The 120,951-nt window shown below is 39.1% G+C and overlaps 3 protein-coding genes across 3 annotated transcripts in view; 2 read left to right on the top strand and 1 right to left on the bottom strand.

The window, feature by feature from the left end:
- The first annotated feature begins 33,515 nt into the window (after window positions 1-33,515).
- Window positions 33,516-85,755, top strand: LOC142750203 (RING finger protein 11-like). The gene is made up of 3 exons (XM_075859104.1): window positions 33,516-33,737; window positions 39,670-39,839; window positions 82,309-85,755. Exons 1-3 carry the CDS (start codon window positions 33,639-33,641, stop codon window positions 82,478-82,480), a joined length of 441 nt encoding a protein of 146 aa, XP_075715219.1. The 5' UTR covers window positions 33,516-33,638; the 3' UTR covers window positions 82,481-85,755.
- A 22,410-nt stretch (window positions 85,756-108,165) lies between these two features.
- Window positions 108,166-115,051, bottom strand: TRIR (telomerase RNA component interacting RNase). Its single transcript, XM_075859103.1, has 3 exons — window positions 114,175-115,051; window positions 109,352-109,432; window positions 108,166-108,766 (listed from the first exon to the last, which is right to left on the bottom strand). Exons 1-3 carry the CDS (start codon window positions 114,754-114,756, stop codon window positions 108,659-108,661), a joined length of 771 nt encoding a protein of 256 aa, XP_075715218.1. The 5' UTR covers window positions 114,757-115,051; the 3' UTR covers window positions 108,166-108,658.
- Window positions 115,052-115,474: 423 nt separating this feature from the next.
- Window positions 115,475-120,951, top strand: part of GET3 (guided entry of tail-anchored proteins factor 3, ATPase) — a 14,672-nt gene continuing 9,195 nt past the window's right edge. The window contains exons 1-5 of the mRNA XM_075859101.1: window positions 115,475-115,665; window positions 116,310-116,457; window positions 116,996-117,144; window positions 118,134-118,284; window positions 118,377-118,484. Coding sequence (XP_075715216.1) covers window positions 115,523-115,665; window positions 116,310-116,457; window positions 116,996-117,144; window positions 118,134-118,284; window positions 118,377-118,484 — 699 coding nt within the window. The 5' untranslated portion in view covers window positions 115,475-115,522. The remainder of the gene's footprint in view (window positions 115,666-116,309; window positions 116,458-116,995; window positions 117,145-118,133; window positions 118,285-118,376; window positions 118,485-120,951) is intronic.

Raw genomic sequence — 120,951 nt, 5'->3', positions numbered from 1 at the left:
CCGATGGTCCCGGAATCAAATCGGTTGGAATCATGATGCGACATTAGCTTCTCCCATAGCCTCGCAGGACTTCCTTGAACGTGATGCTGTTTTTTGAGGCTAGGGGCAATGTGCGGACATGGTCCTGTCCTAAACATGGGATTTATTATGTTGCTGCTTTCCTACTTTTCCCCAGATTTTGAGTTACAAAAATGTTACTTGTCATGTTACAGCATGGTTTTACAGGCCCGGAGAGGGAGCAGGAGCAGGAAGGTATAGCTGGGGCGCGAGCATAACTTGCTCTTATTGGTAGCCAGGCCCTAAAATGAAACAGTAGGTGGGAGAAGCCCGGGTTGTAATGGTTCATAGCCTCGAATTTCTTAATCCCTCGAAGTTCTTAATCCCTCTGATGCTTTCTGGGGAATGTCTATTTATAGCTGTTCCCTCCACATTTCTAGCGGGGCCTGATATATTATATTATAGTATACATTATATTGCTTTATGTTATGGTTCCTTCCCTTGAACGTGATGATGTCATGCATGTGTGTGGTTCTTTTACAGGTGTCCTTTAAGGGCTAAACATATCGTTATCCCGCCGCAGTTTCTCTGTTTTCTCTTAATATGGCGGTTGTTTATATCAATGATATCGGGTTAACGGAAGTTGGTTGGGATCATCCTTCTTCCATAGTTCAGTCAACTCCGTACGTAGGTGGTGTTCTGCTACGCAGTGAACACTTTAGATATACCTCTTTCCCCTCAACTTAGTGGTTTTGGGGCTGGAACACCGTCTGTGGTGTTTTCCATAGTGTCTTAATTGTTTTCTGTCTCTCTTTGTTAATTGTTTCTCCTTTTCTCCCTCTCCGTCCCACTCCCTTCCCCACTTGTCGCCGTCCTCATTCCTGATGGAGTCTCTCAATTGCTGCTCGTTAAATGTGCGTGGATTTAACACGCCGCAGAAACGCTCTCAGATTTTGTATAATATGCACAAGCAGCGTGTCCAGATTTTGTTTCTACAGGAGACGCATTTTAGGAGTGAACATGTGCCTACTTTGACTCATAGGTACTATACACAGTGGTTCCATAGTACCAACCCGGAAGCTAAGTCAAGAGGAGTGAGTATTGCGATACATAGATCTCTGCCGGTGTCTATTGTAGAAACCCGATCTGATGCTCATTTAGGTATCGCCGGAATCGTACTGACCCGCAGAATAAAGTTAACATGTAATTTATAACGCATGGTGAACGCTGTATAAATAAAACTAAAAAACCTATGCCAGAATTGCGTTTTTTTGTTTACCTGGCCTCCCAAAAAAATAGGATAAAAGGTGATCAAAAAGTCGCATGTACCCCAAAATGATACCAATAATCGTTACAGCTCGTCCCACAAAAAAACAGCCCTCATACCACTACGTCTATGAAAAAATAAAATTAGTTAAGGCTCCAATAAGTCAGGAAATAAAAAATATGCAGTTGCGCAGGTCCGAGGGGAACATTTCTTCTGTTTCAAGAGGCGATTTATCAAGGCCCTAAAGTTAGGGAGCCAGGAAGGGGAGGGCCCAAACATATCTGCTGGAAGCGAGTGCGCCCTTATTATACCAGGACAACACTTTACCAGCAAAATTCCCCAAAATGCAAAGGTACGGAGTGTGGACCAAAAGGGGGATAAGAAAGTACGCCATATATCAGTGCGACACTGGCCTGTGCAGAAAGGATTGCTTCACAGCGTAACACACATCTATGGATCATTTTATTGTTTTTTACCCCATTATTATACCACCTGACTATGCCCCTGGTGTACTCTGCCCAGCTTACATGTACCCCCACATTATAAATGGAAACACCAGCAATACTCAAACAAATCTACTACAAGCAAAATCCACGCTCCAAAATCCAAATGGCGCTCCCTCCGCTCTGAACCCTACAATGTGTCCAAACAGCAGTTTCCTTCCACATATATGGCATCGTCATACCAGGGAGAACCCTTTTAACAATTTTTGGAGTGTGTGTCTCCAGCGTCATAAGCTGGGCATGACATATTTGCCACTGAAATGGCATATCTATGGAAAAATATAAATTTTTAATTTGCACCATCCGCAGCGCATTCATTTATGGAAAAGACCTGTGTGGTGAAAATGCGCACTACAGCCCTTAATAAATGCCTTGAGGGGTGTAGTTTCCAAATGGGGTCACTTCTCAGGGGTTTCTTTTTATTATTTCACATCTGAGCCTCTGCAGTTGTGAACCAATACTTTGTAAATCGCCAAATTAGGCCTCAATTTTACATGAAACAACAAAACCTATAACTAGGAGTCTGACACACGAGAATTGGGTTAAAAGATATGAAAGTTTATTGAGACAAATTAAAAATACAAATAATCACATGTATAAAATTAGTAGAGATGTGAACCACAGGAAACAATGGACAGCCAGAACAAATATCTCACAGAACAACGCTGTGCAGACAAACTGAGCACACCTGTGTTAAATAACAGTCATAGTGGTGTACAAACAGCTAATCATGGGACACTTGGTAGGTGCTGGGAGACGAATGCAACAAAGGTATATAGATGTTGGTAATTAATCTGCACAGTATGTCTCAAGCAGTAATGAATCACAGTTACAAAAAGAGCACATGCAGCGAGTGACCGAAGATCAAAAATACATAATAATGAACTGTGCAAATGTGCACATGTCTCTTACCCATGACAGGATGCAAATGCAAATGACTGGCGTCCACCCCGACGCGCGTTTCGGCCCGGAAGCCTTCGTCAATTTTACATGGTACGCTTTCACTCCTGAGCCTGGTCGAATGTCCAGGCAAAAGATTAGTGCCCCATGTAGGGCGTTTCTAAAGCCGGGAAACACAGCATAATAATTAGAGAGCTGTCTTGTTATGGTGGCACAAGCTTGGCACCACATATTGGCATATCTATGGAAGAAAATCCCATTTTCACTCTGCAACATCGAGTGCACACTAATTTCTACAAAACACCTGCAGGGTTAAAATGCTTACTACACCCCTAGGTAAATGCATTGAGGTGTGTAGATTCCAAAATGGGGTTACTTCTGGGGGGTTTCCACTGTTTTGGGCCCACAGGCGCCCAGAAACCAATCCAGCAACATCTGCACTCCAAATGGCGCTCCTTCCCTTCTGAGCCCTGCCGTGTGCCCAAACAGCAGTTTATGACCACATATGGGGTATTGCCGTACTCGGGAGAAATTTCTTTACAAATGTTGGGTTCTTTTTTTCCTTTATTTGTTGAGAAAATGAAAAATTTTGTGCTAAAGCTACGTCTTATTGAAGAAAAAAAAGATTGTTTTTATTTTCACTACCCAATTCTAATAAATTCTATGAAACATCTGTGGGGTCAAAATGCTTACTACACCCCTAGATGAATTCCTCAAGAGGTGTAGTTTCCTAAATGGAGTCACTTTTTGGGCGTTTTCATTGTTTTGTCCCCTCAGGGGCTTTGCAAATGCGATATGGCCTCTGCAAACCATTCCTGCTAAATGTGATCTCCAAAAGCCAAATAGCGCTCTTTCCTTCTAAGCCCTGCCGTGTGTCCAAACAGCCGTTTATTACCACATGTTGGGTATTGTTTTACTCGGGAGAAATTGGTTTACAAATTTTATGGTGATTTTTCTCCTTTAGTCCTTGTGGAAATGAGAAAAAAAATCGCTAAACCTACATTTTCTTTGAAAAAATGTAGACTTTTATTTTCAGGGCCTACTTCCAATAATTTCTGAAAAAAACCTGTGGGGTCAAAACGCTCACTATACCCCTAGATAATTTCCTCAATGGGTGTAGTCTCCAAAATGGGGTCACTTGTGGGGTGTTTCCACTGTTTTGTCCCCTCAGGGGCTTTGTAAATGTGACATGGCCTCCGCAAACCATTCCTGCTAAATGTGAACTCCAAAAGCCAAATAGCGCTCTTTCCCTTCTAAGCCCTGCCGTGTGTCCAAACAGCCGTTTATTACCACATGTGGGGTATTGTTTTACTCGGGAGAAATTGCTTTACCAATTTTATGGTGATTTTTCTCCTTTAGTTCTTGTGGAAATGAGAAAAAAAATCGCTAAACCTACATTTTCTTTGAAAAAATTTTGATTTTAATTTTCACGGCCTACTTCCAATAATTTCTGTAAAAAACCTGTGGGGTCAAAATGCTCACTATAGCCCAAAATAATTTCCTTGAGGTGTGTAGTTTCCCAAATGGGCTCACTTTTGGGGGATTTTCACTGTTTGGCACCGCAAGAGCCCTTCAAACTTGACATGGTGCCTAAAATATATTCTAACAAAAATAAGGCCCCAAAATCCACTAGGTGCTCTTTTGCTTCTGAGGCCGGTGCTTCATTCCAGTAGCACGCTATGGCCACGTGTGGGATATTTCCTAAAACTGCAGAACTCGGGCAATAAATATTGAGTTGCATTTTTCAAAAAAATTGTATTAAAAATTTATTTCTGCAAAAAAATATGAAATTTGTAAATTTCACCTCTACTTTTCTTTAATTCCTGTGAAATGTCTAAAGGGTTAAGACATTTTCTAAATGCTGTTTTGAATACTTTGAGGGGTGAAGTTTTTAAAATGGGGTGACTTATCAGGGGTTTCTAATATATAAGGCCCTAAAATCCGCTTCACAACTGAACTGGCCCCTGTAAAAATAGCCTTTTGAAATTTTCTTGAAAATGTGAGAAAATGCTGCTAAAGTTCTAAGCCTTGTAACGTCCTAGAAAAATAAAAGGATATTCAAAAAACGATGCCAATCTAAAGTAGACATATGGGGGATGTTAATTAGCAACAATTTTGTGTGTTATAACTGCCTGTCTTACAAGCAGATACATTAAAATTTTGGTGTTTTCACAATTAAATACTGAACATATCAAGCAAATTTTGCCAGTAACATAAAGTTCAATGTGTCTCGAGAAAACAATCTCAGAATCGCTTGGATAGGTAAAATCATTCCGAAGTTATTACCACATAAAGTGAAACATGTCAGATTTGAAAAATGAGGCTCAGGAAGGTCAAAAGTGGCCAAAGAGGGAAGGGGTTAATGTGAGGCATGAGGTGTAATGGATTTTAAACCTCCATGTGCCTCTCATTAATAGTAATTCACCGCATCATGTACCTCCCACATTAACCCAATGTTGTCCATTATGACTGAGAAACATGAAGGGGTGAGTTGCTATTAATGGGAGGCACATGGAGGTTCAAAATTGATCACGCCACGCGCCTCACATCAGAAAATGGAAGAACTTTTTCTTTTTTTATTGTTGGCAAAGTATCGCTTGTATGGGAAAACAGCTCCTGATTTTCAGACATTTTTGTAGCAACTCGAGTTTTTGTCGGCGTATTTTACGGCCGTTATTGGAGTCAATGAAAAACGCCTCCAAAAACGTCCCAAGAAGTGACATGCACTTCTTTTTCGCCGGCGTCTTTTTACGCGCCGTATTTTGACAGTGACGCGTAAAATTAAGGCTCGTGGGAACAGAACACTGTAAAACCCATTGAAAGCAATGGGCAGATGTTTGTAGGCGTATTAGGGGGCTTTTTTCAGGCGTAATTCGAGGCGTAAAATGCTCGAATTACATCTGAAAACACTGCGTGTGAACATACCCTTAGGCTATGTTCACACGCTTAGCAAAAAACGTCTGAAAATACGGAGCTGTTTTCAAGGGGAAACAGCTCCTGATTTTCAGCCGTTTTTTTTAGAAACTCACGTTTTTCGTGGTGTATTTTACTGACATTTTTGGACCTGTTTTTCTATAGAGTCAATGACAAACGGCTCCAAAAACGGCTCAAGAAGTGACATGCACTTATTTTTCGCGGCCGTGTTTTTTTACGCGGCTGTTTTTTTTAAAAACGGCCGCATAAAAAAAAAAACGGCCCGTCGGAACAGAACGCCGTTTTTCCCATTGAAATCAATGGGCAGATGTTTGGAGACTTTCTGCTTCCGACTTTTTGGCCGTTTACGGCCTGAGAAACGGCCGAAAATAACCCTTGTGAACATACCCTTAGGAGGGGGGGGGCCATGCACCTGTGCGGTTATCCCATAATAAGGGCAGAATGTCATTTCCTGGAAATAGACATTAAAGGTATCTATTGAAGACAGCAAGCAGAGATCTTGAAAATTGTGAGGAATTGATGCATGAATTATATTGAGAAATTGTAGAACTTTTCATTATACAATAAAGCAGGCGCATAGCTATAAAGGGTGCAGAGGTAGCAGTTACACCAGGCGAATGACGTGCAGCCCCGCTGTGTCCAAGATCTCCGCCGCCATGCAATTTTATAACAAATGGCTGCAAATTTTTGCAGGCAAACACCCGCTTAGCCAATAACAATCAAACTGCAGCTTAAAAATCGTGCAACCATTAACAATTAATTTGAAAACCGCGCCGTTTTGTGGTAAAATATACGTTTTGTTGTTCACCTGTGACAGGTATTTCAAGCAGACCTGACACCACAATGAAGAAAAAAAGATGGCACCATTTCCTTATATTTCCTGTAGGATTTATTGTAGGATCAGGATTCATATCTCCCTAAAACCTACAAAATGAGTGAAGAGTCTTCTGCCGGGTAACATCGTGTCTCGGTGCTAGATGGCATCTCTTAAGCTTTACAAATCTCTTGTGAAACAGGCTGCGATCGTCCCCCTGTGCCATCTGCTTCCCTTTCATTCTAATGCCGTGTGACAGATCTGACAGATGGGCACAAGGGGTTACAGGCGTCTTTGTCTAATGATGAGACATTTCCCTAATTAAATAGCGTAGCCGGAGTATTACAAGTGTACGCGGAATAGGCCGACTGCCTCCAAGTCTGTTCAATATGTGGCATAGCAAGATGTGCTACTGGTGCCGATGACTGACGGCCAAAACTGGGGCACCACCGTAACATACAAGTTGCTATATATATATATATATATATATATATATATGTATGTTTAAATTTTTTTTTTTTCTTGCGGCAATGTTGGATCCATCAATGGATAAAAGGGACATGGATAATTTTATTTTTTTATTATTATTATTATTATTATTATTATTATTATTATTATTATTATTATTATTATCCATCCCAATGCATAATCTATGCAATCTCAGATGCCCTGTACATACCTTCTGTGGGCACCACCCTCCCTCCATATTGTATATGGACATTTATTTTTTATTTGTTCCCACTTTTCCTCCCTCCCTCCTTATTGCGCTGTATATATTGTATACATGGATACTGGGAAAGTCTTATATATTGGTCTAAATGATGTTAGATCTTTATAGCCTAAATGTTACGTGGTTAAATTCCCCACAAAAAAGTTTCATGGCATGGGGAGACATTCAGAACTCAAAGTGTAATATCGCCTTCTTGCGGGAGACGCACCTCCTCGCCAAAGATACGACTAGATTTTCGGATAAAAGATTCGAACAGGTCTTTTATGCCACTTCTGGCCCGAAGACTGCTGGAGTGCTGATTGCCATTAAAAATTATATAAACTTTGGGGGCGTGGCCTGGACATGGAGCTGGTGAGACGCGTGGTGTAAGAGCTCCTGTTCCCTAACCGCTCCCAAGCCCGATTAATAGCGTCTATTTGCGACACACATCGCACTAATGCGAAGGGGATCACGCACCAAACCCCCGACACCCGCAAGAAGCGACCAGACAAGGACGAGGAGCGGTATACCTCATTATTTTTCGGACCCGGGTCTGCCTGCATCTCCGGCCCGTCTCTCCAATATGGCGGACCGCACCGGTGCCTCAGGGACGCCGTCTCTGGGAAAGACAACTCCTCCAGACCAGCCGCAGGATAGCTCGTCTGAGTCTCAGAGGGGTGAGTCAGCCTCTAACCCGGCATCAACTAGTATGGGCCCTGAACTGCAGGCACTAACGGCACAAATGGCGGCCATACCCACTAAACGGGATATGGAGGGTTATATTTCCCGCCATGAAGCAGTTTGCAAAAATGAGATCCGTTCCTTGAAAGAGGACATTACCCATATTAATGAATCTGTGGAAGCCATTGAGGTGCAAACACAGGAGCTGCAGCAGCATCAGGCCTCCCAGCAAATTTTATTGGATCAACACTCTGCACATATACAAATGCTGTTTGATATGACGGATGATGCAGAGAACAGGAATAGGAGGAACAACATCAGGGTCAGGGGTATCCCAGAAGCTACGGGGCCCCAGGACCTCGTTCACACGTTACAGGGGATATTTAAAGAGGCTCTGTCACCAGATTTTGCAACCCCTATCTGCTATTGCAGCAGATCGGCGCTGCAATGTAGATTACAGTAACGTTTTTATTTTTAAAAAATGAGCATTTTTGGCCAAGTTATGACCATTTTCATATTTATGCAAATGAGGCTTGCAAAAGTACAACTGGGCGTGTTTAAAAGTAAAAGTACAACTGGGCGTGTATTATGTGCGTACATCGGGGCGTGTTTACTTCTTTTACTAGCTGGGCGTTGTGTATAGAAGTATCATCCACTTCTCTTCACAACGCCCAGCTTCTGGCAGTGCAGACAGCGTGTTCGAGAGATCACGCTGTGACGTCACTCACAGGACCTGCATCGTGTCAGACGAGCGAGGACACCGGCACCAGAGGCTACAGATGATTCTGCAGCAGCATCGGCGTTTGCAGGTAAGTCGATGTAGCTACTTACCTACAAATGCTGATGCTGCTGCAGAATCAACTGTAGCCTCTGGTGCCGACACGATGCAGGACCTGTGAGTGACGTCACAGATCTGCACTGCCAGAAGCTGGGCGTTCTGAAGAGAAGTGGATGATACTTCTATACACAACGCCCAGCTAGTAAAAGAAGTAAACACGCCCCGATGTACGCACATAATACACGCCCAGTTGTACTTTTACTTTTCAACACGCCCAGTTGTACTTTTGCAAGCCTCATTTGCATAAATACGAAAATGGTCATAACTTGGCCAAAAATGCTCGTTTTTTAAAAATAAAAACGTTACTGTAATCTACATTGCAGCGCCTATCTGCTGCAATAGCAGATAGGGGTTGCAAAATCTGGTGACAGAGCCTCTTTAACATGTTGCTGGAAGGACCTGCAGATTCCCCGGTGGAAATTGATAGAGCTCACCGCACCATGGGTCCAAAAAGCACGGATTTGGCCAGACCACGAGACGTGGTGTGTAGAATCCACTTTTTTCAACTTAAAGAATCTATAATGAGGCAAGCCCGTAACAGGGGTACACTGGACTTCGATGGGGCTCCGGTGCAATTACTGGCGGATCTTTCTCGTTCCACCTTGGCAAAAAGGAGAGCCCTACGACCCCTACTTGTCGCACTTTGGGAAAAAGATATCCAGTATTCATGGGGATACCCCTTCCAACTACAAGTACGCCGTGGATCCTCCTTGTATTCGGTCTATTCTCCGGAAGATATCCCTGATTTCCTGGCTGCCCTTGATCTCCCACAGATTTCCATCTCAGATTGGCCGTATTTTCCTCCTATGCCGCAACGAACACCAAGACGTAATTACCGGATGGATCACTCCTCGACCCCTGCGAGACACAGAAGAGTGCAGGGCCCGGGAGCTCCCGCTCATGCCTCTCAGGAACCTTGAGATTGCTCCTTTGATGCGCCGTCGGCTGCCTCCATGGTGCCTTACTGAGTTATACAGCGGTTAAGATAGCCACGGTCGCATATGTTGGACTCTGTTCCGCGGGTCCGGAGAAATTACCTCCCTGCCAGGTATATTACAGGACTGGCCTGCCCCGCAGAATTGTCTATGAGAAGCACAGTTGGCGTCTACCCCGACATCGGCTACGACCAGGTCAAGATTGCTGGAATAAGATGTTGGAACATTCTGTTTCGCTGAGAAGGAGTGGTTGGGGTTACTCTTTTATGTCCTAATATGCTGCATTGGGGATGTGGGGGAAGGGGAATGCATTGGGGATTTATGTATTCATTACAGATCAGAACGAGCCCCAAGGTTGGGATCATGGGTACATACCTCCTCCCAGGCAATTGGCCATGTGGGTTTATATGGACCACCTCGCATCATGTCTGCAGACCCTTGGGATATGGTGGGAGGGAGATGATAGAGCTTATGGCCTATATACAGCTCCGCCGCGATGGTCTCGGGAGTAACCCCCCCCTCCCCCTGGATAGGACCCTAGTCGGGCATAAATGGCAATCTAGTCAGAATAGCAGCTGATATCCTTTCCTGTATGGTAATGGGAGCCGTTTAGATATGATACAGGTTATCTTCGATAAGGGGCAGTTCCTCTTAATGGAGGTAGTTGGTGCTAGGCATACATTAGCCAGGTACGAGTTGTTTGATCATTGTTGTTTGACGATGTGATAATTTACATGTGTGTCTATACAAGGTATCGGGCATGTGGGAGTTGGTCGGGAGCTTCCTTCTTCCATAGTCCAGTCAAACCCACACTTAGGGCGTGTTCGGTTGAACACTTTACTTTAAAGGGAATGTGTTGCCAGAAAAACATGTTTTTTTTTTAAAAATTAAACATTTAGTGTGTGGGTGATTAAACATTGTTCAAATTTTTTTTATTTTTTTCGCGAGTCAGGAAATATTATAAATTTTTTCTAATTTATAATACTACCCAGTTTTGGTCACTAGATGGAGCTAGTTCCCAAAATTGCAGCATTGCAACATTGGGTTAAAAGCCCTCGCTCTAGTGAGCTCTCAGCATCCCCCCCTCCTTTATCCTGGCTAGTGCCGGGATAAACGAGGGGTTTGAAAGGTTTAACCTCCTACACTGTGTGTCGCCATTTTTTGAGGTAACCCACAGTGTAGTAGGTTTACATACAGTAGTAAACACACACAAACACTAACATACATTGAAATCTCTTACCTGCTCCTGCCGCCGCGGCTCCCTCCGGCCCGTCCGCTCCGTTTGCTGCCGCTGTTCCATGTGCACAAGTCCGGAAGCCGCGACCGGAAGTAGTAATATTACTGTCCGGCCGCGACTTCCGGTCCACAGGAAAATGGCGCCGGACGGCGCCAATTTCGAATAGGACTGTGTGGGAGCGGCGCATGCGCAGTTCCCACACAGACGCCGTACACGGCAGTCAATGGGACGGGAGCCGTTCGCAGTCCCTATGGGACTGTGGCTGCCGTATTCCATGTCTGTGTGTGTCGTTAATCGACACACACAGAAATGGAACAAAAAATGGCAGCCCCCATAGGGAAGAAAAAGTGTAAAAATAAGAAACAGTAAAACACAAACACACAAATGAATATAAACGTTTTTATTAAAGCACTAACATCTTTAACATATAAAAAAATTATTTGTGATGACACTGTTCCTTTAACCTCTTTCCCCTAAACAGAGTAGTTTTGGGGCTGGATCACTGTCTGTGGTGAATCCATTAGTTCACTGACTCTTTCTTCTCCTGTCCCCTCTTACCCCTCTCCTTCTCTTTCCCAGATGGAGCCCTTAAAATGTTGCTCATTAAATGTTCGGGGATTTAATACCCCGCAAAAACGTGCTCAAATTTTGCATCATATGCACAAACAACGTGTTCAGATTTTACTTTTGCAGGAGATTCATTTCAGGACCGACCATGTGCCCACTCTGAAACATCGATACTATACGCAGTGGTTCCATAGTACCAACCCTGATGCGAAATCCAGAGGAGTGAGTATCGCTATACATAAATCTCTTCCGGTCTCGGTTGTTGCTACCCAATATGATACCCAGGGGCGCTTTGTATTTCTGAAACTTCGAATATGTGAGCGACTGTTCACTGTAGCGAACTTGTATCTCCCTAATCATGACCAGGTGCGCGTATGCAGGGGTTATTTAACGGAACTCTCCAAATTTGCAGAGGGTCTCTTGGTAACTGCAGGAGATTTTAACTTCACAATGGACAGGGTTGCAGACTCCTCCTCGGGCAGATCCTCCGTTTCCGCTTCTCATTTGGCTTCCCTTAAGTCTAAGCTGTTCGCCATGCAAATGGTAGACAATTGGAGGATTCTCAACCCCCAAACACGGGACTACACCTTTTATTCTCCGGTACATGACATGTACAGCAGGATAGATTTGTTTCTTATTAGTCATCATTTACTCTCCTGGTCCCCGAAGTCTCAAATCGGAACTATGATTTGGGTGGACCATGCGCCTGTTTACTTGTCTCTTACCCTCCCAGACACTAAACAGCGGGAATGGCATTGGCGGTTGAACCCCCATCTTTTAAGGGACGCGGTATGCCAAACGGCGATTAACAGATCCATCTCAGAGTTTCTGGATCATCATGAGGTGGACTCCACTCCTCTGCCGGTTCAGTAGGAGGCGTTGAAAAGTGTATTAAGAGGTATATTTATACAGCAAGGCTCGAGACTAAAAAGGAACGGGCTTTCAAAATTGAAAAGCTCTTGTCCCAGATACGGACTCTAGAGACCACTCACAAACAGTCCCAACACCCCCAGACTTTAGCAGAGCTACTAGAAGCTCGAAATTCGCTGAGGAATTTATTCGACCAGGCGCATGCGTCGTTTCGAGACCAGATGAGGCGTTTCGCTTACGAACACTCTAATAAATGCGGGAGGGCATTAGCTAGATCATTACACCCACGGGCTCCTCAATCCTTTATACCGGCGATAAAAACGACACAGGGTGAGGTCAAACATAAGCCAGAAGACATTGTTAATACATTTAGGGACTACTATCAGGCCCTATACAACCTCAAGGGGCCTTTGGCAGACATGTCTCCAAGTGCCCTCCAACGGAGGATTGATTCCTATGTTGCACAGACGGCATTGCCGACTTTAGAGGAGACCGAGACGGCCGCACTAGGGGAGGCCTTCTCGGAATCGGAAATACAGGCAATCATAAAGTCAGCTCCGTCGGGTAAAAGTCCGGGTCCGGATGGATTCCCGGCGTCCTTTTACAAGACCTTTGTTACTAAACTTCTTCCCTACATGACTAAGGTATATAACGCGGTTACAGCCTCCATGCCATTCACTCCGCAAACGTTAGCGGCCACCATTACTGTGATCCCCAAACCAGGGAAAGATCCCTCGGCTTGCTCTAATTACCGTCCAATCTCCTTGATAAATGTAGATGTAAAACATTATTCTAAGGCCATTGCAAATAGACTAGCCCCACTCCTTCCGCGTAGTATCCACGGAGATCAGGCGGGATTTGTTCGTCACAGAGAGGCGAGGGATAATACCAATAAAACCACTCTCTTAATATCCTATGTCCTGAAAAAGTCTCTACCCACCTGTTTAATATCGGTTGATGCGGAAAAAGCCTTCGATCGGGTACATTGGGGGTTCCTGAAATCGGCGCTAACCCAGGTTGGGCTTGGCCCCATTATGCTGGATAAGATACTGTCCCTATACCAGACACCTACTGCACGAGTTAGGGCAAATGGGATACTTTCAACAACATTCTCGATTGCCAACGGCACTAGACAGGGATGCCCCCTGTCACCATTACTTTATGTCATCACGATGGAGCACTTAGCTGTGGCTATCCGTAATTCCCCAGATATAACAGGGATAGGAATAGGTGGAGATTGTCATAAAATGGTTCTATATGCCGATGATCTCCTGCTCTTTGTGACAAACCCTGTGATTTCCTTACCAGTACCCATTAGAGAATTCGAAGTATTTGGCCAGGTCAGCAACTTTAAAGAGGCTCTGTCACCAGAGTTTGCAACCCCTATCTCCTATTGCAGCAGATCGGTGCTGCAATGTAGATAAGAGTAACGTGTTTTTGTTTTTTTTTAAACGAGCATTTTTGGCCAAGTTATGACCATTTTTATATTTATGCAAATGAGGCTTTCTAAAGTACAACTGGGCGTGTATTATGTGCGTACATCGGGGCGTTTTTACTTCTTTTACTAGCTGGGCGTTGTGAATAGAAGTGTATGATGCTGACGAATGAGCGTTTGTAGCTACTTACCTGCAAACGCTGATGCTGCTGCAGAATCAACTATAGCCTCTGGTGCCGATGTGTCCTCGCTCGTCCGACACGATGCAGGACCTGGGGCAGGAAGTGACGTCACAGCGTGATCTCTCGAGAACACGCTGTGTCTGTGCACTGCCAGAAGCTGGGCGTTGTGAAGAGAAGTGGATGCTGCTGATTCGTCAGCATCATACACTCCCATTCACAACGCCCAGCTAGTAAAAGTAGTAAAAACGCCCTGATGTACACACATAATACACGCCCAGTTGTACTTTTACTTTAAACACGCCCAGTTGTACTTTAGAAAGCCTCATTTGCATAAATATAAAAATGATCATAACTTGGCCAAAAATGCTCGTTTTAAAAAAAAAACAAAAAAACACGTTACTCTTATCTACATTGCAGCGCCGATCTGCTGCAATAGGAGATAGGGGTTCAAAATCTGGTGACAGAGCCTCTTTAAGGTAAACTATACGAAAACCAAAGCACTCAACATTTCCTTATCTTCTGAGACACTGGAGCTCTTAAAGTCATCCTTTAATTTTAAATGGCAGGCGAGGTCAATTAAGTAGTGCCCCCCACCTCACCTCTTGAACCCCACCTCAAGTTGCCTGACCGGTTCTCAGGGGACCGGAAGACTTTTTTCTCCTTTTGGGAGAGTTATAGGCTCTATTTTCGCTTAAAGCCCCACTCCTCAGGTTCTGAGAGCCAGCGGGTGGGTATAATTATGTCCCGGCTCCAGGACGGGCCCCAAGAATGGGCCTTCTCCTTGGCTCCTGACGCCCCTGAACTTTCCTCCGTTGATCTTTTCTTTTCTGCTCTCTGGCTCATTTATGACGAGACTGACAAGACTGCCTTTGCCGAGAGTCAGCTGGTGACCTTACGTCAGGGTAAGAGACCTGTTGAGGAGTATTTTTCTGACTTTAGGAAGTGGTGTGTAGCTTCTCGGTGGAATGACCCTGCCTTGAGGTGCCAGTTTAGATTGGGTCTATCGAACGCCCTGAAAGACCTGCTAGTTAGCTATCCCTCTTCTGACTCCCTAGATCAGGTTATGGTTTTAGCGGTACGACTTGACCGACGTCTCAGGGAACGACGACTTGAACGTTTTTGTGCCTTCTCCTCTGACTCCCCCATGATGCCTCCCGAGGTTCCATTGCTTCGTTCTTCCACGGAAGACTCGGATGTACCTATGCAACTCGGGGCCTCCGTGTCCCCCCAACAACGTAGAGACTTCCGCAGGAAGAATGGTCTCTGCTTCTACTGTGGGGAGGACAAGCATCAATGAACAACTGTCCTAGCCATAAGAATAAGCAGCCGGAAGAACTTCCGCGCCTAAGTGATCATCGGGGAGGTTGCTTGGGCGCACAGGTATTTCCTGTAAATATGAAAGCTAATAAGATCTTGCTTCCCTTTCAGGTCTCTATTGGTGGTAGGTCTGCTACCGGCAGTGCCTTCGTGGATTCAGGGTCTTCTGCTAATATTATGTCTGTGGAATTTGCTATGTCCCTAGCTATGCCATTGATTGATTTGCCTAAACCTGTCCCGGTAGTGGGTATCGACTCCACTCCACTTGCTAATGGTTATTTTACGCAGCAAACCCCTGTTTTTGAACTCCTTGTTGGCTCCATGCATTTGGAGCAGTGCTCTGTACTGGTTATGCAGGGATTATTGTCCGATTTGGTTTTAGGCCTTCCCTGGTTGCAGTGTAAGGTGTTAGTGGTATATTTGAAGCCTTCCACCGCAGGACTTGATATTTTGTATACTCTACAATAATTAATAATTGAATCACTGGAATAGGACTAGAGTTTCGTTTAAAATGTAACTTTTACTTGTAACATATTTAAAAAGTGTGTAAAACAAATGACACACCAGGACAAGACTGTTTACAAAAAAATCTTCCTTGTAGTGCAGGAGATATAGTGCTCAATGCAAAAAAAGTCAATTCAATATTGGTGATATCATCATTTCTTTGCAGAGTTAAAGAAAATGCTCCAAATTGTTGCAAAACATGTGAGTGATCTATTTCCCAGGAGGATATATATAAAACTCTGTGGGGTAATGACCCCTCCTACCCGTTCCGTAGTGTGTTAAAGTCCTGTTCCGTTCTTTTGGCTGGGGACTGGGAAGCCTCACTTGTTTCTTTTATATGATTTTAGGCAATCAATCATTATTTTCTCCCTTCCCTGGTTGCAGTTGCATAATCCCACGTTTGACTGGAATACTGGGGATCTTACCAAATGGGGTAATGAATGCTTGACGTCATGTTTTTCTGTTAATTTAATTTCTCTCCCTGAGGAGGTGAACACTCTACCTGAGTTTATTCAGGACTTCGCTGATGTTTTTTCTAAAAAGGCCTCTGAAGCGTTACCTCCTCATAGAGAATACGATTGCACAATCGATTTGGTACCAGGAGCTAAGCTGCCTAAGGGTAGGATATTTAATCTCTCTTGTCCCGAACGTGAAGCCATGAGAGAGTATATCCAGGAATGCCTGGCCAAGGGTTACATTCGCCCCTCTACTTCGCCGGTAGGTGCTGGCTTCTTCTTCGTAGGGAAGAAGGATGGTGGTCTTAGGCCGTGCATTGATTACCGAAATTTGAATAAGGTCACTGTAAGGAACCAGTATCCCCTTCCTTTGATTCCTGATCTCTTCAATCAGGTTCAGGGGGCCCAATGTTCTCTAAGTTTGATCTACGGGGGGCTTATAACCTTATCCGCATCAAAGAGGGGGATGAGTGTAAGACTGCGTTTAACACGCCCGAAGGTCATTTCGAATACCTCGTCATGCCCTTTGGGTTGTGTTTTTAAAATATATTTTTTATTATCAGTTTTCACATTTTCTTACAAACATTTCATGTAACAGTTACATCATGAGTGTGCAGCACTCTACTGTCATGGAATTAACTTTGAATTAAATTCAACATAACACATAAACATATAAACACATGAACATGGCATAATTGTCTATCTTCAGATGGACCGAAAGCATGACTTCCCCCAACCCCGACACGACCTAGGTCATCAATAAGTTTCTACTCATCCTTTTTCCCCCAGCTGATTCAGAGTTGCAACCCCCCTAAAGTGCCTGGGTTGTGTAATGCTCCCGCGGTCTTCCAGAATTTCATAAATGAGATTTTAAGAGACTACCTGGGGGGTATTTCTTGTAGTGTACCTTGATGACATACTTGTGTTTTCCAAGGACTGGTCCTCCCACATTGAGCATGTCAGGAAGGCCCTTCGGGAAAACAAACTGTTTGCTAAAACCGAAAAATGTGTGTTTGGGGTGCAGGAGATACCATTTTTGGGTCAAATCCTCACTCCTCATGAATTCCGCATGGCCCCTGCCAAGGATCAGGCTGTGGCGGAATGGGTCCAACCTGCCTCCCTGAAAGCGTTACAGTTCTTCCTGGGGTTTGCTAATTATTACAGGAGATTTATTGCTAACTTCTCGGTCATCGCTAAGCCTCTTACGGATCTCACTCGCAAAGGTGCTGATCTTCTGCCTTCTGCTTCATATTGACCCTGGCTTGACTGACTATGCTCCTGCTCTGCGTTTTGTACTTCGTCCTCTCCTGGTTTGACTCGGCTCGTTCACTACTCTTGTTGCTCACGGGGTTGCCGTGGGCTACAGCCCCATTTCCCTTAGCTTCCGTTTCCCTTGTCTGTTTGTCTGTCGTGCACTTAGTGAGCGTAGGGACCGTCGCCCAGTTGTACGCCGTCGCTTAGGACGGGCCGTTGCAAGTAGGCAGGGACTGAGTGGCGGGTAGATTAGGGCTCACCTGTCTGTCTCCCTACCCCGCATTACAATCAGGCCTTTAAATGGTGGTGGTCTCATGGCATACTTAGGGTTCATCACCTTCTCTCACCCATCTAGACAGGTCCCCAGTGGTGAGTTGTTTCGATATCTGCAGCTCAAGAACTGGATCAATTCTCCCCTTAGTCATAAAGCTGAATCTGATTCTTATTCTCAGTTTGAGGGAATCATGCCCAACCTCTAGAGGTGTAACATCCATATTATATAAATGGCTCCCCAGTAATCCAACCCCAACTACTCGTACATATGTTGATAGATGGCACCGGGATTTGGGGACAACGATTGAACTAGCAGATTGCCATGCTATTTGGAGCACAGTCTCACATTGCTCCATTAACACGACCATTATGGAGTCTGCATTTCATACTTATTCTGCCCCCTGCTTCCGTGGTTGCCCCTCACCCGGCCACATATGGTGGTCCTGTCCTAAGCTCACTAGATTCTGGAGCAGAGCTTTTGGCCTCACCCAAAGCTTATTTGGTATAATTCTCCGTAAGGATCCCAAATTAGGTCTCAACCCCCCCCCCCCCCCGAGCCCAAGCTTACATATGCACATTTCCTGCTATTTTCCTACATTATTCTGGCCGCCAAAATGACTATTGCTCGCTCCTGGAAAAAAGTTCTGTTACTTTTGCAGATGTCAAATCCAGAATGGATCAAATATTTATTAACGAAAAGCTCACGAGCATTTTACTCGACAAGATTACTAGGTTTGAGAAACTTTGGTGGCCCTGGATCAGTTACGCCAACCCTCATCTACCCATCACCACCCGTTTACTAAATTGTAATCTTTTTCTAGACCTCTGACCGACCCATTCCTATACCCATTCCGGTTTCCCGTCCCCCTCTTCCTCCTCCTCTCTCCTTTTTCTACTTATGGTTATTATTTGAAATTGATAATTTTGCTGAGACTCTGTGATTCCTGTTCTGATTCATTGCTGTATCATTTCATGCTTGTTGCTTATTAATCGTTTGCGTACAAGATTTGCATTTATCTATTTTTTTATTGTCAAATCTACAAAAAATTTGTTGAAATTAAAAGTAGTAAAACATAAAAAGAGCTCTATAAATTTGACATTGCCGTCATCGTACCGACTGGCAGAATAAAGTTAACGTGTCATTTATGGTGTGCGGTGACAGGGAAGCGTTCATCGGACCTTAAAGTGTAGCTAAACGTTTTACAAACTTCTGACATATCATAGTGACATGTCAGAAGTTCTGATTGGTGGGGGTCCGAGCACGGAGACCCCCACCAATCACTAGAACGAAGCACTGGAGCGTTCGTGTGAGCGCTCAGCTGCTTCGTGTCTGTTCGGCTTTTTCCGGAAATAAATGTATCGTGTACGGACTCAATAGAAAGTCTATGAGCCCGTACTCTTATACATCGGCTTTCCGGAAAAAGCCGAACAGACACGAAGCGGCTGAGTGCTCACACACGAGCACTTCAGCTGCTTCGTTCTAGAGATTGGTGGGGGTCTCAGTGCTCGGACCCCCACCAATCAGAACTTCTGACATGTCACTATGACATGTCAGAAGTTTGTCGAACATTTAGCTACACTTTAACCCCTTTAGGACACAGCCTGTTTTGGCCTTGTGGACACAGATGATTTTTTCAAATCTGACATGTGTCACTTTATGTGGTAATAACTCCGGAATGCTTTTACCTATCCAAGCGGTTCTGAGATTGTTTTCTCGTGACATATTGTACTTTATGTTAGTGAAAAAATTTGGTCGATAAATTCAATATATATTTGTGAAAAACTTCAAATTTTAGCAAAAATTTGCAAAAATTAAAAATTTTCTAAATTTAAATGTGTTTGCTTGTAAAACAGATGGTAATACCACACAAAATAGTTGCTAGTTAACATCCCCCATATGTCTGCTTTATGTTTGCATTGTTTTTTTTCACGTACTTTTATTTTTCTAGGACGTTACAAGCAGGGGTGAACCTAGCCCCTCTGCTGCCTGAGGCGAACTATAAAAAGTCGCCCCCCCCCCAAATCTATCGAAGTTTTCACATTACTAGCTTTACACAAACACGCAATATATACATTTTTTAAATAGGAAAATATTTGATGTTTATTTGTTAGGCTCTGTTTACATGGAGTATTTTGACGAGTTTTTTGGCGTGGAAACCGCTCCGCAAAACTCGTCAAAAACCAGCCGAAAATGCCTCCCGAGAAAGAAGGGACATGCCCTATCTTCACGCGTTTACGCCTCTGACCTCCCATTGACATCAATGGGAGGCAGAGAAAGCGTATTTCGCTGAGTTTTTTGCCCGTAGCACTCAATGGGCATAAGCGAAAAACGCAGCAAAAAACGCGGCAAACGACGTGCAGGAAGGGACAAAATCTGCCTCAAAATCTCAAATGGAATTTTGAGGCTGAATTTTCCTCCTGCAAAAAACTCAGTGTGAACATAGCCTTAAAGTGCTGTTTGAAGTATGGAAAATATTTAAAGAATTATTCTTACTGCCAATCAGTGCAGTGCAAATAGTACAGTCTTCACGGGCCCATATCTCTCCTCGGCAGCCAGTCTCATTTGTGGCGTAACTCTCTGCAATTACATTCAGGCCAGTCCAGGACGGATCGCGCTTAGCGCTGTTTTGAAGCGGCACGTCCTTGGCTGGTTTCTTTGCTCTACCTGCTGTATTGTAGTGGTCTGCCTGTGCTGGCTCGATGCCAGTGGTGGATTAATATGATCTTAGGCCCGGGGCTGTGCACAAGTTATGGGCCCACATCCCACACGTAAGTATCACCTACATGTCAAAGTGCATCACATGCCACTCTGTAGACTGTCTCTTAGCCTGATCATCTGCTGCCGCACTCACTCTTCCCCACAGCCCCCACCACAGTAATGTACATAGATTGTAAGACCAACATTACCAATAATACCCCCGTACTGCTACTGAATAATACCCCATACTGTTACTGAATAATACCCCCATACTGTTACTGAATAATACTCCCATACTGTTACTGAATAATACCTTCATACTGTTACTGAATAATACCCCCATACTGTTACTGAATAATACCTCCATACTGTTACTGAATAATACCCCCATACTGTTACTGAATAATACCTCCATACTGTTACTGAATAATACCTCCATACTGTTACTGAATAATACCCCCATACTGTTACTGAATAATACCTCCATACTGTTACTGAATAATACCTCCATACTGTTACTGAATAATACCTCCATACTGTTACTGAATAATACCCCCATACTGTTACTGAATAATACCCCCATACTGTTACTGAATAATACCCCCATACTGTTACTGAATAATACCTCCATACTGTTACTGAATAATACCCCCATACTGTTACTGAATAATACCTCCATACTGTTACTGAATAATACCCCCATACTGTTACTGAATAATACCTCCATACTGTTACTGAATAATACCTCCATACTGTTACTGAATAATACCCCCATACTGTTACTGAATAATACCTCCATACTGTTACTGAATAATACCCCCATACTGTTACTGAATAATACCCCCATACTGTTACTGAATAATACCTCCATACTGTTACTGAATAATACCCCCATACTGTTACTGAATAATACCTCCATACTGTTACTGAATAATACCTCCATACTGTTACTGAATAATACCCCCATACTGTTACTGAATAATACCCCCATACTGTTACTGAATAATACCCCCATACTGTTACTGAATAATACCTCCATACTGTTACTGAATAATACCCCCATACTGTTACTGAATAATACCTCCATACTGTTACTGAATAATACCTCCATACTGTTACTGAATAATACCCCCATACTGTTACTGAATAATACCCCCATACTGTTACTGAATAATACCCCATACTGTCACTGAATAATACCTCCATACTGTTACTGAATAATACCTCCATACTGTTACTGAATAATACCCCCATACTGTTACTGAATAATACCTCCATACTGTTACTGAATAATACCCCCATACTGATACTGAATAATACCCCCATACTGTTACTGAATAATACCTCCATACTGTTACTGAATAATACCCCCATAGTGTTACTGAATAATACCTCCATACTGTTACTGAATAATACCTCCATACAGTTACTGAATAATACCCCCATACTGTTACTGAATAATACCTCCATACTGTTACTGAATAATACCACCATACAGTTACTGAATAATACCTCCATACTGTTACTGAATAATACCTCCATACAGTTACTGAATAATACCGCCATACAGTTACTGAATAATACCCCCATACTGTTACTGAATAATACCTCCATACAGTTACTGAATAATACCCCCATACTGTTACTGAATAATACCTCCATACAGTGACTGAATAATACCTCCATACTGTTACTGAATAATACCCCCATACTGTTACTGAATAATACCTCCATACAGTGACTGAATAATACCTCCATACTGTTACTGAATAATACCCCCATACTGTTACTGAATAATACCACCACACCATAACCACATAGTGACTGAATAATACCCCCATACTGTTACTGAATAATACCTTCATACTGTTACTGAATAATACCTTCATACTGTTACTGAATAATACCCCCATACTGTTACTGAATAATACCCCCATACTGTTACTGAATAATACCCCCATACTGTTACTGAATAATACCTCCATACTGTTACTGAATAATACCCCCATACTGTTACTGAATAATACCCCCATACTGTTACTGAATAATACCCCATACTGTCACTGAATAATACCTCCATACTGTTACTGAATAATACCCCATACTGTTACTGAATAATACCTCCATACTGTTACTGAATAATACCCCCATACTGTTACTGAATAATACCTCCATACTGTTACTGAATAATACCCCCATACTGTTACTGAATAATACCTCCATACTGTTACTGAATAATACCTCCATACTGTTACTGAATAATACCCCCATACTGTTACTGAATAATACCCCCATACTGTTACTGAATAATACCCCCATACTGTTACTGAATAATACCTCCATACTGTTACTGAATAATACCCCCATACTGTTACTGAATAATACCTCCATACTGTTACTGAATAATACCTCCATACTGTTACTGAATAATACCCCCATACTGTTACTGAATAATACCCCCATACTGTTACTGAATAATACCCCATACTGTCACTGAATAATACCTCCATACTGTTACTGAATAATACCTCCATACTGTTACTGAATAATACCCCCATACTGTTACTGAATAATACCTCCATACTGTTACTGAATAATACCCCCATACTGATACTGAATAATACCCCCATACTGTTACTGAATAATACCTCCATACTGTTACTGAATAATACCCCCATAGTGTTACTGAATAATACCTCCATACTGTTACTGAATAATACCTCCATACAGTTACTGAATAATACCCCCATACTGTTACTGAATAATACCTCCATACTGTTACTGAATAATACCACCATACAGTTACTGAATAATACCTCCATACTGTTACTGAATAATACCTCCATACAGTTACTGAATAATACCGCCATACAGTTACTGAATAATACCCCCATACTGTTACTGAATAATACCTCCATACAGTTACTGAATAATACCCCCATACTGTTACTGAATAATACCTCCATACAGTGACTGAATAATACCTCCATACTGTTACTGAATAATACCCCCATACTGTTACTGAATAATACCTCCATACAGTGACTGAATAATACCTCCATACTGTTACTGAATAATACCCCCATACTGTTACTGAATAATACCACCACACCATAACCACATAGTGACTGAATAATACCCCCATACTGTTACTGAATAATACCTTCATACTGTTACTGAATAATACCTTCATACTGTTACTGAATAATACCCCCATACTGTTACTGAATAATACCCCCATACTGTTACTGAATAATACCCCCATACTGTTACTGAATAATACCTCCATACTGTTACTGAATAATACCCCCATACTGTTACTGAATAATACCCCCATACTGTTACTGAATAATACCCCATACTGTCACTGAATAATACCTCCATACTGTTACTGAATAATACCCCATACTGTTACTGAATAATACCTCCATACTGTTACTGAATAATACCTCCATACTGTTACTGAATAATACCCCCATAGTGTTACTGAATAATACCTCCATACTGTTACTGAATAATACCTCCATACAGTTACTGAATAATACCCCCATACTGTTACTGAATAATACCTCCATACTGTTACTGAATAATACCACCATAGTTACTGAATAATACCTCCATACTGTTACTGAATAATACCTCCATACAGTTACTGAATAATACCGCCATACAGTTACTGAATAATACCCCCATACTGTTACTGAATAACACCTCCATACAGTTACTGAATAATACCCCCATACTGTTACTGAATAATACCTCCATACAGTGACTGAATAATACCTCCATACTGTTACTGAATAATACCCCCATACTGTTACTGAATAATACCCCCACACCATAACCACATAGTGACTGAATAATACCCCCATACTGTTACTGAATAATACCCCCATACTGTACTGAATAATACCCCCATACTTTTACTGAATACCCCCATACTGTTACTGAATAATACCACCACAGCATAACCACATAGTGACTGAATAATACCCCCATACTGTTACTGAATAATACCACCACACCATAACCACATAGTGACTGAATAATACCCCCATACTGTTACTGAATAATACCCCCACACCATAACCACATAGTGACTGAATAATACCCCCATACTGTTACTGAATAATACCCCCATACTGTACTGAATAATACCCCCATACTTTTACTGAATACCCCCATACTGTTACTGAATAATACCACCACAGCATAACCACATAGTGACTGAATAATACCCCCATACTGTTACTGAATAATATCGCCAAACCATAACCACATAGTGACTGAATAATACCCCCCATACAATTACTGAATAATACCCCCATACAATTACTGAATAATACCCCCATACTGTTACTGAATAATACCTCCACACCCTGACCACATATTACCACCACATAGTGACTGAATAATACCCCCATACTGTTACTGAATAATACCGCCACAACATAACCACATAGTGACTGAATAATACCCCCATACTGATACTGAATAATAGCCCCATGTACTGTATATGTGTGTATATATATATATATATATATATATATATAATGCTGCCATATATTGTACATATAGAGTCCAACATATGCTGCAAGTATAATTAATCAAATCACTTTATACTCTGTACATTAAATAGCGGTGTTATATGTGTGTACACATATAATACCACTACATATTGTTCGTATAAAAAATACTGCTATAACTGTAGACATATAGTACCATTATATTCACTGCACACCTATTATACTGCTATATAAGTCTAAGGACACAGCGTTGTCCGAAACGCATAGGCCTAAGAGGATACCCTCCCCCAACTTCTTATACACCCTTGACTTTAACACTGGACTTCTTTTTAGAATTTAACAATTAAACTCGGAAAATCGTTTTCCATTTTAAACGCCTCAGCGCTGGATCCTACCTTCTTCCCTTGTTTTCTACGTGATACTCCGTGTGCCGACACGAGGATCCGGGCGCTATCAACGACACGCAGGAGTGTGTCAGGTGAGCTGGAGGATTTTCCTACTTTTTCTTGTTTCATACTGCTATATACTACACTCACATATAATACCGCTATATACTGCATACACCTATAATCAGGGGCATAGGTAAAGGCTCATGGGCCCCGATGCAAAAGTTCTTATTGGGTCCCCCCCACCCACAAACTTCTCATGGCCGACAGTCTGCAGCTTTCAGTTGCATCGCTGGGTCTCCTAAGTGTAGCAATGCAGCACTAGCAGCCGGGGGCGTCACTAAGGACTTAAAATGTCAGGGGAAATAGCCCCAATACATATGTGTCCGCCCCAAAAAAAAGTGTGTGTGTGTGTGTGCGTGTGTATAGCACTACGACCCTATAAACTATGTATAGTGTAAAGGATCTGCCAGGCACAACTTCTGTGTATACGCCCATAGGTAATCAGTCTGCACCTGAGTCTATGTCTCTGAGACTGACTCCATCTTCCACCACTCAGGATGGCAGGCTTAGGAGCGGGAGAGCCTATCGCAGCCTGGCCAGACGGAGCTAGCTCCCGCCCTCCGTCTATTTATACCTGCCTTTCCTGTTCCTCCTTGCTTGTGATTCTTCTCGTGTGGTTTCCTGGCCCAGCTACAGCTTCTGACTATTTGATCCTGCTCCATACTGACCCTAGCTTTCTGACTACTCTCCTGCTCTGCGTTTGGTACCTCGTTCACTCCTGGTTTGACTCGGCTCGTTCACCACTCTTGTTACTCACGGTGTTGCCGTGGGCAACTGCCCCATTTCCCTTAGCTTTGTGTACCCTTGTCTGTTTGTCTCGTGCACTTACTGAGCGTAGGGACCGCCACCCAGTTGTACCCCGTCGCCTAGGGCGGGTCGTTGCAAGTAGGCAGGGACAGAGTGGCGGGTAGATTAGGGCTCACTTGTCCGTTTCCCTACCCCCATCATTACAGATAGGATACATTGGCTCAGCAGACAGTATCACACATTATAGGATTAGATACAGGGCTCAGCAGACAGTATCACACATTATAGGATTAGATACAGGGCTCAGCAGACAGTATCACACATTATAGGATTAGATACAGTGGCTCAGCAGACAGTATCACACATGATAGGATTAGATACAGAGGCCCAGCAGACAGTATCACACATGATAGGATTAGATAGAGTGGCTCAGCAGACAGTATCACACATAATGGGATTAGATAGAGTGGCTCAGCAGACAGTATCACACATGATAGGATTAGATACAGTGGCTCAGCAGACAGTATCACACATGATAGGATTAGATGCAGTGGCCCAGCAGACAGTATCACACATAATGGGATTATATACAGTGGCTCAGCAGACAGCATCACACATGATAGGATTAGATACTGCGGCCCAGCAGACCGTATCACACATGATAGGATTAGATACAATGGCTCAGCAGACAGTATCAGACATGATAGGATTAGATACACAGCTCAGCAGACAGTATCACACATGATGGGATTAGATATAAGGCCCAGCAGTTTCACACGTGATGGGATTAGATACACAGCTCATCAGACAGTATCACACATGATAGGATTAGATACAGTGGCTCAGCTGACAGTATCACACATGATAGGATTAGATACAGTGGCTCAGCAGACAGTATCACACATGATAGGATTAGATATAAGGCCCAGCAGAGTTTCACACATGATGGGATTAGATACACAGCTCAGAAGACAGTATTACACATGATAGGATTAGAGATAGGGCTCAGCAGACAGTGTCACACATGATAGGATTAGATACACAGCTCAGCAGACAGTATCACACGTGATAGGATTAGATACAGTGGCTCAGCAGACAGTATCACACATGATAGGATTAGATACAGTGGCTCAGCAGACAGTATCACACATGATAGGATTAGATACAGTGGCTCAACAGACAATATCACACATGATTGGATTAGATACAGTGGCTCAGCAGACAGTATCACACATGATCGGATTAGATACAGGGCCCAGCACGCTGACATTGCGGCTCCAGCGCTGGACCCAGGAAAGGTAAGAATAATAATTGTTTTGCTTTTTTATGTGTTTCTAATTATTTTTGTGTGTTTGTGTTTTTTTACAGGTTCGGTCGTTGCACTACTTAGGATTCGAGGACTACTTCAATGACAGCGTTTTTTTATTCTCAATAAAATTATTAATGGGGGTTGTGTTTTTTTATTTCAATAAAATATTTTTTCTATGTGCTTGTACTTTTTTAAACTTTATTATTACCGCCTTAGTAATGGCCGCCGGCTGATTGACAACCTCCATTACTAAGGTGGGGCTTAATGTTAGCAGGTGCAGAGGCCAACACTAACCCCCATTATTACCCCGGTACCCACCGCCACCAGGGGTACTGGGAAGAGCCGGGTACGAACCAGTACCCGACCATCTGCAGTGACAGGCAGGCAGCGGGGTGGCCGCAGGCTGGTAGTATTAGGCTGGGGAAGGCCAAAAACAGTGGCCCCTACCCTACCCTGGTAATGCTGCCTGCTGCTGCTGTGTTGTATCTGGCTGGTTATGAAAATTAGGGGGGACCCCACATCGTTCTTTCCAATTATTTTGTATTTTATTTTTTTTAAATGACGTGGTGTCCCCCCCATTTTTCATAACCAGCCAGATACAATAAAGCAGCAGCAGCCTAGCATTACCAGGGTGGGAAGGGCCACTGTATAGGGCCTTCCACAGCCTGCGGCCGCCCCATTGCCCGTCCATCACTACAGATGGTCAAGTACTGGTTCGTACCCGGATCTTCCCAGCAGCCCTCGTGGCGGTGGGTACCCGGGTAATAAAGGGGGTTAGTGTTTGCCTCTGCAACGGCTAACACTAAGCCCCGGCTTAGCAATGGACGCTGTCACTCAGCCGGCGGCCATTACTCGCTCACACTGTAAATCGCCGATTCACAGTGTGACCGGAATGAAGTGACCGGAATGAAGGGGAAGCAGCTCTCGTACAAACACTTCGGCCCCTTCAAAACAGCTGATTGGCCGGCTCCCGGGAGTCAGACCCCGCCAATCAGCTTGGCACACACATTTACACACACATTTACACACACACACACACACACACACACACACACACACATTTACACACTCATACACACACTTACCTTCTATGTAGGATCTCTCATGCAGTCTCTTGAAGCAGCATGGGCTTTACAACATGCCCCATCCCAGGCCAGCAGATATAACCAGCTGCAGAAGTAGCTGGTCTGTTAGACAAATAGGGGGACACAGCACACGAGAGGAGGGGGGCAGAGGAGAGGGAAGCAAGGGGACACAGGAGAGGAGGGGGATACAGGAGACACAGAAGAGTGACACAGGAGAGGAGGGGGATACAGGAGACACAGAAGAGTGACACAGGAGAGGAGGAGGGCACAGGAGAGGGACACAGGGGAGGACTAGACACGGAGCTTCCTCTCTGCAAACGCTGAGGCTGTGAACTCTCCCCTCCCCCTATTCTCTGCCCCGACTGCTTCAGACGAAAGGGACAGAGAGGGAGAGGACGTAGCTTGTATGCACAGCAGTCCACCGCTCACCTCATTCGTCTGGTCACTTGCTTGAGGAGACGACCGCTCCTCCTGCAGACCTGCTCCTCTCTGGTGGCGCGTGCTTCATACAGCGTCACAGACGGGCACGTCTGCTAAGTAAAATAATCCCCCTCCCCGGTCCAGTCCGTCTCTGGCTCAAAATGCCGCCCCCCACTTTCAGCTGGGCTGCGCCGCCTGAGGCTGTCGGCTCACCTCGCCTCATGGTAGATGCGGCACTGGTTACAAGGCTTAGAACTTTGGCAGCAATTTCTCATATTTTCAAGAAAATTTCAATAGGCCATTTTTTCAGGGACCAGTTCAGTTCTGAAGTGGTTTTGAGGGCCTTATATATTAGAAAGTCCCCATAAATCACCCCATTTTGAAAACTGCACCCCTCAAAGTATTCAAAACCACATTCAGAAAGTATTTTAACCCTTTAGGCGTTTCACAGGAATTAAAGGGAATGTGTTGCCAGAAAAACATATTTTTTTTTAAAAAATTAAACATTTAGTGTGTGGGTGATTAAACATTGTTCAAATTTTTTTTATTTTTTTGCACGAGTCCATGTAATATTATAAATTATTTCTAATTTATAATACTACCCATTTTTGGTCACTAGATGGAGCTGTTCCCAAAATTGCAGCATTGCAACATTGGGTTAAAAGCCCTCGCTCTAGTGAGTTCTCAGCATCCCCCCCTCCTTTATCCTGGCTAGTGCCGGGATAAACGAGGGGTTTGAACGATGTAACCTCCTACACTGTGTGTCGCCATTTTTTGAGCTAACACACAGTGTAGTAGGTTTACATACAGTAGTAAACACACACAAACACGAACATACATTGAAATCTCTTACCTGCTCCTGCCGCCGCGGCTCCCTCCGGCCCGTCCGCTCCGTTTGCTGCCGCTGGTGCAAGTGCACAAATCCGGAAGCCGCGACCGGAAGTAGTAATATTACTGTCCGGCCGCGACTTCCGGTCCACAGGAAAATGGCGCCGGACGGCGCCAATTTCGAATAGGACTGTGTGGGAGCGGCGCATGCGCAGTTCCCACACAGACGCTGTACACTGCAGTCAATGGGACAGGAGCCGTTCGCAGTCCCTATGGGACTGTGGCTGCCGTATTCCATGTCTGTATGTGTCGTTAATCGACACACACAGAAATGGAACAAAAAATGGCAGCCCCCATAGGGAAGAAAAAGTGTAAAAATAAGAAAAAGTAAAACACAAACACACAAATGAATATAAACATTTTTAATAAAGCACTAACATCTTTAACATATAAAAAAATAATTTGTGATGACACTGTTCCTTTAAGGCAATGTAGAGGTGAAATTTACAAATTTCATTTTTTTAGCCAAAATTCATTTGTAATAAAAAAAAATCTGTAACAAAGAAGGTTTTACCAGAGAAACGCAACTCAATATTTATTGCCAAGATTCTGCAGATTTTAGAAATATCCCACAGGTGGCCCTAGTGTCCTAAGGGACTGAAGCACAGGTCTTAGAAGAAAAGGAGCAACTGGAGGATTTTGGGGCCTCCTTTTTTTAGGAATATATTTTAGGCACCATGTCAGGTTTGAGGAGGTCTTGTGGTACCTAAACAGTCGAAACCCCCCAAAAGTGACCCAATTTTGTAAACTACACCCCTCAAGGCATTTTTCTAGGGGTATAGTTAGCATTTTGACCAACAGGTTTTTTTGCAGAATTTAGTGGAATTAGTCTGTGAAGATGAAAATCACCTATTTTTCTGTGGAAACATAGAATTTTTTCATTTTTACAAGGAATAAAGGAGAAAAAGCACCCCAACATTTGTAAAGCAATTTCTCCCGATTACGGCAATACCCCATATGTGGTCGTAAACTGATGTTTGGACCCACAGCAAAGTTCAGGAGGGAAGGAGCGCCTTTTGGATTTTGGAGCGCAGATTTTGCTGGATTGGTTTTCAGTGCCATGTCGAGTTCGCAACGCCCCGGAGGGACCAAAACAGTGGAAACCCCCCAAAAGTGACCCTATTTTGGAAACTATACCTCTCAAGGAATTTTTCTAGGGGTATAGTGAGCATTTTGACCCCACAGGATCTTTTTTAGAGCTAAGGTGACCAAAAAACAACGATTTTGGCGCTTTCAATTCTTTATTTCTTACAGCGTGCGCAATAAATTATGTTTTACTTTATTCTGCCGGTCGGTACGATTACGCCGCTACCATATGTGTATAGTTTTTTTTAAGTTTTGCAGCGTTTGCACAATAAAATGATGTTTCTATAAAATAATATATTTTCTGAGACACGCCTTTTTTATTTTTTCGTCAAAAAAGCTGCGGGAGGTCTTGTTTTTTGTGGGACGAGTTGTAGTTTTTAGTGGTACCATTTTGGGGTAAATGCGACTTTTTGATCACTTTTTATTCTATATCTTGGGAGGGGTGGTGACCAAAAAATAGCGATGCTGACATAGTTTTCCGTTTATTTTGTTTGCGGCGTTCACCGTGCGGAAAAATTAACATTATAGTTTCATAGTTTGGGTCGTTACGAACACGGTGATACCAAATATGTGTACTTTTTTTTAACGTTTTCATTTTTTCCCTATAATAAATGACTTATTATAGGAAAACAAAAACTTATTTTTACACTTTTATAAAACATTTTTATTAACTTTTCTTTTACTTTTTACACTTTCTTTTTTTGACCTGCAGCTCTGATCGCTGCTAGAATACATTACACTACCTAGGTAGTGTAACGTATTCCAACTGTCAGTGTGACATCACAGTCACTCTGACAGTTGGTCTACGAGGATCAGCAGAGGCTGATCCTCATAGGCTTCCAAACATGGCAGACCCGAGGGCCGTTGCCTGGCCCCCGGGTGCCATCACAAGCATCAGAAGCCCCCACGATTGCATTGGGCCTGCTGATGTGCTACAAAGCCCCTACATGCGGAGATCGCAATCGAGCCCCGCATGTAACGGGTTAATTGCCGATATCAGTGGCGATGAGCCGCTGTTCGGCAACACTGGAGTGTCAGCTGTCGGTGACAGCTGATCTCCAAGTTTCCGATGCACACCTTGTCGCCGACAGTGTGCATCGGGAACGACACAGTGACTTCCTGTCACTCTGACAGGAAGCATATCAGAACCAGCCGAAGGTTGGTCCTGATGGGCTTCCGTCCATGACAGACACGGAAGCCATTGTTTGGCTTCCGTTTGCCATACTATCGACAAACCCCGCGATTTCGGACCGGGGTCTGCCGATATGTTAGAAACCCCCAAAATTCGGCGATTGCAACCGATCGCTAAATTTAAGGGGTTAATTCGCCAAAATCAGCGGCAAAGGACCGCTGGTCGGCAAGAGTGGAGTGTCAGCTGTCGGCGACAGCTGACCTCCCGATTCCCGGTGCACACTGTCGCCGACAGTGTGCACCGGAAAAAACTCAGTAACTGTACGTCCTCGTGCGGGAAGTAACCTCCCACAACGACGTACAGTTACTTCCTCATGCGGATAGGGGTTAAGGCCTACAAAATGTCCAGCAGTGTCCAATTGGCTGTACAAGGAAATTTAAAGGTGGTGCTTCCCCCCCCCCCATCCACAAATTATGCTCTCCTACCTCAATGGCGTCCTCAGTGGCTCCGCCTACCCCCTATTCTGAGGCCCCTATACTCACCTGTTAAATCTCCTGCCGCTCCAGCACCGATGCTCCAGGGGTCCTCGCCGGAATTTATTTGCTTTGCTGCATTGATGAGATGCCAAACACGTGTAATCATACCAAATGTGTACATTTTTTTATGTTTTGATACATTTGCACAATTATTGTTCAGTTCATGTAAAAAAATATATAATCATTTTCATGACAACCATAACTTTATTAGTTTTTCCGTCAATGTAGCCGAATGTGGGCTCGTTTTTTGCGAGACAAGTCATGTTTTTTTATAAAACCAATTTGGGGTACAAATAAATTATTCATGAACTTTTATTATCATATTTTTTTGGTGAAGAAGGGAAAAAATGAAGCAAGTATGCTGTCCCCCCCCCCCCCTTATGTTTTTCACCGTGTTTTTAAATGTGTTAACTGTATTACATGGGTCGTACCATCTTGGCTATACGATATATGTGGGTTTTTTTAACGCTTTTGACCAAAGAAAAAAATATTTTGTTTTTCTACTGTGAACCTTTTTTTTCTAATAAACTTTATTTAGTGTTTATTGGGACATTTTCCATTGTATATTAATACTCCTGCTGGAACCACACTCTGATGTCTTCGTTATTCGGCGCCATCTATGGCGCTTTGTATGACTTTTATCATTACAATGCAGTTAAATTAAGAAAAAAAACAACTAATCCCCATGCAATTTTCTCCAACCTATGGCACTCCGCAGCTATTGTGAAACTACAACTCCCAGCATGCCTTAACAGCTGCAGGATGTCAGGGCATGCTGGGAGTTGTAGTTTTACAACAGCTGGGCTGTCACAGCTTAGAGAACAAACATGTGTAATCAACACAAAGGTAACTAATAACTGCAATGACATCTTTCTGTGGGATTACTGCTTCCTGGATGAGGACTGTACACCACGTGACTGGAAATCCCGATCACGTGTCTAGAACGGCGCAGGCCATTGACGTCACTACATTGCGTAGCACAGGGGGATGTCGGGAGATGTAGTTTTGTAAACACAGACTTCCCGGACGTGAGGAGTGTAAACAGCCTGGAGCTGGAGTCCCGGGGTAACGGGAGCCCCGGGATTGGGGTATGGGGAACTGCCTGTCATCGCAGACAGCAGATGATCTGTCCCTGCTCAACGATTCAGACGGGGCTAGCTTGCCAGGGGAGCCCCCACCTCCATACCAGGTGACTGCCCCTTCATTGTCACACTGTATATGTAACGTAGTCGCCATATATTCTATTGTAGTGATATGTGTGTCATGGCGCTATTACAAACATTATATATCTCTTGTGCTGAGTCTTATATTAGTTATTACGAATACCTTCCCCCAGCCTTTGTCTTGAGTGACTGGTGACCCCCCACAATACCATGGTGATTCATGGTTGTCACTCACCAGCCCCATCACCTGTTACTAAGCAACCACCTACATGGCTGCCATTATAACCTGTTTTCCCAAACTCCTGAAAGGCAAATCTTCCTAAACGTGCAGCAGAATGTTCCCCGCCTCTTACATAAATGGGCAGATTTACCCTTCCAGGCTTTAGAAAAGCTGGGTGACAAGAGGTAGCTGTCACCCCCGGGCCCGGGAGCATGAGGGTCTTTTACCACATGAGAAGACGCAGACATTATAAATAGCACGTGGTAGGTGGGGGCTCTGACTTTATATCTGGGTCCAGTAGCTTCGAGTTATGTGTTGGTGACCCTTATAGACCGAGAGCTGCCTATATATATACACACACACACACACACACACACACACACACACACACACACACACACACACCCCACACCCATCATAAGAGTATACTGTGTGCGTCTCTATCTATCTATCTATCTATCTATCTATCTATCTATCTCATATCTCTCTATCTCATATCTATCTATCTATCTATCTATCTATCTATCCATCTATCCATCTATCTCATATCTATCTATCTATCTATCTATCTATCTATCTATCATCTATCTATCTATCTATCTATCTATCTATCTATCTATCTATCTATCTATCTATCTATCTATCCTCTGACTGGACTCCATCTGTCTGATATGAAGGTGTCAGATTTGACTCCTATACATCAGATCCAGCGCCCGGTGTGAGATGATCTTCTATTTCTGCATCAATTACTGTTGGCAGAGATCGAGCAGGAATAGAAGAGAACATGCAGCAGCTTCTGACCACGAGCAGGGGCTCCCACCGCCACCAGTGTTTACTCCTGACTTGCCGGATATAGACTGGGAACTAGGGTTGTCACGATACCAGAATTTGGACTTCGATACTTTGTGTAGTATTTCGATACCAAAATGATACTTTTGCCAACAATAATAATAATAAAAAAAGTTCTTCCATTTTCTGATGTGAGGCGGAGGTGTGATGAATTTTGAACCTCCATGTGCCTCACATTAACTGGTTCCCGACCGCTGGCTGTGTTTTTACGGCCATTGGTCAGGGTCCTTAAAACCCGAGCCATAGACTTTTTACGGCTCAGGTTTTAACTTGCTGCCCGCGCGATCGGGCAGCTGAATGTCGGGTCTCCGGCTGTCAGTGACTGCCGGGGACCCTGAGGAGAGGATAGAAGCAGCTTTCGCTGCTTCTGTCTTCTCTGATGACTTGCACACAGCGCTCAATGAACGCTGTGTATAGGAATAGAGGCAGCGTCGCTGTCTCTATTGGTCCCGGTGATCATGTGACTGGTCACATGATCGCTGGGTGCCGTTACTGAGAGACTGCTGCTGGGTCTTACTAGACCCAGCACAGCCCAGTTAGTGACAATCGTCACTATGAGAGGGCTGATTTCCCCTGTAACTGTGCAGCCCCAGTTACAGTGGAAAAACATGGTGTAAGGCCTCATGCACACGACCGTATTTTTTTCCCACCCGTAAATACGGGTCCTTGGTCACACGTATTCGACCCGTTTTGCACCAGTATTTACGGACCCGTGCACATAAATACGGGTCCGGTGTCACCCGTATTCCACCCGTATTTACGAGCACGTTTTTGGCTGAAAAATTGCACTGCACTAATCGGCAGCCCCTTCTCTCTATCAGTGCAGGATAGAGAGAAGGGACAGTCCTTTCTGTAATAAAAGTAAAAGAAATTCATATTTACCCGGCCGTTGTCTTGGTGACACGTCCCTTTCTTGACATCCAGTCCGACCTCCCTAGATGACGCACAGTCCATGTCACCGCTGCAGCCTGTGATTGACCTGTGATTGGCTGCAGCGGTCACATGGGCTGTAACGTCATCCAGGGATGTCGGACTGGATGTTAAGAGAGGGACGCGTCACCAAGACAACGGCCGGGAGACCGGACTGGAGGAAGCAGGAAGTTCTCGGTAAGTATGAACGTCTTTTATTTTATTTTTTTACACGTTGCTCTATATTCTGATCGGAATTCACTGTCCAGGGTGCTGCAAGAGTTACTGCCGATCAGTTAACTCTTTCAGCTCCCTGGACAGTGACTATTTACTGACGTCGCTTAGCAACGCTGCCGTAATGACGGGTGCACACATGTAGCCACCCGTCATTACGAGAGCTCCATAGACTTCTATGGGCTGTCCGTGCCGTTATTACGGCCTGAAATAGAACATGTTCTATCTTTTTCAACGGCACGGGCACCTTCAAGTAAGAAAACGGGAAGGTACCCGTGGGCAATAGAATTCTATGAGCCCGTTATTACGGGTCGTAATTACGACCCGTAATAACGGGAGTTTTTACAGTCGTGTGCATGAGGCCTACAAGAAAGAATAAAAATATATAAGGTTCCCCAAAGGTCTTTTTTGACCTTTGAGGGACAGACCATAGTAATAAAAAAATAGTAAAGTAAAGTGCAAAAAAAAATAAAATAATAAATACACATAAAATACCCACCCAAAAAAAAAACGGTCCCCCCGCCAATCATTGTTGTAACGCTAGCCCGGACCCAAATATAGACATGTAATATATTAACATTTACGGTAGACAATGACGATCACAAATAAAGGGTCTATTTTAGGGTAAAACTATGTTATTAACAAACAAAAAAATAGCTGAAATGTAAAAAAGCTTATTTTTTTACTATTATTTTCAAACTTTATGAATAAAAATTCTAAAATAGCAAAATAGGTGTGTATAAAAACGATAAAAAAAAGAAACCTGCATTGTCTACGGAAAAACCGACGCAAAAATCACGTAGTTAGCACAACAAATAAAAAAGTTAGAGCCATTTAACTAACACGTGCTAAAAATGGCTAAACGGTGTCTGGTCCTGAAGGCGCAAAATAGCCCGGTCCTGAACTGGTTAAAGGAAAGGTGTCGCTGGAGGCAGCAGCGGCGGCAGGAGCAGGTAAGTTATGTTTGTGTATGTGATGTGTGTATTATGTTCGTGTTATACTGTCTGATTACTACTGTATCTAATCCTCCTACACTGTGTGCCGCCATTTTCTGAGCGAATGCACAGTGTAGGAGGATTAGAAGATTCAACCCCCTCCTTCTCCTGGCACTAGCCAGAATAAGGGAGGGGGGATTGTGTGAGCACACTAGAGCGAGTGTGTCTACACCAAATTTGCAGCATAAAGCAATGAGGTTGCTTTACCACATGCCAATGCTGCAATTTTGGGAATTGCTCCCTCTAGTGACCAGCACATGGAAATGTTATAAATTTAGAATCTAATTTATATTTCCTGACTTGTGAAAAAATGTAAACAATGTTTAATCACTTAAATACTAACTGTTTAACTGAAAAAAATTAAAAAAAATTCTAGCGACACATTCCCTTTAATAGTAAATACGAATAATAATAATCTTTATTTATATAGCACCAACATATTCCGCAGCTCTTTACATGTACAGACAATATCAGACATTACATAGGGACAAAACTAATTTACAATTTAAATAAGAGGAGTGAGGACCCTGATCACAAGAGCTTACAATCTATGAGGAAATAAGTGAGACACAAAATGTAAGAAGTGCTTCTTCAGTACAATGGTCCGGCCATCTTTTCTACATATGGGGTAGTAACATGAAGCTGCATGAGCCGGTCACCAGGCAGTATCAGAGTATGACGGACATGAAGTGTATTAGGGGCAGGGAGTGTGGGGCATGCTGCTGAATGAGGGGTCAAGTTCTGAGAACTAATGTAATGACAGGGTAAAGGAAAGGAGTCAGATTAGGGAATGTTATAGGCCTGTCTAAATAGATGTGTTTTCAAGGCACGTTTAAAACTGTGGATATTGGGAATTAATCTGATTGTCTGGGGTAGCGCATTCCAGAGGACGGGTGCAGCATGAGAGAAATCCTGGAGACGGGAGTGGGAGGTTCGGATTATGGAGGATTTTAATCTAAGGTCGTTAGAGCGCGGGTAGGGTGGTAGACCGAGATGAGGGAGGAGATGTAAGGAGGTGCAGCACTGGGGAGAGCTTTGTGGGTGAGAGTAATAAGTTTGAATTTAATTCTGAAGGGGATGGACAACCAGTGTAGTGACTGGCACAGGGTAGAGGCGTTGGTGTAGCGGTCCAGGGCAGTGACTGGCACAGGGTAGAGGTGTTGGTGTAGCGGTCCAGGGCAGTGACTGGCACAGGGTAGAGGCGTTGGTGTAGCGGTCCAGGGCAGTGACTGGCACAGGGTAGAGGCGTTGGTGTAGCGGTCCAGGGCAGTGACTGGCACAGGGTAGAGGCGTTGGTGTAGAGGTCCAGGACAGTGACTGGCACAGGGTAGAGGCGTTGGTGTAGAGGTCCAGGGCAGTGACTGGCACAGGGTAGAGGCATTGGTGTAGAGGTCCAGGGCAGTGACTGGCACAGGGTAGAGGCGTTGGTGTAGCGGTTGGTCATAAATATGAGCCTGGTTGCTGCATTGAGGATAGGTTGGAGAGGGGAGAGTTTGGTGAGGGGGAAGACGACTAGTAATAAGTTATAGGAGAGTGAATCAGAGCAACAATGAGAGTTTTGGCGGTTTCCTCAGTAAGAAAAGGGCAGATTCTGGAGACGTTTTTGAGGTGAAGGTGACAGGAACATGAAAGTGATTGAATATAAGGGGAGAAGGAAAGGTCTGAGTCAAACATAACCCCAAGACAGCGGGCGTGCTGCTTAGGAGTGATGATAGTGCCACACACAGAGATGGAGACATCAGGTTTAGGGAGGTTAGTAGATGGTGGGAACACAAGGAGCTCAGTTTTAGAAAAATTCAGTTTCAGATAGAGAGAGGACATGATGTTCGAGACAGCGGACAGACAATCACTGGTGTTCTGTATTAGAGCAGGGGTGATGTCACGGGAAGAGGTATATAATTGGGTGTCATCAGCGTAGAGATGGTACTGGAAGCCAAATCTGCTGATGGTTTGTCCAATAGGAGCTGTGTAGAGAGAAAAGAGAAGCGGACCTAGGACTGATCCCTGAGGAACCCCGATATCAAGGGGAAGAGGAGAAGAACTAATGAGCAGGCACTGAAGACAGAGGGTGTCTTGTAGTGCGCCCACCATGTTCTCTGTCTTCAGTATCAGCGCTCATTAGTGCAGCGCTAGTCTCATCACCTCATGCTGACCGCGCGCACACACTTGTTAGGACTCGGCAATGGCTGTATTATACATGTATTACACAGCCGCAGCCTCGCTCTCATACATTCATGTGTTACTATACTTGGCTGTGTGGCCGCACGGCTTAGTATCGAAATACATGAAATAACGGTATTGAACCGTTTGAGGGTGCACAGTATCTAAACAGTATCCAAGTTTTGATGCATCGTGCAACCCTACTGGGAACACGCGTCCTGGTCAGTTTGCATTTTTTTCCCGCAACAAAACACAAATTGACGCGATGTGTGAACACAGCCATACACTCCCTACAAAGCTTATACACCGTATAACACAGCATGACATAGGACACCAAAGAGAGAATCCCTGTGTCATGCACTGTCCCCTGTGGTCCTACACTAGGCCTAACCGTGTATTAGTTTTGCTCGAAGTGTTTCTTACAATCATTGAGTCAATGTGAGTCCTTTCTCCTGTTGTGTGTGTGTGTTTTTTTTTTTTGATGGGGGGGGGGTGAATTAAGATTCATTTACATTTATTTTTTTCGTTTGGATACATTTTCCAAATTTCAATAACTAGTATTTATCTTGACAATTTTTACTTCTTTTTTAGGAACGGGAGCCAGTTCTTGTCTACCATCCCACACCCAGTCAGACCCGCCTTGCTACGCAGTTGACCGAGGAAGAACAGGTGTGGATTGCCCAGAGAATCGGCCTTATACAGCACTTACCTAAAGGCAGATATGACCCAGGATCCAAACCCTCTGAGAAGAAACCTAAAGAGTGAGTGATATTACACATTAAACTCATAATGTCATGAGACTATGATGCTTTATAATTCTGCCCCCTATGTACATGAATATAACTACTATAATACTGCCCCTATATACAAGAATATAACTACTATAATACTGCCCCCTATATACAAGAATATAACTACTATAATACTGCCCCCTATATACAAGAATATAACTACTATAATACTGCCCCTATATACAAGAATATAACTACTATAATACTACCCCTATATACAAGAATATAACTACTATAATACTGCCCCTATATACAAGAATATAACTACTATAATACTGCCCCCTATATACAAGAATATAACTACTATAATACTGCCCCTATATACAAGAATATAACTATAATACTGCCCCCTATACACAAGAATATAACTACTATAATACTGCCCCTATATACAAGAATATAACTACTATAATACTACCCCTATATACAAGAATATAACTACTATATTACTGCCCCTATATACAAGAATATAACTACTATAATACTGCCCCTATATACAAAAATATAACTATAATACTGCCCCCTATACACAAGAATATAACTACTATAATACTGCCCCCTATATACAAGAATATAACTACTATAATACTGCCCCCTATATACAAGAATATAACTACTATAATACTACCCCTATATACAAGAATATAACTACTATAATACTGCCCCTATATACAAGAATATAACTATAATACTGCCCCCTATACACAAGAATATAACTACTATAATACTGCCCCCTATATACAAGAATATAACTACTATAATACTACCCCTATATACAAGAATATAACTACTATAATACTGCCCCCTATATACAAGAATATAACTACTATAATACTGCCCCCTATATACAAGAATATAACTACTATATTACTGCCCCCTATATACAAGAATATAACTACTATAATACTGCCCCCTATGTACATGAATATAACTACTATATTACTGCCCCCTATGTACATGAATATAACTACTATAATACTGCTCCCTATGTACATGAATATAACTACTATAATACTGCTCCCTATGTACAAGAATATAACTACTATATTACTGCCCCCTATGTACATGAATATAACTACTATAATACTGCTCCCTATATACAAGAATATAACTACTATAATACTGCCCCTATATACAAGAATATAACTACTATAATACTGCCCCCTATATACAAGAATATAACTACTATAATACTGCCCCCTATATACAAGAATATAACTACTATATTACTGCCCCCTATGTACATGAATATAACTACTATAATACTGCTCCCTATGTACAAGAATATAACTACTATAATACTGCCCCCTATATACAAGAATATAACTACTATATTACTGCCCCCTATGTACATGAATATAACTACTATAATACTGCTCCCTATGTACAAGAATATAACTACTATATTACTGCCCCCTATGTACATGAATATAACTACTATAATACTGCTCCCTATATACAAGAATATAACTACTATAATACTGCCCCTATATACAAGAATATAACTACTATAATACTGCCCCTATATACAAGAATATAACTATAATACTGCCCCCTATACACAAGAATATAACTACTATAATACTGCCCCCTATATACAAGAATATAACTACTATAATACTACCCCTATATACAAGAATATAACTACTATAATACTGCCCCCTATATACAAGAATATAACTACTATAATACTGCCCCCTATATACAAGAATATAACTACTATATTACTGCCCCCTATGTACATGAATATAACTACTATAATACTGCTCCCTATGTACAAGAATATAACTACTATAATACTGCCCCCTATATACAAGAATATAACTACTATATTACTGCCTCCTATATACAAGAATATAACTACTATAATACTGCCCCCTATACACAAGAATATAACTACTATAATACTGCCCCCTATATACAAGAATATAACTACTATATTACTGCCCCCTATGTACAAGAATATAACTACTATAATACTGCCCCTATATACAAGAATATAACTACTATAATACTGCCTCCTATATACAAGAATATAACTACTATAATACTGCCCCTATATACAAGAATATAACTACTATAATACTGCCCCCTATATACAAGAATATAACTACTATAATACTGCCCCTAACTAATATAATACTGCCCCCTATATACAAGAATATAACTACTATAATACTGCCCCCTATATACAAGAATATAACTACTATAATACTGCCCCTATATACAAGAATATAACTACTATAATACTGCCCCTATATACAGGAATATAACTACTATAATACTGCTCCTACGTACAAGAATATAACTACTATAATACTGCCCCCTATGTACAAGAATATAACTACTATAATACTGCCCCCTATATACAATAATATAACTACTATAATACTGCTCCCTATATACAAGAATATAACTACTATAATACTGCCCCTATATACAAGAATATAACTACTATAATACTGCTCCTATATACAAGAATATAACTACTATAATACTGCCCCTATATACAAGAATATAACTACTATAATACTGCCCCTATATACAAGAATATAACTACTATAATACTGCCCCTATATACAAGAATATAACTACTATAATACTGCCCCCTATATACAAGAATATAACTACTATAATACTGCCCCCTATATACAAGAATATAACTACTATAATACTGCCTCCTATATACAAGAATATATCTACTATAATACTGCTCCCTATGTACAAGAATATATCTACTATAATACTGCCCCCTATGTACAAGAATATAACTACTATAATACTGCCCCTTATGTACAAGAATATAACTACTATAATACTGCCCCCTATATACAAGAATATAACTACTATAATACTGCCCCCTATATACAAGAATATAACTACTATAATACTGCCCCCTATATACAAGAATATAACTACTATAATACTGCCCCCTATATACAAGAATATAACTACTATAATACTGCCCCTATATACAAGAATATAACTACTATAATACTGCCCCTATATACAAGAATATTACTACTCTAATACTGCCCCCTATGTACAAGAATATAACTACTATAATACTGCCCCCTATGTACAAGAATATAACTACTATAATACTGCCCCTATATACAAGAATATAACTACTATAATACTGCCCCCTATATACAAGAATATAACTACTATAATACTGCCCCTATATACACAAGAATATAACTACTATAATACTGCCCCCTATATACAAGAATATAACTACTATAATACTGCCCCTATATACAAGAATATAACTACTATAATACTGCCCCTATATACAAGAATATAACTACTATAATACTGCCCCTATATACAAGAATATAACTACTATAATACTGCCCCCTATATACAAGAATATAACTACTATAATACTGCCTCCTATATACAAGAATATAACTACTATAATACTGCCTCCTATATACAAGAATATAACTACTATAATACTGCCTCCTATATACAAGAATATATCTACTATAATACTGCTCCCTATGTACAAGAATATATCTACTATAATACTGCCCCCTATATACAAGAATATAACTACTATAATACTGCCCCTATATACAAGAATATAACTACAATAATACTGCCTCCTATATACAAGAATAGAACTACTAAAATACTGTCTCCTATATACAAGAATATAACTACTATAATACTGCCCCCTATGTACAAGAATATAACTACTATAATACTGCCCCCTATATACAAGAGTATAACTACTATAATACTGCTCCCTATGTACAAGAATATAACTACTATAATACTGCCCCTATATACACAAGAATATAACTACTATAATACTGCTCCCTATATACAAGAATATAACTACTATAATACTGCTCCTATATACAAGAATATAACTGCTATAATACTGCCTCCTATATACAAGAATATAACTACTATAATACTGCTCCCTATATACAAGAATATAACTACTATAATACTGCTCCTATATACAAGAATATAACTGCTATAATACTGCCTCCTATATACAAGAATATAACTACTATAATACTGCTCCTATGTACAAGAATATAACTACTATAATACTGCCCCTATGTACAAGAATGTAACTACTATAATACTGCCCCTATATACAAGAATATAACTACTATAATACTGCCCCTATATACAAGAATATAACTACTATAATACTACCCCCTATATACAAGAATATAACTACTATAATACTGCCCCTTATATACAAGAATATAACTACTATAATACTGCTCCCTATGTACAAGAATATAACTACTATAATACTGCCCCCTATATACAAGAATATAACTACTATAATACTGCCCCCTATATACAAGAATATAACTACTATAATACTGCCCCCTATGTACAAGAATATAACTACTATATTACTGCCCCCTATGTACATGAATATAACTACTATAATACTGCTCCCTATGTACAAGAATATAACTACTATATTACTGCCCCCTATGTACATGAATATAACTACTATAATACTGCTCCCTATGTACATGAATATAACTACTATAATACTGCCCCTATATACAAGAATATAACTACTATAATACTGCCCCTATATACAAGAATATAACTATAATACTGCCCCCTATACACAAGAATATAACTACTATAATACTGCCCCCTATATACAAGAATATAACTACTATAATACTACCCCTATATCCAAGAATATAACTACTATAATACTGCCCCCTATATACAAGAATATAACTACTATAATACTGCCCCCTATATACAAGAATATAACTACTATATTACTGCCCCCTATGTACATGAATATAACTACTATAATACTGCTCCCTATGTACAAGAATATAACTACTATAATACTGCCCCCTATATACAAGAATATAACTACTATATTACTGCCTCCTATATACAAGAATATAACTACTATAATACTGCCCCCTATACACAAGAATATAACTACTATAATACTGCCCCCTATATACAAGAATATAACTACTATATTACTGCCCCCTATGTACAAGAATATAACTACTATAATACTGCCCCTATATACAAGAATATAACTACTATAATACTGCCTCCTATATACAAGAATATAACTACTATAATACTGCCCCTATATACAAGAATATAACTACTATAATACTGCCCCCTATATACAAGAATATAACTACTATAATACTGCCCCTAACTAATATAATACTGCCCCCTATATACAAGAATATAACTACTATAATACTGCCCCCTATATACAAGAATATAACTACTATAATACTGCCCCTATATACAAGAATATAACTACTATAATACTGCCCCTATATACAGGAATATAACTACTATAATACTGCTCCTACGTACAAGAATATAACTACTATAATACTGCCCCCTATGTACAAGAATATAACTACTATAATACTGCCCCCTATATACAAGAATATAACTACTATAATACTGCTCCCTATATACAAGAATATAACTACTATAATACTGCCCCTATATACAAGAATATAACTACTATAATACTGCTCCTATATACAAGAATATAACTACTATAATACTGCCCCTATATACAAGAATATAACTACTATAATACTGTCCCTATATACAAGAATATAACTACTATAATACTGCCCCCTATATACAAGAATATAACTACTATAATACTGCCCCCTATATACAAGAATATAACTACTATAATACTGCCCCTATATACAAGAATATAACTACTATAATACTGCCCCCTATGTACAAGAATATAACTACTATAATACTGCTCCTATGTACAAGAATATAACTACTATAATACTGCCCCTATATACAAGAATATTACTACTCTAATACTGCCCCCTATGTACAAGAATATAACTACTATAATACTGCCCCCTGTGTACAAGAATATAACTACTATAATACTGCCCCCTATATACAAGAATATAACTACTATAATACTGCCCCTATATACAAGAATATAACTACTATAATACTGCCCCTATATACAAGAATATTACTACTCTAATACTGCCCCCTATGTACAAGAATATAACTACTATAATACTGCCCCCTATGTACAAGAATATAACTACTATAATACTGCCCCTATATACAAGAATATAACTACTATAATACTGCCCCTATATACAAGATTATAACTACTATAATACTGCCTCCTATATACAAGAATATAACTACTATAATACTGCTCCTATATACAAGTATATAACTACTATAATACTGCCCCTATATACAAGAATATAACTACTATAATACTGCCCACTATATACAAGAATATAACTACTATAATACTGCCCCCTATATACAAGAATATAACTACTATAATACTGCCTCCTATATACAAGAATATAACTACTATAATACTGCCTCCTATATACAAGAATATAACTACTATAATACTGCCTCCTATATACAAGAATATATCTACTATAATACTGCTCCCTATGTACAAGAATATATCTACTATAATACTGCCCCCTATATACAAGAATATAACTACTATAATACTGCCCCTATATACAAGAATATAACTACAATAATACTGCCTCCTATATACAAGAATAGAGCTACTAAAATACTGTCTCCTATATACAAGAATATAACTACTATAATACTGCCCCTATATACAAGAATATTACTACTCTAATACTGCCCCCCATATACAAGAATATAACTACTATAATACTGCCCCCTATGTGCAAGAATATAACTACTATAATAATGCCCCTATATACAAGAATATAACTACTATAATACTGCTCCTATATACAAGAATATAACTACTATAATAATGCCCCTATATACAAGAATATAACTACTATAATACTGCCTCCTATATACAAGAATATAACTACTATAATACTGCCCCTATATACAAGAATATAACTACTATAATACTGCCCCCTATATACAAGAATATAACTACTATAATACTGCCCCTAACTAATATAATACTGCCCCCTATATACAAGAATATAACTACTATAATACTGCCCCCTATATACAAGAATATAACTACTATAATACTGCCCCTATATACAAGAATATAACTACTATAATACTGCCCCTATATACAGGAATATAACTACTATAATACTGCTCCTACGTACAAGAATATAACTACTATAATACTGCCCCCTATGTACAAGAATATAACTACTATAATACTGCCCCCTATATACAAGAATATAACTACTATAATACTGCTCCCTATATACAAGAATATAACTACTATAATACTGCCCCTATATACAAGAATATAACTACTATAATACTGCTCCTATATACAAGAATATAACTACTATAATACTGCCCCTATATACAAGAATATAACTACTATAATACTGTCCCTATATACAAGAATATAACTACTATAATACTGCCCCCTATATACAAGAATATAACTACTATAATACTGCCCCCTATATACAAGAATATAACTACTATAATACTGCCCCTATATACAAGAATATAACTACTATAATACTGCCCCCTATGTACAAGAATATAACTACTATAATACTGCTCCTATGTACAAGAATATAACTACTATAATACTGCCCCTATATACAAGAATATTACTACTCTAATACTGCCCCCTATGTACAAGAATATAACTACTATAATACTGCCCCCTGTGTACAAGAATATAACTACTATAATACTGCCCCCTATATACAAGAATATAACTACTATAATACTGCCCCTATATACAAGAATATAACTACTATAATACTGCCCCTATATACAAGAATATTACTACTCTAATACTGCCCCCTATGTACAAGAATATAACTACTATAATACTGCCCCCTATGTACAAGAATATAACTACTATAATACTGCCCCTATATACAAGAATATAACTACTATAATACTGCCCCTATATACAAGATTATAACTACTATAATACTGCCTCCTATATACAAGAATATAACTACTATAATACTGCTCCTATATACAAGTATATAACTACTATAATACTGCCCCTATATACAAGAATATAACTACTATAATACTGCCCACTATATACAAGAATATAACTACTATAATACTGCCCCCTATATACAAGAATATAACTACTATAATACTGCCTCCTATATACAAGAATATAACTACTATAATACTGCCTCCTATATACAAGAATATAACTACTATAATACTGCCTCCTATATACAAGAATATATCTACTATAATACTGCTCCCTATGTACAAGAATATATCTACTATAATACTGCCCCCTATATACAAGAATATAACTACTATAATACTGCCCCTATATACAAGAATATAACTACAATAATACTGCCTCCTATATACAAGAATAGAGCTACTAAAATACTGTCTCCTATATACAAGAATATAACTACTATAATACTGCCCCTATATACAAGAATATTACTACTCTAATACTGCCCCCCATATACAAGAATATAACTACTATAATACTGCCCCCTATGTGCAAGAATATAACTACTATAATAATGCCCCTATATACAAGAATATAACTACTATAATACTGCTCCTATATACAAGAATATAACTACTATAATAATGCCCCTATATACAAGAATATAACTACTATAATACTGCCTCCTATATACAAGAATATAACTACTATAATACTGCTCCCCATGTACAACAATATAACTACTATAATACTGCCCCTATATACAAGAATATTACTACTCTAATACTGCCCCCCATATACAAGAATATAACTACTATAATACTGCCCCCTATGTGCAAGAATATAACTACTATAATAATGCCCCTATATACAAGAATATAACTACTATAATACTGCTCCTATATACAAGAATATAACTACTATAATAATGCCCCTATATACAAGAATATAACTACTATAATAATGCTCCTATATACAAGAATATAACTACTATAATACTGCTCCTATATACAAGAATATAACTACTATAATACTGCCCCCCATATACAAGAATATAACTACTATAATACTGCCCCCTATGTGCAAGAATATAACTACTATAATAATGCCCCTATATACAAGAATATAACTACTATAATACTGCCCCCTATGTACAAGAATATAACTACTATAATAATGCCCCTATATACAAGAATATAACTACTATAATACTGCCTCCTATATACAAGAATATAACTACTATAATACTGCTCCCCATGTACAACAATATAACTACTATAATACTGCCCCCTATGTACAAGAATATAACTACTATAATACTGCCCCTATATACAAGAATATAACTACTATAATACTGCCCCTATATACAAGATTATAACTACTATAATACTGCCTCCTATATACAAGAATATAACTACTATAATACTGCTCCTATATACAAGTATATAACTACTATAATACTGCCCCTATATACAAGAATATAACTACTATAATACTGCCCACTATATACAAGAATATAACTACTATAATACTGCCCCCTATATACAAGAATATAACTACTATAATACTGCCTCCTATATACAAGAATATAACTACTATAATACTGCCTCCTATATACAAGAATATAACTACTATAATACTGCCTCCTATATACAAGAATATATCTACTATAATACTGCTCCCTATGTACAAGAATATATCTACTATAATACTGCCCCCTATGTACAAGAATATAACTACTATAATACTGCCCCTATATACAAGAATATAACTACAATAATACTGCCTCCTATATACAAGAATAGAACTACTAAAATACTGTCTCCTATATACAAGAATATAACTACTATAATACTGCCCCCTATGTACAAGAATATAACTACTATAATACTGCCCCCTATATACAATAATATAACTACTATAATACTGCTCCCTATATACAAGAATATAACTACTATAATACTGCCCCTATATACAAGAATATAACTACTATAATACTGCTCCTATATACAAGAATATAACTACTATAATACTGCCCCTATATACAAGAATATAACTACTATAATACTGCCCCTATATACAAGAATATAACTACTATAATACTGCCCCTATATACAAGAATATAACTACTATAATACTGCCCCCTATATACAAGAATATAACTACTATAATACTGCCCCCTATATACAAGAATATAACTACTATAATACTGCCTCCTATATACAAGAATATATCTACTATAATACTGCTCCCTATGTACAAGAATATATCTACTATAATACTGCCCCCTATGTACAAGAATATAACTACTATAATACTGCCCCTTATGTACAAGAATATAACTACTATAATACTGCCCCCTATATACAAGAATATAACTACTATAATACTGCCCCCTATATACAAGAATATAACTACTATAATACTGCCCCCTATATACAAGAATATAACTACTATAATACTGCCCCCTATATACAAGAATATAACTACTATAATACTGCCCCTATATACAAGAATATAACTACTATAATACTGCCCCTATATACAAGAATATTACTACTCTAATACTGCCCCCTATGTACAAGAATATAACTACTATAATACTGCCCCCTATGTACAAGAATATAACTACTATAATACTGCCCCTATATACAAGAATATAACTACTATAATACTGCCCCCTATATACAAGAATATAACTACTATAATACTGCCCCTATATACACAAGAATATAACTACTATAATACTGCCCCCTATATACAAGAATATAACTACTATAATACTGCCCCTATATACAAGAATATAACTACTATAATACTGCCCCTATATACAAGAATATAACTACTATAATACTGCCCCTATATACAAGAATATAACTACTATAATACTGCCCCCTATATACAAGAATATAACTACTATAATACTGCCTCCTATATACAAGAATATAACTACTATAATACTGCCTCCTATATACAAGAATATAACTACTATAATACTGCCTCCTATATACAAGAATATATCTACTATAATACTGCTCCCTATGTACAAGAATATATCTACTATAATACTGCCCCTATATACAAGAATATAACTACTATAATACTGCCCCTATATACAAGAATATAACTACAATAATACTGCCTCCTATATACAAGAATAGAACTACTAAAATACTGTCTCCTATATACAAGAATATAACTACTATAATACTGCCCCCTATGTACAAGAATATAACTACTATAATACTGCCCCCTATATACAAGAGTATAACTACTATAATACTGCTCCCTATGTACAAGAATATAACTACTATAATACTGCCCCTATATACACAAGAATATAACTACTATAATACTGCTCCCTATATACAAGAATATAACTACTATAATACTGCTCCTATATACAAGAATATAACTGCTATAATACTGCCTCCTATATACAAGAATATAACTACTATAATACTGCTCCCTATATACAAGAATATAACTACTATAATACTGCTCCTATATACAAGAATATAACTGCTATAATACTGCCTCCTATATACAAGAATATAACTACTATAATACTGCTCCTATGTACAAGAATATAACTACTATAATACTGCCCCTATGTACAAGAATGTAACTACTATAATACTGCCCCTATATACAAGAATATAACTACTATAATACTGCCCCTATATACAAGAATATAACTACTATAATACTACCCCCTATATACAAGAATATAACTACTATAATACTGCCCCTTATATACAAGAATATAACTACTATAATACTGCTCCCTATGTACAAGAATATAACTACTATAATACTGCCCCCTATATACAAGAATATAACTACTATAATACTGCCCCCTATATACAAGAATATAACTACTATAATACTGCCCCCTATGTACAAGAATATAACTACTATATTACTGCCCCCTATGTACATGAATATAACTACTATAATACTGCTCCCTATGTACAAGAATATAACTACTATAATACTGCCCCCTATATACAAGAATATAACTACTATATTACTGCCTCCTATATACAAGAATATAACTACTATAATACTGCCCCCTATACACAAGAATATAACTACTATAATACTGCCCCCTATATACAAGAATATAACTACTATATTACTGCCCCCTATGTACAAGAATATAACTACTATAATACTGCCCCTATATACAAGAATATAACTACTATAATACTGCCCCCTATATACAAGAATATAACTACTATAATACTGCCCCTAACTAATATAATACTGCCCCCTATATACAAGAATATAACTACTATAATACTGCCCCCTATATACAAGAATATAACTACTATAATACTGCCCCTATATACAAGAATATAACTACTATAATACTGCCCCTATATACAGGAATATAACTACTATAATACTGCTCCTACGTACAAGAATATAACTACTATAATACTGCCCCCTATGTACAAGAATATAACTACTATAATACTGCCCCCTATATACAAGAATATAACTACTATAATACTGCTCCCTATATACAAGAATATAACTACTATAATACTGCCCCTATATACAAGAATATAACTACTATAATACTGCTCCTATATACAAGAATATAACTACTATAATACTGCCCCTATATACAAGAATATAACTACTATAATACTGTCCCTATATACAAGAATATAACTACTATAATACTGCCCCCTATATACAAGAATATAACTACTATAATACTGCCCCCTATATACAAGAATATAACTACTATAATACTGCCACTATATACAAGAATATAACTACTATAATACTGCCCCCTATGTACAAGAATATAACTACTATAATACTGCTCCTATGTACAAGAATATAACTACTATAATACTGCCCCTATATACAAGAATATTACTACTCTAATACTGCCCCCTATGTACAAGAATATAACTACTATAATACTGCCCCCTGTGTACAAGAATATAACTACTATAATACTGCCCCCTATATACAAGAATATAACTACTATAATACTGCCCCTATATACAAGAATATAACTACTATAATACTGCCCCTATATACAAGAATATTACTACTCTAATACTGCCCCCTATGTACAAGAATATAACTACTATAATACTGCCCCCTATGTACAAGAATATAACTACTATAATACTGCCCCTATATACAAGAATATAACTACTATAATACTGCCCCTATATACAAGATTATAACTACTATAATACTGCCTCCTATATACAAGAATATAACTACTATAATACTGCTCCTATATACAAGTATATAACTACTATAATACTGCCCCTATATACAAGAATATAACTACTATAATACTGCCCACTATATACAAGAATATAACTACTATAATACTGCCCCCTATATACAAGAATATAACTACTATAATACTGCCTCCTATATACAAGAATATAACTACTATAATACTGCCTCCTATATACAAGAATATAACTACTATAATACTGCCTCCTATATACAAGAATATATCTACTATAATACTGCTCCCTATGTACAAGAATATATCTACTATAATACTGCCCCCTATATACAAGAATATAACTACTATAATACTGCCCCTATATACAAGAATATAACTACAATAATACTGCCTCCTATATACAAGAATAGAGCTACTAAAATACTGTCTCCTATATACAAGAATATAACTACTATAATACTGCCCCTATATACAAGAATATTACTACTCTAATACTGCCCCCCATATACAAGAATATAACTACTATAATACTGCCCCCTATGTGCAAGAATATAACTACTATAATAATGCCCCTATATACAAGAATATAACTACTATAATACTGCTCCTATATACAAGAATATAACTACTATAATAATGCCCCTATATACAAGAATATAACTACTATAATACTGCCTCCTATATACAAGAATATAACTACTATAATACTGCCCCTATATACAAGAATATAACTACTATAATACTGCCCCCTATATACAAGAATATAACTACTATAATACTGCCCCTAACTAATATAATACTGCCCCCTATATACAAGAATATAACTACTATAATACTGCCCCCTATATACAAGAATATAACTACTATAATACTGCCCCTATATACAAGAATATAACTACTATAATACTGCCCCTATATACAGGAATATAACTACTATAATACTGCTCCTACGTACAAGAATATAACTACTATAATACTGCCCCCTATGTACAAGAATATAACTACTATAATACTGCCCCCTATATACAAGAATATAACTACTATAATACTGCTCCCTATATACAAGAATATAACTACTATAATACTGCCCCTATATACAAGAATATAACTACTATAATACTGCTCCTATATACAAGAATATAACTACTATAATACTGCCCCTATATACAAGAATATAACTACTATAATACTGTCCCTATATACAAGAATATAACTACTATAATACTGCCCCCTATATACAAGAATATAACTACTATAATACTGCCCCCTATATACAAGAATATAACTACTATAATACTGCCCCTATATACAAGAATATAACTACTATAATACTGCCCCCTATGTACAAGAATATAACTACTATAATACTGCTCCTATGTACAAGAATATAACTACTATAATACTGCCCCTATATACAAGAATATTACTACTCTAATACTGCCCCCTATGTACAAGAATATAACTACTATAATACTGCCCCCTGTGTACAAGAATATAACTACTATAATACTGCCCCCTATATACAAGAATATAACTACTATAATACTGCCCCTATATACAAGAATATAACTACTATAATACTGCCCCTATATACAAGAATATTACTACTCTAATACTGCCCCCTATGTACAAGAATATAACTACTATAATACTGCCCCCTATGTACAAGAATATAACTACTATAATACTGCCCCTATATACAAGAATATAACTACTATAATACTGCCCCTATATACAAGATTATAACTACTATAATACTGCCTCCTATATACAAGAATATAACTACTATAATACTGCTCCTATATACAAGTATATAACTACTATAATACTGCCCCTATATACAAGAATATAACTACTATAATACTGCCCACTATATACAAGAATATAACTACTATAATACTGCCCCCTATATACAAGAATATAACTACTATAATACTGCCTCCTATATACAAGAATATAACTACTATAATACTGCCTCCTATATACAAGAATATAACTACTATAATACTGCCTCCTATATACAAGAATATATCTACTATAATACTGCTCCCTATGTACAAGAATATATCTACTATAATACTGCCCCCTATATACAAGAATATAACTACTATAATACTGCCCCTATATACAAGAATATAACTACAATAATACTGCCTCCTATATACAAGAATAGAGCTACTAAAATACTGTCTCCTATATACAAGAATATAACTACTATAATACTGCCCCTATATACAAGAATATTACTACTCTAATACTGCCCCCCATATACAAGAATATAACTACTATAATACTGCCCCCTATGTGCAAGAATATAACTACTATAATAATGCCCCTATATACAAGAATATAACTACTATAATACTGCTCCTATATACAAGAATATAACTACTATAATAATGCCCCTATATACAAGAATATAACTACTATAATACTGCCTCCTATATACAAGAATATAACTACTATAATACTGCTCCCCATGTACAACAATATAACTACTATAATACTGCCCCTATATACAAGAATATTACTACTCTAATACTGCCCCCCATATACAAGAATATAACTACTATAATACTGCCCCCTATGTGCAAGAATATAACTACTATAATAATGCCCCTATATACAAGAATATAACTACTATAATACTGCTCCTATATACAAGAATATAACTACTATAATAATGCCCCTATATACAAGAATATAACTACTATAATAATGCTCCTATATACAAGAATATAACTACTATAATACTGCTCCTATATACAAGAATATAACTACTATAATACTGCCCCCCATATACAAGAATATAACTACTATAATACTGCCCCCTATGTGCAAGAATATAACTACTATAATAATGCCCCTATATACAAGAATATAACTACTATAATACTGCCCCCTATGTACAAGAATATAACTACTATAATAATGCCCCTATATACAAGAATATAACTACTATAATACTGCCTCCTATATACAAGAATATAACTACTATAATACTGCTCCCCATGTACAACAATATAACTACTATAATACTGCCCCCTATGTACAAGAATATAACTACTATAATACTGCCCCTATATACAAGAATATAACTACTATAATACTGCCCCTATATACAAGATTATAACTACTATAATACTGCCTCCTATATACAAGAATATAACTACTATAATACTGCTCCTATATACAAGTATATAACTACTATAATACTGCCCCTATATACAAGAATATAACTACTATAATACTGCCCACTATATACAAGAATATAACTACTATAATACTGCCCCCTATATACAAGAATATAACTACTATAATACTGCCTCCTATATACAAGAATATAACTACTATAATACTGCCTCCTATATACAAGAATATAACTACTATAATACTGCCTCCTATATACAAGAATATATCTACTATAATACTGCTCCCTATGTACAAGAATATATCTACTATAATACTGCCCCCTATGTACAAGAATATAACTACTATAATACTGCCCCTATATACAAGAATATAACTACAATAATACTGCCTCCTATATACAAGAATAGAACTACTAAAATACTGTCTCCTATATACAAGAATATAACTACTATAATACTGCCCCCTATGTACAAGAATATAACTACTATAATACTGCCCCCTATATACACAAGAGTATAACTACTATAATACTGCTCCCTATGTACAAGAATATAACTACTATAATACTGCCCCTATATACACAAGAATATAACTACTATAATACTGCTCCCTATATACAAGAATATAACTACTATAATACTGCCTCCTATATACAAGAATATAACTACTATAATACTGCTCCTTATATACAAGAATATAACTGCTATAATACTGCCTCCTATATACAAGAATATAACTACTATAATACTGCCCCTTATATACAAGAATATAACTACTATAATACTGTCTCCTATATACAAGAATATAACTACTATAATACTGCCCCTATGTACAAGAATATAACCACTATAATACTGTCCCCTATCTAGAAGAATATAACTACTATAATACTGCTCCTATATACAAGAATATAACTACTATAATACTACCCCTATATACAAGAATATAACTACTATAATACTGCTCCTATGTACAAGAATATAACTACTATAATACTGCCCCTATGTACAAGAATGTAACTACTATAATACTGCCCCTATATACAAGAATATAACTACTATAATACTGCCCCTATATACAAGAATATAACTACTATAATACTACCCCCTATATACAAGAATATAACTACTATAATACTGCCCCTTATATACAAGAATATAACTACTATAATACTGCTCCCTATGTACAAGAATATAACTACTATAATACTGCCCCCTATATTCAAGAATATAACTACTATAATACTGCCCCCTATATACAAGAATATAACTACTATAATACTGCCCCCTATGTACAAGAATATAACTACTATAATACTGCCCCCTATTTACACAAGAATATAACTACTATAATACTGCTCCCTATATACAAGAATATAACTACTATAATACTGCCCCTATATACAAGAATATAACTACTATAATACTACCCCCTATATACAAGAATATAACTACTATAATACTGCCTCCTATATACAAGAATATAACTACTATAATACTGCCCCCTATATACAAGAATATAACTACTATACTACTGCTCCCTATATACAAGAATATAACTACTATAATACTGCCCCCTATATACAAGAATATAACTACTATAATACTTCCTCCTATATACAAGAATATAACTACTATAATACTGCCCCCTATATACAAGAATATAACTACTATATTACTGCCCCCTATATACAAGAATAGAACTACTATATTACTGCCCCCTATACAATAGAACTACTATAATACTGCCCCTATATACAAGAATATAACTACTATAATACTGCTCCTATATACAAGAATATAACTACTATAATACTGCCCCCTATATACAAGAATATAACTACTGTAATACTGCCCCCTATATACAAGAATATAACTACTATAATACTGCTCCCTATGTACAAGAATATAACTACTATAATACTGCTCCTATATACAAGAATATAACTACTATAATTCTGCTCCTATATACAAGAATATAACTACTATAATACTGCTCCTATGTACAAGAATATAACTACTATAATACTGCCCCCTATATACAAGAATATAACTACTATAATACTGCTCCTATATTCAAGAATATAACTACTATAATACTGCTCCTATATACAAGAATATAACTACTATAATACTGCTCCTATATACAAGAATATAACTACTATAATACTGCCCCCCATATACAAGAATATAACTACTATAATACTGCCCCCTATGTGCAAGAATATAACTACTATAATAATGCCCCTATATACAAGAATATAACTACTATAATACTGCCCCCTATATACAAGAATATAACTACTATAATACTGCCCCTATATACAAGAATATAACTACTATAATACTGCCCCTATATACAAGAATATTACTACTCTAATACTGCCCCCTATGTACAAGAATATAACTACTATAATACTGCCCCCTATGTACAAGAATATAACTACTATAATACTGCCCCTATATACAAGAATATAACTACTATAATACTGCCCCCTATATACAAGAATATAACTACTATAATACTGCCCCTATATACACAAGAATATAACTACTATAATACTGCCCCCTATATACAAGAATATAACTACTATAATACTGCCCCTATATACAAGAATATAACTACTATAATACTGCCCCTATATACAAGAATATAACTACTATAATACTGCCCCTATATACAAGAATATAACTACTATAATACTGCCCCCTATATACAAGAATATAACTACTATAATACTGCCTCCTATATACAAGAATATAACTACTATAATACTGCCTCCTATATACAAGAATATAACTACTATAATACTGCCTCCTATATACAAGAATATATCTACTATAATACTGCTCCCTATGTACAAGAATATATCTACTATAATACTGCCCCCTATATACAAGAATATAACTACTATAATACTGCCCCTATATACAAGAATATAACTACAATAATACTGCCTCCTATATACAAGAATAGAACTACTAAAATACTGTCTCCTATATACAAGAATATAACTACTATAATACTGCCCCCTATGTACAAGAATATAACTACTATAATACTGCCCCCTATATACAAGAGTATAACTACTATAATACTGCTCCCTATGTACAAGAATATAACTACTATAATACTGCCCCTATATACACAAGAATATAACTACTATAATACTGCTCCCTATATACAAGAATATAACTACTATAATACTGCTCCTATATACAAGAATATAACTGCTATAATACTGCCTCCTATATACAAGAATATAACTACTATAATACTGCTCCCTATATACAAGAATATAACTACTATAATACTGCTCCTATATACAAGAATATAACTGCTATAATACTGCCTCCTATATACAAGAATATAACTACTATAATACTGCTCCTATGTACAAGAATATAACTACTATAATACTGCCCCTATGTACAAGAATGTAACTACTATAATACTGCCCCTATATACAAGAATATAACTACTATAATACTGCCCCTATATACAAGAATATAACTACTATAATACTACCCCCTATATACAAGAATATAACTACTATAATACTGCCCCTTATATACAAGAATATAACTACTATAATACTGCTCCCTATGTACAAGAATATAACTACTATAATACTGCCCCCTATATACAAGAATATAACTACTATAATACTGCCCCCTATATACAAGAATATAACTACTATAATACTGCCCCCTATGTACAAGAATATAACTACTATATTACTGCCCCCTATGTACATGAATATAACTACTATAATACTGCTCCCTATGTACAAGAATATAACTACTATATTACTGCCCCCTATGTACATGAATATAACTACTATAATACTGCTCCCTATGTACATGAATATAACTACTATAATACTGCCCCTATATACAAGAATATAACTACTATAATACTGCCCCTATATACAAGAATATAACTATAATACTGCCCCCTATACACAAGAATATAACTACTATAATACTGCCCCCTATATACAAGAATATAACTACTATAATACTACCCCTATATCCAAGAATATAACTACTATAATACTGCCCCCTATATACAAGAATATAACTACTATAATACTGCCCCCTATATACAAGAATATAACTACTATATTACTGCCCCCTATGTACATGAATATAACTACTATAATACTGCTCCCTATGTACAAGAATATAACTACTATAATACTGCCCCCTATATACAAGAATATAACTACTATATTACTGCCTCCTATATACAAGAATATAACTACTATAATACTGCCCCCTATACACAAGAATATAACTACTATAATACTGCCCCCTATATACAAGAATATAACTACTATATTACTGCCCCCTATGTACAAGAATATAACTACTATAATACTGCCCCTATATACAAGAATATAACTACTATAATACTGCCTCCTATATACAAGAATATAACTACTATAATACTGCCCCTATATACAAGAATATAACTACTATAATACTGCCCCCTATATACAAGAATATAACTACTATAATACTGCCCCTAACTAATATAATACTGCCCCCTATATACAAGAATATAACTACTATAATACTGCCCCCTATATACAAGAATATAACTACTATAATACTGCCCCTATATACAAGAATATAACTACTATAATACTGCCCCTATATACAGGAATATAACTACTATAATACTGCTCCTACGTACAAGAATATAACTACTATAATACTGCCCCCTATGTACAAGAATATAACTACTATAATACTGCCCCCTATATACAAGAATATAACTACTATAATACTGCTCCCTATATACAAGAATATAACTACTATAATACTGCCCCTATATACAAGAATATAACTACTATAATACTGCTCCTATATACAAGAATATAACTACTATAATACTGCCCCTATATACAAGAATATAACTACTATAATACTGTCCCTATATACAAGAATATAACTACTATAATACTGCCCCCTATATACAAGAATATAACTACTATAATACTGCCCCCTATATACAAGAATATAACTACTATAATACTGCCCCTATATACAAGAATATAACTACTATAATACTGCCCCCTATGTACAAGAATATAACTACTATAATACTGCTCCTATGTACAAGAATATAACTACTATAATACTGCCCCTATATACAAGAATATTACTACTCTAATACTGCCCCCTATGTACAAGAATATAACTACTATAATACTGCCCCCTGTGTACAAGAATATAACTACTATAATACTGCCCCCTATATACAAGAATATAACTACTATAATACTGCCCCTATATACAAGAATATAACTACTATAATACTGCCCCTATATACAAGAATATTACTACTCTAATACTGCCCCCTATGTACAAGAATATAACTACTATAATACTGCCCCCTATGTACAAGAATATAACTACTATAATACTGCCCCTATATACAAGAATATAACTACTATAATACTGCCCCTATATACAAGATTATAACTACTATAATACTGCCTCCTATATACAAGAATATAACTACTATAATACTGCTCCTATATACAAGTATATAACTACTATAATACTGCCCCTATATACAAGAATATAACTACTATAATACTGCCCACTATATACAAGAATATAACTACTATAATACTGCCCCCTATATACAAGAATATAACTACTATAATACTGCCTCCTATATACAAGAATATAACTACTATAATACTGCCTCCTATATACAAGAATATAACTACTATAATACTGCCTCCTATATACAAGAATATATCTACTATAATACTGCTCCCTATGTACAAGAATATATCTACTATAATACTGCCCCCTATATACAAGAATATAACTACTATAATACTGCCCCTATATACAAGAATATAACTACAATAATACTGCCTCCTATATACAAGAATAGAGCTACTAAAATACTGTCTCCTATATACAAGAATATAACTACTATAATACTGCCCCTATATACAAGAATATTACTACTCTAATACTGCCCCCCATATACAAGAATATAACTACTATAATACTGCCCCCTATGTGCAAGAATATAACTACTATAATAATGCCCCTATATACAAGAATATAGCTACTATAATACTGCTCCTATATACAAGAATATAACTACTATAATAATGCCCCTATATACAAGAATATAACTACTATAATACTGCCTCCTATATACAAGAATATAACTACTATAATACTGCCCCTATATACAAGAATATAACTACTATAATACTGCCCCCTATATACAAGAATATAACTACTATAATACTGCCCCTAACTAATATAATACTGCCCCCTATATACAAGAATATAACTACTATAATACTGCCCCCTATATACAAGAATATAACTACTATAATACTGCCCCTATATACAAGAATATAACTACTATAATACTGCCCCTATATACAGGAATATAACTACTATAATACTGCTCCTACGTACAAGAATATAACTACTATAATACTGCCCCCTATGTACAAGAATATAACTACTATAATACTGCCCCCTATATACAAGAATATAACTACTATAATACTGCTCCCTATATACAAGAATATAACTACTATAATACTGCCCCTATATACAAGAATATAACTACTATAATACTGCTCCTATATACAAGAATATAACTACTATAATACTGCCCCTATATACAAGAATATAACTACTATAATACTGTCCCTATATACAAGAATATAACTACTATAATACTGCCCCCTATATACAAGAATATAACTACTATAATACTGCCCCCTATATACAAGAATATAACTACTATAATACTGCCCCTATATACAAGAATATAACTACTATAATACTGCCCCCTATGTACAAGAATATAACTACTATAATACTGCTCCTATGTACAAGAATATAACTACTATAATACTGCCCCTATATACAAGAATATTACTACTCTAATACTGCCCCCTATGTACAAGAATATAACTACTATAATACTGCCCCCTGTGTACAAGAATATAACTACTATAATACTGCCCCCTATATACAAGAATATAACTACTATAATACTGCCCCTATATACAAGAATATAACTACTATAATACTGCCCCTATATACAAGAATATTACTACTCTAATACTGCCCCCTATGTACAAGAATATAACTACTATAATACTGCCCCCTATGTACAAGAATATAACTACTATAATACTGCCCCTATATACAAGAATATAACTACTATAATACTGCCCCTATATACAAGATTATAACTACTATAATACTGCCTCCTATATACAAGAATATAACTACTATAATACTGCTCCTATATACAAGTATATAACTACTATAATACTGCCCCTATATACAAGAATATAACTACTATAATACTGCCCACTATATACAAGAATATAACTACTATAATACTGCCCCCTATATACAAGAATATAACTACTATAATACTGCCTCCTATATACAAGAATATAACTACTATAATACTGCCTCCTATATACAAGAATATAACTACTATAATACTGCCTCCTATATACAAGAATATATCTACTATAATACTGCTCCCTATGTACAAGAATATATCTACTATAATACTGCCCCCTATATACAAGAATATAACTACTATAATACTGCCCCTATATACAAGAATATAACTACAATAATACTGCCTCCTATATACAAGAATAGAGCTACTAAAATACTGTCTCCTATATACAAGAATATAACTACTATAATACTGCCCCTATATACAAGAATATTACTACTCTAATACTGCCCCCCATATACAAGAATATAACTACTATAATACTGCCCCCTATGTGCAAGAATATAACTACTATAATAATGCCCCTATATACAAGAATATAACTACTATAATACTGCTCCTATATACAAGAATATAACTACTATAATAATGCCCCTATATACAAGAATATAACTACTATAATACTGCCTCCTATATACAAGAATATAACTACTATAATACTGCTCCCCATGTACAACAATATAACTACTATAATACTGCCCCTATATACAAGAATATTACTACTCTAATACTGCCCCCCATATACAAGAATATAACTACTATAATACTGCCCCCTATGTGCAAGAATATAACTACTATAATAATGCCCCTATATACAAGAATATAACTACTATAATACTGCTCCTATATACAAGAATATAACTACTATAATAATGCCCCTATATACAAGAATATAACTACTATAATAATGCTCCTATATACAAGAATATAACTACTATAATACTGCTCCTATATACAAGAATATAACTACTATAATACTGCCCCCCATATACAAGAATATAACTACTATAATACTGCCCCCTATGTGCAAGAATATAACTACTATAATAATGCCCCTATATACAAGAATATAACTACTATAATACTGCCCCCTATGTACAAGAATATAACTACTATAATAATGCCCCTATATACAAGAATATAACTACTATAATACTGCCTCCTATATACAAGAATATAACTACTATAATACTGCTCCCCATGTACAACAATATAACTACTATAATACTGCCCCCTATGTACAAGAATATAACTACTATAATACTGCCCCTATATACAAGAATATAACTACTATAATACTGCCCCTATATACAAGATTATAACTACTATAATACTGCCTCCTATATACAAGAATATAACTACTATAATACTGCTCCTATATACAAGTATATAACTACTATAATACTGCCCCTATATACAAGAATATAACTACTATAATACTGCCCACTATATACAAGAATATAACTACTATAATACTGCCCCCTATATACAAGAATATAACTACTATAATACTGCCTCCTATATACAAGAATATAACTACTATAATACTGCCTCCTATATACAAGAATATAACTACTATAATACTGCCTCCTATATACAAGAATATATCTACTATAATACTGCTCCCTATGTACAAGAATATATCTACTATAATACTGCCCCCTATGTACAAGAATATAACTACTATAATACTGCCCCTATATACAAGAATATAACTACAATAATACTGCCTCCTATATACAAGAATAGAACTACTAAAATACTGTCTCCTATATACAAGAATATAACTACTATAATACTGCCCCCTATGTACAAGAATATAACTACTATAATACTGCCCCCTATATACAATAATATAACTACTATAATACTGCTCCCTATATACAAGAATATAACTACTATAATACTGCCCCTATATACAAGAATATAACTACTATAATACTGCTCCTATATACAAGAATATAACTACTATAATACTGCCCCTATATACAAGAATATAACTACTATAATACTGCCCCTATATACAAGAATATAACTACTATAATACTGCCCCTATATACAAGAATATAACTACTATAATACTGCCCCCTATATACAAGAATATAACTACTATAATACTGCCCCCTATATACAAGAATATAACTACTATAATACTGCCTCCTATATACAAGAATATATCTACTATAATACTGCTCCCTATGTACAAGAATATATCTACTATAATACTGCCCCCTATGTACAAGAATATAACTACTATAATACTGCCCCTTATGTACAAGAATATAACTACTATAATACTGCCCCCTATATACAAGAATATAACTACTATAATACTGCCCCCTATATACAAGAATATAACTACTATAATACTGCCCCCTATATACAAGAATATAACTACTATAATACTGCCCCCTATATACAAGAATATAACTACTATAATACTGCCCCTATATACAAGAATATAACTACTATAATACTGCCCCTATATACAAGAATATTACTACTCTAATACTGCCCCCTATGTACAAGAATATAACTACTATAATACTGCCCCCTATGTACAAGAATATAACTACTATAATACTGCCCCTATATACAAGAATATAACTACTATAATACTGCCCCCTATATACAAGAATATAACTACTATAATACTGCCCCTATATACACAAGAATATAACTACTATAATACTGCCCCCTATATACAAGAATATAACTACTATAATACTGCCCCTATATACAAGAATATAACTACTATAATACTGCCCCTATATACAAGAATATAACTACTATAATACTGCCCCTATATACAAGAATATAACTACTATAATACTGCCCCCTATATACAAGAATATAACTACTATAATACTGCCTCCTATATACAAGAATATAACTACTATAATACTGCCTCCTATATACAAGAATATAACTACTATAATACTGCCTCCTATATACAAGAATATATCTACTATAATACTGCTCCCTATGTACAAGAATATATCTACTATAATACTGCCCCTATATACAAGAATATAACTACTATAATACTGCCCCTATATACAAGAATATAACTACAATAATACTGCCTCCTATATACAAGAATAGAACTACTAAAATACTGTCTCCTATATACAAGAATATAACTACTATAATACTGCCCCCTATGTACAAGAATATAACTACTATAATACTGCCCCCTATATACAAGAGTATAACTACTATAATACTGCTCCCTATGTACAAGAATATAACTACTATAATACTGCCCCTATATACACAAGAATATAACTACTATAATACTGCTCCCTATATACAAGAATATAACTACTATAATACTGCTCCTATATACAAGAATATAACTGCTATAATACTGCCTCCTATATACAAGAATATAACTACTATAATACTGCTCCCTATATACAAGAATATAACTACTATAATACTGCTCCTATATACAAGAATATAACTGCTATAATACTGCCTCCTATATACAAGAATATAACTACTATAATACTGCTCCTATGTACAAGAATATAACTACTATAATACTGCCCCTATGTACAAGAATGTAACTACTATAATACTGCCCCTATATACAAGAATATAACTACTATAATACTGCCCCTATATACAAGAATATAACTACTATAATACTACCCCCTATATACAAGAATATAACTACTATAATACTGCCCCTTATATACAAGAATATAACTACTATAATACTGCTCCCTATGTACAAGAATATAACTACTATAATACTGCCCCCTATATACAAGAATATAACTACTATAATACTGCCCCCTATATACAAGAATATAACTACTATAATACTGCCCCCTATGTACAAGAATATAACTACTATATTACTGCCCCCTATGTACATGAATATAACTACTATAATACTGCTCCCTATGTACAAGAATATAACTACTATAATACTGCCCCCTATATACAAGAATATAACTACTATATTACTGCCTCCTATATACAAGAATATAACTACTATAATACTGCCCCCTATACACAAGAATATAACTACTATAATACTGCCCCCTATATACAAGAATATAACTACTATATTACTGCCCCCTATGTACAAGAATATAACTACTATAATACTGCCCCTATATACAAGAATATAACTACTATAATACTGCCCCCTATATACAAGAATATAACTACTATAATACTGCCCCTAACTAATATAATACTGCCCCCTATATACAAGAATATAACTACTATAATACTGCCCCCTATATACAAGAATATAACTACTATAATACTGCCCCTATATACAAGAATATAACTACTATAATACTGCCCCTATATACAGGAATATAACTACTATAATACTGCTCCTACGTACAAGAATATAACTACTATAATACTGCCCCCTATGTACAAGAATATAACTACTATAATACTGCCCCCTATATACAAGAATATAACTACTATAATACTGCTCCCTATATACAAGAATATAACTACTATAATACTGCCCCTATATACAAGAATATAACTACTATAATACTGCTCCTATATACAAGAATATAACTACTATAATACTGCCCCTATATACAAGAATATAACTACTATAATACTGTCCCTATATACAAGAATATAACTACTATAATACTGCCCCCTATATACAAGAATATAACTACTATAATACTGCCCCCTATATACAAGAATATAACTACTATAATACTGCCACTATATACAAGAATATAACTACTATAATACTGCCCCCTATGTACAAGAATATAACTACTATAATACTGCTCCTATGTACAAGAATATAACTACTATAATACTGCCCCTATATACAAGAATATTACTACTCTAATACTGCCCCCTATGTACAAGAATATAACTACTATAATACTGCCCCCTGTGTACAAGAATATAACTACTATAATACTGCCCCCTATATACAAGAATATAACTACTATAATACTGCCCCTATATACAAGAATATAACTACTATAATACTGCCCCTATATACAAGAATATTACTACTCTAATACTGCCCCCTATGTACAAGAATATAACTACTATAATACTGCCCCCTATGTACAAGAATATAACTACTATAATACTGCCCCTATATACAAGAATATAACTACTATAATACTGCCCCTATATACAAGATTATAACTACTATAATACTGCCTCCTATATACAAGAATATAACTACTATAATACTGCTCCTATATACAAGTATATAACTACTATAATACTGCCCCTATATACAAGAATATAACTACTATAATACTGCCCACTATATACAAGAATATAACTACTATAATACTGCCCCCTATATACAAGAATATAACTACTATAATACTGCCTCCTATATACAAGAATATAACTACTATAATACTGCCTCCTATATACAAGAATATAACTACTATAATACTGCCTCCTATATACAAGAATATATCTACTATAATACTGCTCCCTATGTACAAGAATATATCTACTATAATACTGCCCCCTATATACAAGAATATAACTACTATAATACTGCCCCTATATACAAGAATATAACTACAATAATACTGCCTCCTATATACAAGAATAGAGCTACTAAAATACTGTCTCCTATATACAAGAATATAACTACTATAATACTGCCCCTATATACAAGAATATTACTACTCTAATACTGCCCCCCATATACAAGAATATAACTACTATAATACTGCCCCCTATGTGCAAGAATATAACTACTATAATAATGCCCCTATATACAAGAATATAACTACTATAATACTGCTCCTATATACAAGAATATAACTACTATAATAATGCCCCTATATACAAGAATATAACTACTATAATACTGCCTCCTATATACAAGAATATAACTACTATAATACTGCCCCTATATACAAGAATATAACTACTATAATACTGCCCCCTATATACAAGAATATAACTACTATAATACTGCCCCTAACTAATATAATACTGCCCCCTATATACAAGAATATAACTACTATAATACTGCCCCCTATATACAAGAATATAACTACTATAATACTGCCCCTATATACAAGAATATAACTACTATAATACTGCCCCTATATACAGGAATATAACTACTATAATACTGCTCCTACGTACAAGAATATAACTACTATAATACTGCCCCCTATGTACAAGAATATAACTACTATAATACTGCCCCCTATATACAAGAATATAACTACTATAATACTGCTCCCTATATACAAGAATATAACTACTATAATACTGCCCCTATATACAAGAATATAACTACTATAATACTGCTCCTATATACAAGAATATAACTACTATAATACTGCCCCTATATACAAGAATATAACTACTATAATACTGTCCCTATATACAAGAATATAACTACTATAATACTGCCCCCTATATACAAGAATATAACTACTATAATACTGCCCCCTATATACAAGAATATAACTACTATAATACTGCCCCTATATACAAGAATATAACTACTATAATACTGCCCCCTATGTACAAGAATATAACTACTATAATACTGCTCCTATGTACAAGAATATAACTACTATAATACTGCCCCTATATACAAGAATATTACTACTCTAATACTGCCCCCTATGTACAAGAATATAACTACTATAATACTGCCCCCTGTGTACAAGAATATAACTACTATAATACTGCCCCCTATATACAAGAATATAACTACTATAATACTGCCCCTATATACAAGAATATAACTACTATAATACTGCCCCTATATACAAGAATATTACTACTCTAATACTGCCCCCTATGTACAAGAATATAACTACTATAATACTGCCCCCTATGTACAAGAATATAACTACTATAATACTGCCCCTATATACAAGAATATAACTACTATAATACTGCCCCTATATACAAGATTATAACTACTATAATACTGCCTCCTATATACAAGAATATAACTACTATAATACTGCTCCTATATACAAGTATATAACTACTATAATACTGCCCCTATATACAAGAATATAACTACTATAATACTGCCCACTATATACAAGAATATAACTACTATAATACTGCCCCCTATATACAAGAATATAACTACTATAATACTGCCTCCTATATACAAGAATATAACTACTATAATACTGCCTCCTATATACAAGAATATAACTACTATAATACTGCCTCCTATATACAAGAATATATCTACTATAATACTGCTCCCTATGTACAAGAATATATCTACTATAATACTGCCCCCTATATACAAGAATATAACTACTATAATACTGCCCCTATATACAAGAATATAACTACAATAATACTGCCTCCTATATACAAGAATAGAGCTACTAAAATACTGTCTCCTATATACAAGAATATAACTACTATAATACTGCCCCTATATACAAGAATATTACTACTCTAATACTGCCCCCCATATACAAGAATATAACTACTATAATACTGCCCCCTATGTGCAAGAATATAACTACTATAATAATGCCCCTATATACAAGAATATAACTACTATAATACTGCTCCTATATACAAGAATATAACTACTATAATAATGCCCCTATATACAAGAATATAACTACTATAATACTGCCTCCTATATACAAGAATATAACTACTATAATACTGCTCCCCATGTACAACAATATAACTACTATAATACTGCCCCTATATACAAGAATATTACTACTCTAATACTGCCCCCCATATACAAGAATATAACTACTATAATACTGCCCCCTATGTGCAAGAATATAACTACTATAATAATGCCCCTATATACAAGAATATAACTACTATAATACTGCTCCTATATACAAGAATATAACTACTATAATAATGCCCCTATATACAAGAATATAACTACTATAATAATGCTCCTATATACAAGAATATAACTACTATAATACTGCTCCTATATACAAGAATATAACTACTATAATACTGCCCCCCATATACAAGAATATAACTACTATAATACTGCCCCCTATGTGCAAGAATATAACTACTATAATAATGCCCCTATATACAAGAATATAACTACTATAATACTGCCCCCTATGTACAAGAATATAACTACTATAATAATGCCCCTATATACAAGAATATAACTACTATAATACTGCCTCCTATATACAAGAATATAACTACTATAATACTGCTCCCCATGTACAACAATATAACTACTATAATACTGCCCCCTATGTACAAGAATATAACTACTATAATACTGCCCCTATATACAAGAATATAACTACTATAATACTGCCCCTATATACAAGATTATAACTACTATAATACTGCCTCCTATATACAAGAATATAACTACTATAATACTGCTCCTATATACAAGTATATAACTACTATAATACTGCCCCTATATACAAGAATATAACTACTATAATACTGCCCACTATATACAAGAATATAACTACTATAATACTGCCCCCTATATACAAGAATATAACTACTATAATACTGCCTCCTATATACAAGAATATAACTACTATAATACTGCCTCCTATATACAAGAATATAACTACTATAATACTGCCTCCTATATACAAGAATATATCTACTATAATACTGCTCCCTATGTACAAGAATATATCTACTATAATACTGCCCCCTATGTACAAGAATATAACTACTATAATACTGCCCCTATATACAAGAATATAACTACAATAATACTGCCTCCTATATACAAGAATAGAACTACTAAAATACTGTCTCCTATATACAAGAATATAACTACTATAATACTGCCCCCTATGTACAAGAATATAACTACTATAATACTGCCCCCTATATACACAAGAATATAACTACTATAATACTGCTCCCTATATACAAGAATATAACTACTATAATACTGCTCCTATATACAAGAATATAACTACTATAATACTGCTCCTATATACAAGAATATAACTGCTATAATACTGCCTCCTATATACAAGAATATAACTACTATAATACTGCCCCTTATATACAAGAATATAACTACTATAATACTGCTCCTATATACAAGAATATAACTACTATAATACTGCCCCTATGTACAAGAATATAACCACTATAATACTGTCCCCTATCTAGAAGAATATAACTACTATAATACTGCTCCTATATACAAGAATATAACTACTATAATACTACCCCTATATACAAGAATATAACTACTATAATACTGCTCCTATGTACAAGAATATAACTACTATAATACTGCCCCTATGTACAAGAATGTAACTACTATAATACTGCCCCTATATACAAGAATATAACTACTATAATACTGCCCCTATATACAAGAATATAACTACTATAATACTACCCCCTATATACAAGAATATAACTACTATAATACTGCCCCTTATATACAAGAATATAACTACTATAATACTGCTCCCTATGTACAAGAATATAACTACTATAATACTGCCCCCTATATTCAAGAATATAACTACTATAATACTGCCCCCTATATACAAGAATATAACTACTATAATACTGCCCCCTATGTACAAGAATATAACTACTATAATACTGCCCCCTATTTACACAAGAATATAACTACTATAATACTGCTCCCTATATACAAGAATATAACTACTATAATACTGCCCCTATATACAAGAATATAACTACTATAATACTACCCCCTATATACAAGAATATAACTACTATAATACTGCCTCCTATATACAAGAATATAACTACTATAATACTGCCCCCTATATACAAGAATATAACTACTATACTACTGCTCCCTATATACAAGAATATAACTACTATAATACTGCCCCCTATATACAAGAATATAACTACTATAATACTTCCTCCTATATACAAGAATATAACTACTATAATACTGCCCCCTATATACAAGAATATAACTACTATATTACTGCCCCCTATATACAAGAATAGAACTACTATATTACTGCCCCCTATAACAATAGAACTACTATAATACTGCCCCTATATACAAGAATATAACTACTATAATACTGCTCCTATATACAAGAATATAACTACTATAATACTGCCCCCTATATACAAGAATATAACTACTGTAATACTGCCCCCTATATACAAGAATATAACTACTATAATACTGCTCCCTATGTACAAGAATATAACTACTATAATACTGCTCCTATATACAAGAATATAACTACTATAATTCTGCTCCTATATACAAGAATATAACTACTATAATACTGCTCCTATGTACAAGAATATAACTACTATAATACTGCCCCCTATATACAAGAATATAACTACTATAATACTGCTCCTATATTCAAGAATATAACTACTATAATACTGCTCCTATATACAAGAATATAACTACTATAATACTGCTCCTATATACAAGAATATAACTACTATAATACTGCCCCCCATATACAAGAATATAACTACTATAATACTGCCCCCTATGTGCAAGAATATAACTACTATAATAATGCCCCTATATACAAGAATATAACTACTATAATACTGCCCCCTATGTACAAGAATATAACTACTATAATAATGCCCCTATATACAAGAATATAACTACTATAATACTGCCTCCTATATACAAGAATATAACTACTATAATACTGCTCCCCATGTACAACAATATAACTACTATAATACTGCCCCCTATATACAAGAATATAACTACTATAATACTGCCCCCTATATACAAGAATATAACTACTATAATACTGCCCCCTATATACAAGAATATAACTACTATAATACTGCCCCCTATGTACAAGAATATAACTACTATAATACTGCTCTATATACAAGAATATAACTACTATAATACTGCCCCTATATACAAGAATATAACTACTATAATACTGCCCCTATATACAAGAATATAACTACTATAATACTGCCCCTATATACAAGAATATAACTACTATAATACTGCCCCCTATATACAAGAATATAACTACTATAATACTGCCCCCTATATACAAGAATATAACTACTATAATACTGCCTCCTATATACAAGAATATATCTACTATAATACTGCTCCTATGTACAAGAATATATCTACTATAATACTGCCCCCTATATACAAGAATATAACTACTATAATACTGCCCCTTATGTACAAGAATATAACTACTATAATACTGCCCCCTATATACAAGAATATAACTACTATAATACTGCCCCCTATATACAAGAATATAACTACTATAATACTGCCCCCTATATACAAGAATATAACTACTATAATACTGCCCCCTATATACAAGAATATAACTACTATAATACTGCCCCTATATACAAGAATATAACTACTATAATACTGCCCCTATATACAAGAATATTACTACTCTAATACTGCCCCCTATGTACAAGAATATAACTACTATAATACTGCCCCCTATGTACAAGAATATAACTACTATAATACTGCCCCTATATACAAGAATATAACTACTATAATACTGCCCCTATATACAAGAATATAACTACTATAATACTGCCCCCTATATACAAGAATATAACTACTATAATACTGCCCCTATATACACAAGAATATAACTACTATAATACTGCCCCCTATATACAAGAATATAACTACTATAATACTGCCCCTATATACAAGAATATAACTACTATAATACTGCCCTATATACAAGAATATAACTACTATAATACTGCCCTATATACAAGAATATAACTACTATAATACTGCCCCCTATATACAAGAATATAACTACTATAATACTGCCTCCTATATACAAGAATATAACTACTATAATACTGCCTCCTATATACAAGAATATAACTACTATAATACTGCCTCCTATATACAAGAATATATCTACTATAATACTGCTCCCTATGTACAAGAATATATCTACTATAATACTGCCCCCTATATACAAGAATATAACTACTATAATACTGCCCCCTATATACAAGAATATAACTACTATAATACTGCCCCTATATACAAGAATATAACTACTATAATACTGCCCCCTATGTACAAGAATATAACTACTATAATACTGCTCCTATGTACAAGAATATAACTACTATAATACTGCCCCTATATACAAGAATATTACTACTCTAATACTGCCCCCTATGTACAAGAATATAACTACTATAATACTGCCCCCTGTGTACAAGAATATAACTACTATAATACTGCCCCCTATATACAAGAATATAACTACTATAATACTGCCCCTATATACAAGAATATAACTACTATAATACTGCCCCTATATACAAGAATATTACTACTCTAATACTGCCCCCTATGTACAAGAATATAACTACTATAATACTGCCCCCTATGTACAAGAATATAACTACTATAATACTGCCCCTATATACAAGAATATAACTACTATAATACTGCCCCTATATACAAGATTATAACTACTATAATACTGCCTCCTATATACAAGAATATAACTACTATAATACTGCTCCTATATACAAGTATATAACTACTATAATACTGCCCCTATATACAAGAATATAACTACTATAATACTGCCCACTATATACAAGAATATAACTACTATAATACTGCCCCCTATATACAAGAATATAACTACTATAATACTGCCTCCTATATACAAGAATATAACTACTATAATACTGCCTCCTATATACAAGAATATAACTACTATAATACTGCCTCCTATATACAAGAATATATCTACTATAATACTGCTCCCTATGTACAAGAATATATCTACTATAATACTGCCCCCTATATACAAGAATATAACTACTATAATACTGCCCCTATATACAAGAATATAACTACAATAATACTGCCTCCTATATACAAGAATAGAGCTACTAAAATACTGTCTCCTATATACAAGAATATAACTACTATAATACTGCCCCTATATACAAGAATATTACTACTCTAATACTGCCCCCCATATACAAGAATATAACTACTATAATACTGCCCCCTATGTGCAAGAATATAACTACTATAATAATGCCCCTATATACAAGAATATAACTACTATAATACTGCTCCTATATACAAGAATATAACTACTATAATAATGCCCCTATATACAAGAATATAACTACTATAATACTGCCTCCTATATACAAGAATATAACTACTATAATACTGCTCCCCATGTACAACAATATAACTACTATAATACTGCCCCTATATACAAGAATATTACTACTCTAATACTGCCCCCCATATACAAGAATATAACTACTATAATACTGCCCCCTATGTGCAAGAATATAACTACTATAATAATGCCCCTATATACAAGAATATAACTACTATAATACTGCTCCTATATACAAGAATATAACTACTATAATAATGCCCCTATATACAAGAATATAACTACTATAATAATGCTCCTATATACAAGAATATAACTACTATAATACTGCTCCTATATACAAGAATATAACTACTATAATACTGCCCCCCATATACAAGAATATAACTACTATAATACTGCCCCCTATGTGCAAGAATATAACTACTATAATAATGCCCCTATATACAAGAATATAACTACTATAATACTGCCCCCTATGTACAAGAATATAACTACTATAATAATGCCCCTATATACAAGAATATAACTACTATAATACTGCCTCCTATATACAAGAATATAACTACTATATACTGCTCCCCATGTACAACAATATAACTACTATAATACTGCCCCCTATGTACAAGAATATAACTACTATAATACTGCCCCTATATACAAGAATATAACTACTATAATACTGCCCCTATATACAAGATTATAACTACTATAATACTGCCTCCTATATACAAGAATATAACTACTATAATACTGCTCCTATATACAAGTATATAACTACTATAATACTGCCCCTATATACAAGAATATAACTACTATAATACTGCCCACTATATACAAGAATATAACTACTATAATACTGCCCCCTATATACAAGAATATAACTACTATAATACTGCCTCCTATATACAAGAATATAACTACTATAATACTGCCTCCTATATACAAGAATATAACTACTATAATACTGCCTCCTATATACAAGAATATATCTACTATAATACTGCTCCCTATGTACAAGAATATATCTACTATAATACTGCCCCCTATGTACAAGAATATAACTACTATAATACTGCCCCTATATACAAGAATATAACTACAATAATACTGCCTCCTATATACAAGAATAGAACTACTAAATACTGTCTCCTATATACAAGAATATAACTACTATAATACTGCCCCCTATGTACAAGAATATAACTACTATAATACTGCCCCCTATATACAAGAGTATAACTACTATAATACTGCTCCCTATGTACAAGAATATAACTACTATAATACTGCCCCTATATACACAAGAATATAACTACTATAATACTGCTCCCTATATACAAGAATATAACTACTATAATACTGCTCCTATATACAAGAATATAACTACTATAATACTGCTCCTATATACAAGAATATAACTGCTATAATACTGCCTCCTATATACAAGAATATAACTACTATAATACTGCCCCTTATATACAAGAATATAACTACTATAATACTGCTCCTATATACAAGAATATAACTACTATAATACTGCCCCTATGTACAAGAATATAACCACTATAATACTGTCCCCTATCTAGAAGAATATAACTACTATAATACTGCTCCTATATACAAGAATATAACTACTATAATACTACCCCTATATACAAGAATATAACTACTATAATACTGCTCCTATGTACAAGAATATAACTACTATAATACTGCCCCTATGTACAAGAATGTAACTACTATAATACTGCCCCTATATACAAGAATATAACTACTATAATACTGCCCCTATATACAAGAATATAACTACTATAATACTACCCCCTATATACAAGAATATAACTACTATAATACTGCCCCTTATATACAAGAATATAACTACTATAATACTGCTCCCTATGTACAAGAATATAACTACTATAATACTGCCCCCTATATTCAAGAATATAACTACTATAATACTGCCCCCTATATACAAGAATATAACTACTATAATACTGCCCCCTATGTACAAGAATATAACTACTATAATACTGCCCCTATTTACACAAGAATATAACTACTATAATACTGCTCCCTATATACAAGAATATAACTACTATAATACTGCCCCTATATACAAGAATATAACTACTATAATACTACCCCCTATATACAAGAATATAACTACTATAATACTGCCTCCTATATACAAGAATATAACTACTATAATACTGCCCCCTATATACAAGAATATAACTACTATACTACTGCTCCCTATATACAAGAATATAACTACTATAATACTGCCCCCTATATACAAGAATATAACTACTATAATACTTCCTCCTATATACAAGAATATAACTACTATAATACTGCCCCCTATATACAAGAATATAACTACTATATTACTGCCCCCTATATACAAGAATAGAACTACTATATTACTGCCCCCTATACAATAGAACTACTATAATACTGCCCCTATATACAAGAATATAACTACTATAATACTGCTCCTATATACAAGAATATAACTACTATAATACTGCCCCCTATATACAAGAATATAACTACTGTAATACTGCCCCCTATATACAAGAATATAACTACTATAATACTGCTCCCTATGTACAAGAATATAACTACTATAATACTGCTCCTATATACAAGAATATAACTACTATAATTCTGCTCCTATATACAAGAATATAACTACTATAATACTGCTCCTATGTACAAGAATATAACTACTATAATACTGCCCCCTATATACAAGAATATAACTACTATATACTGCTCCTATATTCAAGAATATAACTACTATAATACTGCTCCTATATACAAGAATATAACTACTATAATACTGCTCCTATATACAAGAATATAACTACTATAATACTGCCCCCCATATACAAGAATATAACTACTATAATACTGCCCCCTATGTGCAAGAATATAACTACTATAATAATGCCCCTATATACAAGAATATAACTACTATAATACTGCCCCCTATGTACAAGAATATAACTACTATAATAATGCCCCTATATACAAGAATATAACTACTATAATACTGCCTCCTATATACAAGAATATAACTACTATAATACTGCTCCCCATGTACAACAATATAACTACTATAATACTGCTCCTATATACAAGAATATAACTACTATAATACTGCCCCCTATATACAAGAATATAACTACTATAATACTGCCCCCTATATACAAGAATATAACTACTATAATACTGCTCCTATGTACAAGAATATAACTACTATAATACTGCCCCCTATATACAAGAATATAACTACTATAATACTGCCCCCTATATACAAGAATATAACTACTATAATACTGCCCCCTATATACAAGAATATAACTACTATAATACTGCCCCCTATATACAAGAATATAACTACTATAATACTGCCTCCTATATACAGGAATATAACTACTATAATACTGCCCCTATATACAAGAATATAACTACTATAATACTGCCCCTATATACAAGAATATAACTACTATAATACTGCCTCCTATATACAAGAATATAACTACTATAATACTGCTCCCCATGTACAACAATATAACTACTATAATACTGCTCCTATATACAAGAATATAACTACTATAATACTGCCCCCTATATACAAGAATATAACTACTATAATACTGCCCCCTATATACAAGAATATAACTACTATAATACTGCCCCCAATGTACAAGAATATAACTACTATAATACTGCCCCATATATACAAGAATATAACTACTATAATAATGCCTCCTATATACGAGAATATAACTACTATAATACTACCTCCTATTTACAAGAATATAACTACTAAATACTGCCCCCATATACAAGAATATAACTACTATAATACTGCCCCTATGTACAAGAATATAACTACTATAATACTGCCCAAAATGTACAAGAATATAACTACTATAATACTGCTCCTATATACAAGAATATAACTACTATAATACTGCCCCTATATACAAGAATATAACTACTACAATACTGCCCCTATATACAAGAATATAACTACTATAATACTGCCTCCTATATACAAGAAAATAACTACTATAATACTGCTCCCTATATACAAGAATAGAACTACTATAATACTGCCCCTATATACAAGAATATAACTACTATAATACTGCTCCTATATACAAGAATATAACTACTATAATACTGCCCCCTATATACAAGAATATAACTACTGTAATACTGCCCCCTATATACAAGAATATAACTACTATAATACTGCTCCCTATGTACAAGAATATAACTACTATAATACTGCTCCTATATACAAGAATATAACTACTATAATTCTGCTCCTATATACAAGAATATAACTACTATAATACTGCTCCTATGTACAAGAATATAACTACTATAATACTGCCCCTATGTACAAGAATATAACTACTATAATACTGCCCCCTATATACAAGAATATAACTACTATAATACTGCCTCCTATATACAAGAATATAACTACTATAATACTGCCCCCTATATACAAGAATATAACTACTATAATACTGCTCCTATATTCAAGAATATAACTACTATAATACTGCTCCTATATACAAGAATATAACTACTATAATACTGCTCCTATATACAAGAATATAACTACTATAATACTGCCCCCCATATACAAGAATATAACTACTATAATACTGCCCCCTATGTGCAAGAATATAACTACTATAATAATGCCCCTATATACAAGAATATAACTACTATAATACTGCCCCCTATGTACAAGAATATAACTACTATAATAATGCCCCTATATACAAGAATATAACTACTATAATACTGCCTCCTATATACAAGAATATAACTACTATAATACTGCTCCCCATGTACAACAATATAACTACTATAATACTGCTCCTATATACAAGAATATAACTACTATAATACTGCCCCCTATATACAAGAATATAACTACTATAATACTGCCCCCTATATACAAGAATATAACTACTATAATACTGCTCCTATGTACAAGAATATAACTACTATAATACTGCCCCCTATATACAAGAATATAACTACTATAATACTGCCCCCTATATACAAGAATATAACTACTATAATACTGCCCCCTATATACAAGAATATAACTACTATAATACTGCCCCCTATATACAAGAATATAACTACTATAATACTGCCTCCTATATACAGGAATATAACTACTATAATACTGCCCCTATATACAAGAATATAACTACTATAATACTGCCCCTATATACAAGAATATAACTACTATAATACTGCCTCCTATATACAAGAATATAACTACTATAATACTGCTCCCCATGTACAACAATATAACTACTATAATACTGCTCCTATATACAAGAATATAACTACTATAATACTGCCCCCTATATACAAGAATATAACTACTATAATACTGCCCCCTATATACAAGAATATAACTACTATAATACTGCCCCCTATATACAAGAATATAACTACTATAATACTGCCCCCTATATACAAGAATATAACTACTATAATACTGCCCCCTATATACAAGAATATAACTACTATAATACTGCCCCCTATATACAAGAATATAACTACTATAATACTGCCTCCTATGTACAAGAATATAACTACTACTCTTTTTGCATGTAACACTGGGTTGTCTCTCTGCAGGTGTGTGATCTGTATGTTGGATTTCGTCAGTGGGGATCTAGTTCGCTTCCTGCCGTGTATGCACATCTACCACATGGAGTGTATAGATAACTGGCTTATGCGTTCGTTCACGTGTCCGTCGTGCATGGAGCCGGTGGACGCTGCTTTGCTCTCCTCCTATGAGACCAGCTGAACAGAAGGCGTCACGCTGCTGTGGTATTATAATAGCCGCTGAACAAGTCATGGGCCCCATCCGTGGTCTATGCATTGAAGTAATGCTTAGTGTTCTGGCCAAAATAAAGTCCCCCTCGTGTGACCTTGCTTCTTATGAGAGCGTCGTGAGATGATCTTCCAGCTGCTTGTCGGAGACCGTGTTATGGAGAGCGCTGCTTCCCGCGTTCGTGATATAGACGATATTAAAGATAACTGGAATGTGGGAGGACGGAGTCGAGAAATCCCACCCCCCACTTCATGGGACTTCTCTATATAGACAGCAGACGAGGAGATCCGGTCAGGCGCAGTATTACGGGAGTCTCATGTCACCGTGATGGGTGAAATCGCTGCTTCTCGAGTGATTGCATCTTCTGCCGCCCGCAGACTAAAAATTGTGGTTTTCATGATCCCAAATAGCTTGTGTGAGTGTGCTGCCTGCGGAGACGAGCTGGGCCGACATGATGCTGCACATTGACATTTAAAGGGGACCTGTCACCAAGGAAGACCCCCTTTAAATAGCAATTTATTTTCCCGAGTTGCACAGTAGAAATAAATACTTGAGTCGTCCTATTTTGTTAAGTATAACCCGCAAATGGGTCATGACCCAGCTTCCCCAGTGTCCTGTACTGCAAATCTGCCGTTATATAGTGATATGCAAACAGGCGGGAGGGGGGGGGGGGGTGATAGGGTGTTGCGTTTTTTAATGTCCGGCTTCTGTGAGATACCCTGTCAGCCAGTGTGCCGGCCGCAGCAGGACATTTACATATATTTGTGTGACCCTGTAAATACATTGCATTACCAATCTTGAGTTACAGCCTGTATTATACTGCAGAGCTGCATTCACAATTCTGCTGGTGTTTATGGGAAACAATCAGCAAGCTTTGAGCTCATATAATGTAGGGGGTAGTCACTCTTTTCAAAGTGCTTGGTGTAAAGGCTATACTGCCCAGATCACAAGAATAAGCTTTGTGCAGACACTGAATAAGCAGGAAATATTGGGAGAATTCAGATGTGAAGATTGCAGAATAGTGAGTGCATCTCTGGAGTATAAGGGTTAGTTCACACTGAGTTTTTTGCAGGAGGAAAATTCCTCCTGCAACATCTGCTCCAGGCGTTTTTTTGCACAGAGGTTTGACAAAAACGTGTCATAACACTCGTTGAGGCATTTTTTTTCCGTCTCCCACTGATTGAAATGGGGTTTTGGAGGCGGAAACCGCCTCAAGATAGGTCATGTCGCTTCTTTTTACCGCGAGGCGGTTTTTCCGCTCGCGGTAAAAAACCGCCTCCGCGTCCCATTGAAATCAATGAAAGGCATTTTTGGCCGTTTTTTGACGAGTTTTGCGGAGCGGTTTCCGCGCCAAAAAACTCGTCAAAAAACTCTGTGTGAACAGGGCCTAATACAGGCTGTAACTCCGGATCAGTACAGGATAAGGCCCCATGCACATGACTGTATTTTTTCCCTCCTGTAAATACTGGCGTAAATACGGGTCCTTTGTGACAGGTTTTTGACCCGTCCCCGGAAATATGGGTCCGTTGTCATCCGTATTCCACCCTTATTTACGGGCCCGTAAAAAAAAAAAGAGGGGCTGGGAATGATGCAGACAGGGGAATCCCCTGACGTCGCCTAGCACCGCTCCCGTAATTACAGGTGCACACACGTAGCCACACGTAATTACGGGAGCCCCATAGACTTCTATGGGCCTGCCCGTGCCGTAATTACGGCCTGAAATAGTACATGTTGTATATTTTCCAACGGCCCGGGCACCTTCCCATAAGCAAACAGGAAGGTACCCATGGTGAATAGAAGTCTATGGGCCCCTAATTACGGGCGTGTGCATGGGGCCTAAGCACTATATGTAGACAGTGACCCACCAGCAGAAGTGTGAGTTCGGCTCTGGAATATAATACGTGATGTAACTCGAGATCATTATGAGAGAAGTAATGTGTGTACACAGTGACTCCACCAGCAGAATAGTGAGTGCAGCTCTGGAGTATAATACAGGATGTAACTCTGGATCAGTATGAGATGTCTGTAGATTCATTTTAAATGTAATCATGAACATAAGCCGGCCACAGACTGATGTCGGGGAAACAAGTATGACCGGATGAATTTATACCTATCCAATCTTGTGTTTGTGCCGGAGTGTTGTTGCAGCCACTTATCCCGGTACGACCACTAGATCTGCGATTCGCGTTCAGCTGGCATAAACTTGTAAGATTTGCACCTACTAGTTTATTGGTATTAGGATGTCTTACAGGAACCCTGGGGTCTGTCCTGGTGAGAGATCCTTTAAAGACACCTGAATTTGATATAGTTGAGACCGTCCTGCTTTACGGCTTCCGCAATATATGTTTATCATGTGATGTAAGTACAAGATGACTATTCAGACTGAGATCTTGGGTCGGGTTAGTCACGTTATTGTGCTGCTTTGTGTAAATGGAACCAAATTGTTACAACCACCCCCCCCCACCACCTGCTTGTAAACAGTGCAGTCATGTATGAAGTCATCGACAAAGTGATGTCACGTGACCATAAGGGGAGCAATGACGTATTTACTATAGGAAGGGGATTGTATTTACACAAGGCAGCACCTTTATATGTAAGAGACCCCTCTCAAGTTTAAGAACTAGGGAAAATAATGGCAGAACTGTGGACCAGCGGATGGCACCATGTTAGAGACGTTCTTCCCTATAACCAATGTTTCTAAGGGACAATATCTTGTAATATGGGGTCAGATGGAGCATGCCACCATTTTTTTTTGTCCGATTCATACACAAAAAACCTTTGTATAAAATTGGAAACATACAGAGGTACAATAGGGCCCCTTAAAAACCTGTGGGTGTCTTATTACAGCTCAGTCCAATGCGGCATTTGTATGAATTGTAATATGGTCCTGTGCTTGTCCTAAGCCATAAACGATGTCTAGTTCTCAAAATATGACACAGATAAGTCAAGAGTCTCAATGGAAAGCAGACAACGATGGAGCGGAGGAACAAATATCATGTTCGGCGGTGACTGTGTAAATAAAGTTGATTGAAAAGAGTACAGGAAGCGGTGTTAGTGAGAGTACATCCTCTGCTTTCTTCATTAAACTTTATTGTTAAAGATCTGGAAAAATCCTTCCCCTGCCAGCTATACAATCCTGCCATTTATCAGTGGCGCTCGCTGCGTCTGACCGGCTGTCAGTTGAGATGACCGTTGCTGCGTGTATCCATGACATACAATAAAACGTGCTCCTATGCGGTTCAATATTCCGGATGAGTGGCATGGTTCTTGTGCTGACACTGATGACAGGAGGGTTGTGGAGATCTGGGCTTTACCTTTTACACATGAAAGAGGAAAAGGAATTTGTAGTTCACATTCTAAATGGAAACCACCACTAGGGGATAGGGTTATTGTACCAGCAATGTTTACCTATGCAACCATCAGAGGAAGCCCAATCATGGCATAGGGAACTCCACGTAGCCGCCCTGCAAATCCGGTCTAGAGATGCGTTGGCTCTTTCTGCCCAAGAAGTAGATACAGCTCTGGTGGAATGAGCTCCAAAGAATTCTGGGGGATTAGTGTTCTGGCCCATGTAGGCCAAGTGTATGGCCTGTTTAATCCACCGGGCTATTGTGGGGCTGCCGAACCTCTATTTGGACCCTGGAACTGAATAAGGAGATTCTCTGAAGACCTCCAGTCCTTTGTGACCTCCTGGTAGTGCACTAAGCATCTCCTCACATCTGAACAATTAAATTCCTGCTCCTTTTGGATTTTTCAGGGAGTCACAAAAGGAGAGAAGAATAATCTCTTGGTCCTGATGAAAAGGGGAAATTACCTTTGGCAAAAAACCTGGTTGTCTTCATAATTACTCTATCGTCCAATACTAAAGTGTAAGGGGGGGAATGCCGAGAGGGCCTGAATTTCACTTACTCTTCGGGCGGTGTTAACCGCTAGTGAAAAGGTCATCTTTAGGGCTTATTCAGAGGAACGGGATATACGTCCGTGCGACGCGCGGGATTTTCACGCGCGTCGCACGGACCTATATTAGTCTATGGGGCCGTGCAGACAGTTGCGTGATTTTTACGCAGCGTGAGTCCGCTGCGAAAAAGTCACGACATGTCCGTTCTTTGTGCGTATTTCGCGCATCACGCACCCATTGAAGTCAATGGGTGCGTGAAAATCACGCGCACCACACGGAAGCACTTCCGTGGGACGAACGTGATTCGCGCAACAGCAGTGAAAAGTATGAATGAAAACAGAAAAGCACCACGTGCTTTTCTGTTTACAAACATCCAAACGGAGTGTCATAATGATGGCGGCTGCGCGAAAATCACGCAGCCGCGCATCACACGGGGCTGACACACGGAGCTGTTAAGTGCCTTTTGTGCACGCAAAACGCCGCGTTTTTTCCGTGTGCAAAACGCACACGCTCGTGTTAATCCGACCTTACAGTGAGAAATTTAATGGACAGGGAGTCCAAAGGATGAACCCGTCATAGGTTAGTAAGGACTAAGTTTAAGTCCCAAGGTGGGACTGAAGATCTTATTTGGGGTCTTATCCTGTAAAAAAAAAAGTGATAAAAATAAAAGTTTGAAAATAATAAATGTTGCAAGTAATAAAATAAGAGTAAAAGGGGGATTGTGTTTTATCAAGTCCTTCATTATTGAAAAATAATAATAAACCATACGTATTTGGTATCGCCGCGACCGTAACGACCTGAGGTATCAAAATATTATATTATTTATTGCACGCGGTGAACAGCGTAAAAAAGAAATGTAAAAAACTTTACCAGAGTTTCTGTTTTTTGGTCACTTTGCCCTACAAATATTGTAATAAAAAGTGATCAAAAAGTCGCACATATCCAAAAATGGTACCTAGAAAAACTATAGCTCGTCCCGCAACAAAACAAGCCCTCATACAACTCCGTCGACAAAAAAATTAAAAAGTTAAGGTTCTCACAACTTGGCGACAGAAAAAATACATTCTTTTTACAAAAGTAATTTTATTGTGCAAAAAGTTGTAAAACATAAAAAAGTTCTATAAATTAGGTATCGCCGGAATTGTACTGACCCGCAGAATAAAGTTAACATGTAATTTATAACGCATGGTGAACGCTGTATAAATAAAACTAAAAAAGCTGTGCCAGAATTGCGTTTTTTTGTTTACCTGGCATCCCAAAAAATAGGATAAAAGGTGATCAAAAAGTTGCATGTACCCCAAAATGATACCAATAATCGTTACAGCTCGTCCCGCAACAAACCAGCCCTCATACCACTACGTTTATGAAAAAATAAAATTAGTTAAGGCTTCAATAAGTCAGGAAATAAAAAATATGCAGTTGTGCCCGAGGGGAACATTTCTTCTGTTTCAAGAGGCAATTTATCAAGGACCTAAAGTTAGGGAACCAGGAAGGGGAGGGCCCAAACATATCCGCTAGAAGCGACGGTGCCCATATTATACCAGGACAACACTTTACCAGCAATTCCCCAAACTGCAAAGGTACGGAGTGTGGACCAAAAGGGGCATAAGAAAGGACGCCACATATCAGTGCGACAACGGCCTGTGCAGAAAGGATTGCTTCACAGCGTAACACACATCTATGGATCATTTTATTATTTTTTTTACCCCATTATTATACCCCCTGACTATGCCCCTGGTGTACTCTGCCCAGCTTACATGTACCCCCACATTATAAATGGAAACACCAGCAATACTCAAACATAACTACTACCAAGCAAAATCCGCTCTCCAAAAGCCAAATGGCGCTCCCTTCGCTCTGAACCCTACAGCGTGCTCAAACAGCAGTTTCCTTCCACATATATGGCATCTTCATACCCGGGAGAACCCTTTTAAAAAATTTTGGGATGCGTGTCTCCAGTGGCACAAGCTGGGCACTACATATTTGCCACTGAATGCCATATCTAGGGAAAAATATAAATTTTTAATTTGCACCATCCACAGCGCATTCATTTATGGAAAAGACCTGTGTGGTGAAAATGCTCACTACACCCCTTAATAAATGCCTTGAGGGGTGCAGTTTCCATAATGGGGTCACTTCTCAGGGGTTTCTTTTTATTATTTCACATCTGAGCCTCTGCAGTTGTGAACCAATACTTTGTAAATCGCCAAATTAGGCCTCAATTTGACATGGTACGCTTTCACTCCTGAGCCTGGTCGAATGGCTCTAAGCCTTGTAACGTCCTAGAAAAATAAAAGGATGTTCAAAAAACAATGCCAATCTAAAAGTAGACATATGGGGGATGTTAGTTAGCAACATTTTTGTGTGTTATAACTGCCTGTCTTACAAGCAGATACATTTAAATTGAGAAAAATGCGCATTTTTGCAATTTTTCGCTACATTTTGGTGTTTTTCACAATTAAATACTGAACATATCGAGCAAATTTTGCCAGTAACTTAAAGTGCAATGTGTCACGAGAAAACAATCTCAGAATCGCTTGGATAGGTAACAGCATTCCGGAGTTATTACCACATAAAGTGACACATGTCAGATTTGAAAAATGAGGCTCTGTCAGGAAGGTCAAAAGTGGCTAAAGAGGGAAGGGGTTAAAGAGCCACAATTGTTTTGTTTTTACGCCGATGCAGCTGTGTGAGGGCTTGTTTTTTGCAGGACGACTTCTAGCTTTTATTGGTACCGTTTTGGAGTAGATGCGACTTTTTGATCACTTTTTAGCACATTTTTTTTAAGGCAGGATGAACAGAAAACAGCAATTCTGGCATTGGTTTTCATTTTATTTTTTACGGCGTTCACCGTGCGGGTTAAATAACAATCTTTATAGGTGGGGTTTCTTCATATTAAAGTATTATATAAGGGAAGAAGTCGGTTTTTCATTTTTTTTATTTGGGATTTTTATTTATTATTCTTTTATTAAACTTTATGATAACTTTATTTTTAGTCCCACTAGGGGACTTCACTATGTGATCTTCTGATCGCTTTTATAATACACTGCAATACTTCTGCCAGGCATCCAATACATTATTGCCAGGCATCCACCACAGGCAGACCTGGGGGCCTTTGTTAGGCCCCCAGCTGCCATTGGCACATTGCGATTGCAGGGTGCCGATGGAGTGAGAGAGGGAGCTCCCTCCAAAACCACTTGGATGCGACGCTCGCTATTGAGTGCCGCATCTAAGGGGTTAAACGGGTGAGATCGATGTTGAAATTGATCCCACCCTTTAGAGCAGGTGTCTTCAGACTTGACCTCCGGACACCCGCTCTAGCCGGCACAGGACACCCGTGCCGGGCTTACGTCAGAGCGCCGTGAAAAGGTGGTTAAGGGGTTAAAGGCCCCTGCAGAGGCTTCCCAGGTTCTTTTTAGCTGAATGCAGTAGAACAAAAAGGACCAACGGCGCTGCTAGTAAGGATGTCAAGTAGAATGGAGTTGAAATAAATGTATTTATTTGCAAAAGACAGGGCTACGCGTTTCAATGCCGGACCGGCGTCTTCATCAGGCCAATACACATGGTGCGATACACGCACGTTTAAATACAAAAGGGAATCTATCTAAGGTGAGCAATTTTCCTGATGTTTAATTGCTCCCGTTGGTTCTATCACTTTTATTGCACTATGTGGCGCCGTGTCTCTTTTTATTTTATTTCAGGTTCTTTTTAGATAATAGTCCGCCTTCCTATCCATAGGATCGGGGAGGGAACCCAGATCTTCAAAAGGTAAGGCATCCAGGATATCTTCGCTACTGGGGCATCCAGTCTGGGAAACTATCCCAGTCCTTACTTAAATGCTCCTCAAAGGGATATTTTCTTTTCAAAATTTTGGGAATGCTTAACTTTCTGTCAGGGTTCTTCCATTCCCTCCTAATGAGGCTGGTTATATTCCCGTGACTAGGAAAAGTCCTATGTTTCCTAGGACCTCAAACATAATGCCCTGAATGGACCGGGGTTCCTTGGGATCATAGATATTCATAGTGGCCTGGACTGATTTAAGAAGTTGGTCTACATCCTCCGCTGGAAATAGGTTTTTCCCTCCCCCATCTTCGTCAGAGGAAAATTCAGAAAATTCCTCCTCAAAATCTCTTCACTGGAGGAATTAGAAACGCCTAGGCCCTGCCGTGTCTTGCCAGAAGAGGTGCGAGGAAGATCATGATTTAACCTCTGTTCGCACTACATCTTTTATGCTTGAGGCAAGGCTGGTGGATTCCTCTGCCAGGATTTTATCTAAACAAAGCTGGCATAATCGTTTTTGATAAGAGGCTGCCAGCTTCCTACAACACACGGCAAATTCCTTGTTGCAAGCCTTGTCCAACTTTTTCCTGGGACCCTCTCTGACCTAGGAAACATGCAATATACAAGGAAGGACAAAATTAATAAATGGGAAAAAAAGGTTTGTCCTACCATGCTTCCTAGAAGATCCCATGCCGTTTAAAGTACCGGACTGGAGGATCTTGCTGGGTCTGATCGCTCAGGTCGTTGCACGCGTCCTGCTGCTTCTCCTGGAGCTTTCATGCTGGTTACTTTGCTGGAGGAGCTGTCTTGGTTCAGGCCTAAAATAGGCCTAGGATTGGCTGGGGTGGCTCCCAGGCTATGACGCGCTGTAGCCCCTCCTCCCTACCTGGGCCGCCGGAGCACCGCTTCCTGGGACGTCCGCGCGTCATTCCCACTGGAAGTGACGTGCGCCGCAAGTGTAAGTGGTCACTGTAGTGAGCCGGAAGCGGCCAAACGCTGGGTCACGAGTCCTGTCTCCCTCTCTGCAAACTAAAGCCAGGCCTGAGCCCAGGAGAGCTTCTCTCCCCTAGAGGAGACCCCACCCGCGGCGGGAACCTACCACCTCCGTAGAGGGAAGCGGTGACCGGGAGAGGAGGGAGATACCAGCCCCAGACTACAGGTTGCTCCCTAAGAGGCTTACACCTTCAGAAGACTTCCAGGAATACAGGTAAGTACCTGCTGGAGGGTCTGCAATAATGGAGAGTGTGTCTTGATCCCACAGGACAATCCACTAGGTGTGTCTTTTTTTTTTATAAATGATTTTATTTTCCGTTTTCCACAACACAAAACACGATAGTGCAAACATCTGCAGCACAAACATCGGCTCGCAGGCCACTATATGTTTCCACAATAAGTGTAAAAAGAACATAAACGCACATCTGATGCATTAATTGAAACGGACGACCTATGCATCCTGAACCCGCAGTCATGCACAATGGTCCGTGAGTAGACATAGCAGAAAGAGAGAGAAAAGCAAAAGAGGAGATGAGACAGAGAGAGAGGAAAGGGAGGGAAGAAAACTAACAGTGCCCCCTATGCCTCGGGATTATATTCAAGAAGCCACGATGTTCCTGAACTCAACAGAAGATTGGAATCTGACCCAGTGATACCAAGTTTTGAGGAATTTAGCATGAGTCCCTCTCATGGATGCCGTGAGATCCTCCATTCTCATAATCTCCTGGATCTTGCCGAACCACATGCCAACCGATGGAGGGCAAGTTTGTCTCCACAGCGCATACACGCTCTAGCTGCGTTCACCAGGTGGCGAACCACAGAGCGTCGGTACGTAGATAATGGAACCTCGGACAGGGGGAGCAGGAAAAAGGCCAGCGTACGCGGGAGGAAATCTGTGAATTTGGAGATGTCCCACACCTCTGACCAGAAATCTGGCAGCAGCGGGCACTCCCAGAAGATGTGTAAAATCGTGCCCACCTGGTCTCCACATCTCCAACACAACGGTGAGACCGCAGGGATCATTGCATGCAATCTGGAAGGCACGCTATACCATCGCGATAAGATCTTAAAGAGGCTCTGTCACCAGATTATCAAATCCCTATCTCCTATTGAATGTGATGGGCGCTGCAATGTAGATAACAGCACATTATAATTTTTTTTTAAACGATCATTTTTGCCCAAGTTATGATCAATTTTATATTTATGCAAATGTGCTTTTCAATGGACAACTGGGCGTGTTTTCTCGTATTTTCAACTGGGCATGTATTGTGTTTTTACCAACTGGGCGTTGTGAATAGAAGTGTATGACGCTGACAAATCGGCATCATACACTTCTCATCGTTCCCACCCAGCTTCTTTCACTGCAGAAATACAGCGTGACGTCACCTACAGGTCCTTCAACCTTGTCATCGGACAAAGAAGATACATCTGTTCCAGGCATCCAAAAGGTTAATATGCTCGTCTCTAGGGAGTTTGCTATGCTTACCTGCACATACCCTGCACTGTACTCTCTGACGCCTGGTGCTGATGGGTCTTCTCTCGTCCGACGCCAAGGTTGAAGGACCTGTGGGTGAAATCATTCCCAGCCAGCTTTTCACTGCAGACACAGCGTGACGTCACCCACAGGTCCTTCAACCTTGGCGTCGGAAGAGAGAAGACACATCCGCTCCAGGCGCCAGAGTACAGTTGAATTTGCAGCAGCATCACCATGTGCAAGTAAGCATAGCAAACTCCCTAGAGACGAGCATATTAACCTTTTGGATGCCTGGAGCCGATGTATCTTCTTTGTCCGGCGACAAGGTTGAAGGACCTGTGGGTGACGTCACGCTGTATTTCTGCAGTGAAAGAAGCTGGGTGGGAACGATGAAAAGTGTATGATGCTGATTCGTCAGCGTCATACACTTCTATTCACAACGCCCAGTTGGTAAAAACACAATACACGCCCAGTTGGAAATACGAGAAAACACGCCCAGATGTCCATTGAAAAGCTCATTTGCATAAATATAAAATTGCTCATAACTTGGGCAAAAATGATAGTTTATAAAAAAAAAACTATGACAGCACCCCTGGAGAGACGTCCCATCCGCTGGACAGGAAACCTGAGGATATAAAAATGGACACACCTCTCCACACACCCAGTCTTTAGGAAGAACTCAGGATGAGAAGTAGTTTAGTTTGTTGTTTTTTTTGTGAAATTCCCTCACACCTTTATATATACAATGTTTACAGAAATGCTTAAATTTAAGGTTAGCGATCCAGCTTATGAGGATCATTTGCTAGAACCATGGGAAGGTAACAGCGGGGTGCTGTCATAGGTTCTTGAAAAACCGATTACCGGTAAGTAATCAATCTTTTACCCTTTCTCCTATGACAGCACCCCTGGAGATGTAAAATAGAAACCAATATTTTTAGGGTGGGACCACAGCTTGTACCGTGTTTCCCCGATAGTAAGACACCCCCGATTGTAAGACGTATCGGGGGTTTCAGGGGGGTCGGCTAATATAAGCCGTACCCCGAAAGTAAGACATATGTCTTACTTTCGGGGAAACACGGGGGTATTTCTGATGCGCGGCTGCGTGATTTTCGCGCAGCCGCCATCATAGAGATGAGTCTAGTCGCCGCCCGTCACTGTCCAAGGTGCTGAAAGAGCTAACTCTTTCAGCACCCTCGACAGTGAATGCCGTGAAAAAAAGAAAAAGTTCGTACTTACCGAGAACTTCCCGGCCGTTGCCTTGGTGACGCGTCCTTGGTGACGCGCCTCTCGACATCGGGCCCCACCTCCCTGGATGACGCGCCAGTCCATGTGACCGCTGCAGGCTGTGCTTGGCCTGTGATTGGCTGGAGCTGTCACTTGGCCTGAATTGTCATCCCGGGAGGTCAGACTGGAGGAAGACGCCGGGAGTTATCGGTAAGTCAGAACTTCTTTTTTTTTGACAGGTTCATGTTTATTGGGATCGGAAGTCACTGTCCATGGTGCTGAAACAGTTTAACTCTTTCAGCACCATGAACAGTGACTATCTAGAAAATCGCAACGCAACGCAATATAAGACATACCCCGAAAGTAAGACATAGTGGGGATTTTGGGGATAAAAAGAAAGTAAGACACTGTCTTACTTTCGGGGAAACACGGTAGTACCTTTCTACCGAAGGGCAAGTCAGAGGCTGTATGCAGCTGTAATCGGTAGTGTTTAAAGAAGGTGTGAGGGGAACTCCATGTGGCAGCCTTACATATTTGGTCTAGGGATGCGTCTGCTCTCTCTGCCCATGAAGTGGACACGGCCCTGGAGGAGTGTGCTCCGAAAAACTCTGGGGGCTTGAGCTTCTGATTTATGTAGGCTAGTTGTATGGCCTGCTTGATCCACCTTGCTATGGTGGCTTTACTGGCTGCTGAACCCTTGTTGTGACCCTGAAACGGGATAAACAAGTTTTCTGATGATCTCAGATCCTGGGTAATCTTTAGGTACTGGACTAGACATCTTCTTACATCTAGGCAAACTGTTGTTCCCTCTGATTTTTTGGGGAGTCACAAAAAGAGGGAAGGACAATATCTTGGTCTAAGTGAAAAGGAGAGACCACTTTAGGAAGGAATTCTGGTAAGGTTTTTAGGATGACTATCATCTAGCAGTAAGGTATGTGGAGGGAAGGCAGAGAGGGCCTGAATCTCACTCACTCTACGGGCTGATGTAATGGCTAACAAAAATGTCATTTTGAGTGTCAGCATTTTCAAGGAGATATTGGAGTCTATTGGTTCAAAAGGTGGTTTTATCAAAGCCTGGAAAACAAGGTTTAAGTCCCAGGGAGGAACTGGGGATCTTATCTGGGGTTGAAGTCTGCAGGCGGCCGCTAGGAATCTCTTGATCCAGGGGTGTTCTGCTAATTTAAAATTGAAAAAGGAACTTAAAGGAACAGTGTCACCACAATTTTTTTTTTAATATGTTAAAGATGTTAGTGCTTTATTAAAAACGTTTGGATTAATTTGTGTGTTTGTGTGTTACTTTTTCTTATTTTTATACTTTTTCTTCCGTATGGGGGCTGCCATTTTTTGAACGACACATACAGACATGGAATACGGCAGCCACAGTCCCATAGGGACTGCGAACGAGGCCCGTTCCATCCACTAACATGTACGCCGCTGTGTGGGAACGGCGCATGCGCCGCTCCCACACAGTTCAATTTGAAATGCGCGACGTCCGGCGCCATTTTCCTGTGGACCGGAAGTCGCGGCCGGACAGTAAGATTACTACTTCCGGTCGCGGCTTCCGGACTTGTGCACATGGAGCAGCGGCAGCAGACGGAGCGGATGGACCGGAGGGAGCGGCGGCGACTGGAGCAGGTAAGAGATTTCTATGTATGTTCGTGTTTGTGTGTGTTTACTACTGTATGTAAACCTTCTACACTGTGTGTTAGCTCAAAAAATGGCGACACACAGTGTAGGAGGTTAGACCGTTCAAACCCCTCGTTTCTCCCGGCACTAGCCAGGATAAAGGAGGGGGGGATGCTGAGAGCTCACTAGAGCGAGGGATTTTTACCCAATTTTGCAGCATAAAGCAATGTGGTTGCTTTACCACATGCAATGCTGCAATTTTGGGAATGGCTCCATCTAGTGACCAGCACTGGGAAATATTATAAATTAGAATCCAATTGAATCCAATTTATAATATTTCCTGACTCGTGAAAAAAAATAAAAAATTAGAACAATGTTTAATCACCTACACACTAATTGTTTAACTAAAAAAAAAAACATGTTTTGCTGGCAACACATTCCCTTTAAAGCAGAAATCTGAACCTTTAATGTAGTAGACCTAAGGTTTTTATTTAGTCCCGCCTGGAGGAAATCCAATATTAAGGGAATATCTGGTTTGGTTAAAGGATTAATATCCCTGCCTGCAAAATTCAAGAATGCGTTCCATGACCTCAGATATATTTTTGAGGTAATCGGTTTTCTACTGGCTAGTAGGGTGGAAATGACCGATTCTGAGAATCCTTTTTGCCTAAGGATTATCCTTTCAGTTTCCAGGCTGTCAGATGGAGTTTCTGAATGTCGGGGTGTATTACTGGGCCCTGATATAGAAGGTCTGACATGTTTGGGAGAACCCATGGTTGGTGTAAAGACATTTTTCTTAACCACATGAACCATGGACTCTTTGGCCAGAAGGGGGCTATTAGTATCACACTGGCCCTGTCTTCTCTGACCTTTTTTATTACTCTGGGGAGGAGGTTCAGGGGGGGGGGGAAGGCGTATCATCTCTCTTGACTCCAAGAATGCGTCTATTGCTGTTGGGTGGTCTGAAGGGTTTAGGGAGAAGAATCTCTGGGTTTTTCTGTTTTCCTTGGACGCAAATAGGTCTATTGATGGGGTTCCCCATTTGAGGATGATTTCCGGAAATACTGTGGTGTTCAGGCACCATTCTGATTGGTGAAGCCTTTCTCGGCTTAGGAAGTCTGCCACCTGGTTGTCCTTTCCCTTCAGATGAACAGCTGATAGAGTCAATAGGTGTTGTTCTGCCAGAGAAAATATCTGTGAGGATAAGTCCATCAGCGAGGCCGATCTCATACCCCCCTGCCGATTTATAGAAGATACTGTGGTCGTGTTGTCTGAATATATTTTCAAGCGCTGACCTGAGATTGCATGTATGGATCTCTTCAAGGCCTGAAGAACTGCTGCCAGTTCCCTGAAGTTGGAGGATCTTTGAGCGGTCTGCTTATCCCACTGACCCTGAAGAAGAGAGGCGTCGTAATGGGCTCCCCACCCCCAAGGACTCGCATCTGTGGTCATGCTGAGAGTAGGGGTTAACTTCCATGGAATACCCCTCATGAGGTTCTCCCTGTTCAACCACCATCTGAGGGACAGCCTTGCTGCGGAAGAGATGTGTAAGGGCTGGTCCAAGGAGAGATTGCTCCTGTCCCATTGATTTAAAATGTCCCACTGTAGTGGCCTGGATCTGAAGTGAGCCCATAGTACGGCTGGGATGCATGATGTCATAAGGCCCAGGACTGACATAGCTTTCCTGAAAGATGTCGTATGGCTCAGGTAGATCTCTGATATCCTGCTTATCAGGGGACCGATTTTTTCTTCTGGAAGGAAGGACATCTGCTTGGAGGAGTCCAGCAGGGTTCCTAAGAATACATATATCTTTTTGATGGGTTTAAATTAGATTTTTTTAAATTTATGTTCCATCCTAATTTTGTTAATATATCTTGGACTATTTGTATCTGTAGGGTCAAGGTTTGAGATGTTTCTGCAACCAACAGGAAATCGTCCAGATATGGTATCAGGAGAACGTGTCGTTCATCCTGATGTAAGAGGTTATTTCCGCTATCAGTTTTGAAAATACCCTTGGGGCTTGTGAAATGCCAAAGGGGAGGGCTCTGTATTGTAGGTGAAATACAGACCCGTTGAGTGTCACTGCTACCCTTAGGTATCTTTGATGATGATGATGATGATGACATATGGGTACGTGATAGTAGGCATCCTCTAGGTCTATTGAGGCCATCACACAATCCCTGGAGAGGAGATTTATAGTTGATGCAATGCTCTCCATGCAGAATTTTTTGTAGGTCAGATAAAGGGTTTAATTTTTTTAGATTTATAATGACCCTGTGTTTGCCTCCTGGTTTGTTCACAAGGAAGAGAGGGGAATAAAAGCCCTGACCTGTCTCTATGCTTGGAACTTGGATTAGGACTCCTTTTTTTATGAGTGACAGAACTTCTATTTCTAGGATCTTTTAGGCTCCTTAGGGCCCTTGTGGGAAAAAAATCTGTCTGGGGGAAGAGATCTGAACTCTAGTACGTACCCGGTTTTTATAATTCCTAGAATCCAAGGATTTGCCAATATCTTTTGCCAATCCTTGAAAAATAGGGAAAGACGACCCCCCACTGTAGGTTCTGTGGCGTCATTGTTGGTCCCTAATTTTAGGGTCCTTCTGGGGCCTGAAGAGAAAGGACTTATTCTTCCTAGTAAATCTTGAAGGTCTAAAGTCCTGTCCCCTAGGGTTAGGTTTTTTGTTATTAGGCCCTTTGGGAAAAAAGGAATCTCTTGTTGGCCTTGTTTGTGCAGGGAACCCTTTCTTACTATCTGATGCTTTTTCCAGCAGGTCATCAAGTGGGGGCCCAAAAAGATAATCTCTTGAGCAGGGAATAGCACACAGCTTCCCTTTGGATCTGGTGTCCCCTTTCCAGGTTTTTAGCCAGATAGCTCGTCTAGCAGAATTTGACAGGGCCGCTGATCTGGCGGAAAGGCGTACAGCATCTACTGAGGCGTCTGCCAAGAAATCTGCGGCTTTGGAAAGTGTTGGAAGGAGGCTAGGGTCTGATCCCGAGGGGTCCTGTCTTTTAAATGTAAATCCAATTGTGCGAGCCAGATTTTCAGGGATCTGCAATGTCTGGTTTAAAAGCCCCCGTAGAGGCTTCCCAGGTCTTTTTAAGGTAGAAGTCGGCCTTCCTATCCATAGGGTCAGACAAGGAGCCTAGATCTTCAAAGGGAAGGGAGTGTTTCCTTGATATCTTGGCTACTGGAGCTCCAAGTCTAGGGATGTTGTCCCAGTCCTTGCATGCCTCGTCCTCAAAAGGATACTTTATTTTGAGAAATTTGGGAATACTTGTTTTCCTATCAGGATTTTTCCATTCTTTTTTTAATGAGGTTAGATATGTTTCTATGGATAGGAAAGGTTCTATTCTTCTTAGGTCCTAGGCCTTGAAACATTATGTCCTGGACGGACCGAGGTTCTTTAGGATCATCTATATTCATAGTCGCCCTGTTTTTAGGAGTAGGTCTATGTCCTCAGTTGGGAACAGATTCCTTACTCCCTCATCCTCACCTGAGGAATCAAAGGAGCTGTACTCCCCTTCTTCACCTAGTTGGGGATCCTCTTCAGCTGAGGAATCAGAATCCATCCGGCTAGAAGAGGCAGACGGAGGATCTCTTTTCCTCTTAAGGGACTTTAGTGAGTTCCTAACTTCAGCCCTTACAAAAATCCTTGATACTTGTGGCTAAGTTTGTAGACTCTTCTGAGATGATGTTGTCTAAACATTTCTGACAGAGCCTTTTGTTATAGGACGATGAGTTTCTTTTTACATATCGCACATTCCTTGTTATGAGCCTTATCCTGTTTTTTTTTGTCCAGAGCACCCCTAGTGGAATAAGGTGAGACCTTGCTAGGGGGTCTGCAACCCCGGGAGAAGCGCTTTTCCTCAGGACAATCCTTCCATCCGGAGGACAGGAAACCTGACTGGGTGTGTGGAGAGGTGTGTCCATTTTTATATCCTCAGGTTTCCTGTCCAGCGGATGGGGTCTCTCCAGGGGTGCTGTCATAGGTGAAAGGGTAAAAAACGTTGCTGTTATCTACATTGCAGCGCCCATCACATTAAATAGGAGATAGGGATTTGATAATCTGGTGACAGAGCCTCTTTAAATCCCGCCTCCTGAAATCTGCTAGCCATGAAGGATTTGTGTCAATGTAAACAAACGGTCCTTATGTTCTGCAGTAAATGTTAGGTCCAAGTCCCTCTCTCAGTTGAGCAGGTAGGAAGGTGTGGGAAGTTTGGATGGGGAAATCAGTAGGGTATATAGTCTGGACAGAGAGTGGTGTAACGTGCCCGTACCTGTACAAAGAAGCTCAAAAGGAGAACTATCCCACGCATATTCCGAAGGGTTAGGCAAGGACGCGAGAAAATGTCTCAATTGAGTGATCTGCCAAGAGGTAAAAGGAAGGGGGTCTGTCAGAGGTGCTAACTGTGGGCCAGTCATCCAAGTCTCCCCTTGTATGAAATGAGCAGCATGTCCCTTACCTGCCCACAACCAGCGCTGGAATGGACCCCTTTCTCGCCCCGGAGGGAATGCGGGATTGCCCAGGACAGGAAACAGGGGGAGGGAGACCTCTTTCCGGGGAAAGAGCCAGGACGCAACCGTCAAGGTGGGTCAAATAGTTGGGTGCGTCCGCGCCGATAGGGGTATATCTTTGCACAACCAAGGCAGAGCCTGCAAAGGAACGGCCAGAAAGGTCTGTTCCATCGACACCCACTGTTTAACCTCCGTGTGTCTGAACCAATCCAGAATTCGTGACAGGTGTGAGGCCGGGTGATAGTCCGGAAGACCAACCCCGCCCTCACACCTAGCACGGAAAAGCATGGAGCTGGCTATACGGGCTTGTTTCCCCACCCATATGAATCTATGGAGTAAGGACAACACGGCTTGAAAGAAGGTATGAATCGGCAGGGCCTAGAAGAGGTACAAGATCCGCTGCAGGATATTCATTTTAAAAATTGCACACCTCCCGAACCAAGTAAAGGTGCCCGTCGTCCAGGAATCCAAATCGCTTGTTACACGTTGAATGAGGGGAGGGTAGTTAACTGCATAAAGGCGTGATAGATCCCTGGAGAGCTGGACCCCCAAATATTTCACTTAGTCTCTAGCCCAGAAAGAAAAGCATGTCATCCGCATATGCTGACACAGGAAGGGCTCCAAGCACAAAATGAAAATGAAGGGGGACAAGGGACAACCTTGCCTCGTGCCGTTAGAGATAGCGAGTGGGGAGGAAAAAGTACCATTGACCTCAACCCGGGCCGAGGGGGAGTAGAGGCTCGAAATCCATTGCATCATGTGAGTGCCCAGCCCAATATACCGCAAGGTGGCCAGCATAAAGTCCCAATTGACCCTGTCGAAGTGTCCTTTTTTTTTTTTTTATATCGTCAGGCTTCCTGTCCAGCGGATCGGATGTCTCTCCAGGGGCGCTGTCATAGGTGAAAGGGTAGACATTAATGTCAGCATCATTCCATAACTTGCATGAAACGTCCTGGAGCCCTAGTCTAAATCCTCATATGTAAGACAACATGATTGATTTGACAAAGGGGCATCATGCCATTTTAAGGGTTTTGTTATAAATATTTATCACCTATCCAACAAGGACCCCCACCGATCATAGGCTTACCTTGCCCTTTATGTGAGCCCCATAAGAATGGAGCGGTACTGCGCATGCTTGGCCATCGCTCTATTCATTTATACCCAATGTAGCGCTCGGCAGCCCCATAGACATGAGTAGCGCAGTGGCCGAGCATGTGCAGTACCCCTCTATTCATATGGGGCTTCGCAAGGACAGCAAGATAAGCCCATTCTCTGGGTCGGTGGGGGTTCCAGTGATTGGACCCCCACAGATCAGGTATTCATCACCTATCCTGTAGCTAGGCGATATTGATTATGGTAAAACCCCTTCCCGACATATATATATATACGGCAAGGTGTTCCCGCAAACCGCAGTACAGTTACGTCGCAGTGATGGTGCCGCCTCAGAAGCAGAGCCGGCACCATCACCGCTGGGTGACAGCTGTATTATACAGCTGGCACCCTCCTGTAACTGCCGGGACCGGAGCTATTCTCCGATCCGGCTGATTAACCCCTCAGATGCTGCTCTCAATAGAGCGCAGCATCTGATGGGTTTTAACCCGACCGGCAACCTAGCGACACAATCGCTGGGTTGCTATGGCAATCGGACGCCAAATAATGGCATCCGAGTCTGCCTTGTACGGGAGCCAATGAGGACCTGCCTGCGGCGTGTCCTCATAGGCTTGCTGTCAGTGAATAACGTATGTAGTGCAGTGTATTAGAGTAGCGATCGGGGCATCAGGCCCTCATGTCCCCTAGTGGGACAAGTAAAAAAAAGTAAAAATAAGTTAATAAAAATGTCGTAAAACAAAAAAATAAAAAAAACACGTTTCAAATTTAAAAAAAAAGCTAAACTGCCTTTTTTCCCATAGTCTTTTATTATGGGAAAAAAACGTAAAAATTTAAAAAACTATACATAATTGGTATCGCCACGTTTGTAACGACCCAAACTACAAAACTATTATGTCAATTATCCCGCACGGTGAACGCCGTAAAAAAAAACCATGAAAAACAACGCCAGAATCTTTGTTTTTAGGTCACATCTCCTCCCAAAAAATGCTATAAAAAGTGATCAAAAAGTCATTTACTCCAAAATAGTACCAATAAAAACGACAATCCGTGCCGCAAAAAATAATCCGACACAACTTTGTCCACGCAAAAATAATAAAAGTTATGGGTCTTAGAATATGGCGACACAGAAAACAAATGATTTTATTAAAAAAAGTGACATTTAACCCCTTAGTGACCACTAATACGCCTTTTTACGTGATTCACTAATGGGCTTTAGGCTAGGCTGACGCCTTTTCACGTCAGCCTAGTCTAAGTCCTGATGACAGCTGAGCTCCTGCTCCAACGCCCGCGATCGAAGTTTACTTCGATCGCGGCCGTTTAACCCGTTAAATGCCGCCGTCAATAGCGACCGCAGCATTTAACTTTGTTTACAGAGGGAGTGCGCTCCCTCTGTCACCCATCGGCGGCCCGCGAATGCAATCGCGGGTCTCCGATGGGGTGTCATGGCAGCCGGGGGACTGATAAAAGCCCCCAGGTCTGCCCTGGACATATGCCTGTTAGGACGCGACGGAGGCATGTCCTAACAGATTGCCTGTCAGATTTACACTGACAGGCAATAATGCTCTGGTATACGAAGTATACCAGAGCATTATAGCAGCGATCAGAACATCGCACAGTAAAGTCCCCTAGTGGGACTAATAAAATCAGTCATCAAAGTGAAATAAATATTAATAATAAAAAGTACAGTAAAAAAATAAATAAAACCATTTTTTTCCATAAAAAGTGGTTTTATTTAGTAAAAGTGTAAAAAAAAAAAAAAAGTACACATATGTGGTATCGCCGCGACCGTAATGACTCCATTAATAAAGTTAATATGTAATTTAAACCGCAAAGTGAACGCCGTAAAAAAAAACGCAAAAAACCATGGCGAAATTGCAATTTTTTTCCATTGCCCCCCAAAAAAGTCATAATAAAAATGAATCAATAAGTCCCACGCACCCCAAAACAGTACCAATCAAAACTACGTCTTGTCCCGCAGAAAACAAGCCCAAAAAATCACTACATTGATGGAAAAATAAAAAAATTACGGCTCTTGGAAAGCGACGATGCAAAAACAAATAATTTTAGTTCAAAAGTGTTTTTATTGTGCAAAAGTCGTAAAACATAAAAAAACCTCCACATATGTGGTATCGCCGTAATCGTACCGACCCATAGAATAAAGGTAACATGTTATTTATGTCGCACAGTGAACGGCGTCAATTTAAAAACGCTTAGAACAATGGCGGAATTTCAGTTTTTTTTTATAATCCCCCCCAAAAAGGTTAATAAAAGTTAATATAAAAATTATATGTACCCAAAAATGGTGCCATTAAAAAGCACAACTAATCCCGCAAAAAACAAGTCCTCATACAGCTATGTAGACGAAAAAATATAAACGTTATAGCTCTTTGAATGCGACTATAGAAAAACGAATAAAATAGCTTGGTCATTAGGGCCTAAAATGGGCTGGTCACTAAGGGGTTAATTGTGCAAAAGCTGCAATACATAAAAAAAAACTATATAAATTTGGTATCGCCGTAATCGTATCGACCCGCAGAATAAAGTTAACATGTAATTTATGGCGCACTGTGGATGCCGATAAAAAACCCAATAAAAAACTATTCCAGAATTGCTTGTTTTTAGTAATTTCCTATAACAAAAAATGAAATAAAAAGTGATCAAAAAGTCGTATGTGTTCCAAAATGGTACCAATAAAATCTACAGCCCGTCTGGCAAAAAACAAGCCCGCACACCGCTCAATCAACTGAAAAATAAAAGTGTTATGGCACTAGTAATGCGGTGATGAAAAAACATCTCAATGCGCAGGCCGGAGGGGAACATTCCTGCAGTTCCAGGGCCCTAGTATTTAGGAACTAGGAAAGGTAAGCTACATCGCACATCCGCTGGAAGCGAGGGCGCCCGTATTATACCAGCGCAAAACTTTCCCAGCAATATTTCCCAAACTACGAAGGAGAAAAAGTCCCCAAAAGGTGCAGAGTGTTACAAAAGGGGGATAAGAAAGAAAACCGTTTATCAGGGTGACACCGGCCTGCGCATAACGGATCGCTTCACAGCGTAACACACACCTATGGATAATTGTATTATTTACCCCATTATTATACCCTCTTATTATGCCCTGATGGACTCCGCACAGCTTACATATACCCTGATGGACTCCGCACAGCTTACATATACTCTGATGTACTCCTCACAGATTACATATACCCTGATGTACTCCGCACAGATTACATATACCCTGATGTACTCCTCACAGATTACATATACCCTGATGTACTCCGCACAGCTTACATATACTCTGATGTACTCCGCACAGCTTACATATACTCTGATGTACTCCGCACAGATTACATATACCCTGAAGTACTCTGCACAGCTTACATATACCCTGATGTACTCCGCACAGCTTACATATACTCTGATGTACTCCGCCCAGTTTACATATACCCTGATGGACTCCGCACAGCTTACATACACCCTGATGTACTCCGCACAGTTTACATATACCCCTGATGGACTCCGCACAGCTTACACATACCCTGATGTACTCCGCACAGACTACATAGACCCTGATGGACTCCGCACAGCTTACATATGCCCAATATTATAAACTGAAATACCAGCAAAACCCCAAACAGAACTACTACCCAGCAAAATCCATGCTCAAAATGGCGGTCTTTCCCTTCTTAGCCCTACAGCGTGCCCAAACAGCAATTTATGGCCACAAGTAAGGCATTACCATACCCGGGAGAACCCGCTTAACTATTTATGGGGTAAGATTCTCTAGGGGCACAACATATCGTTCAGTGAATAGGCAGATCAGTGGAAAAATTGCAATTTTCACTTTGCACCATCCACTGCGTATTAATTTCTGGAAAACACCTGTGGAGTCTAAATTCTCACTACACCCCTTGATAAATGCCTTTAGGGGTGTAGTTTCTAAAACGGGGTCACTTTTGTTTGGTACATCAGGGGTTTTGCAAATGCAACATGGCGTCCGCAAACCATTCCAGCAAAATCTACGCTCCAAAAGATAAATACCGCTCCTTTTTTTATGAATGCTCCCATATCCGTAAACAGCTGATTATAACCACATATGGGGTGTTACCGTACTTAGGAGAAATAGCTTTACAAATGTTGGGGTGCCTTTTCTTCTCTATTACTTGCAAAAATGTTGATCTAAAACTACATCTTATTGGAAAAAAAAATTTTTTTTCATTTACACAGCTTAATTCTAATTCAGCAAAAAAACTTTGGGATCACAATTTTCACTATACCCCTAGATGATTCCTCAGGGGGTGCAATTTCCCAAATGGAGTCACTTTTGGGGTGTTTCCACTGTACTAGTACTACAGGGGTTCAGCAAATGTGACATGGCGCCCCGAAACCATTCCAAAATACAAATGGTGCTCCTTCCATTCTGAGCCCTACCGTGTGTCCAAAAAGACGTTTATGACCACATATGGGGTATTGTTTTACTCGGGAGAAATTGCTTTACAAATGTTGCGGTGATTTTTCTCCTTCAGTCCTTGTGGAAATTTAAAAAAATTAGCTAAATCTTTGAAAAAATATAGATTTTCATTTTTACAGCCTACTTACAATAAGTTCTGTAAAATACCTGTGGGGTCAAAATGCTCACTATACCCCTAGATAATTTCCTCAAGGGGTGTAGTTTCCAAAATGGGGTCACTTGTTGGGGGTTTCCACTGTTTTGTCCCCTCAGGGGCTTTGCAAATGCAACATGGCCTCCGCAAACTATTCCTGCTAAATTTGAGTTCCAAAAGCCAAATGGCGCTCTTTCCCTTCTAAGCCCTGCCGTGTGTCCAAACAGCCGTTTATTACCACAAGTGGGGTATTGTTTTACTCGGGAGAAATTGCTCTAAAAATGTTGTGGTGCTTTTTTTACTTTAGTTCTTTTGGAAATGGAAAAAAAAAAATAGCTAAACCTACATTTTATTTGAAAATATGTAGATTTTCATTTTCATGGCCAAGTTCCAAAAAAGTTTGCAAAAAAACTGGTGGGTCAAAATGCTTGCTACACCCCTAAATAAATTCCTCGAGGGGTGTAGTTTCCCAAATGGGGTCACTTTTGGGGGGTTTCCACTGTTTTAGTTCCACAACACCTCTTCAAACCTGACATGGTGCCTAAAACATAGTCTAATAAAAAGTAGGCCCAAAATCCTCTAGGTGCTCCTTTGCTTCTGAGGCCGGTATTTCAGTCCAGTAGCACGCTAAAGCCACATGTGGGATATTTCCTAAAACTGCAGAACCTGGGCAATAAATATGGAGTTGCGTTTCTCTGGTAAAACCTTCTGTGGTACAAAAAAAATGGATTCAAAATGAATTTCTGGAAAAAAATAATGAACTTTGTAAGTTTCAACTCTACTTTGCCTTAATTCCTGCGAAATGTCTAAAGGGTTAAGAAACTTTCTAAATGTTGTTTTGAATACTTTGAGGGGTGGAGTTGTTAAAATGGGGTGACTTATCGGGGGTTTCTAAGGACCTCAAAGCCACTTCAGAACTGAACTGGCCAGTGTAAAAACAGCCTTTTGAAATTTTCTTGAAAACGTGAGAAATTGCTGCTAAACTTATAAGCCTTGTAACGTCCTAGAAAAATAAAAGGATGTTCAATGCTAAATTTTGGTGTTTTTTCACAACGAAATACAGAATGTATCGGACAAATTTTGCCAGTAACATAAAGTCCAATTTGTCACAAGAAAACAATCTCAGAACCGCTTGGATAGGTGAAAGCATTCCGGAGTTATTACCACATAAAGTGAAACATGTCAGATTTGAAAAATGAGGCTCTGTCAGGATGGTCAAAAGTGGCCAAAGAGGGAAGGGGTTAAGCGTCCTTATGTTTTGATGGTATATGATCTTCTGAAAACGTATATGTAGATAATGAGAGTAGTCACATAAGGAAGCCTGCATATGCAGCTATATTACTTGTAGACGCCTCAACAAGGGTATGTTCCCACAGGCAGGACACGGTGCAGAATTTCCACTCCGAAATTCTGGGTGGAAATTCCGAAGTATTAAGGCTATGTTCACACGGAGTATTTTGCAGGAGGAATATCTGCCTCAAAATTCCGTTTGGAACTTTGAGGCAGATTTTCCTCTCCCTGCACGCCGATTTTCGCGCCGTTTTTTTGCCCGCGGCCATTGAGCGCCGCGGGCATAAAACAAGCGAAATACGCTTTCTCTGCCTCCCATTGAAGTCAATGGGAGGTCAGAGGCGTAAACGCCCGAAGATGGGGCATGTCGCTTCTTTTTCCCGCGAGGCAGTTTTACTGCTCGCGGGAAAAAGACGCCGACGCCTCCCATTGAAATCAATGGGAGGCATTTTAGGGCCGTTTTTGCCGAGTTTTGTGACGCGGTTTCCGCGTCAAAAAACTCTGCAAAATACTCCGTGTGAACATAGCCTTTAAAGTAGCAGCAAAGTGCATGAGATGAGAAAGCCGTGCAGAAAGCGTTGTGGTGCAGCATGTCAAGTTATGCCGCGTATTCTGAGTGAAGATGCTGCGTGTTTGGCATAGACTTAAATGGGGAGCAGAAATTCTGCAAGTTGTCACAGTTTGTACAGCGGTTATGAAGCAAATGCTCTGGAAAAATCTGCAGGTTCAAAGTTTGCTAAAATAAACGGTTCACAATAAGGATCCGTGCAGATGTTGCAGTTAAAACTGCATTGAAAAAGTGTGTTTTCACCAGGATCTGGTGTTTTTTGATGCAGATGCACTTTAACTGCACCGTCTGAATGGACCCTCAATTTCCGCAGTGAAGGCGCACTATTTGCTGCGGACTTCTGTGAATGATTTATCCGATTTCCACTGCAGATATTCTGTTGCTGAAGATTCGCAGCACATCCGGCTTGTGGGAACATATCCCGATTCCTAAGACTCCTGTAGTTGAGGGGTTCTCGGAGAGGATACAGGGTTTGGTCTGGTAATGGACTCTAGTCATCATGCAGAATTTTGTCTGTCACCGGGTTAGCTGCGTGGCCCGTCAAGACAACTCCAGACTTTCATTAAGATGGGGATGTATTCAGGGCCAACTTTGTTTAATAAGACAATTTTCTACACAAGTAGATAACACAGGCATTCTTACAAAACATAAGTGAAAAATAAAATCAGGCCCCACAAAGGGGGGGAACAAAACAAAAAAAATAAAAATCAAGAGGGAGAGAAAATAATAAAAAAACCAAAACATTTATATAGGACAATATCTCTTTCCTCGCTGTGGCAGCAGCAGACGGGTTTGGGTCAGAGTTGCCCTCATTGGCCAGGGAAGGCAGATATACACTCAGATGAGGGTAAAGGGTCATTTGCCCTCCGGCACGGTGTTAAGAACCCACGTGGAAAGTCTTTTCTTTCTCTTTATAGTATAAGGAGTCCAGAAAGGGCTTAGTATTGTATAATCCATGGCCAGCAGGGGACAGCGAGAGGAGCTTGCAGTAAGGTGTAGGTCAAGTAATACATAATCTAGGCCGAGCCGTCCCCAGAAGCTGCGTACAGCACAAGTCCGTCATTCTCCATATTATTTGACCAGCGGCCGGGTTTTGTCATCATCGCTGCACTGATGAGCTTTGTATTTTTTCACCTCTGCCATGTATTGTGCCCATGCTCCCCCCTTATGTGTCAGGATCTGGAAGATGAAGGAAGAAGAACATTTCAGTTATCAGGCTGACACAAGTCATACTAAATACATGTCAGAGTTACTTTATGGTTACAAACACGAGCCACCTGACCTAGCCCACCCCATTATTTATCCCGGCAGTTTGGGGGGGGGGGGGGGGGTTCACGAGACTTGCATACAAAGGAATGCTATAATATACTTGGACGCATGGAGGGGGAGGGCAGCCTCTCAACAGGCTGCAGTTTTATGTCAGTCTGTATTATTGGCACACTATTAACAGTCAGAAACGGTTAGCTAGTCGCATGGCCAATCAGGTTTCCCTGCCCTTTTGTACTTTTATCATAAGCAGCACATTAGTCTGAGATAAGGGGCTGTCTTCCACAAACAGCGCCACTCTTGTCGATAGGCTGTGTTTGGTATTGCAGCTCAGCCCCAGTTATATATTTGTGGTTTGAGCCTCACTGGATCAGACAGTATGAATACAACCACCCTCAGCAGAAATCAGGTCAGGAGTTTTATGCATCATTTCCAGGAAGCTCAGATATTGGATAGAGAATAATCAAGTTCAGGGATTTCATGACAAACATTTCTCACCTCTTCTTCTTCCGTCTTTGGCTTCTTGGCTACAATGCCTGTCTTCAGGGCCAGCTTTGCCCCTCCTCTACGCTTGCCCACCTGGGGGTGGAAGGGACAGAAGACTGCAACCGTTATACGAGCCCTGGCAGCCTCTCTGTGTCCCTCTATATAACAGAACATAAGGGAGGCCTGGGTTAGACAGGCACAAAACACTCCCCCACCTGCAGTGAAAAAAATCCAGATAACGCCACCCATCCTTCACCAGATCCTAAAGATGGGGGGGCAGGGGGGTAAAGTGTGTGGAGATCAGCAGGATTATGAGGGGCTGCTTCATCCACATTCAATTAGAACAAATACACACGTGTAACAATGAGAAAAGCCTTGTAATGTAAGGGAAACGTCAAGATGCCGGCACTGAACCTCTCCGGGGGTACAGCTCATTGCTGCCACGGTCCCTGCCTCCTCCCCTGTGGGCACCTGTATAGTGCCCAGAAAATTTCCTGGAATCCAAAAGTTGCCCTCACTCTACAGAGCCTAGTTTGGTGTAAAGGGCTGAATGTATGTGATAGGAACACTGAACCTGGAAAGGAATGAAGTGAATAAACAATAGAAATACTAGTCCAGTGTTTGCTGCAGGAAATCCTAGACAGACTGTCTTACATGGTCTACCCTTCAAGTGTTTCTCTACTTCACCCAAGTACCCTGTATATGACACGAGGAGATTTCATAACCTGTTGCAGCCCGTTGCTTTACAGCCATAGACCGGTCTTCTGCTACATATGGATCTTATTCACACACAACAGATTCATTGTAGAAATGTCTGCAGCTGAAAAACAAATTCCCTACATCTGATAAGGCCGTTTCTTGAATATGTGCACGGATTTCTACAAGCCCCAGATGAACGGGACAGTTGCAGAATAGTCTACAACAAACCTGTCACGTGTGAATACACCCGCAGTACGTACCCATTCTAGATAAAAACGTCTTAAGGTGTCCATACAGATCAGGCTTCGTTCATATCTGCGCTAGGGTCCCGTTCCGTTGATTTTAATGGTGACCGATCCGGTGCCAATGGTTTCCGTTTTTTTCCGTTATGCAGGGGTTCCGTCATATTGACAGAATCAATAGCGTAGTAGACTGCTCAACCAAGACAAACGGAAACAATTGGCACCGGATCCGGCACTAGTGATATCAACGTTTGTGTCAGTCAGGGTCCCGTTTCGATGGAAAGCTCTAACGGAACTGGACCCTAGCGCAGATGTGAACGAAGCCTTAGGGTATGTGCACACGATATCGATAATTACGGCTGAAATTATGGAGCTGTTTTCAGGAGAAAACAGCTCCAACATTTCAGACGTAATTGCTCGTACTCGCGTTTTGCGAGGCGTCAATTACGAACGTAATTTGGAGCGGTTCTTCATTGGATTCAATGAAAAACGGCTCCAATTACGTCCCAAGAAGTGTCCTGCACTTCTTTGACGAGGCTGTCATTTTACGCGTCGTCTTTTGACAGCGACGCGTAAATGACAGGTCGTCGGCACAGTACATAGCCAAACCCATTGAAATGAATGGGCAGATGTTTGCCGACGTATTGGAGCCGTCTTTTCAGGCGTAATTCGAGGCGTAAAACGCCTTGTTTACGCCTGAAAAAAGGTTGTGTGAACCCAGCCTTAGATGTATGTCAGACAAACTTGACCATTTCAGCGGGACCGGCCGACTACCCATGGTGTATAGCGGTGATGACGGGGGAGAGAAGAATCCTTTTGATTGCAAGGAGATAAGCGGCTGCCAGAAGTGTCTGGCAGCGACTTTACTCCTCCCAAATGAGAAGATATAGATGCTCGGCCCAGCCTGTATGTGTATGGTGGAGTCAAGAGTATAGCTGTCAGCCAAACGATCGCCCTGTCGACAGCTATCTGAAATGTATGGCCAGGTTTAGGCCTTGTTCACACAGTGCAGATTTTGCAGGCATATTTTTTTAATTCAAAACCAGAATTATTCAGGAGACACTTTAACCGGTTCAGGACCAGACACTAACCATTTTTAGCACGTGTCGGTTAACCAACTATAACTTTTTATTTGTTGGGCTAGCGACGTGACTTTGCAAAGTTTTTTTAGTCATTAACGCAGGTTTGTTTTATCACTTTCAGGCCCTGTTCACAGAGTATTTTGGTGCTATTTTTGACGCAAAAACCGCACAGGAAACAGCGACAAAAAACGCCAGAAATCACCTCCATTGATTTCAATGGGAGACAAAGGCATTTTTCCCGCAAGCGGTAAAAACTGCTCACAGGAAAAAGCGACATGCCCTTTCTTCGGGCGTTTCCGTCTCTGACCTCCCATTGACATCAATGGGAGGCAGAGAAAGCGGCGTTCGCTGTGTTTTTTGCCTGCGGCGCTCAATGGCCGTGGTCGGAAAACACCGCAAAAAAACGTGCTGGCAGGTCAAAATCTGCCTTAAAATTCCTTAAGGAATTTTGAGGCAGATTGTTCTGCCTGCAAAAGAACTCTGTATGAACAGGGCCTTAAAACACAATTTTTGCATTTTTAGACTTTGTTACTTGTTTTTTTTTTTAACAGACATGCTTTTTGACCTTTTAGCTCATTTTTTCTGGTAATAATATAGTGTTACCCTACAATAGACTTTATTGGTGATTGTCATTATCTACTGTAAGTTTTGATATATTACATGTCTATCTTAGGGTAATTGGGTCAGGGCTAGCATTATGACAATTTGCAGGGAAGCAGTTTTTTTTTGGGAGGAGGGGGGGGGATTCTATGTAATTTTTCTCTTATTTATATTTGTTGTTTTTATTTTGCTTTTATTTTTATTATGGCCTGTCCCTCAATGGTCAGAAAAGGCCTTTTGTAGGAATCGTATTTCATTCTATTTTTATTAGGCCTCATGCCCACTTCAGTTGTTTTTCATCAGGGTGCTGTTTTTTTTAACTGATAGCACCCTGGCACATTCATTTCAATGGGGCCATGCACACTTCTGTTTTAACGGAACCGTGCCGCCCTTTTGTCAAAAACAGGGCAGGTCCTACTCCTGCCCGTTTTTGATGGAACAGTCTCGGCCTTTGCATTGATTTGGTCCATGAAACGGACCGCACACGGAAAACATCCGTGTGAGGTCCGTGATTCACGGAACCGTCATTAGCGGCCATTCAACGGCACACGGAAATGTGCATGAGGCCGTACACAATACTTTTCCCAGTTACAGGGAAATCAGCCCTCTTATAGCGACTATTGTCACTCTTCTGGTACGTTCACACGCTTACTAAAAAACGTCTGAAAACACGGAGCGGTTTTCAAGGGAAAACAGCTCCTGATTTTCAGCCGTTTTTTAAGCAAAGTCGCGTTTTTTGGAGCTATTTTTCTATAAAGTCAATGAAAAACAGTTCGAGAAACGGCTCAAAAACGGCACTTCTTTTTACGCGCCGTTTTTTTGAAAATGAGGTGTAAAAAAAAGCCCCGTCGGAACAGAAATCAATGGGCGATGTTTGCAGGCGTTCTGCTTCTGATTTTTCAGCTGTTTTTAGGGACGTTTGTGGCCCGAAAAACGGCTGAAAATAGCCCGTGTGAACATACCCTCAGGGCTGTACTGAATCTAGATAGACCCCACGTCAGCCTTTTACTACCGGCATCCCAGTGATCAGTCACATGGTCACCTTTATTCTATACACATCGCTCATTTCCCGCTACGTACATGATTACACAGAAGATAAAACTGCTTCTGTCTTCTCTGCAGGGTCCCCGGCATTCTCTCACTGCCGATCACCCTATATTCAGCTGTCCGATCGCTCAGACAGCAAGCCTAAGATCTCTTGCACCCGACCGTTGTGCCACTCGGCCCGTTTTTGACAGCATCCGATAATCTTCACGGACCCATTCACTTTGACGGGTGAATTGGGTCCTGAAAAAATGCTCAGAGGAAAGATCGAACACGTGCTATCTTTCCTCGGATCACTGACAGGACTCGGTCGTGTGCAAGAGGCGTAAAGCCACATAGTATATGTACAGCGGGCGGTACTAAATCCTCGCTCTCTATATATTTCTTATGTTTAGCTTCTGGTGCTGGTTTTGAGATAAAAAAAAAATACATGAAAAATCTGCACTGTGTAAACAAGGTCTTAAAATGAAGCTGCCCTAGTGGCCAGCTGCATCTTTTTTTTAACCCTCTGCGATCTGTCATCTCTGGCCTCAGCCCTGAGAATGTACGGTCTAAAGAATGGCTACGTCACAGGACAGCAGTTTCCCTTAAAGAAAGCCGCACCTCTACTGACAGGTTTATTTTATGACGATTTGTATTCCCCGTGAAATAATTGAGGAACATGATTTCTAAGAATTCTGTGTAGTGTCATCCCTCTGTTGTTCCTCCTGGAAGAGTATAAATTGGCAACTGGGTGTTACAATTCCCCTTATCAATAGGGCATGCCACTACACGGTCCACAACGATCAGCACTGATTGGACAGGGTTGGTACGTGCACCACTGACAAGTGGAATGGTAAACCTTGGCTGTCAATTTAGTCATGCATTTCCAGGAAGAACAACAGAGAGACAACACTTGCATAGCAGGGGATTCAGATCTAGGCAGACATTAAGGAGCCTGTGAAAACTGTCATGGCGGATGATAATGGAGTCCCGCAACATCCAGAAGTGGCCAGGCATGAGCGCAGCTCTCCATTTACTCCTGCAACCTAAAGCTTCACAACTGGTGTGGAACTACAAATTCCAGCATGCCATGGCAGTGTGCGCAATGTAATGCTGGGAGTTGTAGTTTTACGGACTACTTGCATATATCAGTATATAATGTGTATGGGGGTCCCGGGGTTCTTACAAAGCTGACGGGCTTCCTCTTGTCCGGCTCAGGCTTCGTCTCCTCCGGCACCTTGGTCTCCTCCTTGTTCTCAGTAGTGGAGGCCTCCATCTTCTTCTTAAAGAGCTCCATGAAACTACCGTCATTAGCGAACAAGTTCATCCCGGAGCTTGAAGCGGAAACAGCGGGGCAGGTGTAGGCCGCAGCCTTGGAGTTGTAGGCCGCCAATACGGGGGACGTATCGTAGATGGTCGGGGAGACTGGAGGGTATACCGGCGTTACCTGGGGGCAGGTCGGGACTGCTGGCACCGATGGCGGGGAAGAGGTGTAGCCCGGCTTTAGCGGGGCGGCAGGAGCGGACTCTGGGACTTGGCTCGGAGGAGAAGGCGACGAGGCATGGAGTAGGGCTTCCTCCTCTTCCCCGGGCGGCGGAGGAGGTGGAGAGTCCGGGGTGGCCCCCTCCTCCTCATCATCATCATCATCATCATCCGCCTTCAGGTTTTTCTCTGTCACTGCTTTCACCGCCCGCACCGGGGCCTCTGCGGCCTCCTCTCCTTCCTCAGCGTCTTCCTCCGCACCAGGCCGCGGACTTTTTTCGGCCATTTTGAGACGATGAGTGGTCACTTTAGAAAACGCGAAAAGCGTCGACAGCAAGCGGCAGCCGGCGCCTCCTCACACGCATAAAGCTTCCCGTTACACCGGACCTACAGCCGCGTCGTCCAGTCAAAAGAATTGGCGGGAAACTCTGTTTTGAGGTATTAAAATGGCGGACAGGTTTTTACTTGAACGAAGCAGTCGATAGGGGGTGGGTGGGAGTATAGAAAAAAATTATTTGCTTGGAAACCGGGTGACCAATGAAAAAGCGCTGAAGTTGAGACGTTGCCCAATCAAAGACGTCAGCAGCATTGATGAGACAGTTTGATTATCCAATGGCCAGTCTTCTTTAGGGTAACGTAGCCAATTAGCTCCTACTAGGGCAGATGCTGTTGGACCGAAACTATAGCTATTGGCTGGTTCATTGCTCTGAGCCAAGAATACGTCCTATCGTCTTCCTCACTACTTGTGATTGACATATAATTCGGACAATCAGGAATTTGGAAGAAACCGGTTATTCAATGACGTTTTGCTGTTATGAGTTTGACAGTGATAGGCATAAAATTTAGCCAATCATAAAATAGGATGTTTCTGTCCACGCATCGATTGACATTGATTGACATATAAAGTAACCAATGGCTTAAACGAAGTTACTATGGGGCTTGCTTGGATTGGTTAGTGGAGATTTTGGTTGGTCTGACTGTGTAGGTCTGTGCGGTGGGGGTGGGTGGGGAGAAAAGGTTGGCTGCCTAAGGTCACGTGATTCAACGGGAAGATGGCTGCGCCGGTGGATGATGAGTTTGAAGATGCTCCAGATGTAGAGCCGCTAGAACCTACGTTACTGAATGTTATTGAACAGCGCTCCCTCAGATGGATCTTTGTAGGAGGAAAGGGCGGAGTGGGCAAGACTACTTGCAGGTAAGCGGCAGGGAATATGCAGGGCGGAGGTGGACTGAACCAAGTGTGCACCCATGACGGGATATGTGTGGGTGATACTATTTTTATTTATAAAGAAGGGGTTCGGTGGCATTGTAGTCTTCGGCTAGACTGAAACAATGCAGCAGTGGGTGACTCCTGGCTCTTTAACTGTGGTGGAACTACATATTCCAGCATGCTTTGGTGCTTTGCATTCTGGGATGTGTACTTTTTTTTTTTTTTACTGTACAGTCATCTGATAATAGAAAACTAACTGTCCTCCTGCATTATAGGACCTCAGTCTTACCTGTTAGGGGCGTGTCTGACAACAATGTAGTTGACTGTTTCCAGTAGCAACCATCAGAATTGTGAGTCACGTGGCCCCTCAGCCAATCAGCAGAGACCAGATTATGTGCATATAATGTCCTGACTGTGCAGTGGGAATGCCACTCATCCTTACAGCTGGCAAGACGTATATAGTAGGGAAGCGGCTGAGAATTGGCATCCCCGCAGCTTCTCTTCAGTGCGTATACAATGTCATAGTTTCAGAGCAGCAGTTTTCAGACTGAGCTGCTTAGCAGTGTAAACAGTGGGGAGAACATAGCAATGACTGTATAAATGGCAGCTGAGAAGTGTGTCCCCCGCAGTTGCAGCCTGGCCGTCCAGCTATCTCGGATTCGGGAGAGCGTACTGATTATATCCACGGACCCCGCTCATAACATCTCCGACGCCTTCGACCAGAAGTTCTCCAAGGTCCCCACCAAAGTGCACGGCTATGATAACCTCTTTGCCATGGTGAGTTGGCTCCATTGTTGTCCTATTTTGGTGTTCAGTCCAATGTCCTGCGTCCTCTCCGCTCATCAGATTACGATAGAACGTAAAACCTTATCAGCATTTCCCAGTTCCCAGTTCACAGTCCACACGTACACGGATATACAGTGAGACGTCTTCTGCACTGGTGTCCGGGAGAGCTGAGCGATGATCTGGCCGCCATTACCGCTCCCACAGTGGCCGTCACCCAACTCTCTCACAGTCCAGAACAGGAATTGAATATATAAGCGTTTAGGATTAATACAAAGTATGTAATATCCCGAGCAGCAGAAACGTCATATTTCATCTGTCCGTCAGTTTATCGTCATAAATATAAGCTACTGCCCCACCCCGCCATGTACCAAATATAACACGGCTGTCTGTTTATGGGGCAGAGGGGTCTTTGAGCTGCTTTAGGAAACAGGACCCGGGTGCAAATGTTACCTCTGCATCCCCTATATCTGCCCACGTTGTCTGTGTCTTCTCTAGTCTGTTAAGCTGCGGCTTTGTGTCCCCTGTGCAGGAGATCGACCCGAGCCTGGGGGTGGCTGAGCTTCCTGACGAGATCTTTGAGGAGGACAATATGCTGAGTATGGGCAAGAAGATGATGCAGGAAGCCATGAGCGCCTTTCCTGGGATAGATGAAGCCATGAGCTACGCGGAGGTGATGAGGTGAGGAAGCGCTACATGTCTGGTCTCTCCTGTACTGATATAAAAGGGGAACGCAAACCCCGAAGGCCAAAAAAAACCATCCTTAGGCCCCATGCACACGACCGTAAAAACTCCCATAATTACTGGCCGATAGACTTCTATTGGCCACGGGCACCTTCCCGTATGCTTAAGGGAAGGTGCCCGTGCCATTGAAAAAGATAGAACATGTCCTATTTCAGGCCGTAATTACTGCACGGACAGGCCCATAGAAGTCTATGGGGCTCCAGTAATTACGGGTGACTACGTGTGTGCACCCATAATTACGGGAGCGTTGCTAGGCGACGTCAGTGTATAGTCACTGTCCAGGGTGCTGAAAGAGTTAAACGATTGGAAGTAACTCTTTCAGCACCCGGGACAGTGACTTCCGATCACAATATAGATAAAGCTGTAAAAAAAAAAAAAAAAAAGACGTTCATACTTACCCAGAACTCCCTTCTTCTTGCTCCTGGGATGACGTTATAGCCCATGTGACCGCTGCAGCCAATCACTGGCTGCAGCGGTCACATGGACTGCCACGTCATCCAGGGAGTTCGGACTGGATGTCAAGAGAGGGACGCGTCACCAAGGCAACGGCCGGAAAAGTATGAATTTCTTTTACTTTTATTATGGAAAGGGCTGCCCCTTCTCTCTATCCTGCACTGATCGAGAGAAGGGGCTGCCGATTAGTGCAGTGTAATTTTGCAGCCACAGACGGGTGGAATACTGGTGACACCAGACCCGTATTTACGGGCACGGGTCCGTAAATACTGGTGCAATACGGGTCAAATACGTGTGACCAAGGACCCGTATTTACGGGTGGACAAAAATACGGTTGTGTGCATGAGGCCTTAACATGTGCTGCTCACACAAGTGCAGGATTTGTTACAGTGACTCTTCTAAGAGTCCGTACAGCCCTTTAAGCAGGATGTGATCACAAGCATATGGTCGCTGATTCAGCCCGTCTCTTTTAGGCTGGTGAAAGGCATGAATTTCTCAGTCGTGGTCTTCGATACGGCCCCCACCGGGCACACACTTCGACTCCTCAATTTCCCGACCATTGTGGAACGAGGCTTGGGTAGACTGATGCAGATCAAGAATCAGATAAGCCCATTTATTTCCCAGGTAAAGCCCCTCCTCATTCAATGGCTGGTATAAGTCCTGTGCTTGCTGTGAGCCCCTAGTAATAATTTCATGTTCTTACTCACTGCCCTCAGATGTGTAATATGTTGGGTCTTGGGGACATGAATGCGGACCAGCTGGCTTCCAAGCTAGAAGAGACTCTCCCTGTCATCCGGTCGGTCAGTGAGCAATTCAAGGATCCGGTGAGAAGTGTAACTAATGTGACAGACTAACTGCTTATAATCCGCATAAGCTGCGTTCTCTATATAATGGTTTAGTGGTTAAGAAGGCTTCTCCAATTGTGTACACCTTCAGACCGAAGTCTTTCATGTAATATTACCCAATAAAGAAGAATATAACGTCTATAATACTGCTCCTATATACAAGAATATAACTACTATAATACTGCCCCTATATACAAGAATATAACTACTATAATACTGCCCCCTATATGCAAGAATATAACTACTATAATACTGCCCCCTATATACAAGAATATAACTACTATAATACATCCCCACTATGTACAAGAATATAACCACTATAATACTGCTCCTATATACAAGAATATAACTACTATAATACTGCCCCTATATACAAGAATATAACTACTATAATACTGCTCCTATATACAAGAATATAACTACTATAATACTGCCCCCTATGTACAAGAATATAACTACTATAATACTGCTCCTATATACAAGAATATAACTACTATAATACTGCTCCTATATACAAGAATAGAACTACTATAATACTGCCCCTATATACAAGAATATAACTACTATAATACTGCCCCCTATATGCAAGAATATAACTACTATAATACTGCCCCCTATATACAAGAATATAACTACTATAATACATCCCCACTATGTACAAGAATATAACCACTATAATACTGCTCCTATATACAAGAATATAACTACTATAATACTGCCCCTATATACAAGAATATAACTACTATAATACTGCTCCTATATACAAGAATATAACTACTATAATACTGCCCCCTATGTACAAGAATATAACTACTATAATACTGCTCCTATATACAAGAATATAACTACTATAATACTGCTCCTATATCCAAGAATAGAACTACTATAATACTGCCCCTATATACAAGAATATAACTACTATAATACTGCCCCCTATATGCAAGAATATAACTACTATAATACTGCCCCCTATATACAAGAATATAACTACTATAATACATCCCCACTATGTACAAGAATATAACCACTATAATACTGCTCCTATATACAAGAATATAACTACTATAATACTGCCCCTATATACAAGAATATAACTACTATAATACTGCTCCTATATACAAGAATATAACTACTATAATACTGCCCCCTATGTACAAGAATATAACTACTATAATACTGCCCCCTATATACAAGAATATAACTACTATAATACTGCCCCCTATATACAAGAATATAACTACTATAATACTGCCTCCTATATACAAGAATATAACTATAATACTGCTCCCTATATACAAGAATATAACTACTATAATACTGCCCCTATATACAAGAATATAACTACTATAATACTGCCCCCTATATACAAGAATATAACTACTATAATACTGCCCCCTATATACAAGAATATAACTACTATAATACTGCCCCTATATACAAGAATATAACTACTATAATACTGCCCCTATATACAAGAATATAACTACTATAATACTGCCCCCTATATACAAGAATATAACTACTATAATACTGCCTCCTATATACAAGCATATAACTACTATAATACTACCCCCTATATACAAGAATATAACTACTATAATACTGCTCCCTATATACAAGAATATAACTACTATAATACTGCCCCCTATATACAAGAATATAACTACAATAATACTGCTCCCTATATACAAGAATATAACTACTATAATACTACCCCCCTATGTACAAGAATATAACTACTATAATACTGCCCCCTATGTACAAGAATATAACTACTATAATACTACCCCCCTATGTACAAGAATATAACTACTATAAGGGCATGACCACACATGGCGGAATTCCTCCGCAACTGTCCGCATCAATGCCGCACAGAATCTGCGTTGCAGATTCTGCAGCGGATCTGCACAAAATGTGCAGTACATTGATGCGGACTGGCCGCTGCGGACTGCAGGAAAAGTGCTTCTCTTCTCCCTATTCAGTGCAGGATAGAGAGAAGGGACAGCACTTTCCCTAGTGAAAGTCAAAGAAATTCATACTTACCGCCCGTTGTCTTGGTGACGCGTCCCTCTTTCGGCATCCGGCCCGACCTCCCTGGATGACGCACCAGTCCATGTGACCGCTGCAGCCTGTGCTTGGCCTGTGATTGGCTGCAGCCGTCACTTACACTGAAACGTCATCCTGGGAGGCCGGACTGGAGACAGACGCAGGGAGTTCTCGGTAAGTATGAACTTATATTTTTTTTTTACAGATACATGTATATTGAGATCGGTAGTCACTGTCCCGGGTGCAGAAACAGTTACTGCCGATCGCGTAACTCATTCAGCACCCTGGACAGTGACTATTTACAGACGTCTCCTAGCAACGCTCCCGTCATTACGGGAGCCCCATTGACTTCCTCAGTCTGGCTGTAGACCTAGAAATACATAGGTCCAGCCAGAATGAA

Source organism: Rhinoderma darwinii, chromosome 3 (assembly GCF_050947455.1).
Source record: "Rhinoderma darwinii isolate aRhiDar2 chromosome 3, aRhiDar2.hap1, whole genome shotgun sequence".
NCBI classification, from domain to species: domain Eukaryota; kingdom Metazoa; phylum Chordata; class Amphibia; order Anura; family Rhinodermatidae; genus Rhinoderma; species Rhinoderma darwinii.
Note: the sequence above shows the minus strand (reverse complement) of the source record. Positions and strands in the feature narration are given on the sequence as shown.

Bases quoted from the DNA above. Each gene is read 5' to 3' on its own strand.
- LOC142750203 (XM_075859104.1), top strand. From the start codon at position 33,639: ATGGGGAACTGCCTGTCATCGCAGACAGCAGATGATCTGTCCCTGCTC. The intron at 33,738-39,669 runs GTGACTGCCCCT...CTTCTTTTTTAG, and splicing joins AGCCCCCACCTCCATACCAG to GAACGGGAGCCAGTTCTTGT. The intron at 39,840-82,308 runs GTGAGTGATATT...GTCTCTCTGCAG, and splicing joins TCTGAGAAGAAACCTAAAGA to GTGTGTGATCTGTATGTTGG.
- TRIR (XM_075859103.1), bottom strand. From the start codon at position 114,756: ATGGCCGAAAAAAGTCCGCGGCCTGGTGCGGAGGAAGACGCTGAGGAA. The intron at 109,433-114,174 runs GTAAGAACCCCG...TTCCACCCCCAG, and splicing joins AGAGGAAGCCCGTCAGCTTT to GTGGGCAAGCGTAGAGGAGG. The intron at 108,767-109,351 runs GTGAGAAATGTT...TTCATCTTCCAG, and splicing joins CAAAGACGGAAGAAGAAGAG to ATCCTGACACATAAGGGGGG.